The sequence below is a fragment of the Natrix helvetica genome (genome assembly GCF_964273705.1).
Source record: "Natrix helvetica genome assembly, chromosome: 2".
NCBI classification, from domain to species: Eukaryota; Metazoa; Chordata; class Lepidosauria; order Squamata; family Natricidae; genus Natrix; species Natrix helvetica.
The window spans coordinates 265555580-265695488 of NC_138552.1; the positions used below are offsets into that span (position 1 = coordinate 265555580).

General features: G+C 40.7%; 2 protein-coding genes, 2 long non-coding RNA genes and 1 pseudogene across 9 annotated transcripts; 4 read left to right on the top strand and 1 right to left on the bottom strand.

Moving 5' to 3' along the window:
• Positions 1 to 8314: 8314 nt before the first annotated feature.
• Positions 8315 to 46383, bottom strand: BLK (BLK proto-oncogene, Src family tyrosine kinase). Its single transcript, XM_081943785.1, has 14 exons — positions 46304 to 46383; positions 37206 to 37269; positions 32339 to 32459; positions 31448 to 31490; positions 26686 to 26779; positions 25895 to 25993; positions 22879 to 22982; positions 20690 to 20833; positions 19370 to 19522; positions 18108 to 18287; positions 17301 to 17377; positions 14276 to 14426; positions 9680 to 9811; positions 8315 to 8885 (listed from the first exon to the last, which is right to left on the bottom strand). Exons 2-14 carry the CDS (start codon positions 37241 to 37243, stop codon positions 8674 to 8676), a joined length of 1548 nt encoding a protein of 515 aa, XP_081799911.1. The 5' UTR covers positions 37244 to 37269; positions 46304 to 46383; the 3' UTR covers positions 8315 to 8673.
• On the top strand, positions 38570 to 81251 carry FAM167A (family with sequence similarity 167 member A). Of its 4 annotated transcripts, none has more exons than XM_081943806.1 (3): positions 38570 to 38621; positions 67422 to 67804; positions 77512 to 81251. In XM_081943806.1, the coding sequence occupies exons 1-3, from the start codon at positions 38585 to 38587 to the stop codon at positions 77773 to 77775; spliced, it is 684 nt and encodes a 227-aa protein (XP_081799932.1). In that variant the 5' UTR covers positions 38570 to 38584; the 3' UTR covers positions 77776 to 81251. The 4 variants fall into 4 exon arrangements, with proteins under 4 accessions (XP_081799932.1, XP_081799930.1, XP_081799931.1 ...); XM_081943804.1 differs by lacking the exon at positions 38570 to 38621 and adding an exon at positions 44647 to 44995 and having other exon boundaries at positions 67419 to 67804; XM_081943805.1 differs by lacking the exon at positions 38570 to 38621 and adding an exon at positions 44647 to 44995.
• On the top strand, positions 74637 to 76794 carry LOC309387339. The gene is made up of 3 exons (XR_014174586.1): positions 74637 to 75767; positions 75871 to 76399; positions 76455 to 76794. It is a non-coding gene; the product is annotated as an uncharacterized lncRNA (long non-coding RNA).
• Positions 81252 to 82237: 986 nt separating the features above from the next.
• LOC309385530 (ubiquitin-ribosomal protein eL40 fusion protein-like) lies at positions 82238 to 82939 on the top strand (annotated as a pseudogene). The gene is made up of 2 exons (XR_014176856.1): positions 82238 to 82252; positions 82408 to 82939. The product of XR_014176856.1 is annotated as a ubiquitin-ribosomal protein eL40 fusion protein-like (transcript).
• A 22057-nt stretch (positions 82940 to 104996) lies between these two features.
• LOC309386763 lies at positions 104997 to 121640 on the top strand. 2 transcript variants are annotated; one of them, XR_014174489.1, is made up of 3 exons: positions 104997 to 105116; positions 107104 to 107233; positions 121431 to 121640. It is a non-coding gene; the product is annotated as an uncharacterized lncRNA (long non-coding RNA). The 2 variants fall into 2 exon arrangements; XR_014174490.1 differs by lacking the exon at positions 121431 to 121640 and adding an exon at positions 108859 to 109285.
• Positions 121641 to 139909: the final 18269 nt, after the last annotated feature.

Below are 139909 nucleotides of genomic sequence, written 5' to 3' on the forward strand. Positions count from 1 at the left end.
GTCAAGTGCTCCTCCTTTGTGACCTTCTGACAATCAAAATAAATGGGGAAGCCAGATTAACTTAACAACCATTTTGCTGTGTTGCAAACAACTGCAATGATTCACTTAACAACTGTGGTGAAAAAGATTGCAAAATGGGGCAAAATTTACTTAACTGTCTCACTCAGCAACATAAATGTTGAGCTCAATTGTGGTCGCAAGTTGAGAACTACCTGTATTTTGTCATTTTTCCTTATCCATTTTTTAGTTTATCATTTTAAAGTACATATTAGTTTTAGTTTTATTCAGTAAAACTTCTTCCTCTTCCACAGCATGATCTAGTCCAGAGATGGTGAACCTTTTTTGGCTCACGTGCCAAAAGTGGGGGGAGCACAGGGGGAGTCGTGCGCGGACGTGCCACACCCATAATGCTATGCGCACGATCCCAGCATGCCTGCATGCATGACCAGCGCTCCCCTTCTATTTTTGGCATGTTTGGGAACCGACTTCTGGTTTGCTCATAGGGCTGGTTTTAGCCTTCCGGAGCTTTCAGCAGATTTCCCTGAAGGCTCCGGAGGGCAAAAAACCACCCTATGAGCAAACCAGAAGTCACTTCCGGTTTGTCTGTTGGGCTGTTTTTTGTCCTCTGGAGCCTTCAGGGACCTTCAGGATGCTTCCTTGAAGGCTCTGGAGGGCTAAAATCAGCCCTATGAGCAAACCAGAAGTACGTTCCTGAATTTCCGGTTTGCCCCTAGGGCCAGGGAAGCCTCCGGAGGGCGAAAAATGGCCTCAAAAGAAGGCATGCATGCTGGCCAGCTGATATGCGTGCCGTAGGTTCGCCATCACAGATCTAGTCTATCAATAATGTCAGTGATCCTTAAAACTAATTTCTTAATTAATTGTTCACAATATTTTTCATTATATCCTTTCTTTTACTTCCTTCTGGTGCCCTAGAGTGTCCAGTCTTCAAAGCCTCATCATGTTTTCCCCCTTCCAAATGCAAAAACAGGAATAGTTTCTCCAGGAAGAATGCTTACAATCAATTTCCCAAATTTTATTAAATCTATCTGAACTCTTGGTCCATTATAACTTTTGAAAATCAATACCAATCAATTCTTTGCTGTTAATTCTAAAAATAAATACATTCTTGAATACATTATTATAAGTTATTTCATACTGGATTGAAGAAAACTCAGCCAATAAAGTCCATAAATGCCCTTCTATTTTTAATTTTAAAAAGCAATAAAAATTAATTTCAAAATGATTAAGAAATGAGAAAGGGGTGAATTTTGCATCCTTAAAGGTTACATTATGACTATGAGATTTGATGTAATCCCTCAACTCCTAGCCATGTGATTCACAAGCTGACTGCAAAAATGTCAGCTCCTGCAGTTTACTTAATAATAATAATAATAATAATAATAATAATAATAATAATAATAATAATAATAATAATAATAATATTTAATGCTTCTAGACCGCCCCCTCTCCTGAAAGGGACTCGGGGCGGTGTACAGTTCATACAAAATATAACAAGATACAATAAAATTAAATACGTACAGTTGACAATTGACATGGAGGAGGTTAAAAAGCAGTTAAACGAACTGTACAAAGCAGATATAAAATAAATTCAAACCCCTAAAAACAAATACAGTAAATTAAAAAAACCCTAAAATAACCAGATATAATACATTTGCCAGGAGGGACAGTTGAATTATGCCAGGCCTGCTAATCGGAACAGGTGGGTCTTCAGTTTTTGCCGGAAGGAGCGGAGGTCAGAAGTGGTTCTAATGTCGGGGGGGAGGTCATTCCAGAGGGTTGGGCCCATCACAGAGAAGGCCCTACTCCTCGGTGTCGCCCGCTGGCATTGCCTAGTGGACGGCACCAGGAGAAGTCCCTCCCTGTGTGAGCGTATTGGCCGCAGGGATGTATGTGGGAGGATGCGATCCCGCAAGTAACTAGGTCCCGTGCCATGGAGCGCTTTAAAGATGGTAATCAGCACCTTGAAACGCACCCGGAAAACCACAGGCAGCCAGTGCAGCTTGCGCAGGAGAGGTGTTACGTGGGAGTACCTCGTACTCCCCATCACAGCCCGCGCGGCTGCGTTCTGAACTAACTGCAGTCTCCGGGCGCGTCCCAAGGGCAGCCCCATGTAGAGAGCGTTGCAGTAATCCAGGCGGGACGTCACCAGCGCATGAGTGACCGTGCGTAGGGCATCCCGGTCCAGTAGGGGGCGCAATTGGCGCACCAGGCGAACCTGGTGGAACGCCCCCCTTGCCACGGCTGCTACATGGTCATCCATTGACAGCCGGGCATCAAGGAGGACGCCCAAATTGCGCGCCCGTTCCACAGGGGGCAATTGTTCGCCCCCTATGGCCAGCGATGGGATCAGCTGGCTGAACCGAGGTGCCGGTAGCCACAGCCACTCAGTCTTGGAGGGGTTGAGTTTAAGTCTGTTGTCCCCCATCCAGACCCCGACGGCCTCCAAACACCTGGACATCACTTCGACAGCCTCGTTGGGGTGGTTTGGAGTTGAAATATACAGCTGAGTATCATCAGCGTAGAGGTGATACTCAACCCCAAAACCACGGATGATCTCACCCAGCGGCTTCACATATGTGTTGAACAGGAGAGGCGAGAGGACCAACCCTGTGGCACTCCACAAGTGAGTGGCCTCGGGGTCGACCTCTGTCCCCCTGTCAACACACATTGCCTCCGGTCGGAGAGGTAGGAGCCGAACCACCGCAAAACGGTACCTCTGACTCCTATCCCCTCCAACCGGCGCAATAGGATACCATGGTCGATGGTATCAAAAGCCGCCGAGAGGTCTAATAGGACCAGGATAGAGGAACAACCTCTATCTCTGGCCCTCCAGAGATCATCAACCAACGCGACCAAGGCTGTCCCTGTGCTGTGTCCGGGTCAGAAGCCGGACTGGCGTGAGTCTAGATACTCGGATTCGTCAAGGTGTCGTGGAAACTGCTGTGCCACCACATTCTCAACAACCTTCGCTAGAAACGGAAGGTTGGAGACTGGACGATAATTAGCTAGCTCCATTGGGTCGAGTGAAGGCCTCTTAAGTAAGGGCCTCACCACCGCCTCTTTCAAGGCGGTTGGTAAGGATCCCTCACCCAATGAGGCATTCACCAGGCCCAGAAGCCAGCCTCGGGTCACCTCCCAAGATGCCAGTACCAACCAGGAGGGACACGGGTCCATTAAACATGTGGTGGGTCGCAGCCGTCCACGCAACCTATCTAAATCCTCGGGGGCAACAGAATCAAACTCCTCCCAGGATGGTCTCACAAGACTCGCTGTTGGCGGCCCGTCTGGTCCACTGAGTGGGGCCCATCCGCTCCGGATCTGAGCGACTTTGTCCTGCAGATATTCCCCAAATTCCTCTGCTCTGCCCTGTAAGGGTGCCCCCTGTGTCCTCTGTGACAAGAGGGAGCGGGTCACCCTAAACAGGGCGGCAGGGCGGTTATCCGCGGACGCAATAAGGGTGGCACAATATCTACATTTGGCCGCCCTTAATGCCACAAGGTAGGTCCGCAAGTAGGATCTTACCTGTGTTCGATCAGATTCGGAGCGTGAGGACCTCCACCTGCTCTCTAGACGTCTCCTGTGGCGCTTCATCACCCTCAGCTCCTCGGTATACCAAGGAGCCCGGGTGGGTCGCTGCCGCAGGAGAGGTCGCAAAGGCGCAACCCGGTCCAAGGCCCCAGCCGCCGCCCTATTCCAGGCGGCCGCTAGGTCCTCCGACCGAGCGCGGGTCAGGGCTACAGGTAATGGCCCAAGGTCCGTCTGGAACCTTTCCGGCTCCATCAGGTGCTTGGGGCGGTACCAGCGTGGACCGTCTGGTCCCGCCTCCTCGCGGTGGGGGGTAGCGCCAGGGAAGTCAAGCCGGAGACATGAGTGATCTGACCATGACAGGGGTGTGACAGTAAAATCCCCTCTACCCAGATCACTCGTCCACTGCTCAGATACAAAAACAAGGTCCAATGTGTGGCCTCCTTCGTGTGTGGGGCCCTGAATTAACTGGGTCAGGCCCATGGCTGTCATGGAAGCCATGAACTCCCGAACTACCTCAGACGCTGTTCCCGTCGACGGCAGGTTGAAATCCCCCATAACCACAAGCCTGGGGATCTCAACCGCCGTCTCCGAGATCAGCTCGAGGAGCTCGGGCAGGGCTGCTGATGTATAGCGAGGAGCCAAGTATACAATCAGCAAACCCAACTGCCTCCCTGGGCCCCATTTCACACCGAGGGACTCACACCCAGATATCTGAGGGACAGTGAACTCCCTCGGCTCTAGACCTTCCCGTATAACTACCGCCACCCCACCACCCTTACCCAGGGCCCGAGGCTGATGGAATGCACGGAAACCTGGTGGGCACATTTCCACGAGGGGTAAACCACCCTCGTGGCCCAACCAGGTTTCCGTTATCCCTGCAAGGTCTAGCTCCCCCTCAGAGATCAACTCATTAATGAGGGGGGCCTTGTTGGTTACGGACCTTGCGTTGCAAAGCATCAGCCGTAGGCCCGGGCTCTGTAGTTCCTGGTCACCTAGGTTGCGGGGGTTGGTGCAAACGACCGGGCATAGCCAACAACCACGGTCTCCCAACCGACCTTGTGATCTTCTCTTGTCCTCGCATCCCCCCCTCCCCGCGACCGTTATAATCAAACAACCCTCTATTGGAATCACTTGTTCCCTCTCCCCCCCCGCTCCACTCACTTCCTTCCCGGACTCACCTGTCCGTCTGGCACTGGCACTGGCGCCTCTCCCGGCCTGGTTATCACACCCCCCCTCCCTGGAACCCCTTAATAACAATAAAAAACTTCTGGATAAAAAGCCCCTCAGCCTCCGTTTCTTCCACCTCTCGGGGTTCACAAACCCGTCATCAAGGCAGGCCCTTGAGAGAACCAAGGGCCATACCTGCGAGAGAGGGGCCTCCCGCAGGCGGAGCAGGTCCAACCTCGAATAAATAGTTCGTTAAAAGTCCAATGGAATCAGGATGCTAATAAAGGTTGATAAAAAGTTGATAAAAGTTCATAAAAATTGATGGCTAATGAGTCGGGGTCTTAGAGAGAGGAAGGAGATGTTAAAATACTTAGAAGAAACACCTGTCTGGGGTTCATGTGAGCTATCTCATAATCTCTCCATTCTCCAGAGAGATTTTGTCTGTCCAGATCCTGCATCTCGCCATAGATTTCAGCCATTATGTCATCCCTGTTTTTTCAGGCACATCTTCAGTTCACCATAGTCTCACTGAAAGTCAGGATTTTTAACTTTTCCAAATGCTATCACATTTTATATTTCCAGATCCTAGCAACCAATGACCATTTCTCCCTGACACTCCACCACGAAGAAAAATTGGGCATCATGTAGTGTAGATTAGATCAGTGGCTCCCAAACGTTTTCAATCCACCGCCCCTTTGGTGCTACAAACTGATCCTCAGTGCCCCCCACCCAGTGGTGGAATTCCATTTTTTTCACTACCGGTTCTGTGGGCGTGGCTTGGTGGCTGTGGCTGGGGGGCGGGTGTCATGTGACTGGGCGGTTTGCATGACGGAAGGAAGATAGTAACAGTCAAATTCAAAACTGCAACAATTAATTGCACATTTATTCAAAATCCAATTTAAAAACTTTTTTAGTTAATGTTAATTCAACAAAATTGTTGAACATGATCCAGTGATACCAGGTTTTCAAAGTCTGATAGTCATTTTTCAAGAACCTTAGTAACTAGTAACTTAGTAAACTCAGTAAAATTTAGTAACTACTTCACTGTTCAGTAAATTCTGTGTAATACAGTACATGCCTGATCATTCACACACACACTGTTGCCTTTTGGGGTTTTTTTTGTTTTCAAAATAACAGGGTGGGGTGGGGGTAGAGAAGGAAGAAGACTTTGTTCTATGGTATCTGCCATTTCAGAAATGCTCATTAGACTGTCCCACGTGATCAGTCTCTCCGTATTCCTTAATATATTGGTGCCCAGCAGCTGGTCAAAATCCTAGTAGTACTTATGGAGTTGTAGATGATACTATGGCAAAATACAAGCCTTGCAGCTCATGTATACTCACACAACATAAGAGTGATGCCATTATCTAGGTTTATCTGTGACAAAGGTCTCACTGCGTATAAATATAGAGATAGAAAGGGCACTTTATTAAAAAAAACTGCAGTGTTTTGATTCCATTTGGTTATAAAACATCTTGTTTGGCATATTGGGAACATTTGGACAGCATTTTCTTCTAATATGGGACGTTGTTCTATCACAATTTTGTTTTGCTTTGTTTTTTCCTGTATATGACAATATCCAACTTTAGACAGTAATTAGACCACTTTTTTATTTACTTTTAAAAAAATAGTATATGTTGGAAATGCTTATCCCTTTTCCACAATCTCCCCTATATTTCAGCCTTCAATGAGATTACTTTGCAACTCAAAGTTTGAGAAACCACCCCAAGTGCCCTTCCTCCCTCTCCTCGCTTTTTAAGGCCACCTCTACGAATGGAGCGAGGAGGCAGAGGGGGGGCTAGCCTCTCTCATTCCCCCCCCACCGCATGTTTACCTGTATTGCATTTCTAAGGTAGGAGGGGTAGAGGCAGGTGAGAGTGACGCATCCGTGTGGAGCGGGTGCAAGAGAGATTGGGGGAGTGGCTGCGTTGCATATGCGCGCTGTGGCACAATCCTCGCGGAGGCGGCTCACATCACAAACCCGGAAAGGGAGTCAGAAGTAAAGCCATTTATAAAAGCGCAAGAGAGACAGGCAGGCAGGCAGGTGAGCCTGCTCTAGTGCAGTGACATGGACTCGCTGCGTAATGCAGCACCAATTCCCAATCCCTGAAATGCAGGCCCAAGAATAGCCCCGTTCAGTCCCGCATCTCTTCTCCGTGCACAGCACACGCAGAGTCGTATCAGAGGAGAAATGCAGGCAAAAGGCTCTTCTCTTCTTTCTCTGCCCCACCTTGCACCCCTCACCAGCCTGATATGCTTGTATGCCTCCTGAGCGAGCGAGCAAAAAATCCTTCCAGTCTTTGGGATGTTAGACTGAATTTCACCCCTGTCGGAAGTGCTCAGATGACTGGCGGCCAACAGAGACCCAGGCAAAATTGCGCCCTGCGAGCGAACCATCTCCAGCACTCTCTGCCACCTCCTTTGCCTCTTAGCGCCATCTGCCACCCCTTGCCTCTTAGTGCCCCTCTAAGTCATCCCCCCCAAGATGAGGTACTGCCCACTTTGGGAACCACTGGATTAGATGAATCAAAGTTCTTATTAATTGTTAATAAGAAACAATTATCTATCCTTCATTCCTGAACTCTCCTCCCTGAAATAGTTGGCATCCATAGATGGAGGACAAGAAGAAGAAAAAAGAGCTTTTCATTCATTCTTCAAGGCATCACAGTCACTGCTAAGTGGGTTTCCATACCATGTTACACTTATATTCCATAAACACTTGAACCTTCAATGGCATATAATTGTAAGAATCACATAGTAAAATAACAATTTGACTAAAATCCAATGGAATAAATGAAAGAAGAATAAATCTCACTGTACATAGTTGCTTAGACCCGCTTATGGAATGAGACAACTCACCATGGCTAGCTCAGAGCAACCATGGCCAACCTGTAGCGGGATAACTTGCCACAGTAGTGGGATCCAATTTTTTGTACTTCGGGTTCTATGAGCATGGCTTGGTGGGCATGCATGGCTTGGTGGGTGTGGCTTGGTGGGTGTGGCTTGGTGGGTGTGGCAGGGGAAGGATACTGCAAAATCCCCATTTCCTCCCGATCAGCTAAGACTCAGGAGTCAGAGAATAGATGGGGGCAGGGCCAGTCAGAGTTGGTATTTACCAGTTCTCTGAACTACTCAAAATTTCTGCTACCGGTTCTCCAGAACTGGTCAGAACCTGCTGAATACCACCTCTGTTGCCATAGGATTCACTTAGTTCCTTTTATTGGCAAAGTTTTCATCAAAATTATTTTATCTCTTGCATCAAAGAAAATCATTTCTATGATTACCAGCTTTTATAATGCTTTGATGAATAATAAAAGGAGCTAATCCCATGTTGAGTTATCCCATGGCAAGTTGGCTGTAGTGAGTTGGCTGTGGTGAATTGGCTGTGGTGAGTTGTCTTTGATGCCATCCCAATTTAAATTCTGCATCCCTGTCTCCCTCTCCCCCACTCTCTCATTTATGCGCTACCCATCTCATCAGAGAGAATTCTGTTTAGCCACTTCATGCATTCGATGAAGTGAGCCACAACACTGAAGTGAGTAAGTAAGTTTGATTCAGCAGAGTGATTTTAATGGTCACATCTGATTCCAGAGGCAATCTGAATGGAAACATCTACTTTAACTAGGCTGAACTTACACCATACTTTGGATTCTTTCTCACAGTGCAGAAGGTACCATTTCAGAACAATTGACGTGGACATGCATTCAGGAAGCATGAGTGAAAGAATGAGACCTTACTCTTGTCACATGTTCTTTCTTCTCCAAATCCAGTCTTGATGGTTTACATCATTTTTCACTGGGTGGGGAAACCAAAGCCAGGCAAGCACATACAGTAAATAGAGCTTCAGAGATGGATATGAGTTAACCTCTATGGTTGGGAACAACTTCGCAAAGTGCAGCTAAGAGGAAATTCTCCCGAAATATTCCATGCTATGATTTAAAAAATCCTGTAGCTTTGTCAGGACATTTTGGGTTCCGATTCATACTGTTTTTCTGTGGTTGTATAAAAGTCTTCAAGGGTAGACTGGAGGTATTCAAATGTTGGTCGTTCTTCTGGGTTGTCCTTCCAACATTTTGACATAATTGCATAGAGATTAAAGGGGCATGATTCTGGACAAGGCATCCGGTAGCCCTGTTCTATATAACCGATAACATCATGATTCATCATAGCTATTGAGAAGAAAAGGAAAAGGAAAGATTAAACTATACATAAACCATGTAATGCACAGGTAGTTCTTGATTTACAATGGGATCAAAATTATATATTATTCATGCATGCATTTGGAATTCTGAAACAGCCCAACTGTTTTGAGTTCCTGGTGGCTCAAGTCTTTATATCTTGCACAATGTGTTTTCCAAATATGTTCAAAAGTAAAATTTTCTAAGCAGGAAACATGAACATTTAAGTGTGATTGTGTGTTGGTGGTGATAGTTACAGTTATTTATTGTCATATTCCCATTTTCCATTCAGTTTTGCAAATGCATGCATATCCTAACTATTTCATGAAAAAAAAAAGTGCCGACAAACCCCTTAAAAATAAAGAATAAGAACCTGATGAAATCAAGCTAAAACACATCTGAGTCTGAATTAGTAAACAAGCTGCTTGAAGTGCATCTGAAGGCAATTGAAAGTATATTTGAAGCCAGTGATTAAGGCATCAGGCTAGAAAGCTGAAGACTATGAATTCTAGACCCACCTTAGCCATGAAAGCTAGCTGGAGACTTTGGGCTAGTTACTCTTTTTCAGTCCAATTCAACTTACAGGGATACAAATGAATGAATGAATGAATAAATAAATAAATAAATGGATAAATAAATAAATGCATAATGATGAAAAGCTGTCTAGTACTGGGCTGAACAATTAACCTAACAATAACCCTTTTGAACTTTTACCCATAGTGGAGGAATCAGAGAGAAGCATTGGCTCAAGGCAATGAAGGCTCTTAGATTGCAGCCTGTCTTACCTGGATAGGGAGTTTGTCCATAGGTAATAATTTCAGTGAGAAGAATTCCAAAGGACCAGACATCAGATTTGATTGTGAAAAGTCCATAGTTAATTGCTTCTGGTGCTGTCCATTTGATAGGAAATTTGGCACCTGCCATTAAAGAAGTCATTTAAAATGAAAACCTCATACCATAATTTGTTTCTCAATATCTGTATGCTGATGACACTCAGCTATACATCTCCACCCCGAACCACCCCAATGAGGCCATCGAAGTGATGTCCCGGTGTTTGGAGGCCGTACGGATCTGGATGGATGGCAACCGACTGAAACTCAACCCTTCCAAGACGGAGTGGCTGTGGCTTCCGGCGCCCCGGTTCAACCAGGTGCTTCCATCCCTGGCCATTGGGGGCGTGCAATTAGCCCCTATGGAACAGGTGCGCAATTTGGGCGTCCTCCTGGATGCCCGGCTGTCCATGGATGACCATGTAACAGCCGTGGCAAGGGGGGCGTTCCATCAGGTTCGCCTGATGCGCCAATTGCGCCCCTTATTGGACCGGGATGCCCTACGCACAGTCACCCATGCGCTGGTGACGTCTCGCCTGGACTACTGCAATGCTCTCTACATGGGGCTTCCTTTGAGATGCACTCGGAGACTACAGTTGGTCCAGAACGCGGCCGCGCGGGTGATCATGGGGAGGACTAGATTCTCCCCTGTAACACCTCTCCTGCGCGAGCTGCACTGGCTTCCTGTGGTCTACCGAGTGCGTTTCAAGGTCTTGATTATGATCTTTAAAGCGCTTCATGGCACAGGGCCTAGTTACATGCAGGATCGCATCCTGCCCCACACATCCCTACGACCAATCCGCTCTCACAGAGAGGGACTTCTCCGGGTGCCGTCCGCCAAACAGTGCCGGGGGGCGACACCCAGGAGCAGAGCCTTCTCTGTGATGGGCCCAGCCCTGTGGAATGACCTCCCCCGTGACATCAGGATTACTTCCGATCTCCGCTCCTTCCGTGTACAACTGAAGACCCACCTCTTTCAACTATCTGGCCTGGCTCAACCGTAATTTTTTCGTACCCCTCCTGACTGTCTGTTTTTAACATTTTGAATTTGGATTGTACATGGGGTTTTATAATTAGGGTATTTTAATGGTTTTTAATTGTCTATGTATTGTATCTGTTAACCTCCTCCGTACATGTGTGTCTTTGTATTTATGTATGTCATGGGTTTATGTAAATGTTATATGTTTTTTACTCCATTGTACGCCGCCCCGAGTCCTATTCGGAAAGGGAGCGGCTAATAAATTTAAATTGATTGATTGATTGATTGATCTATTTTGCGTTTCTTTGCTTAAACTGGATAAGATATTCCAAGGTGTGGGAGTATGAACAAGAGCATAAATATGAAAGATCAGGAACACTTGATACTGATTACTATTTGGGGATGTGAAGAAGTTCAGCACTGAAAGTGAGCCTAGTTGGTCAATTTATTTATGCATTGGGCAATTTAGTGCAGCCAATATATCAGAGCCAGTTTAGTGCATTGGTTAAGGCATCAGGCTAGAAACTAGGAGAGCATGAGTTCTAGTCCTGCCTTAGACATAATCACCATCTCTCTCTATAAAAATGGCTCTGTGTGTGTGTGTGTGTGACTGTGTGTTCCAGCATAACTCTGGAATGCCTTGAGCAATTTCAACCAAACTTGGTACACAGATAACTTACTCTCTGGAAACAAATATTGGGTGGGTAAGACATCCCTAAAGCCCCTTGGGGTGTGTGTTCTGTTGAGATACAGCCTATTGTGCCTTAAAATGGCTTATGGCTTCTACTATGCCATGATAACAGTACTATGAAGTCTTTGTGGAGTTTACAGTACTTCACAAGGTTGCTCCCTTTGGTAAGGGGGAAAAAATCCAACATTAGAAATTACATTTGGTCCAGACATTTCGCCCTATAAATAAATATCTGGGCAATGCTGGGTTACCAGCATAAAATTTAGGAGTTAAGGCTATGTTTTGAGCTTACATACACTAGATTTGGCATATCTCAATTCTATCCAAAAATCATATTTTAGGTCTGCAGGAAGGAAGGTAGGTACAGTGTGTCAGATAAAGGAGGATATATTCTTTTCTCAAGGTCAGCTATTTCAAATCCTATGCATAGGAGAATAGTTGGGCTAGGCAATATCTGACTTTATTATTTTATACAGTGTATTTGAATATTACTTCTCATGTACTAGATATCTAAGCAGTATATAATAATGATGGCTAGGCTAGGTTGGCTATAAAGGTGGAGGAATGGATAAATAAAAGCAGTTTGTCTTTCTGTCCCCATATCTAAGCTGTTTTAATATATAGGACTATAAGAAACACTCAGGCTATTTCCAAGCATTCACAGATATCCCAATAATCTTCCCACAATCGTTCCGACATTAAAAGTAATACACCTGCATGCCTATTAGTAGGACAAAAATGGGATAGAGATTCTCCGGGGAGAGGGAAGGGGCAAACTGTATTTCAGATGTCTTACCTTCTAAGCCAGGGGTGTCCAAACTTGGGAACTTTAAGACTTGTGGACTTCAACTCCCAGAATTCCCCAGCCAGCTGGGGAATTCTGGGAGTTGAAGTCCACAAGTCTTAAAGTTCCCAAGTTTGGACACCCCTGTTCTAAGCCATTTATTGCTTTAGAGGTAACAGCCAGCATTTTGACTTACACTCAGAGATACATTAAGAGCCAGTGCAGCTTTTATAGCAAAAACATTATGTGAGACACCACGATGGTCCAGTAAGTACATGGGCAGCTCCATTCTATACCAGCTGAAATTTCCAGGGGGTTTTCAGGGACCGTCCCATTTAGAAGAAATTGTAATAATCCAATAGCAAGGTAACGGGGTGTGGGTGATCATCTTCAGTTGTACCATGTTCTAAGTGGTTTGGAAAAGAGCAAATAGACAAAGTCCTCTTGACTGAGGCCTCTGCCCATCTGCTGTTCCCAGCAGGAGGACTCCCACTTGCAACCTGCTTGTTCAGAGATATGATGGGAAGGAACCTGCAGACAAGCTTTCTCATTGGTTTTCCTCTTGTTTGGAACAGCCCACCCATTAAGACAAGAATCCGCCCCCCCCCCACTCTTACAACCTTCTTGAGAATGGTTAACACCTGGGTGTTGTGGTGGGACCTTAGAGATTAGTAGCCAAAGTAAAATCTGTGTCATTAATGATATTCTTTTGTGATTTATACTTCATTTTATCGAATTATTATTTGAATTATATTGTGATTTTATTTGTACACCACCCAGAGCTGTGCAATGAGACTGTTTATAAATCAATTCTCTTCCCCTAAATGACAAGCCTAACAAGCTTTAAAAAAATATCTCTACCTTCCACTCTTTCTTTTTAGCAGCTTCTCAAACTATGTATTAGAGGCAGAGCCATATTTAAAAAAAGTTAATACAATACAATACAATAGCAGAGTTGGAAGGGACCTTGGAGGTCTTCTAGTCCAACCCCCTGCCTAGGCAGGAAACCCTATACCATTTCAGACAGATGGCTATCCAACATCTTCTTAAAGACTTCCAGTGTTGGGGCATTCACAACTTCTGGAGGCAAGCTGTTTCACTGATTAATTGTTCTAACTGTCAGGAAGTTTCTCCTCAGTTCTAAGTTGCTTCTTTCCTTGATTAGTTTCCACCCATTGCTTCTTGTTCTACCCTCAGGTGCCTTGGAGAATACTTTGACTCCCTCTTCTTTGTGGCAACCCCTGAGATATTGGAACACTGCTATCATGTCTCCCCTAGTCCTAGATACATTAGAGAGAATTGGATATAGATGTGATCCAAGGTGGAGTACAGTCTTAATACAAAACCAAGCCTTGGGGCTCACTTTAAGATAAAGGGAGAGAACTGAAGGACATATGGGAGATAATGAGAAGCACCTGTGCATGAGTCTGTATATTAGAAAGTTCCTGAATGAATGAATGAATGAATGAATTTGGGGAATAGAATAAAATAGTCCTTTATTTATGCGTGCGTATGTATGTATGTATGTATGTATGTATGTATGTATGCATGTATGTATGAATGAATGTATGTATGTATATATACAGTGGTGGGTCCTAATGGTTCGGACCGGTTCAGCCAAACCGGTAGTAGCTTGGCAGCTTGGGTCACTGGAACCGGCAGCGACCCAGGCCTGCCATGCCCCCAAACAGGTTTTCCCGGTGATGCCATAAGTGCCACCATCTTGGTTTTTTTTTCTGCGCATGCGCAGAGCAATTTTTATTGCACTGCGCATGTGCACGCGTCCCATCCCTGAGAAAACCGGCAGTACTCTCTGCCGGAACCCACCCCTGTATGTGTGTGTGTGTGTGTATGTGTGTGTATGTGTGTGTATGTGTGTGTATGTGTGTGTTTGTTTGTTTGTTTATGATTGCAACAGAGATCATTCTTTTGTATAACTTCAGTTATACTGCTAAGGGCACAGAGCCTGGATTATGGAAATACCACTCAGGCAATAATCCTTGTACATGAAAAAGCACATCTTTCACCTCCAGAATTTTCTTGTTCGATGGAATATGACCCGCAATTCTATCTCTTTTACCACAAAGTTTCACTAACCTGCCTGTGCGAGGTATTCATTCTCGATGAGTCTAGCCAGGCCAAAATCAGCAACTTTGCAACAAAGGGAGTCTGAGACCAGAATGTTGGCTGCCCTAAGGTCTCTGTGGATGAAGTTCATTCTTTCAATGTATGCCATCCCTTCAGCAATCTAGGAGAAATAAAGTCAACAGTGAACATATTTGGTCTTGAAATGATCCAAAGGTTGTCTTGCTCAATGAGCAAGAGAAGAGTTTCTGAGTTTGATGAGGGATAAAGAAAGCCACATATTTCTATTTCTCACTAACATGCATTTTTGACTGCCCTTGTCTTTAACAGATCCATTTGGGAAAAACACTTTAAAAATTGGAAAATTGAGTAAGAGTGAATTCCAAAACAGAAAAAAACCTTTTGGCTTTGCTTGCTGCTTCTGGAAATGAAAATCCTGGTCATTTTTTGCTCTTGTTAAGCCAGGCATTTTATTGAAAAGGACTGAAGTGATTTTCCTACCGTATTAGCAACTAAGATGCAATCCCAGATCTCCTGCCAGCAAACAGAGCTGTATAGCCCTGATGTTCTACTCATCCTTGTGGCTTTATATATATATTAAACTAAAGGGACACTACATTTTTTATTCCATACAGATTTGTTAGGGTTTTCTTTTTTCAAATGGTTTCAAAAAGGATATGAAAACATATTTTCCACAACTTTGTCATATGCTTATGTTGATTTGCTTTTTGTTCAAGTGCTGCTCACCTCAGTGGAAAATGGGGGGCCCAGAAGTGTGTTATTTCCTGTCCTGATCTCAGTGTGATAAAGGTTGCAGTCTGGTTTCCTCTCAGTATACTAGTGAGGCTGACCACAGGACCAAGTGCACATTGATAGCCGTCTAATTTTAACTTTTGCTTGGAAATAATGGGTCATCGCTGGGTGTGTCTGGGGCCCATTTACACAAATAACACTGTTGTGATGACATTTGCTATTAGACGTACTTTTGGTGGTCAGTTGCTGCTGGTGTTTACTGCATTCATGATGCAGGTAAACAATTTCAGATAAACTGACATTTCAATCCATATGTGCTTTATATTTCATAGAAAGAACTCAAAAAATACTTTACGGGCTCCTTCTACATTCAGTCTTTACTTCAACATTGTCAGGTGATCTCTCCATGACCATTTGGTGAGTGTCATGGTAGAGTAGGCAGAGTCACCGTAATACAATACAAATAATACAATAGTAAAGTTGGAAGGGACCTTGGAGGTCTTCTAGTCCAACCCCCTGCCTAGGCAGAAACCCTATACCATTTCAGACAGATGGCTATCCAACATCTTCTTAAAGACTTCCAGTGTTGGGGTATTCACAACTTCTGGAGGCAAGCTGTTCCACTGATTAATTGTTCTAACTGTCAGGAAATTTCTCCTCAGTTCAAAGTGGCTTCTATCCTTGATTAGTTTCCACCCATTGCTTCTTGTTCTACCCTCAGGTGCCTTGGAAAATAGTTTGACTCACTCTTCTTTGTGGCAACTCCTGAGATATTGGAACACTGCTATCACGTCTCCCCTAGTCCTTCTTTCTATTAAACTAGACATACCCAGTTCTTGCAACCGTTCTTCATGTTTTAGTCTCCAGTCCCCTAATGATCTTTGTTGCTCTTCTTTGCACTCTTTCTAGAGTCTCCACATCTTTTCTACATCGTGGTGACCAAAACTGAATGCAGTATTCCAAGTGTGTCCTTACCAAGGCATTATAAAGTGGTATTAACACTTCACATGATCTTGATTCTATCCCTCTGTTGATGCAGCCTAGAACTGTGTTGGCTTTTTTGGCAGCTGGTGCACACTGCTGGCTTATATTTAAATGGTTGTCCACTAGGATTCCAAGATCCCTTTCACAGTTACTACTATTGAGTGAGGTACTACGTGTACTGTACCTGTGCTGTACCACCTATACTGTCCCCTTATCAAGGAGATGGGTGGCATGTAAATTTAATACATAAAATTGAGCCTGAATCTTCAAATATGATGCAATAGCCAAGAAACCTTTATTTTGGGCTCACAGACACGTTCCCTAAGAGATTATCTGATGGAATTTATCTCTCAGGATCAGGAAAACAGCTTCTCTGTGTCTCTTTTTATTATTGCTGCTGTTCTTTTTGTTTTTCTTTTGTCTCTTATGTATCCCCTTCGACACATTTTTTCCCCTTTGTCTTCCTCCACTACTCCTTCACATTCTCTCATTTTAACTCTCTTGGCAACTCCTTCCATTTCTTTTTCTCTACCACCTAATCTACATGTCAATCACTTCTGCTTTGGGTTACTCCCCACTTGCATCTAATTAGTATATCAGAAACATCCCATGGCATCATATTTACTTTTTCATGTATGTTGCAATCAACTTGTCTTCAGCTCTTCCATGAGATGGCCTTAAATTCTTTCTAATTGTATCAGTGTTTTGTCTTTAAGCCAAGAGCAACTTGTGGTGGTTTCAAGTTAGATCTGACATGCTTTGCTGTCCATCATGTTGACAGTATAGGGCCATGATGGCATGCAAGGAATGTGCATGCACATGCATTGGGTGTGTGTGTGTGCTGGAAGACCTCCTGCACCAACCTGGAAGCCAAAATGGGGCATGGGGATGCCATGCTAAGCCCAAAAATGCAATGCAAGTGCCCCCGTGCATGTGCCCCATGCCCCATGCATGCATGCACATGTCTCCCGCATGTACTCCACCCTCCTGCATGTGCAGCAGAGACCCAATGACCAGCTGGCTGCGTGAAGTGAACATGCATGTGTGGTGGAGCTGGGCTGATGTGCCTGCTGGTGTGCCCACAGAGAGGCTCTGCATGCCATCTGTGGCACATGTGCTATAGGTTCACCATCACGGGTATAGGGGATCAATCTAGTGTCTTGTACCATTTCAGGTCTGTGCTCACCTGCTTCCTTCCCTTCCGTTCCTAAACACTTTCCTCTCCTCTGCCTCTCCTTTCCTTCTCCATAACCTGAGAAAATATCAAGACTTTGTACCATTAGAATATTAAATAATTTACCTGAGCGGAGAAGTCTATCAGTTTTGTAAGAGACAGATTCCTCCCTTGACTGGTGTTGAAGAAATCAATCAGGCTTCCTGTCCAAAAATAAAAACACCAATAAAAATATAAGGACATTTTTGGTTGAAATAAATATTCATAAAGCTGGATGTGATAATACTGTATTAGTTCAATCAGTTTTCAGTTGCTATTTGGGTTCAGCTTTAGGCTGTGATTCTTGCCAAGGGATGAGAATCATACCACTAAATTAGTAATTTTTTTAAAAAAAATCAGATTTTAAGTGATTTTGTAATGGTTGCATTATCATATTACTAGATTAGGAATCTTCAATAAAGTTTTATGTATATATGCGAACAGATTTACTATCAGTGTAGCCTGCCTATGAGAGACCCTTGGATTAGCTACAGCAATTATATTGTCAACATTATTCCGTCCCTCCTCGAGAAATGGTTGGAGGAGAAAAAAAAGACCAAAAAAAAGAGACTTCCCCCAAAATGGGGCTCTATTAACAATAGAGGTCCTGTACCCAAAATGCGAACAAAGGTAAGGATGGAAGGATTACAGCCATGTTGTCTTTGGGGCAATTTCCACTTTGCAACAATAGCATACAGACTTACTTCGATAGTTGCTTGTACTGAGAACCTGTGCTGACAGGGAAAATAGACCACTCCAAATATTTGAGGCTCATTAAGCAAATCACAAATGCTTGGGAGGAAAAAATTGCCCCTATAATCAGATTTGGCCTGCTTAGTTCATATCTATAGCACTGATAGAGATCCATTAGAATGATTAACGAGATTTACTTACCATTGGCCATGTATTCTGTTACAATATAAATTGGCTGCTGGGTCACCACAGCATGCAACCGAACCAACTTGTTATGCTGAAGTTTCTTCATCAAGTTGGCCTCAGCCAAGAAGGCATCGGGGGCCATGCTGCCTTCTTTTAATGTCTTGACTGCAACCTTCACATTGTTCTTGTAATAGCCTGCGAAAGGGGTGCGCGGAAATTAATGACTACCAGGTTCTATTCTAGAAAGCATAACTAGGCTAATGGGCAAATGTTGGCTCTCAAACCTAAAATCAGCAACCCCCAGAACATCCCAAGTCTGCCCAAACCACCTTTTGGGAGCAAACTACTGAATAAGAGTGTCAAAGTTTCCATCAAGCTTTCATAGGAAATGAAAGAAAAACGGAAGAAGAGAGAGGTCTTTTTAAACCATGGAATCATAAACTCCCCCAAACAAGGGGAGACCCTGTTGACCAAATTTTCCTCATTAAGAACTTTTTTTTAAAAAAATGTACTGTATAGCAAGATTTGGGGACCAAGGTTGTGACCCTTTATCAGGACAGACTGTTTATTATATTATATTTTAGATATACAGTATTATTTTTAATATATCTATTATGACTGGCTGTGGCTGATCAGGATTTTTCCCACCAACTGCTGTCTGATTCTTTTTTTCTTTAACTAAAAATACCAAGCATTGAAACAAGACCCTTATTTTATTTGCTTGTTAGATTTATATCAAGAAATTCAGGATGATTTATTTAAGAAACACAACTCTGGCTGCGACATACAACTCAGAACAGTTGTATGAAACAAAGCAACATAAAAAAAACTATACAATCAAAAAGCAATTCAAGCAAAAATAGAACTAATCTTCTTTGCTACAACTATACCACTGTCTTCAAGCTCCAATCTCAGCTTGTCTCAGTGTTGGGGGAAGATCTGGAAGGCCTGATCTGGTAGCATCATTTTAATGTTCTCAAATGGATTGCATTTAACTATCACAATTTTGCCATTTTTGTAAGCACTTTATAAAGTTGAAACCAAATGGAAATCTAAGATTTCCATACAGTACATTACTTCCCCTTCACATTGCCATAGCCTTCAACTGAAAGGCAAGAGCTCATATATGGAGTGGGCAGTAACCAAACTTTTTTCTTTCTCTTTTAATTAGATATTTTTGAGAAAAAGCAGAAGTAAAAGGAGTAGGAACAAAACACCAATGAGTAAATAAAGGATTTCATAAAGTCATGGAGGTTACAGTATCAGTCTTAACTTACCCATCCACACGTCACCAAACTGGCCTGCTCCCAGTTTCTTGATGAGTTTTATAGTCTCTCGTGGGATTTCCCATTCATCAGCAGCCCAGGGTACTTGTGGAGTCAGAGACTTGCATGGATATCTTAGCCGCTGACACAAACCGTTATCATTAGCTGTGCAGGATGACACAAAGAGGAAGTAGGGCAAACCAAAGGTAAATTTTCAGAGAATGGGATAACAAAAATCAGTTGGACAGTTCCCTATAGTTTTCAGGTTGGAAAAATCATCTCTGTCCCCAAATTAAGGAAGAAGAGAAATTTCAGACCCTTTCCTGAAGGTAAGGAAAGAATTGAGATAAGCAGAGATTTTCACATTTTGCTTCATCACCTTGCCCTCTAAAGTTTTGGATTCTTTCATAACATTAATAGTAAAACCCTGATACACAAACACTAATGCAATGGGAGGAAATGCATGAAAACATCATCATCATCGTCAAGAGAGATCACTTGTATATCAAGGGAATAGGAATTATTCAAATCTGCTATTCTATGGTGACCTTACTCATGCAGGTAAGATGTGTATGTGAAAAATGTTAATGCAAACTGGTAGACCTCTCTGTTTTGTCCTCACTGCAGTCTTTGAAATTAACAAACAATAAGTTTGGGGCAGCACTGATGGATTTCCATTTCCTCCACCTTTGGGAGAAGTGGAAGGGGGGATAGTCAAGTAAGTTTTGGGAGTACAGGGCAAAGTAAAAAAATAATCTGGTATCTGGAAAAACAAATCTAATCAGAATTCAGTACAAGATGAAAACTATTCTTGGACGATAATTGTATACATGGGCTATTACTGCATATAAACTTTGAGTTTCTCTTAAAATAAGAAGTTAACATTTAAGTCTGGGTTTGATTTGCTAATCAAGGATACATTTCTGAGATTAGGCAGAAATTACTGCAATTTCCTGTTCTTAGTTATAGTTCATATTATAGTGATGACTTAATTAGGACAGCTTTTTAAACTGAATTTTATTTAATTTATTTAATTCAATGTTCCATTTATCCTTTTTCTGCTTTATTTACTTGGTTGTACTTTTAAATATCTAATCAAAATCAATTTAAAAAAATAATAACATCGAGACTTTCTTTTTCATGTGCTTACATTGCCCATGTCAACTCTTGGATCTTCAATGACTTTAGACAATCTGAACTGGCTTGTGTTGCAAACACTTGTGTTGCTTAAGGACCCACAGAACTTAAGCTAAATTGTTCTGCCTCTATAGGACATTCTCTGCTTTACGTCTTATTAAATATGAATCTGAAAGGTTTCAGAAGTATTCTTACTGGAATAATGCTTGACAAGCTTCTGCAAAGAAGAAAATGTAATCCTAGGGCAGATGTAGTATCCACCTTGGTCCATAGTGGAGATTTTGTAATGCTTAACAATATCCCCTTGAGAGATGTCTCTAACAGAAAGTGAAAATGCACCTGGAACAAGAAAAAAAGGGAGGATTATTTATTAGTACTTAAATTGTGCCATCAGAAGGAACAGTCTATTTTAGAGGGAGCTATTGCATCCAACATGTACCTTCCGGGGGAGCAAATCTCAGAATTCCCAGTACTTGCAGCATTCTGGGAAGTGAAGTGTCAACTTATCTGAAGGGTGCCAGACTGGAGGAAAGTACTTTTGAATTTTTAACAACATCCCAATATAGGATCTGATTTCATGTGACTAGGGACAAAGCACTGAACAATGAAAAGGAGACCAGATATCTGCTAACTTCTTCTGAAGCCTGATTCCTCTGTACAACACATCCAAATATGTATGTACCTCCTCCTTTGTGTCACTCCTTGTCTGGGATGGATAGAGGCAAAGAATCCCTCTACTCCTGACCATTTCCATTTTGTCTCTCTTTGCAAAGGAATATATTGTATGGTCAATCAAACAATCAATCAGAATAGAGCTGGAAGGGACCTTGGAGGTCTTCTAGTCCAAACCCCTGCTCAAGCAGGACACTTTATACCATTTCAGACAAGTGACTATCCAATCTCTTCTTAAAAAATCTTCAGTGATGAAGCACCTACAGCTTCTGATGGCAAGCTGTTCCACTGGTTAATTGTCCTCATTGTTAGGAAGTTCCTCCTTAGTTCAAGGTTGCTTCTCTCCTTGATTAGTTTCCATCCATTGTTTCTTGTCCTGCCCTCTGGTGCTTTGGGAAATAAGTTCACCCTCTCTTTTTTGTGGCAGCCCCTCAAATATTGGAATACTGGTATTACGTCCTCCCTAGTCCTTCTTTTCTCTAGACTACTAAACCCAAATCCTGCAAGTGAGTTTTGAAGTGAGCCTTGAGGTTGTGGGAAGAAATTAACTATGGTAAGCCAAAATCAGGCAGATCGTGAGGTAAGCTGAGGCTTACAAAAGCTTATGCCACTTAATAAAATCTATAAGTTGAAAAAGAGGCCAATTTGAATGTGCATTTCCCCTCCCTACATTTATCCTAAAGAGAACTAGGTATAATCAAGTCTGAGATGCTTCTCAAATTCCATTCCTGCTTTGGGCTGAGATTTCTTTTATCTGATGGTGCCTGGACTCTTCCTCAAGGTTATTTTCACAGGCCATTACTGTATATAATTTCTATAGTGCCCACATCAAGAGTTTTGGGCCGATCTCTCTCTCTCCCTCTACCATCCCACCAATACTGCTTGGAAGAAAGGAGGAGAAATGTAACAAAATGTCCATCATTCCTAATCTTTATAGATGGTCCTGAATGACACTATGATGGAATGCATCAAAACCACTAAGAAATCAGAGAAAGCTAAGACTGTTGCATCATGCCTGATCTGGTCTACCACAAGTCACCAACAAGCCTGATCAATGCTGTTTCTGTATTATTGTTCCTGTCTGAAACTGAACTAAAAAGGATTTAGATAATTTTTTCCATAGCCATCTGGACCCACCGCCAAACCTTCTTTTCAACAACCTTCCCTAGAAAGAAAAGATTGAAGATTGGGTGAAAATTATTTAGAACTCTTGGGTTCAGTGACAACATCTTGAGAATGGATGTGCCATCACCTTCAAAAATGGTGGGACCACTGACTCTGGCCTATTACTGTATATACCCAATCAAATATCATCTGCTGGCTGGTGGGAGAAGCAAAATTGAATAAACAGTTGCTTGGATTTCTGTGTCCAAATCTTCAAGAAATCTTCAAGATTCAAACTCAACCCAGCTAATCACACAAGGTCTTGGTCTAGTTATCTCAACAGGACTTGACCAGTCAGAATCTCTAACTGTGATTAAATCCGAGTGACTTTACCCTCAGATAATTAGAATAATTCTCATAAAAGCTCTGCATATAACCTTGTCACCTACCCTTCCCCACTTATCTTTAAACAATTGCTAGACTGCTATCTGCGAAGTTCCAAATGAAAAAAAATAACATATTTTTGTTGTTTTTATTACCATGACGAAATCCCTAATCTGGGCAACTCATGCAATTTTTACCTTTAAAACGATTCTACAACTTCTTACCTGGAACACTTTCGCTTTCCCTTATCAAAAATGAGCCTATATTGTTGCCTGGCAGCATTAATAAACGTTCAGCATCTTTTCTGTTAAGGCTTTTAAAAAACCATCTGAAAAAGAAAGAGCAAATTTTTTTTATACAATGATTCCAAGGACAGCAGGTTTTTTTTCTCAGTCTTGGCAATTTCAAACTTGGCTGTGGAATTTTGAGAATTGACATTCACACATCTTAAAAGTGTCAAGTGTGAGAAACATTGAGTTTAATCAATGGTTTTTTTCAACAAACTTGGAAATCCAGAAAATTGCAAATTATAATTGTTTTCCCCTTCACTAAGTTTTATAGTGAATTCAGAAGTTCAAAAATGGTATGTAATGGTATATTTATTTTTAAATATGTTTTGTGTTGAAATGTTTAAACTTAATAGACAATTGCACTGGTTTGTTCAGAGGAATCTATTAAATCAGAGGTGGTATTCAGCAGGTTCTGACCTATTCTGGAGAACCAGTAGTGGAAATTTTGAATAGTTTGGACCAGTGACGTGCGGTGAGGTTTATGGCTGGTAAGGCACTGACACAGTGGTGGGTTTCAAATATTTTTAGACTTGTGGACTTCAACTCCCAGAATTCCACAGCCAGGCATGCTCAGTTCCGATTTAAAATGACAGCATTTGTTTCTCTCTTTCTTCCTCCCCCTCTCTCAAACACACACACACACAAGTTGGATTGGACTATCTCTCCTACCCCCTTCCCTCTCTCACTCACTCTCAAACAAACAAGCAAACACACACACACACACACACACACACACACACACACACACACACACAAACGTTGGATTGGATATCTTTTCCAGTGGCTTGAAAACAACTCCTCTGCCACCACCCCCATTCCCCTGCTGCCTTCCCCAAACACTTCCACCATTGCAAATGCAGCCTTCTGATTGGGTGGGACAAGCCTAGAATGCAATAAAGCCCACCCACTCACCTCCTGCTGGCAGGCTGGGGTGAGAGGAGAGGCAGAGAAGCCATAGGGGAGTCGATCCGAGCCTTCCAAAAGAAAGAGGCTGGGGGAAAGTGTGTGTACTACAGCATGGCTCTTTCCCTGGCTTCCATGGATGACTCTGCTTAACTGTTTAAAAAAGCCTCTAAAAAAGCACCCTCTACTAAGAGGCAGGAGAACTTCGTGCCTCACCTACGTCAGGATTTTTTAGGCTTTTAACCCTTGCTTAACTCTGCTCGAGTGATCATAAAACGCCTAAAGTCAGACTAGAGGAGGCATGCAGTTCTCCTGCCTCATAGTAGAGGGCACTTTTTTAGAGGCTTTTTTAAACAGTTAAGCAGAGTCATCCATGGTGAGGCAGCAACTAGCTCACCTTTTTCCTTTTACATTTTATTCTTTTCATGATGAGAGCATAGCCTCACTTGCCTCACCTGACTGCACATCACTGGTTTGGACAACCGACAAATACCACCTCTGACAGGCCCCACCCCCATCTATTCTCTGCCTCCTGAGTCTCAGCTGATCGGCAGGAAATGGGAATTTCACAGTAGCCTTTCCTGGGAGTGGGGAGGGAATGGAGATTTTACAGTATCCTTCCCCTGCCACGCCCACCAAGCCACACCCACCAAGCCATGACCACAGAACCGGTAGTAAAAAATTTGAATCCCACCACTGTATTAAATGTCTTCTGAAAATGCTCTATTTCTTTAATTAACAGCTTCCTCCTTGCTTTCATTTTTATTTCACTTTTGCTTCCCTGTGTTTGTCCTTTAAATTTGTAGTTGTACAGACCACACACATGTTTCCGAGATAAGATCCGAGATCTCCCTGGGTGGAAACTAATCAAGGAGAGAAGCAACTTAGAACTGAGGAGAAATTTCCTGACACTTAGAACAATTAATCAGTGGAACAGCTTGCCTCCAGAAGTTGTGAATGCCCCAACACTGGAAGTCTTTAAGAAGATGTTGGATAGCTATTTGTCTGAAACGGTATAGGGTTTCCTGCCTAGGCAGGGGGTTGGACTAGAAGACCTCCAAGGTCCCTTCCAACTCTACTATTGTATTGTATTGTATTATTGTAAGCTGTATTAAGCTAAGTGAAGATGCACACAGTAAATATGCATATGATTGCTTTTGTTAACTGGTCCCTGTCTCTTATAGGGTCAACCACATTCCTGAATCAGCCATTAAAACTCAGAGCTTGTGGGTGAAACTTTATTTTCTTCCTTCCTTGCCAACAGACCAGTTCATCTTATCACTTTCTACTGTTAGTTTTTTGCGATGTCAACTTTGGGAAAAACCTCAAATGAAACCAATGAGCATAACAATATTGATTGTCCTCATTGCATGCAAACAAACCAGTAGAAAGCTATTGAGTAAGGGGATTAAAAATAAAAAATATTAGATTACATTAAGTAATTAAAAATAATTATAGGGCCTTATTAAAAGAAGACTTGAATAACAATTATTTCATTTATTTGCACAACCACTTAACTAACTCCATGGGAAACTGTCCAGAAAATGGAGCAGCCTGATAGTGGAGGGCTACCAGTTGACCTCAGTCTAACCTGGTGGGTCTCCTGTCAACAATATGGCTTCTGCCTTGATCAATGCTTCTTTCTTAGTACCTCTATCCATCATTCCTGTTCTCCAAGGTGGGCACTGCTTCTAGACTAGAGTCATGGGAACAGCAAAAAGTCAATATCTTCTGAGGGGTTGGGACTGCCTAAGAAAGAGAAGGAGGATGGGACTGAGGATGAGGACTGGGTCTAGGTCTGGATACCTCATCAGAAGAACCTTTCTGCTGGCCAAGGAATGGGAAAGAGAGTGAACAGAAGATGTATACAAACAAACATATATGCATATAGACATGCACACGTGGACCTGATAATTGCTTGTGTAAATATCATGATGGCAAAAAACAGGCTTAGATATCACCTAGAATTTCCACAAAATTAGATAAAAATAAATCCTTTGCATGTATCACAAAAATATCAAGAGCTCTCCGACTTTCTCAGACTTACTCTTCTTCTTCCAGGCTGTTGATGTGCACTACGAAATTGCTAGGAATGTAGCCCTGCTTTCCAGTAGTAAGGGATTTTGCTAACCACCACTCCCCTTCACTGTGAACAAAATGAATGAATGAATGAATGAATGAATTAGACTGAATAAAGAATTACGCTCCTTTTAATCCACTTTAAATAGGATACATTACATATAGGACAGAGTCCTTATTATAGGATAGTGCCTGCAAGTGGCATTATGATTATTATGGCTAACTAGCACTGGAAGGAATGGACAGTTTCCTGAAATCTCTTCTGAACATTTCCTGAGCGGCAATAGAAATAGCACTTAGACTTACAGTATATACTGCTTTACAGTGCTTTACAACCCTCTCTAAGTGATTTACGTTGTCAGCATATTGTCCCCAACAATCTGGGCTGTCATTTTATTGACCTCAGAAGGATGGAAGGCTGAGTGAACCTTGAGCCAGTGAGAATTGAACTGCTGGCAGTCAGCAGAATTAACCTACAATACTGCTTTTTAACCACTGCACCACTATGTCCTCAAACATTTAGTAAAAGACTCATAAATGTTCCTCTCCAAGGAAATTTTTAGTAAAAGGTAAAAGATTTATACAATCTGATGAGAAACCAGAGTATGTTCCAGGTCAGATGTAGATGAACAAAGCAAGCATAATACAGACGTTTTCTTTCTGTTCTGAGAAGTATTTGAGAAATATTTTTCTGCAACAGAGGACAAAAGAAATATTGGGGCATGATGAAATCAGTCAAAAGCTGATAAGTGTACCCACCTGCAAAAGACTTCAAACTTCTCTCCTACAGTCAAAGGCAGATCTCGATCACTCATAGAGACGAAAGCATATTGTGCTATTACATATTTCTTGCCTATAGCATGAGACAAACAGAAACATTGATTCGGTCTAGAGTAAAATATAAATAAGAACTGGGCGAATGGCTCAAAACTTCAGTTAAATCAAGAAGGTTTTCAGATCCTATTCCTTATTAGACAAAGTCAGTGTGGGGCCTGAATGACCCAGGGATATAGTCTTTTAATAATAGTTGTCACTTGGCTGTAGCATTCCTGAAACCAGTCCTTACATAGCTAGTTTCAAGGAAATCCATTAGTGGTTTAATTCCTGTTTGCTTCCAGAGCAATTTAGTGTCATATTTTAAAGAAACAATCAAAATTATTTACAAGAAAAATAATAATAAAATGAGCAATTACCCTACAGTGTTTCTTTGCTGGGACCAGCAACAGCTAAGAAATATTAATTCTGGACAAGCTAATAAGATATTACCAGTCAGCAATCTTATAAAGAGGCACACTTGAGAGCATTTTAACAAACTGCTAGCTTATAGAAAGTCCATACAGAGAGTGGTAAGGACAGCCGAGAAGATGATAGGAAGCTCACTTCATGTTATTTAGGATACTGCTTATAAGCACTATGTGCTTAGAGCTCAAAGCATTGTTAGAGACCCCATAGACCCACTTCACGGTCTGTTTCTTTTGTTCCCCTCTGGGAGAAGGTTTCAAACTATTTCCAGCAGGACTACCAGATTCTGTAACAGCTTTGTTCCCTATGCCATCTGTCTGGTAAACTCACAAGATTCATTTTTCTCAACATGTGTGTCTCGCCATATACATGTGTACATCTGAACTAAACTGTTGTTTGTCTGTGTCATATAATATATGTAGGCAAGGGTGGGTTTCAAAACTTTTTATTACCTATTTGGTGGGCATGGCCTATTTTGTGGGTGTGGCTTGGCGGTCATGTGAGTGGGTGGCATGGCCAATTTGATGTCACTCACCAGGAGATGTCATGGATTGGGTAAAATGTGGTGAAGCTCACTTAACAATGCTCTTGCTTAGAAACCAACATTTTGGGCGCAATTGTAGTCATAAGTTAAGGACTATCTCTGCCTTCCTCTGCATGGCAGTCTTGTCCTAGTAAACTCCTTCTCCTTTCTGGAATTTTCTCTCTGTTAGAGGCATCAAAATAATCCAGACAATGTAAGGTTTCCTGCTGCAGCAGGGGGTTGGAATAGATGACCTCTGAGTAGTTTTATAGCCCTAAATTGCTGTGCTGTTTTCCTTCCTTCCTTCCTTCCTTCCTTCCTTCCTTCCTTCCTTCCTTCCTTCCTTCCTTCCTTCCTTCCTTCCTTCTTTCCTTCTTTTTTATTTCTTTCTTTCTTTCTTCCTTCCCTCTGTGGGAAGCAACACCCCCCCCCCCAAATAACTGCTGAATGTCACTTTGCAAACCTGAACAGCTTTTCAATTTAAAGCAGGACTCCAAAGTTTGCAGTTTTAAGACTTGTGGACTTCAACTTTTAAAAAAAGCTTCTGAGGAATCTTCTGAGGGGAGAACATGTTCGGGGGCGTGGCCAAGCCACCATTTTTACTACAGGTCCTATCCCGTACAGCAGATTTTCACTACCTCTTCTAGTGTACCAGACCGTATAGGGAGGAACCCTCCTCTGTATGTGGGTGTATGCATATTTTTTATTTATTTAGTCGTGTTTATGTAGTGTATATTGGAGGTGGAGACCCTTTGAGAGCTGTATGCATTTTATTTTAATGTGTGCTGATTAGTGTGCATTCAAAGTGACAATATTCTATGTTCTAAGTAAAGAAGAAAACATTAAAAAAGAGCATTGAATAGCCACCATAATCCCATACTCTTGGATTGCAGAGTTATCTGCATTCTCTCCAGTTCTCCCCTCCCCTTTTTTGTCTATTCCAATGTGACCCTAGAGAGCACAGAGCATGTGTGTCTATATATCTGCTGAGATTCTCAATCACCTAGGACATAGTTGTCTCAAAGGTTCTTTTTTTTCTCAAAAGGCATCTGGATTTTGTTGTTCTTTTTGTTTTTCTTATGAAAATGTTTCACTTCTCATCCAAGAACATCAGAACTGAAGAAGCTTCTTGGATAAGAAGTGAAATGTTTTCAAAGTAAAAAACAAGAAAGTCCTGTTACCTTTTGAGGGGGAAAACATATTTGGCATGTATGTACAGTAACTTCTCTGAAGATTTTGCACCACACTACAAATTATCACAGGGAAGGTGATTAGTTATATGTCTACTGGCCCCAGACTGTAGTCTGAAAAGAACAATTTGATGTGTTCAGTCCAGTTCCCCCTTCTCTCTGATTATTTTTCCTTCCTTCCTTTGTTTCTCTAATCATTTCTGAAAATATTCTATGTTGAAATTCTGCATCTTTTTCAATAATTATGATGAGACGTTGAATGGTAGTAATCATAATCACTATCATAACATCATTGTACAAAAGATTGTCAAAGACAGAATGGATATTTAAGAATATTATCTAAATTTAGGAAGAAGAATAGCACAGAAGAAAGGGAGGAAATGGAGGCAAGGAGGGGAGGCCCTAGTCCAGTGATGGCGAACCTATGGCACGCGTGCCACAAGTGGCACGCGGAGCCATTTGTCAGGGCACGCGAGGCGCTGCCCTGTCAGCTGGCCAGCGCGCATGTGCGCACTGGCCAGCTAAGTTCACCTTTTTAAAAGCTATTTTTCGCCTTCCCCAGGCTCCAGAGGCTTTATAGGAGCACGAGGAGGGCGAAAAGAGCCTCCCCCGCTCCCCCAGAGGCTTCAGGGACCATCCGGAGACTTTCCTGAAGCCTTCGGAATGCTTAAAACGACCCTCTGAGCAACCCGGAAGTCACTTCCCTGAAGCCTCCGGAGGGCCTCGGGGGGGGAGGCTCTTTTCGCCCTCCCCAGGCTCCTATAAAGCCTCTGGAGCCTGGGGAGGGCAAAAAAAGCATGTAAAAATTGGGGGAGGTGCGCGTTGTGTGCGCATGCGCACTGGGGGATCGCATTTTGGGTGTGGCACGCCCGCACACGCCCCCCCACGCTCCCCCCACTTGTGGCACGCGAGCCAAAAAAGGTTCACCATCGCTGCCCTAGTCAGTCCTTTCAGAATATTTGGGTTTAGTTAGATCAGGACAGGAATGGGTATCCTATGATCTTCCAAATATTTCTCAACAGAAACTTCAACTTTTGCCATAATTGACTTTACTTGCTGGGATTGCTGGGTGTTGGAGGCCTACTGGCCACCAAACTCTATAGTAAGATACTGAGAAACAATTAAGATGTGAGAGAGATTCCAATTGTATGGGGCAGCTACAAAGAAAGGTCTGAAGAATTCTGGGCAAATGATCATAACCTGAGATACAGTATACCAAGTTATAAAAGGTACAATGGAATCAGTGTAATGCTTGCTAACATAGTTTCTCTCTATACTTTTGCCTTCTCTATGTTGGGGATTATTAAGATCATCTCATTTATGTTCCACTTTCTATTGTCATATTCTTTGTCTTTATATTTATTAAGAATCTGACATAAAGTAAGAGACAAATGTAAAGAAGGAAGGAAGAAAGAAAAGAAAGAAGGAAAGAAAGAGAAACTAAATGTTTGAAATATAATGACTTGATGTTCTCTTCTCTTCAAAAAATAACTGCAGTCTTCTAATCCCTCCTCCTCTTGAATGAGTGAGTTATATTCTTATATTCATGTCATATTCTGACATGAGATGAGACACTGACAGCCACATCACCATAAGCATAACCTCTGTCTTTTTAGTTGTGTCTGTTCAATACAAACTTGATCCCATTAAACTTGATTTCCCTCCCATCTCTGCTCCGTAATAAAAGAGAGAGAAAAAGGTTTTTTAAATTTGAGCGCTTGCTGGTTAATTAATGGATGGTGAACAAGATATTTTTTCTAAATATAGGTACTCATGAGACAGATACTTCTAAATCTCACTGTCTGACCTTTTCAAATGAAAACACTTGCAAGCTTCTCCTTTTCAATGCAAGGTCACATGTCTCTAGAACAATATATAGTTCTGTGAGAACAGCGCTGGCTATTTCTTATTTAGGATTTAGGGACGGAATCAGGTCATTTTGCAAGCCAAAATATTGAGTAGGGGAAGGAGGAAACTTTGATGTTAGGCTCAGCAGCATTTTGCAAACAAAAGTAAAAGTATTCACATATTTCCCTATGAGAAGTTCATGACTACACTCTTTCTCACCTTAATCTATAGTACATGTTGCTAATGATGTTTTTAACTTGTCTGTCGGTTATATATTCAGTTTCTCTAGAAAACCATTTATTAAACTTTTGCATCTTTCAAAAGCATATTTCTTAAGAAGCCAAATTCTGGAATTATTTTCATCTTGGAGCAAATTGCCATAACTCAAATGCATTGTTCTTAACTTTGTTCCTAACTCTGATTTATCTTTTTCATTTATTTATTTATTTATTTATTTATTATTTATTTATTTATTTATTTATTTATTTATTTATTTATTTATTATATTTTATTGTAAATCACTCAGACTCATTTAACTGAGATGGACAATGTAGAAAGGTATCAATATGTTAATAAATAAAATTGTTCTTATTTCTCTCTTTTATTTAAATATCATGACGTGTTATTTTATTCATGCAATTGTTGTTGACATCATTAAGCATCATCTGGTAAGACTCCATAATAAATATTCAGAAACAAAGACATAAGTCCTTTTTACCTTTATCAAGTTGGTCAGCAGAAGTGATGGATAAATTCTTGCCCTTTGAAAGTAATTAAAAGGAGAAGCCAAGCATTACTTAATTGCATTGAAATTGGATGTCAAGGATACATTTGTATATAATTCTATTACCAAATGTTGTCCTGGGAGCAAAATTCAAGCTCCTGAGAATTTGCTCATTTCAGTTAATAGGAGAAGCCATCTGTTTATCTGGAGAGATCAAACTGGACCCCTTTGGAGTTGGCTGAATTACAGTTTCCAGCATCCCTCACTTCTGACCAGGTTAGGAGGAGTTGATGGAATTTGATGTTTAATAACTACTGGAAGACTACAATTTATTCCCTCTTGAAATATTACATGTATACTGAAATTATCCAGGATCAGCAAACAACCATATCAAACAGAAACTTTACAAAAATGGCTTTAAAAAAGGCTGAACTCAACTAGCCAGCGCGCACATGCGCGCTGGCCAGCTGACAGGGCAATGCCTTGTGTGCCCTGCCAAATGGCTCCGCGTGCCACCCGTGGCACGCGTGCCATAGGTTCGCCATCCCGGCTCTAGGGCATCCTGGAGGCACCAGCTTGATTAATATGATCGAGCTGCTGGATTAGGTGGAACTTTGAGCCAGCCCAGCAGGGATTATGCCTGAAATGAATGTTAAATGTTAGCTGAATAATTGAGAAGTATAATGAGAAATCTTTCTACAGGAAACGAGGTGAAATGGATGGAGCTGATGGGTGGAGATTAATGTTGATAGCCAGATGAAGAATTCTTTTATTTTTTGAAACTGGACTCAGCCTCTCAAACATATGCATCTGATTGCTGGAATACCTTGCCTGGGTGCAGAATTTTAGTTCTTAAATTACTCTTTCTTGAAGATTAAAACTTACCGGTGGTGCAGGTGGTGGAACTTTCCTTTTTTTGGCTGTCTGAGGTTTCTGTCTACGTAGAGAATTATTCGTTTCTTTCCTGCTTTTTGTGTTTCTGCTTCCACATAGTCCCATCCTGTCTCTGAAATAAATGCAAGCAGGACTGGCTTTAAACATGTGATTTCATGTCAACTCAAATGGGAGAATTTTTTCATGGATGCCTTTGGTTATGCTTGTAGTGTGAGTATTCTTCAGGACTGGAATGTCTCCCAATATTGTAAACATGGGTTAGATGATAAGACACTATTAATTTAGTAATACTATTTTAGTCCTGCATAAAAGTGGCACAAAATAACCCTGTTGAGTTTGCAGTTCTTTAGTTAAGTTTGAGGAATGACTGGGAGATGTTCATGTGTCAGTTTTCTTTGGACAGTCTAGTTAAAGGTTATGAACCTAGATGTGCTGTGGTATAATGACAGCAACAATATGACAATGGCCATTCATAACCTGCTTTTTAATATTAATATGTCCAGACTAATTCATATCACAAATTTGATGAAATAAAAAGGATAATTGTTTTAAAGGTGCTGTGTTTGTCAGCTGGAGAGCTGGCAGCCTGCATTGGAAAATCAGAACTCCATGCAAAGGGGTGAGCTCCCATTACTTGCCCCAGCTCCTGCCCACCTAACAGTTTGAAAACATGAAAATGCAAGTAGATGAATAGGTACCACTTCGGTGGGAAGGTAATGGCGTTCCATGCATCTTTGGAAAATGGCCATGCTGACCACGTGACCATGGAAATTGTCTTCAGACAATGCTGACTTCCTCAATCAAGAAATAGTGATGAGCAATATGCCCTAGAACTGGACACAACTGACTGGGAAATCTTTACCTTCTTTTAAAACTTTGTTTTACTTACTGAACACATGCTCATTTGTTTGTATTCAAATGTGTTCTTTTTCAGCTGACAGAGAAGATTCTAAAATGTCAGTGTTTTAGATTTAAACACAGTGAATATTCCGATCTTGCTCTTTCTCCCCCTTTTCTTATACTGCTAATTATGAAATGTAGAGAAATGGGATCGAGCTCATTACATATTCCCTACTAACATCCAGATACTGTTCAAGTTCATTTTACAAATTTTAAATGATTAATTCAATTTAATAACAGAAATTATTAATTTAATGATTTATATGAATAAAACTAATTAAAACAATTTACTACATTTATATTGTGTTTAATAACTAAGCATGGAACAGAAATACAGAAATACCAATTAAATTAGAATATAGCACTTCTTCTAGTCTGTGCTTTTTATTTTTATGATATGTTGACACCAAATTCAAATATTGACAATTCTATTATGTGCCACTCAAACATTGTGAAACATCAATTGATCTATATTGCAATTAGAAGTTCAAGTCAAGTATTAAGAATAAAAAGTCAATATTATCGGAAGCCAATGTTATCCAACTGAGAGTAGTCAATTTTAATTTGCTTAATGGAAAATTATTGTGAAATCCCTAGAGCCGTGATGGCGAACCTATGGCACGCGTGCCACAAGTGGCACGCGGAGCCATTTGTCAGGGCACGCGAGGCACTGCCCTGTCAGCTGGCCAGCGCGCATGCGCGCGCTGGCCAGCTGAGTTCACCTTTTTAAAAGCTATTTTTCGCCTTCTCCAGGCTCCAGAGGCTTTATTAGGAGCCTGGGGAGGGCGAAAAGAGCCTCCCCCGCCCCCCCAGAGGCTTCAGGGACCGTCCCTGAAGCCTTCGGAATGCTTAAAACCACCCTCCGAGCAAACTGGAAGTCACTTCTGGTTTGCTCGGAGGGTGGTTTTAAGCGTTCCAAAGGCTTCAGGGAAGCCTCTGGACAGTCCCTGAGGCCTCCGGAGGGCCTCCGGGGCGTCGGGGGAGGCTCTTTTCGCCCTCCCCAGGCTCCTATAAAGCCCCTGGAGCATGGGGAGGGCAAAAAAAACATGTAAAAATGGGGGGATCGCGCGTTTTGCGCGCATGCGCACTGGGGGGGTTTGCGCATTTTGCACACATGCGCACTGGGGGGGGTCACACGTTGCATTATGGGTGCGGCACACCCACACTCAACCCCCCTGCGCTCCCCCCACTTGTGGCACGCGAGCCAAAAAAGGTTCGCCATCACTGCCCTAGAGGCTGTGAACTGTCTGAAGATACAGTATGCGATTTATTGCTGAATCCTGCTCAGGTAAGTTTGTTATCGGCCATATCTTTTTAAAATAGAGGAGCACAACCCCATGTACATTTTATCAATAAAAACATATTGGGATAAGAAGGAAATCACTATTTTACATTATAATTGTCAAAGGATATTTTTTTCTGTGATGGCTGAGAATGATCTGAAGGCAAACCAGTCATATCAGAATGGTTACTAAGGCATGTTCACATCATTTTCAGGTGAAGAAGAACTATAAGAAAATCTCTCTCTCTCTCTCTCTCTCTCTCTCTCTCTCTCTCTCTCTCTCTCTCTCTCTCTCTCTCTCTCACACACACACACACACACACACACACACACCAAAACAAAACCAGACAAAACGTGTAACATTCTCTTAAGGTAAAGAAAGTTAGAGATTCAGAATTTTGAACTTGCTTGTACCAGATTGATACAAAGAGAAATAATTTTAAAGGGAAAAAAATGATGGAAAGGACAATTTACACTGTATCTTTTGCCCCAGGAAATGAGATTCTCTCATGAGATTAATTACTTATATCTGAAATATTAAGAGATTTTAAGGTTATTATTTCTTAATTTTTATCACTTGATCTTTATCGTGAATATAAACATTTAAATTTTTCCTATTTTGAGACAAATGGCTTTATGTTTCTTCCATGCTAGTTTATATGGTAATAGTTACAAACTTCCATTTCTTTCACATTTTTATCATTTTATAAATAATTGAAAATATTACCAACTTTATAATCTTTTAAGGTTTTGAGAAAGCAAAACAAAAAATGACAAAAAAGATCAATATTTTTTCCACATTATTTGGTTTTTTACTGGGCCTGCAAAACTATATCCTTTATGATATCTCTATGGTCTCATTTTAACCACCATAAATTATCTGACTATTATTGATCAACAGAGTCTTTTCACTGCTTATCAGCTCAATCAAAAATCAATGAGAAGTTTATATTATTCTACGTATGTTTCTCCTAGTCCACTAAATTGGATATGCAGTTTTGAACAGTGTGCACATTTCTGCCATAATTTCTCCTCAGATAAATGCACTGTTTTGTGCTACTTTCCTACTAATCCATAATACTGTGTATTAAGTCTAAGAACCATTATTTGGAACCATCTGATAGCTGACGACCAATTTTCAAAAGAGTTGCCAAGATTTGATTCATAAACTGATTTGAGTCTGTGAAAGTAGTTTTTGTGGAAATATGAATTTAGCAAATTCGTTTTCTTTTCCTAACAAGCAGCATTACCTCAGGACTGAGTCCAAGAGCATTCAGTAGGATTCCTCCCCTTATGTGGTCTAGCATTACCCCATCACAGCCATTGCTGGCTATCAACAGCTGTTGATAGTCTACTCAATTGTTTATGTCCACTTTGGATCAATCCATCCCTATTCAGAAAGTTTATAAAGGAAAATGGATGCATCTATTATTTCTCCTTCAAGCAAAAACAAAAAAGCATGTTGTGCAAACTCAACAGATCTAAAAGTTCAACAATAAGTGTCTCACAAATGTAATCAAGCCCAATCAATTCATAGGGACTTAATTATGGATAAATACTTAGCTAGGACCACCACTTTCAGTAAAAAAATTTGACAAGCAAATTAATGAAGTTTTCAATACAAGAACAACAAAAATGGTAAATGTTATTCAGTATGTCGTCTGTCATATATCATCATGGCAAGCATCCCATAAAGTTTAATATTGACAAATTTAACCCCAGGACATTAAAATATCACAAATCACCCACAAATAAAATTCAAATAAGTATATTTTAAACTTAAATGTTTAAATCACCAATGAAAATTTAAATATGTCATTAATTTCATTTTTGTTAGGCAATTTTAAGTTCTTCAGAACTATCCTCCATGGTAATGAACCATCTTTTCATTACTTTTTGTTTTGCTGTAAATAATGCAATATTGCACTCAATAAAGATCAAGCAAAATATCCAAAATTTGATGAATTTTTGGATTCAGACCAAAATGCCAGAGAAATGTTATACTTAAAGAAAAACTTGCGAGGGTGCGCCTTTGTATGTAAAATGCATATAAGCAGTTGCTGGCAATCATATTTGTGTGACCATTTTTAAATTTATTTATTTACTTATTTATCTATTAAAATTATATGACACCTTTCTCACTCTGCAAAGCAGCAAATTGAAAATAAGTGACTGGGGTTTGTGATAATCGCCAAATTTGCCTGTGACTGCCAACAATTTTGAGGAATAATCATTCATCCGTTATAGCATGGAGACTGTATATCATTCAACATTATCTATACATTTATCCTGAATATCTTGATAACATTAGCAGTCTCTAATATACACTTAGGACAATCTTTCACATGACTGCATACTTACAAAATACCAAAAGAATGAGAAAATGGATGAAAATTGAGAATGCTGAATCATGCTGAACAAGAGAAGCAGTGGGCACATGTGGTTACTCTAAATTATATTTTCCCCTTGGTATGGTTAACACCTATTAAAACTATTCCCACTTTACAGGTGGGAAATTAAATTTAAGCGAATGGCTTACGCTTAGCCCCTGGGCAGGTCTCTGAACACTCAATCAAGAGCTGAAATGACTCTTCTGTCCGATGTTCAGTCCTATGGATCACATTCAATGCCCTCAAATACAGTCCCAATTGATTAATATTTAATTCAGTTTCTCACCTTAGAGTTCCTTGGGTGTGGCTCAAAACATTTCTCATGAAATTCCAGAAAACCTCCAGAATTGCTAAAAGCAAAAACAAGCCAGGTCTTTTTTTAATGGTCTGCTTGATAAGAATGCATGCAACTAGAGAAACACTCTAATAAAGTAACTCCGCTTTGTCAGTTGACTTCTGTTAGTGGTTTCCTGCCAACACCATCAGAATAACATAGTGGGACAGGGTTGCTGCTTTCTAAAGCCTTAAGACCAGCAAACCAACTAAATAGCATATTTTGAGCTAATCTTAGACTTGTGGCTACTTCAATGGAAAATAAAACGTCCTCAGGAAGAAACCGGAGAGGACTAGAATGAGTTGGTTGGTTTTTTTTTTTGTTTACAGGCCAAATTCTATTTTTTAAAATTTCTGTTTGTTTACCTTTTTCTTCAGTTCCCCTAATAGCTACTCTTTTTTTCTTCAGGGATAGCATGCAAGAAATCATTTTTATTTGAGTTCCTGCCTTTATGAAAGAAATTACATTGTGGTAAAATATAATAAATAGACAGACAAAAGAAGTTTCACCCATGAGGTGAAGTATGCTTAGGTCTCAAAAAATGAAAGAAGTAAATTCCATTTTGTAATAAAATGTCTAGCGAAGTCTTAACAGTTGGATATTCCAACTGAAGTATCATGCCCCAATGTTTTAATGTGAACCTTGCCCCATTGGTCTCATCCTGATATGCTAGACTACAACTCTTTTTTTCTTGGACACTCCCAGGAAATGTTAGGGGATGTAGTCAAAGACATTTGAAGTTTACCACAATTAGGGAAATAGGACGGACTTATAGAATGGGAATGGATATAGACTGAATAACAAGGGAGTCATGTGCTCTAAATAAATCCATCTGTCAACAGCATGACAATAACTTTTTGAAGCAGCAGCTGTTACTTGCAAATAGTTTTCAAAAGCAGCTCCATATAAAAGGAATCAGACTAGGTGTGCCTGCAGAAGGAAGGGAATACAATTGGAAAAATGCTCATACTACTTCTCCATTTCAAAGAACATTTTATTTTATTGTCTTCTAGGGCACCACTTCCTTTTGTCCTCGTTCTTGATTCTGCTGTCCTATCCATGTATCCCCAGAGGACTGATGATGACATGGAACATCAATGGAGAAGAGTTCAGGGAACCTGAGAAAGTGCTGGAGAGAGGGATGCTGTGTGAGAAAAGGGAGCACACAGGAAGGACTGTGAGGAAAGGCTGTAGGAAAGGAGCATGGATGAAAGAAGGGATGCACAGAAAAGAAATGAAGGAGGAAAAAGGATAATTGCAACAGCCCAACAACTCATGATCCCCATCTGTGAAAACCCAGCAGAAGTCAGAAAAATCCAGCAACACTGGCAATGAAGAGACGCCAACCAGTCACCACCTCAACAAAAGGTTTCTCTTCTCTTTTCCCTGTTCCCACCATCTGTCCCTTGCTTGCACACTCCAACCTTTGGAACCAGGGAGGAAAGCAATTCTTTCCTCCTCTGCCCTAATCTCAGGTGTTTCCAAACCAACCTTTCTTTTTCCTTCCTGATGGGCTGCTCTGAGTCTTTCTGTTTCTACAGAGCTCCTTCCTGTCACTGTCACGGCTGGCTTGAGAATGATGCTGCAGAAACTGTAAGGCTTGGTTGGTACCGTTGGCAGCGGCTGAGTTGAGATTATTGTACTGCTCTGGTCTCTTTGGCCAGGTTGGGGTTGGGTGGGCAGATTGGGTGGGTGGGGATTGGCACTGCTGAACTGGTTCTGTCCTTTTTTTCTGTTGGGTCAATCAGGCTGTCCCTGGTCAGGTTGGCTACATTATTTGTGGCTGCCATTGGTCAGTGGAATGAGATGCTGATCATTGTTCTTTTCTTCCCCTTCCTCATCTAAGACCCAAGAGTTAAATTAATTACCCATTCAAGTATTTTTTAAACCACTATGTTAACAGAAAACAGGATGGCATGCAAAGGGAGAAACATCATAAGGTATGTTACAAGTGCAAGGCATAAAAACATAAACAATATCTCAGGGTAGTAAAAACATAAACAACATCTCAGTGCAGTAAAAACAGTGGATCACACTACAGCAATGTTTCTCAACCTTGGCAGCATGAACTGTGTGCGCTTCAGCTCTTAGAATTCTCCAGCCAATATATCCCAGAGTTTCCTAACCAGTATGCTGGGATCCACATAGTAAGAAGCCCTTGACTTAATGTCATATTTTCTTAGCAAACCAATAAAGAAAGGAGAAATTAGTAATCCATGAAAGACTTTTCTGGAATATGGTTTTGTATCTTCTTAATCAAATCAATACACACTGAAGCCTAACTCAACCTTCCTAACCCAGGTCAATTTTTCTTATGTGAATAGTCTACCACTCACTTCTTTTCCATGACAGGGGGTGAGTGGGTGTTTATTTCTTTGGATTATATAATGCCTTTCTTTTCCTATTGAAAAATCTGAACCATAACAAAAGCAAACAAAAAACCCACAAAAGTTGTTAACAAGAACAACAGTCTATATCAGTGGTGGGATACGACCAGTACGCCCTGGTATGGGTGTACAGGTGCTTGCTGGGAGCACCAGGTACCGTTCCTGTATGGTGCTCCGGAGGGCCCACGTGCCCTCCTTACCTGTATTTGACCCGATCGGGGCTTTCGCGCACACGCAAGGAGCATATGGCACCTGCACAATGCTCTGCCGAACAGCTGGAGTGTCGCAGTCAGTAAGCACGCATGCGCATGCTGCATGCATGCTGTATGCATGCACATGGTGGATGCCGGGCCCCGTAGTGTACCAGTTGCAATGAGATCCGGACCGGCATAACTCTGGAATGACTCAAACAATTTCAACCGAACTTAGTACACAGATGACTTACTCGCTGGAAAAAAATACTGTGGCGGTAAGACACTCCTAACACCCCTTGGGGTGTGTGTTCTGTTAAGATACAGCCTGTTGTGTCATACTCTCATACTGGGTTCTACTGTACATCGCAGTGGAATTGCCATGGTAACAGCTTCACAGTACTCCACAAGAGGGCTCCCTCTGGTAAGGGGGAAAATCCAACATTAGAAATTATATTTGGTCTGGACCAGAGGTGGGTTCCTACCAGTTCGGATCGGTTCGGCCGAATAGGTAGTAACTTGGCAGCTTCGGTCGCTGGAACTGGCAGTGACCCAGGCCCGCCACACCCCCGAATCAGTTCTCTTGGTGGCGGCAAGAGCAAACTGGCAGTAGCAACAGCCAGAACCCACCCTTGGTGCAGACATTTTCCCCCTATAAATAAATACCTGGGCAATGCCGGGTTACCAGCTAGTGAATGATAAAAGTAAAATCAGAGATCAGTGTCATGGTTTAAATTGTAATTCTCAATCTCAGCAGTTTTAGATGTGTGAATTCCCAGAATTACCCAGCCAGCATGATGGTTGGAAATTCTAAGAGCTGAAGTCCACATATCTTCAAGTTCCCAAAGTTGGAAAACATTGAGCTATAGTAACATCAGCACCAGCTGAGAATGTTCTTAACTAGAGTGTCACCGTTCTCTTCCTTCTATATTTCTGGCAAAGGAACTCCCACTGATGATGAAGTGAATTAACTCAGAGCACCTACAGCTGGGTCTTATGTACACTCCATCCTAATGGCAGGAACGGACCTGGCTGGCTTCAGTACGCAGCACTGGGTACTAGTGGGCTGCTAATTGTTCCTATCTCACATGCTTTTACCTGGTTCTTTGCCAACTGAGTCTGCGAGGAGGCTACTCTACTTTGTAGCACACAGCAGAAAGTTATCTTGGGGGTTTCATACATTGTGAGGGTATATTGTATCAATAGAAGAACAGGCAGCTCCTGATATTGTCCTCCAGGCCCCAAAGCCACAGATGAAGCAGTAAACCTCTACACTTGTCCAGTGGAAGGCAGTCATGCTCTCCAGCAGAGAACATCCTTGCCCTCCCCCTTTTGAAGGAGCGTGAGAAACTCAGTCGGCGTTCTTAAATTCCAATCCTTCAACCTCCTACTTTACTTGCCTTTTAGAATTTGTCTAACCACAGCAACCTAAAGGTCAGAAATGGAACATCCTGACAGATTGAAATGCTTTTTACCCATTCAATTCCCATGTTAAATGTCATCCAATCGTGTCAGGTCACTCCTAAATAAATTGCTGAAGAGTTTCATGAATGTTATGCTCTCACATAAACACAGTATCAAAATAGAAGAAATCTCTCCCGTATACGGATCAGCGAAGTATGCAAATTAAATAGACTCAGCTTATTTCCCGCGATTTGTTTAGACAGTTTGACATGCCAAAGATTTATTGTCAACATATCCAAAAGACCATGAACTGACTCGTAATGCAGAAGATTTACAAAATTAGTCAGTCTGTCACAACTCAGCCTGATTCAAAAAATGGGTTCATCCAGTGAGTCTCTGCTTTCATACGAGGTAACTCTATAAAAACTTAGACAGCTCTCCGCTAAACAGTGCGGGCGGGCGGTGCCTAGGAGTAGGGCCTTCTCTGTGATGGGCCCAACCCTCTGGAACGACCTCCCCCCCGATATTAGAACCACCTCTGATCTCTGCTCCTTCCGCAAGAAACTCAAGACCCACCTGTTTCGAGCAGCTGGTCTGGCCTAATTATAATTATAATCGTAACTGTATTTAACATCTATTACTAACTTTCCTGGATGGCTTTTTAAATTTTTAAATTTTATATTGGGGTTTTAAACGGGTTTTAAAATTGTTTTTTAATTATTCAATTGGTTTTGGGGTTTTATATACAGACAGTGTGTGTGTGTTGTTTCTGCTCTATGTCTTATGTTATTTTCTGTTGTTTTGATTATGAATGGTCTGTACACCGCCCCGAGTCCCTACGGGGAGAGGGGACGGTCTATAAATTAAATAAACTAAACTAAACAATGAGGGAAAACCTCAAAAACTTTGACAGTGAAATAGGCTGCCTTTGGAGGCTCTGGGATTTTCCTTCTGAACAGAAGCTGAATGCTCATTGGCTGGGGATACTATAGGTCAGCTTGTTCAAAGTTGGTGTGGTTGATATATTAGAGTACAATAATACAAATTTCAGCCATTTCCAGTTACCAAAAACATTATCCAGGTTGGCTGAAAATGACAGCAATTTAATACATATATACAGGTAGTCCTCAACTTACAAACAGTTTGTTTAATGACTGTTTGAAATTACAATGGGACTGAAAAAAGTGACTTATGACCATTTTTCACACTTATGGCCATTGCAGGATCCCCATGGTCATGTGATTTACATTCATAGTCTTGACAACTAGTTCATATTTATGATGCTTGCAGTGTCATGGGGTCCTGTGATTACCTTTTGTGACCTTTTGACAAGCAAAGTCAATGGGAAAACCATTTTCACTTAACTACAGTATTGCTAACTTAACAACTGCAGTGATTCACTTAACAAATGGGGCAAAAAAATTATAAAATGGGACAAAATCCACTTAATAAATTTCTCACTTAGCAATATAAATTCTGGGCTCAATTGTGGTTGTAAGTCAAGGGCTACCTGTACAAGCACGGGGTTGCAGAATGTATTGTTACACTGCAATTCTTCACCTGAGTAGAGATCTGGAGTCAATTATCTCCAAGCCCCTTTCCTAAACTTAATGTTCTATGACTGTATCCCTTCCGGTGACATGTTCCACCTATCTTATTTGGGCACAGATAATCAGGGATTCAGTAGTGGTGGACTGTGCATGATTTAAGACCTCCACGTTGGAGACATGGTCTTGCCAATGAATGCAGAGGATGGAGCAGAGAGTGCACAGGTGGAATTTCTTTCTTTCTTCCAGTTGTTTTGTGTACCTTTGGTCCAGAGTCCAGGACTCACATCCATGTAGGAGGGAAGGGGTAACCACTGCTCTGTAGACCTTTAGCTTTGTGGAGATACAGAGGTTGTGTTGATTGACGACTCTAGTATACAGCCACACCAGTGCGTGGCTGGCTTTGTTGATCCTGGAGTTTATTTCTTTGTCCAAAGACCCGTCACTCAAAATGAAGCTTCCCAAGTATTTGAAGCTGTTTTACATTTGCCATCCATGTATTTTCAACAATGATTTTTGGTTTTTAAGCATGGTATTTTGCATGGGCTGGTGAAGTACTTCTGTCTTCTTCAGGCTGATAATCAGAACAGCATAGAATTTTCTGAGAATTTGTTCAGCATCAATTGTAGATTGCTGTTTTTGTGGGCCAGGAATGCATGATCATCACCCAAGGGAGTTTTTTAAATGGCTGTGTGGAGACACTTTGTGCATTCAAGCAGCAAAGGTCACAGAAAGAGCCTTCCAATTGCTACCTAATGTGCACTTCCTCTTTCAGACATTGAACAGGACTTAACAATATGCAAGCAAAAAACCCCAATGGAATGGGTTCATAACAACCCTGTTTTACTCATTGTAAATAAAAAAATGTAGCTGATGTATCACTGTTGCAAAGGACCTGTGGTGTCATTCCATCATGAAATAGTTGAATCAACTTCATGAATTTCCTTAGGCATCCATAACAACTCAGGATAGTGATTCTCTCTTGGCAGAAGAGACCTTAATTCAGTGGCATGAAGAACCATTACAGCTGGTGATGGATGTAGCAGTGGATGATCAGGAAGCCAACTGTTTTATCATGCTCTTGGTGCTCCACAGTGCCTGCTGGGCTTGCCTTCTTGTCTGTTAGACTGTTGATCAATCTCCTCCACTCAATCTGCCAGGGCCTGATTTCACACACTGAGATCTCACCACAGATGAAAGACCCATCAGCTACCCACCTGGTTTGGCCCATCTGCTGAGATGATTTACTGGGGTTGTGGCTGCTGTACATGTTACAGTTATTTGGAGACACAGGTGATTGCTGAGTGCCAGGTTAGGATGAAAAGCAAACAAGCACCCCTTAAAAGGGCACCGCAGGCCCTAAACCAGAGGTGCTACCCCACCTGAAATACTCTATACATTAAATGCCAGTTAGTGAACTGCCTATTCTTTCATGCAAAATGTGACTGATAACCTATATATTAGCTTGTTGGAAACATTTGCACATCTTTTTTTGGCATATCTTTAACCCAAAGCACAAATACTATCCCAGTTTCAAAACTCTTAAAACAACAGCTATGGTATTGCAGATTAAATGAATGTACACGCAGCATCCAGAAACCAAATAATTCTTGCGTATGGTTGGGGCAGAATTGAACTAAACTTTGACATGGAAATTCAAATGTGACAGAGTCTACTGCATTTATTCAAATAGCGCTGGAGGTATGCAGACTGTCCAGGGAGAACTTTTTCTGCCTTTTGACACCTTAAATTTCATTTGTGGGAATCAAAATGAAATCTGGCAGGATTTAGGACCCAGCCTTGTTCAAAGCATCTTCTTTTTCAGGTCTTTTCAGGGTGATGTCTTAGTGGGAGGTAGCATCCAGGGCTAACTGACTGGCATGAATGAGAGAAGAGACAGACAGTAATTCTAGAGTGAAAAGCCTGAAACTGGAATAGTACTGTGGTATCTAAGCAACCAGCTTGACGCAATCACATATACACACATGAAGGGGGAGAGAGAGGTTCCTTTGAAAAAAAAATGCACACACATTTTTCAAAGCTGAGGCAGACACAGATTGTGAAGGTGGAGAGGAAGACGAGGAGGTAAAATAGGACCACAATTGCAGCTGGGCAGAGATTCGTGTTGGAAAAAGAACAAGATGCAGACCAAGATATGAAGACACAACTCTCAGATTTTAATGGGGAAAACCCTCCCTGCCCAAGAAAACCTGGTGAGTTCCTTTTATTTTTATCCCATTGACCCAGTCACAAAGAAAGTGGGAAATCAAGAGCTTTCTATGAAAGCTGCTAGCATTGAGTCCAAGAGCATTCATACACACAGTCATGCATACTTTTCTTCTTTCCCAGGTGGAGATTTGGGCATTTCTGCAGCATGTTGAGGTGGGCAAATCACCATGTTTTATTATAGCAAAGCTGCAATTTTAAGGACAGCTCTGAAAGTTCCATTTAATAGCACACATTGCATTTCCACAAATTAGGGTGGAGAGATCTCTATCTTAGACAGGGTTTCTTTTCTCCTATCTGTATCTATTTTTGTGTTATATTATTAGTTTTCCAATAAATAACATTATTTGGATAGCATGAAAACCAAAAATAAAAATATATGAGCAACAATAATAAATTGTTATTTATTATGAAAATAGAATGCAAACCATATTAAAGGGAGAGAATGCTGAAAACACCTTCTAGTAAATAGAAAAGTTCATCATTGCCCAGAGATTAAGGCAGAGGCAAAGGATATTTGTGAGAAGCACAATAGCACTTTTGAGTCCCCCAAAAAGCTTGAAAGAGTGTGATGAACTAAGATTTTTTTTTAGATTGAAATCTGAGTGCTATTATAAAGATGATTAAAAGGACAATGAGATAAGATTAAATACTATTCAGCTCTAGGATATTTGAATTGAGGAGTGTCTTTTGGGAAAAAGAGATGCTTTTAATGGGTGTCAGGCTGATTTTATGGGGGAGGGCGGCTCTTCATCCCTTGAGCCACAAATGTTATTATGTGTGGAACTCATAATTCAACCTATTGAAGTATCTTTCAGAGGTATCTCTATGGATGGCTCCTAGCACTCACATTGAAAAGGCATTCTACAGTTCTTCTCTCTCCATCTTTCTCTCTCCCTTTCTTTGCATTTATACCCCACCTTTATTTCCAAGATGGCGTGAATGGGAACTCTTCCTTCACTTTATTTCCACAACTGCTCTCTGAAGTACATTGTTGGTGTGTGGGTGTGCAAATCAAAATAGAAATGAGATGGTGAAAAACATAAGAGGAATCCCCAACAGAAATGTTTATTCTGAAATGGCAAATAAAAGCATCTCCTGAAAGCTTCTTGAGTCTGTGCTCCTGCCATGAAATCCAGGAACAACTCTGGAATAACAAACCTGTAGCTGCAGGTGTATGACAAGATGATGATGATTAAGACAGTGAGGGTTTTGATATACATTATGCATATTGAATGGTTGAATGGGATAGTAAGAAGTATTTGAGGACAGTTCCATCCCTGGTGTAAACTCACCATTTTGTTAGGTAGTAGACTTCACCTCATTTTGTAAAGGCTTTTCTTGAAATATTTAAGTTCTCATCCCTTTGCACTTTTTTATTACATGGGAGGAAGACTCCACAGCCATCTCCACTTGTTTGCATGGACTTCCTGCTATAAAAATAACAAGAATAGCTCATGAAAGGAACTTCAATAGCAACAGATGATTGTAATCTAGGCATAATAGAAAATTGGTCTGGTTTTAAACCTCCCTCCCCTTGTCCTCCCCTGATGGACAAGAAAAAAAGCAGAAAAATGAGATGAAATGAAGCAGAGGTTTTCTGGTAACAACTATATGACGTAAACTGGCCCAATGGCAATGTGATCAGATTTTGCTTGCTTTGTCTCTAATGTACTTATTGTACTTTTTAAAAATGTTTTGCATGATTAATCAAAGTTAGTCAATTGTAAAAAATAATAATTGGTTGACTACAGTATTTGGAGAGAAATACTAAATCAAAGTTTTTTTTTTGTTGGTGAGGATGGTGCAAACATCTTGTCTTTAATATGCGTGCATTCATAAAAGTAAACATTCTCTAGCTAAATGATATTTTGAAAAGGGAGAAGTACTCTGTTTTTCACAATATGGTCTGTGTCCACTGGGAAGCTGAGAGAACCTTGTAGTCTATTCTCAATCATTCTGTTCGTGTATCCAAATGGTCAGCTGAAATCATGAATATGTTTTATGGCAAGATGTAGTAGGGCATCTAACAAAACAAAATTTAATGGTGAAAAAAGTAAGGTTCTACATTTAGGCAAGAAAAACAAAATGCACAGGTACAGTATAGGGGGTACCTTGCTCAATAGTAGTAACTATGAGAGGGATCTTGGAGTCCCAGTGGACAATCACTTAAGTATGAGCCAGCAGTGTGCAGCAGCTGCCAAAAAAGCCAACACAGTTCTAGGCTGCATAAACAGAGGGATAGACTCAAAATCACGTGAAGTGTTAATACCACTTTATAATGCCTTGGTAAGGCCACACTTGGAATACTGCATCTAGTTTTGGTCACTACAATGTAAAAAAGATGTGGAGACTCTGGAAAGAGTGCAGAGAAGAGCAACAAAGATGATTAGGGGACTGGAGGCTAAAACATATGAAGAACGGTCTCAGGAACTGGGTATGTCTAGCTTAATGAAAATAGGGGAGGCATGGGGAGACATGATATCAGTGTTCCAATATCTCAAAGGCTGCCACAAAGAAGAGGGAATGAAGCTATTCTTCAAAGCACCCGAGGGCAGGACAAGAAGCAATGGGTGGAAACTAATCAAGGAGAGAAGCAATTAATCAGTGGAACAATTTGCCACCAGAAGTTGTGAATGCTCCAACACTGGATGTTTTTAAGAAGATGTTGGATAAACAACAAATCTGAGTCTGTAGTCTCATGGCAGCCCCTGGTCTCTTTTATATGATTCTAATTGTTCTCCCTGTGAATAATCTTTTATTCTTAGATTTATTTATTATTCAGCCATGCATACTTGCAAAAACTTTTGAAGAATGTTTCAAGGATCCCTTTTTGTGCTTACCTGTGTCTTGGAACTTAGACATTCTTATAATTCTAACAGACCTGAACGGCACCACTGTAGAGGAGGCAATCCTAGAGTGAGTACTAAACCACCTAAGGTCTGATCAATCCATGGTATCAAATAATTACTAATTGGAAAGACCACTGACGAACCCCTGCTAACTGAAATAGATGCAAAGGTACTAGATGAACCAACAATCTGAATCACCATAAAGTACTTTCAAAAGTAATCATTTAAATTACCATATATATTCATAGATAAGCCAAGAATTTTAGGTTCCAAAATAAATCCCCCAAATTGGGTTCAGGTTACTTGTGGATATGCTTATCCATGAGTATATACAGTAAGAAGGGGTTTATATGTCCTTTATTATCCTTCTCCATCTCCTCTTCAATATTTTTATTGGATGAATTGATGATACAGCTATTGCTTTGTCCAAAGAAGATTGTCAATTTCAGTATCTGTAATCAAAAATTATACTTCTTGGAAAGGTTTCTGGCTGGGATACTGTTGAGTCACTATATACAACAGGGAATACTGTGCAATGGTCTCACTCACTATAAGGCAGCTTCATGTGTTCTTCATGACCCAATACTTCTCTGGAGCAATCAGGGATGATCACTAAAGGTGGAATTGATCTTTCAAAGTAGTTAAGGTTTTATTGGGGGTTCCTGAGAAACTTTCCAAGAATTTCATGTTTTAGATATAAGAAGATTGGATGAAATAAAGGAAACAGCTCTGTGCCCATCATGATGGCCCATGGCCGTGTTTGGATGATGTCCTGAGACCATAAAACCAAATCTCAGTGTAATATGTTGTGTAACTGTATCCCTTTTACATCAAAAACAACCTTTTTGCATTTTTAAAGTTAACAAATGTCTAACTGTATACCCTACTGTAGCCTATGATGCACCACCTATATATTTATTTCCCACATTTATTATTTTCAGAAATAACTCAAGACAGCAAACATATCTAATATAATATTTCTCCCTCCTGTTTTCCCCACAACAGCAATCTTGAGAGGTTGGGCTGAGAGAGTGTGACTCTCCCCAAAGTCACCATCCAGGGTTTCACGCCTGAGGTGGAATTAGAACTCATGCAGTATTCTCCTGCTTCTATCCTCTTGCCTTAACCAGTAGACCAAACTGACTCTTATGAATAGTTGCGACTTATGAATAGTAATAGCAGCTGTATTTGTATTTGTAGCCCATCTTTCCTTTAACACAGTTCAGAGACTGTTCTGGTAGTTCAGCCCTCCCTTTGTACCCCACCCACACTGTTTCCTCAGAACAACCACATCTTCCTGAACCAAAGTGAGAGACGGACTCTGTCACTCCATTGTCCCTCAATAAGCTATGTGACAGTGAAGAGCTGGATGTGAATTTCATCAGCTTCAGCCCTTTTCCCACCAGACAAAGTTGCTGGGTTTAAAGGGGGGGTGGGTAATAGCAATTTTGGACCATAAACCACGCATGTCTGAGTAAATTTAAAAATCAATGACTGCCTGCAGGTTAAAAAAAAAGCAAAAACCAGGTTAGATTTCCCCACAGTAAGCATAGTTAAAATGTGCACACATTTACTATTCATTGGAATAAGTTTCTATATTTATGTACTCCTTAGTGAGCTTGTGAGCTTTTGTCCATATATCCATTTCTGTGAGAAGGAGTTTATAGATGTTTCAGTACAAACCTTTGGGCAGAAAAAAAGCCAATCATCAATTTTTCAGCTATTATCCGTAAAGTGCAGAAGCTCTACTATTTTGTCTTGACTTCATTGTAAGGAAATGAATTTCTCCTTCTCCCATTGATAGCTTTGTTGCAAATATTCAACACAAATTGTCTGACTATTCACCACCAAATACCGGGGACATTTTTTTTATTTCAAGTTTGATTTTTTAGCAATAGATTATTGACTCATATGTAGTAACACATCTGATTATTTTTATGCAACTGTGCTTAGAATCTGTATGGTGATGTGAAACACTCTCAGATATTGTATTAACATCCCCCCCAAAAAAAGGTTGATGGATGGATTATCCCTGTAGGATATTTCATCATACAGTATCTTTTACGGTTAAGGTGTTGGTCTAGAAACCAGGAAACCAGGAAACTGTGAGATTCAGTGGTGGGATTCAAATAATTTAACAACTGGTTCATTGCCCTAATGACCAGCTGGGTAGGCGTGGCTCGGTGGCCATGTGACCATGTGGGCATGGCCAACTCAACGTCACTCAGGTCAATGGGCGCTTCGCCTTAGCTGTTACAATGTAATAAGGATTAACCGGAGAGGCAGTTTCTGTAAGAAGAGCAATAAAAATTAGGCTAGAAACAACACCAGAATGTTTCCTTCCTGCCTTCCTTACAGGATTAGCCCTGTAAAGTGGAAAAAAACAAAATAAGATTTCACCCAACAACTGGTTCTCCGAACTGCTTAGAAAGTTAACAACCGGTTCTCCCGAATAGGTACAAACTGGCTGAATCCCAGATCCTGAAAGCTGCATGGGTGACCTTGGGCCAACCACTCTTTCTCAACCCAACCCACTTCGGAAGGTTGCTGTTTTGGGGGAAATAGGAGGAGGAAGGAGTATATGAGATATGTTTGCCATATTGAATTATTTCTAAAAATCATAAAGGTGGGAAATAACTATATAAATAGTGCAAGTTACCAGCAGGGTATGTGATCCAAAATTTGTACTAAAACATTTTGTTATTTTTAAGTGTAAAAGGCAAACACATCTCACTATCTGGGAAGTGTTTTGGGGAGGGGGTACCTTTACACATTTGACTCTGAGATTTGGTTTATGGCATTAGGACACAATTGTAGGGTATGTGACATGCAGTAGGGTTTACATGTTTCCCATCTGATAATATTAAGTGGCAGCATATGAAACAAAGTTGTTTTAACAGAACTCAAACAGTATGCATTATTAACTTTAAAATGAAATTTCATATTAAAAACTGGATGCTACCTTTGAAATATTGCCTTTAAGGTTTCTAACAAGTAAACTAGCTAGCAATTTTGCTGCAAGTGATGGCTGATTAGTTCTTTTGAATAAACATTTGTGTGTGTGTGTGTGTGTGTGTGTGTGTGTGTGTGTGTGTTTGTGTTTGTGTGTGTGTGCACGCCCGTAGAGAGAGAGATTTGATATCACTGCATTGCAAGCCACTCTTGTCCCAATCTTTGCATCTATGTATTTACTTCCTTTTGTAGGGTAGAGAAAGTGGCACTTGGCTGCAAGATACTTATGTACCTCTCCCTGCTACTTCAAACATCTCCTCAAAATTCCAGTATTTGGGAGGTATTTGACTTAGTCCCTTAAGACCTCCTTTCCTGTAGAAACTCATTGGTGTGAGCAAATAAACTGCATTCTTCTTTTCTCTTGGTGTATTTTTGCTCCACCTTCCTTATCTTGCTTTATAACTTTCGCCTTGGATAAACTTTGAATTGAAGATTCAAGAGAGGATTCTTTGTCTTCAATGATGCTCTATAAACCATTTCTACATTAAGAATACTATGTGCATACAAAATGAATATATGAAGAATGTGTGTGTTTTAATTGACTTAAAATTGGCAGCCAAGCAGTAGAGGGGAAAAAAGCTGTTTCTTCTAACATCACTTGTGGACTTGCTGCATGGGGTCTCAGCTTCCTTTTTCTCAAAAGAGTTTTTTTAAATCTAATAGTCCTCTTCCAGTAGCAGAGAAATCAGGAGCTCCTGTGATATGGCAGCCAAGGGGTTACAAAGATGATCCCCAGAGAGAAAGATGTCTCTTCCCTCCATCATCTATGGTAGAGGAAACATGAGAATTTTAGCGTAGCAGTAATTAGGCACATCATACATAAAAAGCAAAGATTCCCAATACCTCCCATCCGTGCCACATGTCTGCGATGTGACCTTGCCTGTTTTCATTCTTGCAACCCTCAATGTTAAGCACAGCTGTTGGCTACTGAATAGTTAACCCATCTTTGTTCTCGTAGGTGTCTCAAGCAGGATCACGCAGCATTAGCATATTTTCAAATAGTTTCGGGTATTTCTCATAATGTGCCAAAGCTTGTTAAGACATGATGGGAAATTTTAAATGGTAGGGTCATGGCACAGTTTGAAGGAGCTACAGATTTTGTTTTTAATCTTATTTCTTATATATTTTATTTCATATTGTAATATGACTGGCCACCCAGTCAACCATATATTTAAGATGGATTTGGCATTTTTATCCATCTACCAAGTTCTTTCTAAGGATGTGGGATGGTCAGATGTTGTCGTTTGACTCAATATGCTGTCACACGATGTAAGCTATTCTAAGTAAAGCTGCCTTTTGTAATTGACTGATGGTGATTTTGTCAATGCCAATGGTGTTCAAGTGGGGCTCCAGGCACTTTCCCCCCCAATGCACTTATAATTTTTAATACTTGCTAAATAAATAGTTGTAAGTCAGGGACTATCTGTATATACATATACATTAGGGGTGAAATCAACTTACCTTCGCTACTGGTTCCACAAATTTGAATGCATGCGCGACTTCCATGCATGTGCAGGACCTTCCGCGCACGCACAGAGCATAAAAATTGGGACGCGAACAGCTACCGCTTTACCCGAACTGCATAAAACCGGCTGAATTTCACCACTGATATACATGCATGCATTCATGCATTTCTTTCAACTCAAGGTGGTGAACATACTGAATACTCATCTCCTGTTTTCTACACAACAACTCTGTTAAAGAAGTTGGACTGAGAGAAGGAAGTAGCCCAAAATCATCCAGTTGATTTTCATGTCTAAGGGAGGTCTAGGACTCAGTGACTTCTGATTTCTAAGCCAATCCCTTAATCACTACACCAAACTGTCTACAATAAAAGAGTGACACATAGCAGCATTGGGAAGGGGCCAGTAATCCCAGACAGGACCCATGTATAATACAATAGTAGAGTTGGAAGGGACCTTGGAGGCCTTCTAGTCCAACCCCCTGCCTAGGCAGGAAACCCTATACCGTTTCAGGCAAATGGCTATCCAACATCTTCTTAAAGACTTCCAGTGTTGGGGCATTCACAACTTCTGGAGGCAAGCTGTTCCACTGATTAATTGTTCTAACTGTCAGGAAATTTCTCCTCAGTTCTAAGTTGCTTCTTTCCTTGATTAGTTTCCACCCATTGCTTCTTGTTCTACCCTCAGGTGTCTTGGGAAATAGCTTGACTCCCTCTTCTTTGTGGCAACCCCTGAGATATTGGAACACTGCTATCATGTCTCCCCTAGTCCTTCTTTCTATTAAACTAGACATACCCAGTTCTTGCAACCGTTCTTCATATGTTTTAGTCTCCAGTCCCCTAATCATCTTTGTTGCTCTTCTCTGCACTCTTTCTAGAGTCTCCACATCTTTTTTACATCGTGGCGACCAGAACTGAATGCAGTACTCCAAGTGTGGCCTTATCTTAGGCATTATAAAGTGGTATTAACACTTCACGTGATCTTGATTCTATCCCTCTGTTGATGCAGCCTAGGACTGTGTTGGCTTTTTTGGCAGCTGCTGCACACTGCTGGCTCATATTTAAATGGTTGCCCACTAGGACTCCAAGATCCCTTTCACAGTTACTACTACTGAGCAAGGTATCACCTATACTGTACCTGTGCATTTCGTTTTTGTTGCCTAAATGTAGAACCTTACTCTTTTCTTCATTGAATTTCATTTTATTAGATAGTGCCCAATGTTCAAGTTTGTCAAGATCCTTCTGTATCTTAAGCCTATCTTCTGGAGTGTTGGCTATTCCTACCAGCTTGGTGTCATCTGCAAATTTGATGAGTTCCCCTAACCCTAACCCTCATCCAAATCATTGATGAAGATGTTGAAGAGTACTGGGCCCAAAACAGAGCCTTGGGGTACTCCACTGCATACTTCCCTCCATGTAGATGCAGTTCCATTGAGGACTACACGTTGAGGGTGGTTGGTCAGCCAGTTACGAATCCATCTGGTGGTGATGCTGTCTAACCCACATTCTTCTACTTTATCTAGTAGTAGGTTATGGTCTACCTTATCAAAAGCCTTACTGAAGTCCAAGTAAACTATATCAACGGCATTCCTCTGGTCCACTTATTTTGTCACATTATCAAAGAATGCAATAAGATTAGTCTGGCATGATCTGTTTTTGACAAACCCATGTTGGCTTTTGGCTATTACTTTGTTTGCTTCTAGGTGTTCGCAAATTCGTTGCTTGATTATTTTTTCCAGAATCTTTCCTGGTATTGAGGTCAGGCTGATAGGTCTGTAGTTTCCTGGATCTAATTTTTTCCCTTTTTTGAAGATGGGAACCACATCAGCTCTTTTCCAGTCCTCTGGTAGTTCCCCGGTGTTCCAGGATCTCTGAAAGATATAATTCAGTGGTTCTGAGATCTCGTCTGCTAGTTCCTTCAGAACCCTGGGGTGTAATCCATCCGGTCCTGGTGATTTGAACTCGTCTAGGGTAGACAGGTGCTCACTTACCATTTTCTTCCCTATTTCAATTTGTGTTCCTAATCTGATTTTTGTGGTGCTGCTTTTGATAGGTTGGACTGTTTTATCCCTTTGTGTAAAGACAGATGCAAAACATGAGTTAAATAGTTCTGCTTTCTCCCTGTTGCTTGTCACCTTCTTGCCACTTTCTCCTAGCAATGGACCAATTGTTTCCTTAACTTTTTTCTTGTTTTTAACATGTTGGAAGAAGCTTTTTTTGTTAATTTTTACTTTTGTGGCAAGCCTTTCTTCATTGTGAGCCTTAGCTTTCCTCACTTCATCTTTACAGGCTCGGGCTATTTGCTGATATTCTGCCTTAGTTATGTCCCCCTCCTTCCACTTGTTATACTTACCTTTTTTGTCTTTCAGTTTGTCAGATAGCTCTTTGTGCAGCCATGCTGGTTTCTTTTGGGAGCTGTTATTTTTCTTCTTCATTGGTATTGTGCTAGACTGGGCTTTTGTAATCTCATTTTTCAAAATTTCCCAAGCTTCTTGAGTTGTTTTCCCCTTGAGGATTCTCATCCATGGAATTTTTCCCAAGCTCTCTCTAAGTTTATTGAAATTAGCGTTCTTAAAGTCCAAGACACTAGTTTGACTTTGTTCTACTACTTGTGTTTGGATAATGTTGAATTCCAATATTGCATGGTCACTTGCCCCGAGGGTTCCTATGGCTTCAACACCTTCTATCATTTCCTCTCTGTTAGTGAGAATTAAGTCCAATATGGCTGATCCCCTTGTTCCCTTCTCTACTTTTTGGAAAACAAAGTTGTCTGCTAGGTTTGTTAGGAACCTGTTGGATCTTCCACTTGGTGCAGAGTTTGTTTCCCAGTTGATGTCAGGGTTGATGTAAAGGTGATGTTGGTCTTGGTAAATGATGATTGAACATAGACACTAAATCAATCTTTTCCCAGATAACACTGGCAGTTGTCATGTAATGTAACTTGTAGCCCAAGACATATATGGTCACTAGATTGGGATGTGCAGCCTCAGTGTTATATATGTTTCTTTATTAGTATTTTTAAGAAACAGGAAATTATTTTGGAAAAGGGAAATTTGATCCAAATGCATTTTCTGTGCTACAAAAATCCTTCTTTAAAAAAAACACCCTCTCCCACTCTTGTTTTTATATGCTATCTCCCTCTGTTTACAGAATATTGCAGAATGAAGGAGAGAGAGAACAATCTCTTCACCCATAACCAGCTCTTGAGATTTCACAATACTTCTAAAGTTACCCAATAGATGGCCTCTCAGCTGTAGTTTTGTTATTAACAGCGTAGTTGAAATGCCATGCTCGGGCTGGGGAATTCTGGGAATCAAAATCCCCATATTGAGAAGCACTTGGCTAAAGTCATTCTTTCTCAGCAAACAAACAAGGAAAGCAAGAAAGAGTTCAGTATTTCATGAAAGATGTATCTGAAATATGGGTTTGTACTTATTTAATCAAATCAATACAAGCTTAAGTCTCAGTCAACTTTCTCAAACCAGGTCAGATCTTCTTGTTCTTAATCTATCAATCAGTGTTTTCCCAGGCAAGCGGGCTGGGGGAGGCTTTGCTTATTTCCTTGGATTATATCCTGCTTCTCTTTTCCTGTGGAAAAATTCCAAACCTAAGACAGACCCAGAAAACAAACAAAAAGGAAGCAGACAATAATAACAAGGGAGCAATATGAATGATAAAAATAGAATGCTGAAAATGCAAATAGCAAACCTGTTGCAATTCCTGACTCCTGGAATATTCTCTCCTCGTGCCCCAATGTTCTTCAGGAAATTGTTGAAGAAATTGTTCTCCCAGGCCCTGGGGACAGATGGGTCATGGAGACCATTTTTGGTTTTGCTTGCTCTCTTTTTGTACTTTTCTCTCTGGTTAGTGGCATTTTTCTTTAGATTGGTTTTTCATTGTAAGCGAAAAAGAGTAGTTTTGGAGTTGGGTGTGTGATCTTTTGAGGTTGGGCAGCTAATACATTTAAACAAACAAACAAATAAAAATAATAACCTGATTACCTAGATATCATTCCTCCTATCTATTCTTGTCATCCATGACGTGTGCAAGCATACAGATAAAATATTACATTTTACAGAATTTAGCAATCCACGTCATTCCCTTTGGATAATATCCCATTGTATAAGTAATCCTCTAATGGCAGAAAGTGAAGAGGAACTAAAGAGCCTCTTGATGTGGGTTAAGGAGGAGAGTGCAAAACTGGCCCTCTCAATCCCTGGAAAATAGATGGGGAAGAAATGGAGGTAGTAACAGATTTTATTTTCCCGGGCTCCAAGATCACTGCAGATGGGGACTGTAGCCAAGAAATTAAAAGATGTTTGCTCCTGGGGAGGAAAGCTATGGCAACTCTACACAGCATACTAAAAAGCCGAGACATCACAATGCAAACAAAAGTGTGTATAGTCAAGGCTATAGTTTCCCCAGTTGCAATGTATAGCTGTGAAAGTTGGACCATAAGAAAGGCTGAGCAACAAAGAATTGAGGCCTTTGAACTATGGTGCTGGAGAAGACTCCTGAGTGTCCCTTGGACTGCAAGGCAATCCAACCGGTCAGTCCTAGAGGAGATCAACCCTGACTGCTGTTTAGAAGGCCAGATCCTGAAGATGAAACTCAAATACTTTGGCCACCTAATGAGAAGGAAGGAGTCACTGGAGAAGAGCCTAATGCTGGGAACAATTGAGGGCAAGAGAAGAAGGGGATGACAGAGAATGAGGTGGCTGGATGGAATCACCGAAGCAGAAGGCGTGAGCTTAAATGGACTCCAGAAGATGGTAGAGGACAAGGAAGGCCTGGAGGAACATTGTCCATGGGGTCGCGATGGGTCAGACATGACTTCGCAACTAACAACACGTAATCTTGAACTGACAACGCTTCCTTTGGTGACCGTTCAAAGTTACAACGGCACTGGGAAAACGGCACTGACTTATGATCATGTTTCACACTTATGACTGTTACAGCATCCCTATGGTCACATGATCAAAATTCAGATGCTTGGCAACTGACTCATATTTATGATGGTTGCAGTGTACTTCAGGTCACCTTTTGCGACCTTCTGACACGCAAAGTCAATGAGGAAGCCAGATTCACTTAACAACCGAGTTACTAATTTAACAACAGTAGTGGTTCACTTAATGGTGGCAAGAAAGGTCATAAAATGGGGAGAACTCATGTCTCTCTTAGTAACAGAAATTTTGGGCTCAATTGTGGTCATAAGCCGAGAGCTACTGGTACTCATAAGATCTAGAAAAAAATGCAAATGCATTCCGTATGGCAATGCTTAGGCTTAGAGCATGGCTATACTTCAGAAATTCTAATCAACTCCCTTAAGGGGGAAGATTTCTCTCGGGTGGGGAAAGAAATTGCTGCCATGGAGCTTGGAACTATGCCAGCCACTATTTTTTGTCCTTTTTTAGCCAGAGAACATTGTGAGATCTGCCAAACTGAGATCTGCCAACAAGAAATTCCATTATGAACTTCTAATCAACAACTGAGGCAACCGCACCTTGTAAATGTCTGCCCTTTATAGGTGTATTTCCCTGAATGTTTCCTGGTTAGTAGATGCTTTTTCTTTTTAACTTTGTGTAGGTAGCTCATTATGTAAGAAGAGATCCTTCAAGTCATAAAGGAATGCTTCTTGCTTAAGTACATACCCAAGTGGCTCGCTAGGGTAATTTTATAAACAAAATCAACAGATGGTCTGGGAAATGTTACATGGAACCAAGCCATTAAAATCTCAGGTGATCTCAGGCTTCTATAGAAAGACAGTTAAAAATTGTATCCGCATAATTTACATATAACATTACCCTCCACTCTACTTTGTACAAGAGAGTGGAAGGTAGAGTGCATTTTCTATATCCTGTTTAGCCGCATGTTTATTTATTTACATTGTTTATGTATCCTGAATCAACAGACCTTGGGAATCATGTAGAACATTAAATCTAAACAATAGAAGGCACAAGAATAAATTAACCCAGGCTTTAATTACCTGTCATTAAAAGATCATTACAAATATTCCAAATCACAGAAATCTAAAGTCCAAAATACATGATAAAAAAGTACCAAACCTTTACCCTTTTTAAAAATAACAAAGGGTGCTTTTTTAATTGTGCACATCTCAGGATCTCCTATGTTTTGCATGCATTGTGATGGTACAAGTCTAAGTTTCATTTTCAGAAATGCTAACCTTAATTGTGACTGCTTTTTGAAATCAGGGGCAACCTGACTCTGAATAGCTCTGAACATGAACATAGCTTTTATGCTTGGCTTGAGATCCTTAGTACTCATCTTTCTGGAAAATGAAATAAGAAAGCTTTTTGAGGCCAAACTGTGAGTCAGCAGTCAGCAGTGTGGGATGGCAGCCAAAAAAGCCAATGCAATCCTAAATTGCATTAATAGAGGGATACAATCAAGATCAAGTGAGATAATAATACCACTCTATAAAGCCTTAGTAAGACCACACCTAGAATACTTTACCCAGTTTTGGTCACCACATTATAAGAAAGATGTTGAGACTCCAGAAAAAGTGTAGAGAAGAGCAACCAAGGTGATTAGGGTACTGGAGGCTAAAACACACGATGAACGTTTGCAGGAACTGGGCACAGCTAGTCTAGTGAAGAGAAGGATCAGGGGAGACATGACAGCAGCATTCCAATATTTGAGGGGCTGCCACATAGAGGAGGGGGTCAAGCTATTTTCCAAGGCACCCAAAGGCCAGAGAAGGCATAATGGATGGGAAATGAACAAAGAGAGATTCAACCTGGAAATAAGGAGAAATTTTCTGACAATGAGAACAATCAACCAATGGAATAGCTTGTGGGAGCTTTATCACTGAAAGAGAATGAACTGCCATCTATCAAAAATGGTGTAGTGCAGGGGGTTGGAGTAGATGACCTACAAGATCCCTTCCAATTCTGCTAATCTGTATCTATATCTTTGAAATCAGGGGCAACCTGGCTCTGAACAGGCTCTGAACATGAGCATGGTTTTTACACTTGTCTTGAGATCCTCAGTAGGGCACATTTCTGGAAAACAGAGTATAAAAAAGCTTTTAGGGTCATCCAACAAAATTCTTTTTATGCTTTATTGGAAAAAAAATTAAAGCTAGAAATAGTTTCTTCCACTAACACTGACATATAATACTCAGGCTCAGACCACATTAAAAATGTATTCATTCGATAAAGTTAAAGGATAAAATCCTTTTTATAGGCAGGCAGATAGAGTGAGGGTCAAAAGATTATTTATTTAGACACAAAACTTCCTTTCACATAGGAAGCTATCAGCAAAACGTATTGTAGTTTTAACTTTCTCCATGCACAACAGGTTGTCCTCGCTTAATGACTGCCCTGTTTAATAACAGCACTGAAAAAGTAACTTTATGACTGGTCCTCACATTATTCAACCATTGCAGTCCTTGTTACTACCAGGTCACTATTTGCATGCTTTACAGTCGACTTCTGGTAAACAGAGTCAATGGAGAAGGGAGCAGCCCAATTGCAAGTTCCGGTCATCTGATATCTCGCTTAACAATGACAGCAGAAGTGAGGTTGTAAGTCTGTCATGGTCATGTGATGTTTTTCTTGATGACCACATCACTTAGGAATGGAATTGCCAGTCCCAATTAAGCGAGGGTTGCCTGTACTGCATCTATAAGTGAGTGTTTAAATGAGAGAAACATTGAAAAATTTATAATGAACCGATCAGTCTCAGAATCTATCACATTATCCTTTTGAATTCTAGTAGCCCTTGGACTTAAAGCTACCAGGTATCAGAAAGAGTAAACAACAATTAGAGAGAAAGATAAATGGTGGGGGCTGGAAAGGGGGACATTGTTTAACTTTCTTACAACAAAAGTTCCAGGGAAAACCTGCGGAAGAATGTACTGACGTCTATATAAAGGTACAATTACTTTTCCCAGCATCAGAAAGACTGGTTTTTCAATTGCAGGAATGTGCTAGAGCCGGTTAGGAGGCAAAACCCTTCTATGTGTAACTGAGTAAGGCTTTGTCAGGAGGGCTCTAATCAACTAATTAAGGTCACAGAATGAAGCTTGTTAACTTTCAGTTAGCACATTAGGAAAGAACTGTACCATGGAGAAAAGCTGCATAGTAAGAGATACTTGAAAAGACTGACAGTGTTTGATTTTAAGACTATGCCTGCCGGACAGAGGACAAAAAAGAGGACATGCCCTCCTTTTGACAAATGTCTGGTAAATTTATAATGTATAATTATTTTGTTACATTCCCAAATACAGATTGAAAACGCCACAGCAAAGCAAATAGATGGTAGTACGATTTTAAGAAATGCTTTAGCAAAAGCAGTTTAATTTCCACAAATCAGCATGTCAGGTGCCCTCAAACTGTCAACCAATTAGCTTACCCAGTAATGCCTGCAGCATCTTTTTCTTGGTGCTTGCAAGATTCCTTACCCTGCTAGGCATTATTTTTTTTAAGGTTCCTTAATTACCGAATCAATGACTAAATAAGAAGCAGGCATTCTGCAAATCCAAGCTTCTAGTATCATCCTGATTTATGGAAATACCTCTGGGCCCCAGAGACATTCTTTGAAAAGAAACATAGCAAGTCTTTCTTTAGAAGTATGTCAACCTACCTCCCCAAAGGAAGATTAGGGAGTGTTGTTTTAAATCACCATCATCATCAGCAACCACCACTTGGAGAACTAGAAAGCTACTACTAGATAAAGTAGAAGAATGTGGGTTGAACAGCATCACCACCAGATGGATTTGTAACTGGCTGACCAACCGCACTCAACGTGTAGTCCTCAATGGAACTGCATCTACATGGAGGGAGGTATGCAGTGGAGTACCCCAAGGCTCTGTTTTGGGCCCAGTACTCTTCAACATCTTCATCAATGATTTGGATGAGGGAATAAATGGGGAACTCATCAAATTTGCAGATGACACCAAGCTGTCAGTGTTCTGTAGGGAAAACAAGGCAGGCAGGAACTGAAGCAAGGCAGGTTGAAGCTAATAGAACCTTTATTAACAATTTAACACTGCAAAATGTAAGGCAAACCTCAAACCAGCAAACAGCAACATTTGACAGCTGACAGCCCTTTCATACTAGAGCTGTCAGACGCTGAACCAATAGAATGTCTGCATTCTCCTGCCAGCTGGCTGTTTGCATCTCAACCAATCAGGGGCCAGCAATAATAGTCAATGGCCTCATAGCCTTGAGGACTTAACAGGCAGGAATAGCCAACACTCCAGAAGATAGGCTTAAGATACAGAAGGATCTTGACAAACTTGAACATTGGGCACTATCTAACAAAATGAAATTCAATGGTGAAAAGAGTAAGGTTCTACATTTAGGCAACACAAATGAAATGCACAGGTACAGTACAGGTGGTACCTTGCTCAAAAGTAGTAACTGAGAGAGGGATCTTGGAGTCCTAGTGGTCCACCATTTAAATATGAGCCAGCAGTGTGCAGCAGCTGCCAAAAAAGCCAACACAGTTCTAGGCTACATAAACAGAGGGATAGAATCAAGATCACGTGAAGTGTTAATACCACTTTATAATGCCTTGGTAAGGCCATACTTGGAATACTGCATTCAGTTTTGGTCACCACGATGTAGAAAAGATGTGGAGACTCTAGAAAGAGTGCAGAGAAGAGCAAGAAAGATGATTAGGGGACTGGAGACTAAAAAATAGAAGAACGGTTGCAGGAACTGGGTATGTCTAGTTTAATAGAAAGAAGGACTAGGGGAGACATGATAGCAGTGTTCCAATATCTCAGGGGTTGCCACAAAGAAGAGGGAGTCAAACTATTTTCCAAGGCACCTGGGGGTAGAACAAGAACCAATGGGTGGAAACTAATCAAGGAGAGAAGCAACTTAGAACTGAGGAGGAATTTCGTGACAGTTAGAACAATTAATCAGTGGAACAGCTTGCCTCCAGAAGTTGTGAATGCCCCAACACTGGAAGTCTTTAAGAAGATGTTGGATAGCCATCTGTCTGAAACGGTATAGGGTTTCCTGCCTAGGCTGGCGGTTGGACTAGAAGACCTCCAAGGTCCCTTCCAAGTCTACTATTGTATTGTATTGTATTGTATTGAGGATGAGAGGAACATTTCCTCATTCTGCACGAACAACCATTTTTATTACTAGAACTGGTTGATTCATTCCCCTAGATTAAACAGATCTTCCTAATGTAAGGACAAAAGGATCATTGTAACCATGGAGACAGATATCCTTCGGTCAAGGCTTGATATCAGCACTGTACTGTTTTTTTAAAAATCCTGCTTTTATTATTTTGAAAAATAACTCAAATAAACAAACATATTTAATATTCCTCCCTTCTTCTCTTTTCCCCACAACAACAACCCTGCGAGGTTTTGATGGAATGAATGGCCTAAATCTTTATTAAGGGGAGCTTCAAAGATTTCCTATTCATTTGCACTTAGGGTGGGTTACAAATATCTGAAAGGACAAAGAAACATTTGTTCTTCTAGGAATCACAACAGTATAACTTAAAAGGGTCTGGAAACATGTTCATGCATGGAGAAAAGATTCTGGAAAACCATCGGGGAGAAGAACATTTTGACAGGTTACATTTCTATTTGTATATTTATAGATAATCATTAAATTGTGTCAGCTCTTACTTGCATTTTAAATGCTACAACCTCACCCTGTGGTTGGATTTGCCCAAATCACTAGATTAAGTTAAAACAATTGAGTGCTTTGCTGTTCAACATGTGGTAACTAGGCCATTGTCTTAAACAAGAATAAGCTTTATTTCTTTTGGCAGAGCTTGTGAAGTGAAACTAGCAGTTGTATTTTCCCCCCTTCTGTTCAATCATGTTCAATTCTCAGAGACTGCCTGGGCAGGTCCCTGAAGTTTTCCTGGCAAGGTCTTGCATAAGTAGTTTGCCATTGCCTCCTTCCTGGGGCTGAGAGAAAATGATTGACTCAAAGTCACCCAACTGACTTTGTGTCTAAAGTGAGACTAGAATTCACAGACTCTGCTTCTAGCCTGTTCTCTTAACCCCTAAACCAAACTGTGCCTCTCTATTTTGCTAATTCAGGTTTAATGGTTGTGTGAACCCAGCTAGTTCTGACAACCAGATTTTTACCTACAGTGTATGTTTTTCTATTCTCGGAAGAAATGAAACTCAGTTTTACAAAAATTTGTTCAGGATTGCATGAACCCCAATGACTAAGAGAGGAAATAGGGATAGAATGAAGATTACGTGAAGTGTTAATACCACTTTATAATGCCTTGGTAAGGCCACACTTGGAATAACTGCATTCAGTTTTGGTCACCATGATGTAGAAAAGATGTGGAGACTCTAGAAAGAGTGCAGAGAAGAGCAACAAAGATGATTAAGGGTCTGGAGGGTGAAACATATGAAGAGCGGTTGCAGGAACTGAGTATGTCTAGTTTAATGAGAAGAAGGACTAGGGGAGACATGATAGCAGTGTTCCAATATCTCAGGGGTTGTCACAAAGAAAAGGGAGTCAAGCTATTCTCCAAAGCACCTGAGGGTAGGATAAGAAGCAATGGGTGGAAACTAATCAAGGAGAGAAGCAACTTAGAACTGAGGAGAAACTTCCTGACAGTTAGAACAATTAATCAGTGGAACAACTTGAATCCAGAAGTTGTAAATGCTCCAAAACTGGATATTTTTAATAAGTTGTTGGATATCCATTTGTCAGAAGTGGTGTAGGATTTCCTGCCTAAGTAGGGGGTTGGACTAGAAGACCTCAAGGTACCTTCCAATTCTGTTATTCTATTCTATTCTATTCTATTCTTAAATGTAATGGCAGAACAAAGATTACATCAAGCCCCACATCTGTTTCTAGGTGATAGTATTGCCTGATATTTTAGAATAATTAAATCCATATGTCAAATCACCCTTGTTTTATCTCTTAGCCAAACTACCTGACACAGAATAATACTATGGAGAACATTAAGAATGCTGCTTTGAGCTTCTCAAGAGGGAACATAACCTGTAAATGCAAGAAGAAAGGAAAAGATGGAACAGATTCTCACGACTTGGAGCTTTTTCCCACTCTTAAGATGAGGTCATCCTTGGGTTGGCAAAAAATAAATGAATAATGAAATTTACTATATTTTTCGTGCATTTATCTCAGTCATGGCCTGGGGATGAGATGAAGACTTAAAAGGGACTTTGCAGAAAAAAAAGATGTTGCCAGGGCATGTAGGTCCCATGCTTAATGGAAAGTGGGGAAACACCATAAACTAGCTTTTTCAAGGCAATCTGGAAAAAGATAATTGAATTGAAGTTTCTTCAATTTATGGAGTTTATAGGTGTAAATTCCTCTAGCCATTTTTTAGTAATCCAGATTACTAGATTTGGGGTGCAAAACGTTGGATAACCAATAGATGATGAACAATAGACTTTTCTGTATCTCTTTACTGTCATGTAGTGGTCTTTTGCTGCAGATCAGATAGTCCCTGCTCTCTATTTATTCTTTCCCCAGTCACTGCTAAATCCCCTGCTTTCCTTCATAAACGATGGGTGACAATTCCTAAGAGAATTTTATACATTTTGCAGTTGCTCTTGGCTGGTACCAGACTGAAAGGGAAAACATTAAAACTAATTTGGCTAAGAACAACTTATAGTTAGCTTAGTCATGGTCTGGAGATGAGATGAAGACTTCATGGGGATTTAACAGAAAAGGGAGGTTGTTGGGACATGTGTGCCCCATGCTTAGGGGATGTGGGGAAACACCTTAGGTTTTTTTTCAGGTACCCAACCATTTTGGGCCACTTTAAGGAAGCAAATATTTATTTCTGTATTGACTATACCGGGTGTATTAAGAGAACTCTACTTGTTGTGCTACCATATATAGCCATTTCTAAAAAGAAAAAAAAAGCTAATTCATCTTGGTAGTGCTAAAACCAAAATGTGCAATAAAGAATTATAATATTTCACTTGAATCACCTGTGCAAATGATGAAGAGGATGAAAAAGTAGATATTTATTCTTCATGGTGATTCTTTCTGTGAAAAGATTCCATTGAAATAATTACAGATTTGGTGTTTAAATTACAGGAGGCCCAGGTAGCATTCAACAGACAGAATGACCCAATTACTCTGATTACTCTTTAATGTGCATGTACTTTGATGTCCAAGGACTCCTTTCTCTCCATGTTCTCAAATGGACAAAGAACTGGTTTTGCTTTACATTGGACTTTAGAACAAGGGGCTTCAAGTACAGGACTATGTGACTTTGTAATAAATAGGAGTTGCGTAAACCATATTGCAAGTGAAATTTGAAGATACCTCTGCAGAAACTCACTTTACTTATTCAGTTAGCAGTTTATCATTTATTGTGACCAAGTTTGGTTGTTTGAAGAAGACTTGGGAGCTTACATCAACCACAATAGGGGTAATCCCAGGTAAATGTTAACACTTTCTCTGGAGTGAAGACTGGAATGCTAAAGTATAAATTTTTTGAAATATGAAAATAGCCTCCAAATCAGTGGTGGGTTCCTACTGGTTTGGACCGGTTCGGCTGAACTGGTAATGGTATGCTGGCCTGGGTCGCTGGAACCAGAAGCGACCCAGGCCTGCTACGCCCTCGAACTGGTTCCCCAGTCTCTTCTGCTGTTGCCGGCATGTTTCTGCGCATGCACAGAACAGTTTTCAGTCAACTGCGCATGCGCAGCAACGTGAGGTGTGCACACGCACTAGAGAAGTGAGTAGTGCATACGCAAAATGCCCTCTCAGCGAACCAATAGTAAACTGGTTAGGATCCTACCACTGCTCCAAATGTGTTTTTGTTGTAACTAAAAAGCAGCCAGAGAAGATGCCGGGTCTGAGTGGAGAAATTGTGGGGAACAGTGGCAGTATGTAATCCATTCTTCACACCTCAAAAGTGAAACCCTCAACTATTATTCATCATGAGTGCCCAAAAGAGCAATATCTGGTGGATTCAAATGTGATCGAAAATACTGCTGTATGTGAGCTGTAAGTCCTTTCTCTGCAGGATACTCTTTCACTGGTGATCACAACCTCCACATTTCCTTTTCAGTTTAAAATATGCTCAGACATTGATATATGCATTATTTGCATGATGCCTAATTTGACCCTCCGTAAAGGCAGCTCCTTTATTTATTTATTTATCTATAAAGAATGTTTATTTATTTATCCTTCAGTTAGGAATGCAGTGGCTCAGTGGCTAAGACGCTGAGCGTGTTGATCAGAAAGGTCGGCTGTTTAACGGTTCGAATCCCTAGCGCCACATAATGGAGTGAGCTCCTGTTACTTGTCCCAGCTTCTGCTAACCTAGCAGTTTTAAAGCATGTAAATATGCAAGTAGAAAAATAGGGACCACCTTTGGTGGGAAGGCAACAATGTTCTGTCCTGGTCACATGACCATGGAGATGTCTTTGGACAGTGCTGGCTCTTTGGCTTTGAAATGGGGATCAGCACCACTCCCTAGATTCAGGAACGATTAGCACATATGTATGAGGGGAAACTTTACCTTTACCTAAAGGCGCCTCTTGAAGTGACACAGGTTTTCCATCCTTACTATCCCAATCTCTTCCTCTTGTATTGCAAAGAATAATGGTAAAAAGTTCAGAACATGTTAAGCACAATATAACAATCAGAGTTTATTAATTTGTGTAACACCCCGTCATCGCATTTCTTCTTAATGTCTGACTTCATCCTTAATAATCCACTTTGTGGCCTGAAGCATAGTTCTTGACAAGTCTCATTGCAGCAAAGTGTTTCCCTGCAAAGCTAAAAGCTTGTTTGCTCTTGCCCCAGACCTTCGCCAGATAGCTGTGCAAAACCTCTTAGCTAAATGTTTTCTTAAGCTGAAATATTCAACTTCCATTTCTTCTCAAGTCAAGCCATAGAAGGAAGTTCTGATTTCGTGTGCATTCTTTTTCTTTTTTTAATGGTTCCCGGCTGAATCAAACAATATGCCTTTGTTTTTCTGCTTAGATGGTTGGATGAAAGGAGTGTCTTGAATTGAGTAGAGAAAACTGCTGTGTGTCCAGGAAGTTCTGAGGAGCAGATCTCTGTTTGAATGGTCCTGCCTGCACCTGGGACGCTACTGCAAACCTTTCAGTGGATGTTTCTGATTTCTCAGCAGAAAGGATGACATCCATGCCAGAAATCCAGATAGAAGAAATGCTGGATAGTGTGGATGATAAGGCTGAAGGTGATCCCCCATTGGATGACCATCTGCGGAATCTGAAAGCCCTGACAGAGAAACTGAGGCTGGAGACCAGGAGGCCTTCATATTTGGAGTGGAAAGCTCAGCTGGAAGGACTGGCCTGGAAGAGCTATCCCAAACCTCCTGAGGAGGACATGGGCAGGCAAGAGAAGAAACCAACAGAGGAAAATATTTCTTTGAGAGAAGTGCAGGTTCATATCAATGGAAGCTCTTCCAGACAGCCAATTCTGCTTGTCCCGGAGAAAGTGTGTGGCTTTGGAAACATTGATGAAGCATTAAATTGGCTCCGGAAAGAGTTGGTAAGTAATTCCCTATTGTTTTATTTAAACTTGTTTATCAGTAGAACCTCTAGGCGTGTTTTAGGATTACTGCTGAAAAAACAAAAATGAGACCTATCCCTGGCAATGATTTTTGTTTTTTAAAAAAACCTTTTTCTTTTCCTCTTTCCCCTAGTTCTACTTCTTTTTCCAGTTCTTTCCCCAAAAGCACAAGGTGGAGTTTGCTATATGCTTTTATAATGTTTCTGGAGTTTAATAGATCCTGACTCCAACAAGGCATTCAGTAGGAGAGTCATAATTGTGAGGCAGACATGGTAATATTAAAGTAGCTGCCCTATAGACTTGATTGACTTTCAGACAATTTGAACTAGGGATATACAGGTGAAACTCAAAAAATTAGAATAGCGTGCAAAAGTTCATTTATTTCAGTAATGCAACTTAAAAGGTGAAACTAATATATGAGATAGACTCATTACATGCAAAGCAAGATAGTTCAAGCCGTGATTTGTCATACTTGTGATGATTACGGCATACAGCTCATGAAAACCCCAAATCCACAATCTCAGAAAATTAGAATAGTGTGAAAAGGTGCAATATTCTAGGCTCAAAATGTCCCACTCTAATCAGCTAATTAAGCCATAACACCTGCAAAGGGTTCCTGAGCCTTTAAATGGCCTCTCAATCTGGTTCAGCAGGAATCACAATCATGGGAAAGACTACTGATCTGACAGTAGTGCAGAAAACCATCACTGATATCCTCCATAATGAGGGAAAGCCTCAAAAGGTAATTGCAAAAGAAGTTAGATGTTCCAAAGTGCTGTATCAAAGCACATTAATAGAAAGTTATGTGGAAGGGAAAAGTGTGGAAGAAAAAGGTGCACAAGCAGCAGGGATGATCGCAGCCTGGAGAGGATTGTCAGGAAAAGGCCATTCAAAAGTGTTGAGGACTTTCACAAGAATTGGACTGAGGCTGGAGTCAGTGCATCAAGAGCCACCACACACAGACGGATCCTGGACATGGGCTTCAAATGTCATATTCCTTTTGTTAAGCCGCTCCTGAACAACAAGCGATGTCAGAAGCGTCTTAGCTGGGCTAAAGAAAAACAGACCACTGGTCTGTTGCTCAGTGGTCCAAAGTCCTCTTTTCTGATGAGAGCAACTTTTGCATCTCATTTGAAAACCAAGGACACAGAGTATGAAGGAAGAATGGAGAGGCACACACTGCAAGATGCTTGAAGTCCAGTGTGAAGTTTCCACAGTCTGTGTTGATTTGGGGAGCCACGTCATCTGCTGGTGTTGGTCCACTGTGCTTCATTAAGTCCAGGATCAACACAGCCGTCTACCAGGAGATTTTGGAGCACTTCATGCTTCCTTCTGCAGACGAGCTGTATGGGGATGCTGGCTTCATTTTCCAGCAGGACTTGGCACCTGCCCACACTGCCAAAAGCACCAAAACCTGGTTCAATGACCATGGGATTATTGTGCTTGATTGGCCAGCAAACTCACCTCACCTGAACCCCATAAAGAATCTAGGGGGCATTGCCAAGAGAAAGATAGAGACATGAGACCGAACAATGCAGAAGAGCTGAAGGCCGCTATTGAAGCATCCTGGTCTTCCATAACACCTCAGCAGTGCCACAGGCTGATAGCTTCCATGCCATGCCACATTGAGGCAGTAATTGCTGCAAAAGGGGCCCAAACCAAGTACTGAGTACATATGCATGCTTATACTTTTCAGAGGTCCGATATTGTTCTATGTACAATCCTTGTTTTATTGATTGCATGTAATATTCTAATTTTCTGAGATTGTGGATTTGGGGTTTTCATGAGCTGTACACCATAGTCATCACAATTATGACAAATCACGGCTTGAACTATCTTGCTTAGCATGTAATGAGTCTATCTCATATATTAGTTTCACCTTTTAAGTTGCATTACTGAAATAAATGAACTTTTGCACGCTATTCTAATTTTTCGAGTTTCACCTGTATTTTATTGGACCACTGTGGCTTACATGTGTTATGCAGCTCAGTATTCACATTACAAAAAGCAAGAGCAGGATGCATACATACGTATGCCTTGTTTCAAATCTGTTTTTAGAAAATGAGAAAATGGGGAAAGATATTTGGACTCATTTGAAACAGTCAAGGAGAAACTTCATTTTGTTAAGGAGTGTTTCTTTTTTGTCTCAGTATCTGAGTATTGCTTTTAATCACTTGGTGAGCAATATTGCAGCACCGTAAGGCGTGTGATGCTTCAAACCGATGTATTAATAGATTGCTTCCATCATAAACTTTACATGGGGAGGAAAAAACTGTTCATATAACTTTAATAAAACTACCTGATTCCAAGGGTGAGATCACTTCATCATCAGATTGGAAATAGATGCTGTGATTAAAATGCTACCTTCTCTAGTTTTGATGGAGATGCTTGTAGGGCCATGAGCTGAAATAAAGAGGAAGTATTAGCAAAATACTTTTGAATTTCTACATACAGCCTATATAAATGTTGCATGGAGCAGAATGAGAGATGATTCTTTACAGCTAAAAGGAAGCACTGAATCTGAGATTATAAAATCCCTAATCCTGGAATACAATAATACAATAGTAGAGTTGGAAGGGACCTTGGAGGTCTTCTAGTCCAACCCCCTGCCTAGGCAGGAAACCTTATACCATTTCAGACAAATAGCTATCCAACATCTTATTAAAGACTTCCAGTGTTTGGGCTTTCACAACTTCTGGAGGCAATGAGATGGGGGGGGGGGGAAACAAGGCCACATCAGAAACTTATTTTTAAAAAGTAGTTTCAAATGCCTTTTTTATATAGTGGCGAGTCCAAGAAAGGATGATATTTGTAGCTCAGGGTTGAAATCAGGGGTCCTTGGTGCCCTTTGAGCTTGCTTATTTTCTTGCAGATGTTTCATTACCCAAACTATGATGATGTTACCTAGTTTGGATAATGAAACATCTGCAAAAAACCAACCAAACTTAGAGAGCACCAAGGATCCTGCAAAGTAGTGATTACTACCCAGATGGAGTGAGAAGTTATAATAGAGCCCTGCCAAATTACACAGACCCTAGTAAAATGAGAGAGAGAGAGAGAGAGAGGAAAAAGAAAGAAAGAAAAGGAAAGAGGTATGTTTACTGCTTTATCTCTTCAAACTTGGAGCCACCCATCAAAATGAATGCAATTCTAACTACAGAAAGGAATTCTTACAATGTATAAAGTGCCAACAATCCTATATGCTTCCAGCAGTCTCCTGGTAAGCAGGGACTTATTCCTTACCAAGAGCACTTAACATTACACTGTTGTTTCAAAATGGGATATGGTCATCAGATGGGTAGCTTTAAAAGCTGGCTGGGGAAGAATTAATGGAAGGAAGGTAATTCTTTAAGTCATTGGAGTGAAGTAGAATTTAGAGTTCAAAACAAGTGCATTTTTGAATACCAGATGCTGCAGGGAAAACCTAGGAAAATGATTACTATCTTAGGTTTTTTTCCCTGTTGGTCCTCCTAAAAACATTGGGGAATGTAATGTTGTGCTGCTGAATTGGAACTGGAGAGACCTAAGTTCAGATTTATCCTCAATTATTAAAGTTTGCGGGGTGACTTAAGGTCAGGCACTCTCCTAATATTAAATTGCCCCAAAGAGTTGTGTGAAAAAGTTGAAGGAACATTATATGTCATCAGTGGTGGGATTCAATTTTTTTTTACTACTGGTTCTGTGGGCGTGACTTGGTGGGTGTAGCAGGGGAAGGACAGGCAAGCAAGCAATCTAGCAAATTAATGAATAAAATTAACGACACTGGGCAATCATTGTTTCAGTTTAGCAATACATTCTTCTTATTTAAAAGTGTTACAGTAACTGAGTATTAAGGATAAAGAAAACAAAACATGATAAAGAAAAAAACTACACATAAATTCATTGAAGCACATACTTTTATTTTCATGCAGTTTAATTGGATAGTGTTTTGCATTCGCTGTTTCTGGAAGGAGGAAAGGTTTAGGTTTAGGTTTATTAAATTTATAGACCACCCCCTCTCCCCGTAGGGACTCGGAAAGCTTCTTCCATTCAATAGAATTTGTATTGGAGGTTGTCGAGACAACATAATTTTCAACATGAAATATTCCTATGCTTTTTCATCACTGCTTCCATGTTTTTCTTACTATAAAGGCTTTTGATTGAATGCCAGAAACTGTCTGTCTGAAGCACTCCAGGTCACGCAAGCAGAGGATAAGGTGACCTGGGAAAAATGGTAGCAAGGGGGAAAAAATGAAAAGGAAACACGGAGGTGCATTCATTCATTCTTCTTCTTACATCTCTTTATTTAAGGAATCTTTCTTAGAAACCCAGAAAAAGATCAGGGAAGATTTTATGCTTTAGCAGACTTCAGAGATCAACACCGTATCCCTGTGGAGTTGGAACTATTATTTTTCTATCCCTGTATATGTTTACATTCCCAAATAATATTTTACTATGCAAGAAGCTTGCTAGTTATCCAAGCTACCAGAAACTAAACACAAGTACTGAACAGGGGATGGAATCCAGCAATGCCATCTTTCTCCTCATTGTCCATGTAATTCTTCTGTCAACCATCCCAAGTTTTCCCTTGTACCCTTTATCAGCCTCTTCCCTCCCACTTTCAACCTCTCTGTTTTTATTTTACTAGAGTACAAAAAAGTCTTCTCACCCTGAAGGCAGAAAATTCTTGACAGTAAGAAGCTTTACCTCCCTGGGAAAAGTTTGATGCTATTGGACTTCAGCTGGTGAAAAGCTGATCCTTATAAGAAAAGGGTGAGGGGGGAATCAGTACAGTAAAAAAAAAATCTAAAAATAAAAACCATGTTCTAAAGCCACAAAGACACAGAAACGGCCTGACAACATGGATTAACTTTGATCTAATCTGACATTCTGCTTTTACCAGCAACCTCTTAGAAAGAAAACAAGGATAGCTACCAAACTAAGCATGTTTAGCATTTCATGAAAGACTGCCTTTGAAATGTGATCCTGTGTAATCAGATTTAGCATTTGTTCAATCTGCAACCCAGTCAGCAGACTCTTCAGCAGCCTCCTAGAACTAGAAGTGATTCTTTTCAAGGAAGATTCTCACAAAGTTCTCCTTAGCGAGATTCATTAATATCTTGGGTGTTACGTACAGGCGTACGTTGTTAAATTTACATGTTTTCACATGCTCACCGGGGATTGGTTGCCCAAATCCTGGGAAATTTAAACAACAGTCATTGGCCGGCTGGTCCTTAATTTACATGTTTTCACATGCTCACTGGGGATTGGTTGCCCAAACCCCGGGAAGTTTAAACAACTGTCATTGGCCGGCTGGTCTGCTGGAGCTCCTTAAAAGGTGAACCCTGGCAGCCCAGCCAGCAAAGTGCAGTCACTTACTCTTGCAATAAAAAGTGCTGAAACTCACTTGCACCTCTCGCTGCTGTTTCTCACCAATCTAACATTGGGGTTAAAGTATTCCAGCAACTGAAATATTTTCAGTTTAGAATTAATATATATCCATGTATGCAAATATGGAGAGTTTCTAATCCCCCCCCCCAATAGCCTGTTTGTAATCTGCTGTGTAATCAAGTCCCTTCACTGACAATGGGGAAGATTGCAACTGGCTATTTGCAAAACAGTCCTCAGAACCTTTATCAATCTGACAATCAACTCTCATATGATGCTCAAGAAAAATACAGAACTAAAACAAATTAAAGACATTTTTCTAAAGTAAGGTTGGTGGATAGCATCAACAAAATAAAACTGACCAAATGACACGAATAAATCATCTTTCCTCCAGATGAACAGGAACTACATCTCTTGAGAACTCTCAGCTAACATGTTAGCTTTTAGAGTTTTATTTCCAACATACGTGGAGGGTAACAGTTAGGGAAACACTAATCTACAATTGCCATCCTCCACCACTTTCTAAGGCAAACACCTCTGAATGATTTGCTGCCATTTTGTGACTGGCAGAAGTTGATAGGTTTTCTCTCTATGAAGAGCCGATTGAATGTTGTCCTTGTGCAAATGAAACAGTTACTTTCTGTTGTAAACTGCAATATCTGTAATCTGTATTTTATTTATTGGTCAATTTGAGGTATTATCAGTGGTGAAATTCAAAAAAACATTACTACCGGTTCTGTGGGCATGGTTTGATGGTGGGGTCCTGTGACTGAGTGGGCCTGGCCAACTTGATGTCACTCATGGCCACGCCACTCAGTCACATGCCTCCCCCCCAAGCCATGCCCACAGAACCTGGTGGGGAAAAATGTGTGTATTAATCCATTCAAAGTGGAGTTGCTGCTCCCTTTATGGTTTCCCCCCCTGGTCCCCTCCCTCCTGGGGTTGAAGTACCTTAAAGGGATAGGCTGCAGCAGCTCTGCTGTGAATGGAGGGGAAACGTTTGGATTGTCTCTGCCACAGAATTCAACGTTAAATGCAGCAGAGACAATTCAAATGTTTCACCCTCCATTCACAGCAAAGCTGCTGCAGCCTGTCCCTTTAAGATAGTCCCCAGGAGGGAGGGAGCCAGGGGGAACCATAAAGGGAGCAGCAGCTCCTCTGTGAATGGAGGGAGAAACCTTCAGATTGTCTCTGCTGCATTTAATGTTGAATTCTGTGGCAGAGACAATCCAAACATTTTTACCTCCATTCACAGCACAGCTGCTGCTCCCTTTATGGTTCCCTCCCAGCCCCCTCCCTCCCAGGGACTATTTTAAAGGGACAAGCTGCAGCAGCTCTGCTGTGAATGGAGGGAGAAACGTTCGGATTGGGTGGGTGGGTTGAAGGGCCAGAAGGGCTGGGTGAGTGGCGACTGGGTGACCAGGCGGGTGTGGGTGGAGCCACCAGGGATTTTTGCTGCTTGTTCGGAGAATCGATGCCAATCGTCACTGCCGATTTGGCTGAACGGGGCCGAACCAGGATGATTTCACCCCTGAGTATTATCCATCACACTCTCAGAGTCACTTTGGACCATGTGCACTTAACTTTTCCTCAAGTTTCACCTTTTTATCAGGAAAGGAGCTCCCATTGTTTGATTTAAAAATAACAAAAAAATCCAGGGTGCATAATCTTACAGTTCCATGGTACAAATGACCCTTTCCTGTCTTGTGAATATCTCCAAATTTTTCTTCAATGGAATTTTTCATTAATAGAAGAGGTAAATTAGACCTTTATCCCACCTTCATTATTTTATATGTAACTCAAGTTGGCAAATATATGAAATACTCCTTCCTCTCCCTCCTCTTGTCTCCACAACAATCCTGTGAGGTGGGTTGGGGTGTGAGAAACTAACTGGTTCAAAGTCAGCCAACTGGTTTTCATCCCTAGGGTAGGATTAGAACTCCTGGTTTATAGGCCGGCACCTTAACCGCTATGCCAAACTGGTTTTATATTGGTTAAATGTGTAGTTTTTGATCCTGTTAACAGTATTGATTCACTGTTATTTAATTTTAGTCAAACCAATGAAATCAAATTTGTACCAGTCCCACCCTCTCAAAGACCATTTGCATTTCTTGTTCTGAGGCATTCATTGTATCGTAACTGATTTTGGAGGGGAGAGCTTTGGCATTTGTTCATGAGACACATTTTGTTTATCTCTGCCATCCTCTCGTTTTGCCAACCATTTCCCAGAGGAAGAGCAGGCAAAGGCAAAACATTAGGGAGAGATTCCCAGGCACCAGCAAACATTATTCTACTGCTGGCCTGACGTGTTTTGAAAAATATATCCTTATTGAGGGAATTTAATGTGCATCGTTCAGATAGTTTCAGGAACAGCCTTTGGGAAATGCATATAAACTGCCCTCAGTAAAAGAATATTTTGTAAAAGCTCCGAAGTTTCAGTCTTGGGGAAAGAGCCGGATGGTGTGAATGAGGCAACAGGAACAGCAATTAAATTCAAAACCTTTGGTGGCCACGAGGTGGCAGACATCCAACAAATATAAATGATAACACTTGAAAACCTGAATATTATGTGTAGGTCAGGGGTGTCCAAACTTGGCAACTTTAAGACTTGTGGACTTCAACTCCCAGAATTAGTCCACAAGTCTTAAAGTTGCCAAGTTTGGACACCCCTGGTGTAGGCAGTATTGCAATCATCGTTATCCAGAATTTTATTAAGGTGTTTGGGTAGCATAGAACAGTGTGAAAGGGCGAGGATTGGTTTTGTTATTAATTCATTAAATCTAGCATTAAGATATGTCTAAATGTCTATGGATTCTTGTCCATGTGATTAGATAGTGTAGTATTTCAGATTATATACTGTATATAGGAGTATAGCCGCATATGTAGGGAGATGATACAGATGTTAAAATAATAGTCACAGCAAAACAATCAAAGTCTCATCCCTTTGTATGAGCATGTAACATAACATGGCCATTCAAAATTACAACAGCACTGAAGAAAAGGATTTATGACCAGTTTTCACACTTAAGACATTAGTTACGTGGTAAACATCCAGGCGCTTGGCAACTGGCACATATTTATGACAATCGCACTGTCCCAGGATCATGTTCATAACTTTCCCAACCAGCTTCTAACAAACAAAGTCAATGGGGGAAGCCAGATTCATTAAATGACTGCATGATTCACTTAACAACTGTAGTGATTCATGTAACCACTGTGGCAAAAAAAGGGGAACAACTCAATTAACAAGTGCCTTGCTTAGCCACGAAATTTGGGGCTTAACTGTGGTCATAAGCTGAAGACTACCAGTACACAAAACAACCTAGCTTTGGTCATGTTGCTGCAACTGTCATTTTAGGTGTTTGTTTGTTTTTAATCCCAACTCCCCTCTCCCCTCCATGCAGAAACTGCTGTATAGGTAGTCCTCAATTTACAACCATAATGGAGCCTTCCCATTTTGATTGTAAGTTGTGGCTGACATGAAGTCAGGTCACAAAAAAACCCTTGTCCTGGGACAAAAGCTTTCCTAGACCGTGTACATCAGGGATTTTCTCATTGTGTTTAGAATAGAATAGAATAGAATAGAATAGAACAGAACAGAACAGAATAGAATAATAGAATTGAAAGGGACCTTGGAAGTCTTCTAGTCCAGCCCCCTACTTAGGCAGCAAACCCTACATCACTTCAGACAAATGGTTATCCAACATCTTCTTGAAGACTTCCAGTGTTGGGGCATTCACAACTTCTGGAGGCAACTTCTGGTCCACTGATTAATTGTTCTAACTGTCAGGAAATTTCTCCTCGATTCTAAGTTGCTTCTCTCCTTGATTAGTTTCCACCCATTGCTTCTTGTTCTACCCTCATGTGCTTTGGAGAATAGCTTGACTCCCTCTTCTTTGTGGCAACCCCTGAGATATCGGAACACTGCTATCATGTCTCCCCTAGTCCTTCTTTTCATTAAACTAGACATACCCAGTTCCTGCAACTGTTCTTCATATATTTTAGCTTCCAGTTCCCTAATCATTTTTGTTGCTCTTCTCTGCACTCTTTCTAGAGTCTCCACATATTTTTTACATCATGGCAACCAAAACTGAATGCAGTATTCCAAGTGTGGCATTACCAAGGAATTATAAAGTGGTATTAACACTTCACGTGATCTTGATTCTATCCTTCTTTTAACTCTGGCAGCAGTGGTGATGAATAACCCATCTCATTTTCTGCCAAAAGAGGTACAAGTTGCAATCCCAGGTCTTTGCATCTCCTCCTGATTTGATGATCCTCTGCTGTCCTGTCACACTCTTCCTGCTTTTGTGTTCCAGATGGAAATGCGCCTCCAGGACCAGCAGCTGGCTCGGCAGCTCATGCGCCTGCGCAGTGACATCAACAAACTCAAGATTGAGCAGACCTGCCACCTCCACCGGCGGATGCTGAATGATGCCACCTATGAGCTGGAAGAGAGAGACGAGCTCTCTGACCTCCTCTGCGATTGCCCCCTCACATCCTCCTTCAGCCTCTCCACCCCACTCAAGCTCATTGGCGTGACAAAAATGAACATCAATTCCCGCCGCTTCTCGCTTTGTTAAAGTGGGAGGAATGGGCACCAGAAGTGTATGGGATGGGAGATATCTTCAAGACCTAGGAGAAGAAGCTCCCATTGTCTGGTTGGGAGATAGGCACAACAAGGGAGAAGAGAGAGTAAAGGGGCTCTTCCACTAATAGGAGTGGGCTGTGGTGCCAGTCAAGATAGTATCCAGAAGGATTTGCAGACAAGTGGAGAATAAGAACAATGAGGCTCCCAAAGGACAGGAACTAGACCACATAAAAATCTAACTCATACAGGCAATTCAGTGATTAAATTTATCCTAAACCATGTGATGACTTGGAGGCTCCCTAACTGAGAACAATAAAGGAGAAACATAGCTGAAAACCATTAGTGAAGTCTTTTGGCCCCATTCAAATGAGAGAGATGAAGAATTCATGTTGCTGCAAGGAAGAAAAAGGGGAGGGGAGCTAGCTAGAAAGTATTATGTACTATCTAAAAAAGGATTTCAGCTTAGTTTTTGTCAATGGGATGCAGGTAATGTGTAGATACAATTGTTTGTAGAGATTCTCCAGAGTCATCCAGGTCATCATTGTCCCCAAGATGCTGTTCAAAAGGCAACTAGACTTTCTTGGCTTTTTCCCTTGAAAGTGTTTTGCTTCTCATCCAAGAAGCTTCTTCAGAACTTCAGACCTGAAGAAGCTTCTTGGATGAGAAGCGATACAATTTCAAGGAAAATGTATACATTTTCAAGGAATGTATACATTTTCAAGGAATGTATACATTTTCAAGGAAAAAGAAAACAAGACAATCCAGTTGCCTTTTGTAGATATAGTTGCTGGTTTGCTTCTATGACCAACTAAGGTCTTCTTGTTGTGAGATGTGGTTTTTGATCAGTGGTCTCCAACCTTGGCAACTATATGACTTGCAGACTTCAACTCCCAGAATTCTTCAGCCAGCACATGCAATTCTGGGAGTTGAAGTCTATAAGACTTATAGTATAAGTCATAAATTTGCCAAGGTTGGAGACCCCTGTTCTAGATTGTGCTTACTTGGGACAATTCTGTATTGCAGTTCAGGTGGCTGGTGTCTCATGATGCTGTTTCTCAGTCCTTCCGATTTCAGGAAGTTAGTAATGGGGTTTTGCTGGTGCTCAGTCCAGACTGACCATTGCAAGATCTGATCAACTGTTCCTCTGTTTTTGCTCTTCTCAAGTCTTATGGTCTAATCAGCTAGGTGAAAATTAGGGTTTAGTAGATATCACCCTCCTAGAATTTGATGAAGCCAAGCTGCTGACTTACGAGCAAGTCAGTTAAAGCTAGTGGTGGGATTCAAATAATTTAACAATCATTTCTCTGCCCTAATGACCAGCTGGGTAGGTGTGGCTCAGTGGTCATGTGACTGGGTGGGCATGGCCAACTCAAAGTCACTCACTTCGATGGGTGCTTCACCTTAGCTGATACAATGTAATAAGGGTTAACTGGAGAGGCAGTTTCTGTAAGCAGGGCAATAAAGATTAGGCTAGAAACAACACCAGAATGTTTCCTTCCTGCCTTCCTTACAGGATTAGCCCTGTAAAGTGGAAAAAACCCAAAATGAGATTTCTTCCAACAACCGGTTCTCAGAACTGCTTAGAAAGTTAATTGGTTCTCCCAAATAGGTGCAAAATGGCTGAATCCCACCACTGGTTAAAACTATCTATCAATAAGTGCATACATCAGGATATTCCAGAAGGAGTGGGATCAGAAAAATAAAAAAAAAGGAATTATATTTTGCATCGTTTATTTCCATGACTTAGTACAGTTCATTATCAGAGGATATGAGATGAGAAACAATAGCTCTCCGACCTTGAGAAATGAACCCATCTTTTCCAGGGTTCAAACACAAATGTTCAGGCACTGGGACAAATGGGAGGAATCGCACCTGAGCCTTCTTTGTGAACTTCTGAGAAGCAGCTGATGGACCACTGTAGGAAGCCAAAAGTAGCATTTTGATCTGATGTAGCAGTTTAGTTATTTCGTCTTATAAATGTATATTCTGCCCTTCTCTGCTAGTAGTGTCAAACAGGCTATATTGCTTCAGTTTCTCAGTCATTTCTGATTCTTTGTGATCTGAAGGACACAATACTGCCAGGACTAACTGAAATGATAAAAAAATGAAAGGATATTTATTCATAGATCAACAGCAATAAGAATACTACAGAATAAAATGTCAGTTAAAGCAACAGCAGAAAGACATGGTTGGAAGAGGATTTTCAAAGCCAGAAGGAATGCAGAAGTTCTTCAGCTATCACCAAATATATATATAAGATAACAATAATTTATACAAGATGATTGTGCATTGCTCTCTAGACTGGTGCTCTTTATGTGTTGAATGTATCTCCAATTATTACAGCCAATATGGCCAAATTAAGATGGATTTTCTTTGTTCCTGAAATGTAAAGAAAAACCATGGTGGCACAGTGTTGCAGGCTAATTTTTCTGAGTGCCAGCAGTTTGATTCTCACCAGCTCAGGGTTTACTCAGCCTTCCATCCTTCTGAGATTGGTAAAATGAGGGCCCAGATTGTTGGGGGCAATACACTGACTCTGTAAACTGCTTAGACAGGGCTGTAAAGCACTGTGAAGCGGTATATAAGTCTAACTTTTATTGCTTTTAATATAAGTTAGCCATCTCCCAATTCCCAAAAGTTCATACAGTCTTCATTTGTTCCCACTCTACTCCTCATGAAATTACAAAAAAAGCTTGTCACAAAAGTACAAAGAGTAGCATTTAAGCTACTTTTCAGATAGAGAATGACAGAATCAGGGGATGATACAAAGATGATCTCTTCCCAGGTTTTCTGACTTATATCTGATGACAATTGGACTAAGGACAGTCCTGGACCACTAGGCTGTCTTCTTATTAAGGTTGCAGAACATAACTGGATTCCAACTAAGCTCAGATACATTCTAGTTCTTGTCCTACCATATTTAGAAAGCTATATTTCAAAATCTTAGCAGCCACTTTTTAAAAAAAATCAAAGACTTTGTACATGATTTGTAGGCCAGCTTCTGAATAGTTGCCTGCAGGCACCTCCTCACTGTGAGTCCATGTTTAAAGCAGGAAAACAACATCTGTTTATGAAAAAGTAAGAAGGATGATTCTGTGGCAGCTGGACTGAAAGAGAAAGTTCATTCTGCTTATTCACACAGTTTCTAACATATCTGCACTCACAACAACTTTGGCTTAAGCAGAAAATGTGCAGGAATGGGAAACTCAGTTCTTTTCTTTCCTTCCTGAAGAAAGCAACTATCCAGGCATAGACATTTAATATTATGCATACTAATACTAAATACTAATACGCATCACATGTGCTGCCTCAAATAGCTGATATCCATTTCCTCTTAAAAACTTTGGAGGTTGTTCTACCTCTGAAATATAAGGAGACTATTCTGTCCATTGGCATGTTGATGGGATCCATTTTGTTTTAATGATACTATCCTTTTCTATTCAAATAAATGATTTGATTCTTTTGGTATTGATTGGAGGTGCTTATTTCTTGTTTTGTTTTGGGGAGGATGGGAAGAAAGGGGAAACAACCAATTTGCAAGCCAAAAGACAGTTCCTTCTGACTGGAGGGACACCATTTGCCTGCAACAGCCTAAAATGGCCAGTAGGGGGTGGATAGAACCAGAGGTGGTATTCAGCAGGTTCTGACCAGTTCTGGAGAACCGGTAGCAGAAATTTTGAGTAGTTCAGAGAACCAGTAAATACTACCTCTGACTCGCCCTGCCCCCATCTATTCTCTGTTTCCTGAGTCCCAGTTGATTGGGAGGGAATGGGGATTTTGCAGTAACCTTCCCCTGGAGTAGGGAGGGAATGAGATTTTACAGTATCTTTCCCCTGCCACGCCCACCATGCCCACAGAACCAGTAGTAAAATTTTTTGAATCCAACCACTGGATAGAATCCATCTCTCGGATCACATCAGCTCTCATTTCCAAGAACCCTGTTAGTAAATATCCACAGCCAAAATTGTGTCAGGAGAAGGAGGAAGACATTAGTTTAATACTGGAACAGCTAAGGAAGACATTACATTGCCTCAGCAGTGAATTAGACAATGAGACAAATGTCCCGAGGACATTAGATAAAAAAAAGCTGTTACCAGAACAAGCTCACACTGTCGTTAGAGAGTGGCAACATTGTGTTTGGTGTCTGCCAGAATGAAGTTTTCTTCATTTGTTCTTTTCTGATTTGCAATTGCTTTAGGTCAGCAAAATATTGCTCCAGCCTAGAAGTTCTTTCCATATTTTACTAACTAATTCTGTAGATTGCTGTTTAGATTTATGTTGAAGTCCCAGAACTTGGTTCTAGGACATTGGAAGGAAGATAAAATGTGCAGCTATCTTGAATTTTTATTTTAATAATTGCCATGTTTCCCAGAGAGAGAGAGAGAAAGATAGAAAGTCAGAATGCCCCAATGCTTAGGTGTTTTTTTTAAAAAATAAAGCGTCCGTTCGGTAAGGAGAGGCTGCTGGAGGCGCGTGGAGGGTGGTCGGGCTGGGTCTTGTGTCAGGGGGGGGGCTTCTTTCTCGGCCCGCTTTATACAGCGTCCTTGCGTGACTCTCGACCCTGGGACAGCAAGACAACCTGAACACGCATCTGTCTTATTATCAACAGATACTTTTTAACTAGGTAACTTCAGCTGCCACAATGCAGATTTTTGTGAAGACCCTCACCGGCAAAACCATCACCCTTGAGGTGGAGCCAAGTGACACAATTGAAAATGTCAAGGCCAAAATTCAGGACAAGGAAGGTATTCCTCCTGATCAGCAGCATCTGATCTTTGCGGGAAAGCAGCTGGAAGATGGTCGGACACTCTCAGACTACAATATCCAGAAAGAGTCCACCCTTCACTTGATGCTGCATCTCCGTGGAGGAATCATTGAGCCTTCACTCTGACAGCTGGCCCAGAAGTATAATTGCAACAAGATGATCTACCGCAAGTGCTATGCCCGCCTGCACCCCTGTGCTGTGAATTGTCCTAAGAAGAAATGTGGCCACACCAACAACCTGTGCCCAAAGAAGAAGGTCAAGTAAAGAGCATGGCAGGAACTGCCCCCATCCCTTCTCCTAGGACCTGGCTATGGTGTTCCACCAACACGATTCATCTTCACCTCCTCTCACCAGAGGCCATTTTCCCCTGCCACTTGGAATAAAACATTCAGTGCACATAATAATAATAATAATAATAATAATAATAATAATAATAATAATAATAATAATAATAATAATAAAGCTTCTCCGCACTTATCTTTGGAGGCCTGTCTTTGGAGAAGACTTCCTGCTGGGCAAGATGAAAGAGAAAGAACTTGGCATCCTCTACCTGTTAAGTGATCAAATGAGCCAAAGCGATCTTTGGGATGTGTCAGTAGCAAAGCTCTATCTCCAGCAATTCCAAGATCCAAGCAGCAGGCAGCTGATCAAAAAGTTTTCCTATGCTGGAGTTTAAGAGATTACTGCTTAGTAAGGGCTGTGCAAAAAAGCTGTTATGATGTGTTTAGCCAGGGGCAATTTTATTTCAATTGTCTGGAAATCTGTAGCTTGTCTTTTGTTGCATTGGGAAACTGGAAGTCTTTAGAATACATACATACATACCTGGGATTTATTGCATTTTTTGTCATTTGAACTAAATTCTTCTTCTTTTCTATAATATTATAGTCAACTACCTTTGGGAAAGTTATGTCCTCTCAGTCTTCCCTCTTCCTCACAGCTGAGATTTAGCTACCATGGATGGAAAAGATCCTTATAGCAAAGTCATGTTATTTTAGCTAAATTTAGTGAAGGCATGTGTTATTTTAGCTAGAGATAATTTGGAGGAAGGGCTTATAAACATTCTCAAGTCACCTTAACCATTAGCAAGAATGACCTTCAACGTACTACTAGGGATAAAGATGATTTTGCAAATCAGATAAAATTGTTTCATTTTTTTTCCAAACTGCAACCATGCAAATTTAAAACAAGACAGTGTCATATTGCTTAGAATTATTTTGCAGTTTTCATAACAATGTTATTTCAAGACTTTCTCAACTGTCTTGTATTATAACTATTGCTCCAACGATCAGTTTCGCATTTCTCAAAACACCACCAAGTTTATTATTGCAAAAGCTAATCCTCTCGACAGTTTAACTAGCAATTAAATTTTGCTTAATCAAGAAGGGATAAAATATGCCTGCCAAGTTAATTTCTTTGAAAAGGTCACAACTTAATGCCGTGTTATTTACCTTGCCTGACCTGATTAAGCAAAGCATTCTTCCTCCCCCCCCCCCCAAAGTTGTGTATCACCTGCCTGGTGAAGCAATTCAACTGAACAACTGCTGGCATTTTAATTAAAATCCAGTAACAGGATTCTGCTGTAGTGTCGGGGAACTACGCCTGTTACAAGCACAGCACACAGGACTCCATTCAGAAAACAAAATAAAAATTCAGTGAAAGAAATTATACTGGGTACTTTAATTTCTCATCACTTTTATTTCCAGCTGTCCTTCCTCTCACAGAATATATCAGAGGCTGGGTTCACATGACACAGGGCTTGCTTAAACAATATACTTCACTGGGCCAGGGAAGGTTAGTTTTTCACACACAAAAACTTGCATCCCCTTCTTTATCCCCTGTCAAACTGGCAGCCCGTGGGCCAAATATGTCACACATAAGCCATGGCCACCCCGGCTCCGCAAAGGCAAAACACACCGTCATATGTCGCAATACATCATGTGATGCAATCGAGTTTGACACCCCTGCCCTACAGGAATAAATTCTAACTGAAGGGATTAATTGTAACTCCAATTTACCTGAACCTCGTGGGAATGAGTTAAATCTTCCTGTTGAATTGCACTGTGCAAATGACTTACTAGTGAGTAAAATGTTCACCCCTCCCCTTCCAAAACATGTAGCCCCCAAAGAAGTGAGGAAAAGACCAGAATGGGTGGAATGGAGCAGCTCCTTCCAAATCTGCAGATTTCCCCTTGATTTTTGAGTTGATTTTAAACACGGGGGAGCCACTAAGTAGTCAGTAACATTTTAGCCTAGTGGAGCAAGTAGCTCATCTGGATTGTAGTAGTTTAATCTGCTGTGGAAAATAAATTATTTATTGGATTGGACAACCATTTGTCTGAAATGGCATAGGGTTTCCTCTCTGAGCAGGGGGTTAGACTAGAAGACCTCCAAAATCCCTTCCAACTCCATCATTCTGTTATTTATTTATTTATTTATTTATTTATTTATTTATTTATTTATTTATTTATGTTTGTATGTTTGTATCTATCTATCTATCTATCTATCTATCTATCTATCTATCTATCTATCTATCATCTATCTATCATCTATCTATCTATTTAAACCTCTTATTTGCTCATCTCCCTCATAGGTGCAAGAAATGAGATTGGGTAACTACTTTCAGTTAACTACTGGTAAATATATTGTATCCCAAAAAGCTACTCAATTAATATTGAACTAGTAGAATGAATAACAGCATCTACATTGTTTGGAGTAGGGTGGTGGCAAGTGCCATTTCTGTTTGTCCGCATTAAACACTCATTTGCAAATGAGGGAGAATGAGGGGGAAATCCTGGCTCCTTTTTTCTGTTTATTATGTTAATTGATAGCAGAATATGATTCACTACATTCAGGCATTTGTGTCAGTTTATCATGCAGTACCATCTTGTGACTCTGTAGGTATAATATAAAATCCTGGATTTATATGATTTTATAGCCTGATTGATAAAAGAATTAAATTGCAACTCAAGTTAAAGTTCCTGCATGATCGTATACTTACTTACCCATGTCATGTACAGTAAAGATATACGAAATGCATGTATACAACATGCTACAGATGATTAATGACAGGGGTGGGATTCAGCCGGTTTGGACTGGTTCAAATGAACCGGTTTGCTCCGACAATCAGGTGGGCCCATCCACCCCTGGGCTTTACTTACCTATATCCTTTCAGTTGATTCACACCGGCACTTCAGCTGTGTTACTCCCCAGAAGTAACATGGAAGGTAAGTTTTGTTAAATCTGTGCATGCATGCACAGCGTGCGTCAGGCATGAGCACGCGAAGCACACAACCACCGAACCAATTGTTAAACTGGCAGGATCCCACCACTGGTTAATGATAACCTTAGCTAAGCTTTTTGTGCCTTATGTTATGGCGCAAACCTAACTTACTTGATTAGGTGTTCTGCAAACCCAGAAAATTCAGTACTGTAAGCAAGTTAAACATGTTGTGTGAATCAGTTAATGTCTCCCAAATGTTAGTAAGAAACATTGGTGATCATTCAAAATTATAGGTATTTTGTTTGGGAGATTTTATGAGTGAAACCTGAATTGTACTGACTTCATGACTGCATGAATACAGCTTGGTCTAGTGCAGTGGTTCTCAACCTTCCCAATGCCGCGACCTGTTAATACAGTTCCTCATGTTGTGGTGACGCCCCAACCATAAAATTGGTGTCTTGGTTCCTAAGACCATTGAAAAAATGTGTTTTCCGATGGACTTAGGTGACCTCTATGAAAGGGTTGTTCGACCCCCCAAAGGGGTCCCGACCCACAGGTTGAGAACCACTGGTCTAGTGGGTAATGCACCAGGTTTCTAACACCAGGTTAGAAACACCGCGTTCTAGACCTGCTTTAGGCACAAAGGCCAACTTTATGACTTTGGGTCGGTCACGCTCTCTCAACCCAACTCATCTCACAAGGTTGTTGTGGGGAAAATAGGAAGAGGGATGAATATTACAGTATGTTAAACTCCTTGAGTTATTTATCAAAACAATACAGGCGAGATTAAAAAAAATCTAAAGTCTAAAAAAAAATAGCAATTTATTGGGCAGCAATACTGAAGTAGTTTGTTACTGTTTTTTTTTCTTCTAAGACGTTTTTCAACATTCCAGTTCAGCCTAAAACTATGTGATTCAATGCTCTCCCATCTAAGGAAAAGATAGTTGACTGTGCTTATCTTTTTGAAATACCCAGGATCAGTTAGGTGCTGCCTTTTGGCTGGGCAAATTAAGGAGAGCTGCAAGATAATGACAGCAACAAAGCAACCAAGTAATTCTTTAATTGCTCAGTTCCACCCTGGATGATTTAAGCAATTTTCCCCACTCTCCCTGCCAAGATGTGCGGTAACCTCTTTTAAATCAAAGGAAGCCTGGGTGGAGCTATTTATCATGTACAGACAGGTGTGAGAATTGCAATATTTAGATGGTATTATTTGACCCTGAAGCAAGTAGAAAAATAGGAACCACCTTTGGTGGGGAGGTAATTTGGCATTTAATCATGCTGGCCACATGACCATGGAGATGTCTTCGGACAGCGCTGGCTCTTCGGCTTTGAAACAGAGATGAGCACCGCCCGCTAGGGTCGGAAATGACTAGCAAGGGGAACCTTTTCCTTTACCTTTATTTGATCCTGAAAAGAGGATAGCTGGGGTCTGAAAGTGCAGCTTCCATAAACCATTGTTTTTTTGTTTTCCTTTTGGGGGGAAAAGATGGCGGCAGATGGGAGGAGTGGTGCGGTGACCTAGAGGTAACGCTCTCACCTCACAATCAGAAGGTTGTAAAAAAATATTTTGATAATAACCTGGGTAAAAGGCAGGGGTGAAATGCTACCAGTAGTAAAAAAAATGCTACCATCCGCCTGAACTGGTATTAAAAAATGCTTTAAAAGTAAAAAAAAAAAAGTTCTAATGATCATTGTGCGACAATCAGCTTTGTTTTTTTAAAAAAAATTTTTTAGTATTTTTTACTACCTATTCACCTGAGCCAGTAGTAAAAAAAATGCTTTGAAAAGTTAAAAAAAGAAAAGAAGTTCCAACGATTGTCTGTGAGGTTCCTGCTTGTTGTACGGGCCCTTTTTGTGAAGTCCAGCTGCTTTTACATTGTATGTGAGTCAGTTATACAGCTTTTGTGTTATTTTTGTGTAAAGTGTGATAGTTGGTTTTTGAGCTCTTTGTGACTCTGTGAGGTTCCTGCTTGTTGCAGAGGCCATTTTGTGTGAAGTCCAGTTGCTTTTACATTGTGTATGAGTACATTGTGTATCAGTTGTGCAGCCACGCCCATCTGGCCACATCACTACCAAACTATGCCCACCTGGTCACATGACCAACAAGCTGTGCCCACCCAGTCACATGACCACCAAGTCACACCCACCAAGCCACACCCACAGAAGTGGTAGGGAAAATTTTTGAATTTCACCACTGGTAAAAGGACAAATTTAATGACTGTTTGAGATGCTAATAAAGTGGTCATGAGTGGCTATTTTACACAATACAATCATCTAGAGGATAAACCCAGGAAAAGATGAAAAAGATATTGGATGAAATAAAAAGAAATAAAGATAATGAATTGCAAAAGACACCAATGGATTCTAAAATCCTACATCAAATTAAACTGTTAGGCCAACAATTGTTTATGTTACCAGTTCAGGAAATAGAAACTAATCTGAATTTGTGGGGAAAAAAACATTTTGAGTTTGAAAATGAACCAGAAAGTTGACTGGCATAAGAAAGGAAAGAGAAAAGGGAATGGTTGAGAAAAGATGACAATGCGATAGACTATTATCTTTTTAAAAAATCATTTCACAATTTTTCTTCCAGCTCTCTAACCACAGCATGAGCTTGTTCTGGTAACAGCTTTTTTTATATAGTGTCCTTGGGATATTGCTTTTATCTCATTGTCTAATTTACTGCTTACCATGTAATGTAATGTAAGTGCTTTGGTCACATATGGAGAATAAATGAATGAGGATCAAATCCCAAAGCAAGTACCACATGGAAAAGTAACTAGGCAGAGAGGAAGGGGAAAACGAACATAATTCTGGTTGGATGGAATTGATGAAAATCTTAAAAAGAGAGGTCGAGGAAAAATGAGTGCAAAAATGAAAAGAGAATGCATGATGTGCTGTTTGGCCAAAGTATAGTCAAAGATGGTTTGTAGGGAATGTATCACAAGTGTTTCCTGTTGTTCATTCCTTATTCTTCATTTTGTGCTTTGGGGACATTACTAATTCTGAAAATTGCGTAAAGTTTTACGGTATGTGCTTTTGCATTGGTTTTGGATAATATCCAACAGATAACAGAATACTAAAAATAAAACTTAAGGAATAGGCAAAAAAAATTAATAAAAATATTTTGGGCACACAAATTTGAGGCATCAGTAGAACCTTCAGGCAAATTTTACTTTGGACTGTTTGCAGTGTATATTGTCACTTCACAAATAAATATTAAAGAAAAGATAATAACCTTCAACACGTTTCACTTAAGAATTCATATTCTTTGTGAATATTTATCTATACATCTTCCACTAAGGCAATTTTGTTCATTGGTTTCATCTGCAATATATCTGCTAACATGTCATGTTCATTTGTGGTTAGGGGATTTGTTTGATTGTTCAATGTATGTATGTATGTATGTATGTATGTATGTATGTATGTATGAAGAGGTGGCAAAATTACACAGAAGAACTATATAAGAATGAGCTTAACATCCCTGATAACCACAATGGGGTGGTCACTGACCTAGAGTCAGACATCCTAAAATGTGAAGTCAAATGGGCCTTAGGAAATCTGAGCAACAACAAAGCTAGTGGCAATAACAGTATTCCAGCTGAGCTATTCAAAATCTTAAAAGATGATGCAGTAAAAGTACTGCACCCAATTTTCCAGCAAATTTGGAAAACTCAACAGTAGCCATAGGATTGGGAAAGGTCAGTTTACATTCCAATTCCAAAGTTGAACAAAGAATGTTCAAACTATTACACCGTTGCACTCATTTCATACACTAGTAAAGTTATGCTCAAAATCCTACAAGCTAGGCTACAGCAGTATGTGGATCGAGAACTACCAGAAGTACAGGCAGGATTTCAAAGAGGCAGAGGAACTTGAGATCAAATTGCCAACATATGCTGGTTCATGGAGAAAGCTGGGGAGTTCCAGAAAAACATCTACTTCTGCTTCATTGACTATGCTAAAGCCTTTGATTGTGTGCATCACAATAAATTGTGGCAAGTTCTTAAAGAGATAGGAGTACCAGACCATCTTATTTGTCTCTTGAGAAACCTATATGCAGGTCAAGAAGCAACAATGAAAACTGGACATGGAACCACTGATTGGTTCAAAATTGGGAAGGGAATCTCACAAGGCTGTATACTGTCACCCTGCCTATTTAACTTATATACAGAGCACATCATGAGAAAGGCAGGGCTAGATAAATCAAAAGTTGGAATTAAGATTGCAAGGAGAAATATCAACATCCTCAGATATGCAGATGATACCACTCTAATGGCAGAAAATGAAAAGGAACTAAAGAGCCTCTTGATGTGGGTGAAGAAGGAGAGTGCAAAAGTTGGCTTGAAACTCAACATTAAGAAAACTAAGATCATGGCATCCAGCCCTCTCAATTCCTGCAAATAGATGGGGAAGAAATGGAGATTTTATTTTCCTGGGCTCCAAGAACACCACAGATAGGGGCTGCAGCCAAGAAATTAAAAGACGCTTGCTCCTGGGGAGGAAAGCTATGGCAAATCTAGACAGCATACTAAAAAGCAGAGACATCACCCTGCCAACAAAAGTGCATATAGTCAAGGCTATGATTTTCCCAGTTGCAATGTATGGCTGTGAAAGTTGGGCCATAAGGAAGGCTGAGTGCCAAACAATTGAGGCCTTTGAACTATGGTGCTGGAGAAGACTCCTGCGAGTCCCTTGGACTGCAAGGTGATCAAACCAGTCAATGCTAGAGGAGATCAACCCTGACTACTCTTTAGAAGGCCAGATCCTGAGGATGAACTGAAATACTTTGGCCACCTAATGAGAATGAAGGACGCACTGGAGAAGAGCCTAATGCTGGGAAAGATTGAGGGCAAAAAAAGAAGGGGACGACAGAGAATGAGGTAGCTGGATGGAGTCACCGAAGCAGTAGGCGTGAGCTGAAATGGACTCCAGAGGACGATAGAGGACAGGAAGGCCTGGAGGAACATTGTCCATGGGGTTGCGATGGGTGGGACACGACTTTGCAACTGACAACAACAATTTATGTATGTATCTATAGTGAATAGATCCTTTATTTGTTTATTACAATTTACATATTTAATTTAACTTTAATTTAAAGTTTGCAGTGGCAATTGGTTCATTCTGATTCAACTGGCGTGTATCACAATTTCCCAAGAATGCTATAAATTGGGGACGGCAGCTTTTGCATTAAAACACTGAGAGACTGTCCTATCTGTAGGTCCCTTGGAAACCTTTGTAGACTCTGACTATCTAACTGAAGTCATGAAGATTTTTCATTTCTTTTTGACTGGTCTGTTTGTGCTCTTTCTGGTTTCTACAGGTAATGAATAAGGGAGGGAGAGAACTTTGGGACTTGTTCCATGCATAGGAACTCCTTCTGCTTTGACCCTTAAATGAAAGCATCTTCCAGATCAGGGACAGGGTCTCCAGCCTTTGCTGCATCCTTGGGAGCATCCTGACTACCATCAATGCAAGCAAACATTAAGCAACATGGAAAAGATGGAACAACATATGGCAAGAGAATGGGGTCTTATAAGCCAATCCTAGTTTTTTTTTAATTTAATTTAATTTGGTTTGTCAAGCATGTATAAGAAAACAAGTATAAGTATGAATATAACATATAAACATGTAAGTATAAGCAGGTATAAGTCTAAACATAAGAAATTAGTACAGTAAATGGAGACAGTAGGACAGGGACGCTAGCCACACTGGTGTGTTTATGCATGCCTCTTTACAGACCTCTTACAAATGGGGTGGGGTCCACGGTAGACAGTTTGGGGGTTTGAGGCAGGGGTGGGTTCCTGTAGTCACTACTGCCGGTATACTCATGGGTGCGCTGCGTATGTGCAGTGCAATAAAAATTGCTCTGCGCATGCGCAGAAGCAAAAAACAAGATGGCAGCACCTATGGCGCCACCCGGAGAACCAGTTTGGAGGCATGGCAGGCCTGGATTGCTGCCAGTTCCAGCAACCCAGGCTGCCTAACCACTACTGGTTTGGCCAAACTGGCCCAAACCGGTAGGAAGCCACCACTGGTTTGAGGATGTCACAACAGAGTCAGGTAGTGCATTCCAGGCATTGACCACTCTGTTGCTGAAGTCGTATTTTCTGCAATCAAGTTTGGAGCGGTTTACATTGAGTTTGTATCTATTGTTTTCCCGTATATTATTGCGGTTGAAGCTGAAGTAGTCATTGACAGGTAGAACATTGTAGCAGACAATTTTGTGTGCTATGCTCAGGTCAGGCAGTGTAGTTCTAGATTGTCCAGGTTCAAAATTTTAAGCCTAGTGGCCTAAGGTATTCTATTGCGAGCAGAGAAGTGGTTTCTTTTACTGAAGCTGGGGTGGGGTGGGGAAGATGATGGTTTTTAAAAAATACTTTTAAACAGGGAAAATGGCTAACGTTTGTTAGGATAGAGACTGTGACATCACAGTAGATGACAAGGTCTTTAACCTGTTGCCTCCTCTCCTCTAATGAACTGCTCTGGAATGAGGTCTCCACACATTCTGTTTTTCTAAAGAAACCTCAGATGCCTTGTGCACTCCTTGATAGAGAATATCCTTCTGCCTTTGAGGCTTAGCAAAGCACAAAAGGAAAGTGAAATGGTCATTCACTAGCAACCCCTTGGCCACAAGCCAACTGAGTGTCACCTGCTCATGAGCCTCTCCTAGGTTGATATTTATTACAATTCTCTTTCTGTCTAAATTACTGTATAAGAATTCTGTTTCTCTCTATCTTCATATCAGTGACTGAGAGAACTGTGTGGAAAATTATCCCAACAAAAGGAACCAGGTGTCCAGGCACCAAACTGTTTTTCCACCACAAAACTAACCACAGTGCAAAGCAACCCTCAGTTGCAAATTGCTGATTCTTTGTGGCAGACCACAGGTATCCATGATGAAGAAACAGTCACACATTGGAGACACACAAATTTTGGGGTTAGCAATATCACTTAGACTTATATACCACTTCACAGTGCTTTACAGCCCTCTCTAAGCAGTTTACAGAGTCATCCTATTGCCCCCAACAATCTGGGTCCTCATTTTACCAACCTCAGAAGGATGGAAGGCTGAATCAACCTTCAGCCACTCAGAACTGAACTCCTGGAGTGAGCAGTGAGTAAGCCTGCAGTATTGCACCACCACAGTTACAAAGGATTTCCACACAAGTGAAGCTTCCATGGCACAACAGGCCTGGCTTTTTGGCTCCAATAACCTGAAATGAAAACTGGAGTTGAAATTATTTATTTTTCCTCTTAAAATGAGCCTATTTGCAACCACTCTCAGCCTGGAACTCTCAGTCTCCATCTTCCACGTGTTAATACAATAAACACATACTTCTTAAACTTGGATTTTCCAAACCTATCAGCCCACCAAGATTATTTTATAGGGAGTGGTTCCAATGCATGAAAATTAAACTTCCCCTTAGATCCTTGATTAAGATCAAAACACTTGGCATAGTTGGGGCTGAAATGTATATGCCAGGGAAACTAACTCTCAAATATACTGTACATTATTTTGGAGGAAAGAGTTTGCATACATTTGATGTTTTAGCAAAGATCTCACAAAAAGTACATGGAATGTATTCTGTAAACAAAGTCATAGAATGATAGAAACGTGTGATTGGCACATCAATGGGAGTAAGAAATAAAGGTCTACCAGTAGAAATTAATTTACCTTCATTCCGAGCCGAGAAAGAAGGTGAACTATTCCATGCCTCAGAATCATGCATGAAAACTATTCCATGCCTGATTCTGAGGCATGGAATAGTTTTCCAAATTTCCTGGAGTTGTGGAACTTTGGGGGGAAGGTAAACCAGGAAGACTGTTGGAAGCTGGTTTACTCTCACATTCCACAGACAGCGTGGAGAGGAATCAAAGCAGGCCTTCTGTTCATAGTTCACTCGCTATCTTCCCTAGATAGGCTTTGTTGGACAATGGCTATGCTTCTGGAGATTGGCCAGAGATCCAATCCAATATTAGATATAGTTTTTCTGCTCAACCCAATATGAAAGTGTGGTCATAATCAGGGCTGGCCCTGAGAAGAGGGGGGTGCAGCTGGTACATTGTTCCAGGACCCATGGACCTCAAAAAGGGCCCATGAAGGGGAAATGTTTCTTAAACATTTTAGAAGACTAAATTTTTTAAAAAGAAAAACAATATTGGATATATACTTCATACTCTATACTTTGTGTGTATAGCAAAACCGCCTTGCAGCCTTGTTTGACAAAACCTTTACTAATCTGAAACTCAGTGAACAATTAATTATGTAATTTATTGAATTTTAATTTCATTACTGGTTTAGTTAAGTTTGCAAGTTTAGTTTCATTTCATTTATGAATGTATTTTATATTTCATTTCAGTTTATGAGTGGTTAGGAAATATCTCAAAATCTGGAGCTCAAAAGTGTAAGGAAAAACTAGAAATGTGATGAGATTAAAAAATAGGGGTGACACTTTTTCAATTTGGTGTTAAATGCAAAACAAACAAAACTAACCAAAATGTCCTCTTTTAATATATTTGCAAGTATGTTTGAATGTAATTAATAAAGTATGACATTATTTTTTTAAAATAATTTTATTTTTTATTTTTGAATAAACACAAACAGACAAAACACAAGAAAACCCCCCCACAAAACCATCTTCCATTACAAATTGTAGAAAGTGTGTTGATTGGTTACAAAAACTTCCATGCATCCCTTCCACAGTCATCACCTACAATTCATATCAAATCATATATTTTAAAACAAATATATTTGTATGTACTGTATATTACTATCATCATACCTCAACCTTCATTTGACTATAATTGTTTTTACGTCCTTTTATATAAAATATTCCAGATTTAAAGCAAAGCCACATAATGGCATTCCATTAGCTCTTCCCAATATCACCAGTAACATTAGATCTTTATAACATTTTCTAAATAAAAATTGATTATATTTAATAACAGAGTTTCTAAACCTCCTTTCGTAATCACCATTTGCAATTTATATCAAATTTCCTCTTATCAAACCAATACATATATATGCATTATTATCATTATCAATCAATTATTTAACTGTATCCATTATCATTTCATTTTATACATAATGCTCTAAATGTAACTAAATGTGACTTAATTTTTTATTATAAGCTTTCATTACATCAACCTGTGTCTTTCCAGTAATAGTGCAGTCTTATGTCTCTTGCCATTTGTGGCATTAGTATTCTGGTTATTTCCTTAGTAAGTTTTGTATGGACTTCTCTTCACACCTTATTGCTTATTGCATATCTTGTATAAGCTCAAAACCCTCTGTCTGCTTCTTCGATCAGCTTATCTTTGGTTATCACTAGTGCTTCTGATAAAATTTCTCTCCTTAGTTCCATCAATTCTTCTCTCTTTTCTTCTTCTATACTTTGAAATCTGAGGTAGAGCTCCAGTCCATCTATCTCCCCTTTCCATATTCCACTCTTTCCATTTCCAACCACGCTCAATTCATTGTCAGTATCAACAATTTTCTTGTCTCTTTGTTTATTTTTTCCTTCAGTTTTTAGAACTCTGACCTCCACTTTCTTCATTTGATGAACATCCTCAATTTTTCCATCACATTTTACTGTTCTATGATCTATGTTCTCCAATCTCTTCTCAATTTTCTCTGTTACTTCTAATAACTTTTGAATTTCAAACATAATCTTTTGCAAAGTTAAGGTTTCTTTTTCATGTTGCGCCATTCTTCCAACTTGTAAACACTGCCACTTTGGCAATCAAAACTTTTTATTAAATTTAAAGCAAGTTCATTTCTTAGCAAAGCAACATAAAGTGGTACTAAAAATTTCAATTGACCTTTATAAAGTCTCTCGATGCAGATTTGGCTTGTTTCCATTTTTTGGCAGCTGCAGCACACTGCTGGCTCATATGTATGGTAGTGGCTGTCCACTAGCAGTCTGAGATCCCTCTCACAGTTACTCACCTTAGATAAAGTAGAATATTACAATGAAAGCAAGATCACCTTGTGCTTCATCTGAGTGCCACAAACACCCACCATGAAGCAGAGCAGCTGTTTTCCAAAAACCCACAGATAAAAATGTGCCAATGTAACAGCACATGAAGGACAAAATAACCCTGAAACCTGACAAGATGGAGTCATTTTTGATTTTAGGACCTTTTGAATCTGGGAATTTTACCATCTTTGGTACTGAATAGATATTACTGTCACAAGCAGAACTGGTACCCAGTTCTCTTTTCAATGGTGAAAAGAGTAAGGTTCTACATTTAGGCAACAAAAACGAAATGCACAGGTACAGTATAGGTGGTACCTTGCTCAAAAGTAGTAACTGGGAGACAGTGACGTGCGGTGACGTTTATGACTGGTGAGGCTGGTGACGTCATCAAACCACGTGGTTGCTCCGATCGCAGGGGCGCAGCCCAAACGGAGAAATTTCTTCTACTGGTAGACCTTTATTTCTTACTCCCATTGATGTGCCAATCACACGTTTCTATCATTCTATGACTTTGTTTACAGAATACATTCCATGTACTTTTTGTGAGATCTTTGCTAAAACATCAAATGTATGCAAACTCTTTCCTCCAAAATAATGTACAGTATATTTGAGATCTAGGCATTTTTTGCATTGGGCGAGCCTGTGATCCTTGCAAGGGAAATGGGACCACGTGTGCAGGAGGTTCCTCAGCACACAGCCTCAGATTAGCAGAGCCACGATCCCCTTCCCCTGCACACGTGGTCCCATTCCCCTCCTTCCTGAGGCAAGATGAAGGGGACCGCGGCTGCGCTGATTGAGGCTGGAGCTGAGGAGCCTCCTGCACACGTGGTCCCATTCCCCTTGCAAGGATCCTGGGCTCGCCCGATGTAAAAAATGGCGAGATCGGCACACTTGGGGCTGCTGCTGAGATGTCCAGGGAGGCTAAACCAAGCCGCGCGCCTCTCCCAGCCACTTTCACGGCTTCCTGGAGTAATTCTTTTTTATTTTCATGACGAGAGTGGTGAGGCTCCGCCTCCCCTGCCTCCCCTGACTGCACGTCACTGCTGGGAGAGGGATCTTGGAGTCCTAGTGGACAACCATTTAAATATGAGCCAGCAGTGTGCAGCAGCTGCCAAAAAAGCCAACACAGTTCTAGGCTGCATCAACAGAGGGATAGAATCAAGATCACGTGAAGTGTTAATACCTCTTTATAATGCCTTGGTAAGGCCACAGATGTGGAGACTCTAGAAAGAGTGCAGAGAAGAGCAACAAAGATGATTAGGTGACTGGAGACTAAAACATATGAAGAACGGTTGCAGCTTATTGGAAAGGTACCAGATCAAGGTGGATATTATTTAAAAACAATGCAAAAGCCCATACTCACAAACTCACTCACACACTATTCCCTTTCAGAGTAAGCAATGTCCCACAAAGCACAGAAAGAAACTATAAGCCTAAGAAATTAAAGACAGGAAAAAAAGCACTGTTTATATGTTTCTCTCCCTAGAAACCATTATTGATTACAGCATAGCTACATGACACATCATACATTCTCTCCTTCATCTCTATTTTTAAGGTTTTCATCAACCCCAACCAACCAGAACTATCTTCGTTTTGCCCTTCCTCTCTGCCCATTCACTCTTCCATTAGTTGCTTGCTCTGGGATTTGATCCTTATTCATTCTCCCTATGGGACCAAACCAATCATCAATGGATTTCTCTTATTGATTGCTCACTTCCATATCCATATTCATCAGCACCCATTCAAACTTGATTCTCTCCTACTTTATTTTACCATATGCACTTCCCAAGCATCTCGGTTCTCCTGCATTCAATGTACTGTATGTTTATATTTCTTCTGACATCCAATTATCTCTTCTAGAAGCACATTCTTGTACAAATCCATATCTACTTCTCACAAAGGTTAATTTCTTGGAAGAGACTACCTAATACTTAGAGCTTTGTACCAACGTTTGAACCCCTTGCCTTTTGTACAACCATTATGAAATCTTTAACAACATTCTACCAAGCTATGCAAAATCATCTATTTGCCTTAGTTTATAGATTAAATACATTATAAATCATTATCTCATATCCACCACTAAATATGACTACCTTGGCACACACAGAGAGAGAATAAAATAAAGAGAGGAGTAATATTTTTATTGCAATCACTGACCAGCAAATTAAACAGCTACCTAAGTATCAACAAGCAGAATGCAGTGAGAATAGGGAAATGATGCAGCATATCCAAAGAGACCAACATGTCTAAAATCCAAAAAAATAATAATGCTAAAACATCTAGATGAAATAGTTTACTAAGAGGCAGTGAATACAGATATCAGAAAACTAAAAATCAAACCTAAGGGGGAATAGAAAAAAATACTGCATTAATTAATCAAAATATTTTTGGCACAGAAATTGAGACGTCAGCAGAACACACTGGCTATTGTTTATTTTTGACCTTTTTGCAGTTTGTATTAAGAATCCATTTTCACAAATAAACATTGAAAAAAGGGCACAACTTTCAATATGTTTCATGTAAAAATTCATATTCTCTGTGAACCTTTATGTATACATCTTCTAGTGATATATTTTTGTTCATTGGTTCGTTTGAGGGGAAATCTGCTGGTAGGTCCTCTTCATTTGTGTTTATTGAGATTTTTGGGGGCTGCTGAAGTGGAAGACACCCCCAGACACAAAAACATTTCTCTTAAATCTTGGAACCAATTTGCAGCTTCCTGAGGAAAACACTTATATTGGGTGAAGTAACCTTGCAAACAAAATTTCTTAGTGCATACAGTATGTATATTGTGAATAGATTTTTTAATTTAAATGTCTATTCTTATCTGGTGAAAAGCTTATTTGTTCTCACATGGGTCATAAAACATCTAGCATTTTTATACAGATATTTCTCCCATCACACAATTTCTGCCTAAATCATGTTCTCTGGACTAAAAACTTTGTCCATGCTAACAAAAATCTTAGTTTAACTAAACTGAAATGTACTTTTCCTAGTTACCGTTTTGTTGCATCAAAAAGAACCCTTAGATTGGCAAACTGGAGGAAGAATTTTACAATGGCAATAGGTTTCTACCTTATTTTGCCTCAACTGTCACTGTGTCACAACCTCCCAAGAATGCTATAAATTGGGGACTGCAACTTTCCCGTGAAAACACTGCAAGAATATCCTGTCTTTCAGTCCGTTGGAAAGCTAACTGGGTTGTCCCTCCTAACTCAACCATGAAGATCCTTCATTTCTTTCTGGCTGGTCTCTCTATGTTCCTTCTGATTTCTGCAGGTAAGGAATAAGAAGGCCAGGAGGCAGGGAAGGAGGGAGGGAAGAAGAAAGGAAGGAAGGAAGGAAGGAAGGAAGGAAGGAAGGAAGGAAGGAAGGAAGGAAGGAAGGAAAGAAGGAAGGAAGGAAACCTCTGTCTTTTAGGGCTGCCTAATTTTTGTCAGAACAAAAATCAAGAGAGTGAAATGACCTATGTACAATTAGCAACACCTTGGCCACAAACTGAGTGGGTGCCACCTTCTAATGGTCCTCTGTTAGATTAATATTTATTTTGTTTCTCTCTCTAAATTACAATATAAGAATTCTGTTTTACTCTGATACTCTCTAGCTTCAGATCAGTAACTAGGAGACAATTATGTGTCTTCTTTTGGAGAGAGAGAGAGAGAGATTTCCTCTTTGACTTGGGGAGGGGATTGCTATGCGCAATGGCCAGCCTGCCTTAGTCTGTAAATTTTGGAGTTACAAAATGCTTCCACACAAGTGAAGCTTTCATGACACAACAGGCTTGGTGTTTTGGTTCCAATAACCTGGAATGAAAACTAGAGTCAAAATTAATTATTTTTCTTTTCAAGATGAACATGTTTGTAACAACTCTCAACCTGGAATATTCACCTTCCACATATTATTTGATACAGCAAACTTGTACCGCTTAAACTCAGCTTTCCTAAATATAACAGCCACCAAAATTATTTTATAGGGCCTAGTTCCAGTTCTACAAAAATTAAACATCCTTAGATCCGTGATTTAAGATCAAAATTCTGCAAATTTAGGGCTGTGCTTCATTCAAACACAGAATATCATGGCCTTAGCATTACAAAACATGAATATTTCAAATCATTCCTCTAAGAGTCTTCTCTCCTAAATCTCACAAATATGAAGGCAAATAAGAAAATGTCATCCTCTCCCACTATGGATGAAGGAAGCAGTCAATGGCATGTAGGGAGTTGTACATGACCTGTTAGAAGATATCAGAAAAAACTATATCCCACCCTGGTGTCCTCAAGTTCGTATAGAGTTGGACCAACAATTCCCACCCCCCAAAAATCCCAAACCCCCAGAATAAGAACTCTGGAAGTTTTCGTAGTTTAACATATTTGAAGGGCACCCAGGTTGGCTTGCTGGTGAGTGCTTCAACAATTAAGGCTGTTTCCCAGATAACACTGGAGTTGCTTTGTTTATCACAGAGTCATTAGCCATTTCCCAGGGACACTCTAGCTATGGTTTTCTGCATTAATTAATTGAACTGCATAAGTAGTTCTTCCGATCCCTCCTATTTTATTCCATAAAATCCTTTCTTTTACAGAATAACAGAGTTGGAAGGGACCTTGGAGGTCTTTTAGGACAATCCCCTGCTCAAGCAAGAGACCCTATATCATCTCAGAAAAACCTGTGCCCAATCTCTTCATAAAACTTCCACAATTTCTGGAGACAATTTTTTTCCACGGATTAATTTTTCTAACTGTCAGGAAATTCCTCCTTAGTTCTAGGTTGCTTCTCTCCTTGATTAATTTCCATCCATTGCTTCTTGTCCTACCCTAGGTGCTTTGGAGACTAGGTTTACCCCCCTCTTTGTAACACAAATAATGCCATCCTTAAAGAAAAGGCAGTTTGTCAGCTGACTTTGGCAATACTAACATTTGTGGATGGTTTTAAAAAATCTTCATTTCATCTCAAGCAAAGTGACTAGGCTTAATGACCACAAAATGCTGAATATACATTTTGAGAAGAGGAAAGAAAATGGGGGAAAGGAGAGAAAGAGGAATAGCATGAAGCATTTTGGGGGAGGGCAAGATGCACTGAGTGTAAGTACTGCATCTTGCAGCATTCTGTCTTTCAGTGTGTCTGTCCTGACACCCCACCTTCCTCCACTCAGGGGTTGCAGACCACAGGCAGCTCTTCACGTCGCATTGGCAGCCTCTAAAATCCTCATTTATTACAGGAGGGAATGACATTTTCTTATTTGCCTTCTTATTTACGCAATTTGTTTACATCTTCCAACATTCTGCAAATGTCCTGTTGCAAGTCTCATTGTTGGCACTTCAGATTTTAAGGCATGCTAATTAAACAGCAACAAATCCTTTTTAAACATGTCTCTACATTTCTGTGCAGGATATGCCTCCAAGAAACCAAAAACTGAGAGGGAGTGCCACCAACTAGATGGTTCTTGCCGATTCAGATGCAGGCATCCACTCCGGGAATATGGAAAATGTGGCCGTCTGAAGAAATGTTGCATCAGGTAATTTTGTTTCATCATTTGACAGATCCTACATGTTGCCAGGGAGTGATTTTTTTCTTCCTGACCCACTTGGAAGCAGTGATCACTTTTCTAAGTTTAAGAGTCTTTTCTATATTTATGTAAAAGTTATGTTATATGGGAAATTTATCATCTTTAAATGTTAATGCACATTGAGTAGTTATGTGCTTTTCAATCCAAGTACAGTTATGTTGTCTGAGATTTTGACTTTGTCATATTTTAAGAGTCTTTAATCCAATAAAAAATGCAATATGGATGCATATATCTGGGGAAGAAATATTTCATTTATTAATCAAATCTAGATAACCACCAAACTCATGGAAAGTGACTCTGGGCAGTACACAACAATCCAATAAACAATAAATTCCGAACTATCATTGCCTAAAATCTTTGTAGAAAATTATGGAGAAACATTAAAAGCTCTAAAAGCAGAACTCAATAATAAAAGGAAAATAACAGACCAATGGAAATCAATAAAGGAGTCCCCAGGCCTGCTGGCATAACTGGGTTTTAAGGGAATTTCTGAAAGCTGAGGATTGATGAAGATGATTGATGGGTGGGTGGGAGGAAGAGAAGATTGCACAATGCAGGAGCCATATCAAAATAGGCCGACTACCAAAAGTAGCTCCTTAGACAAAGGAACCTTTAACATACTTGTTCCATTAGATGTGGTCAGAGAGGCAAATAAAATCAGGAAGAGACAGTCCCTCGAATATCCTTATTCTTCTGAATGATCTGACATAAAGCGAATGGTATATATACAAACATGCCCACAGAATAGCAATAGCACTTAAGACTGATATACCACTTCATAGTGCTTTACAGCCCTCTCTAAGTGGTTTTACTGATTCAGCATATTTCCCCCAACAATCTGGGTATTCATTTTACTGACCTCTGAAGGATGGAAGGCTGAGTCAACCTTGAGCCTGGTGAGATTTGAACTGCCAAACTGCAGTTAGCCAGCAGAGAGCAGAAGTAGCCTGCAGTGCAGCACTCTAACCACTGCACCACCACGGCTAATAATGAAAGAATTTGAAACCTCTCTGCGGCACATCAATGAGAGTAATAGAAAAAGGTTTACTATCGAACCCAACTTACTTTCTTCGGCTCCTGATTCTGAGACAAGGCAAAGATTTTCCAAGTTTTCAGGAGTTTTGGAACTCTTACAGGTTTCTTCTAAGGCAAATCAGGATAGCTGCTTTAGAAAGAGAAAAGCTGGCTTATTCTCATCTTTCACAGGCTGTGTAGAGAGAGGAATCAAACCAGGCTTTCTGTTCACAGTTCAATCTCAGTCTCTGGCTTGCCTTCCCCAGATAGAAGCTTCCAAGTGCTCCCCACATTCCTGGCTTGATACAACAATGACTATAATTCTGGAGATTGGACACAGAGCTCAATTGAAATAGGCAGCATGTGTGGGGATAAAAGAAAAGGAGTATTCCCATTAAATATATATTTTCCTGTTCAACCCAGCTTGAAAATGTGGTCATCATAAAAGTAGCAAAGAAATGCTTGGCCCTCAACCTTAAAACAATTGAAGCTAGCCTTTAAACTTCAATCATGTCATGAACATAAGGTTTCTCTTGTTTGACTTTCAGCTTATTGTTTTAATTTGCTTGTATCCCTCAGGGCACAAATCCCAAAAGAAAATCCTATTGCAGACAATTCACCATCTATTTTTTGAAACATCGGAGACGTCTTCTTGTTTGAGAGCCTGAATTCTGCCTTATCCCTGCTAGCACAGAATACTGCCCTGCCTCCAAACTGCCTTGGCCAGCATTTGAAGATACCCTGCTTTGCTTATATTTTTATGATTTCTTGCATTTAATATCAAAATAAATAATTCTTGCTAGTTGCAGCATTCAAAATGAAATGTTGTCACTGATCTGTATTTATAAGTCCTGTCCTGGAGCCAATAGTGTAGAACCGATTCCAAGAATGGCAATGAGTTTGATCAACTAAGTTGATCATGAAAAGGGATCATGCATGAAAAGGTAGGGAAGGACCAGGGCATGTTTAGCTTTGAGAAGATGTGGGAGGATGGGAGTTCTCTTCAAGGAACTGAAGGGGTGCCACACAAAAGAAAATCAAGCCATCTTCTGTCTTATATTGGAGTGGAGGACATTGACTAATACATTTTAGTTAAAGAGGGCAAATGTTGGTTTTAGATTAGGAAAAAATTCCTAACAAAAAGAGAAGTTCAACCAAATGGCAATATGGAAACAATTTCATAATTTAAAGATATTCATTCGTTAAAGAAGTAAGAAAAATCATTAAACTGTTTAGCATTTCTTCAGAAACAAAATTAGGAACGGAGGAAAAAGAAAAGTATTTACATAACAAATAATAATCTGTTTCAACCAGAAGATGGCATCAAACATTTCTTTAGCTAGACACTATGAAGACTTGGTTTGTTGCTTAACTTCCTGAAATCATATTGGGGGGGGGGGAGGGGGCAATGAGGCAATTTGAATGGCATTATCACATCATCCAATTGATCAAGTATTGTTGGCTGCTTGTCAAAGCATCCAGCATATTGGAAGGACGCCAGCTCATGCAGACCCTGGTGAATATTATGTAAAACAATGCAAAAGTGCATACTCCCAAACTTACTTACCAGAGTATTTCCATTCAGAGAGAGCAATGGCCCACAAAGCACAGAAAAGTAGTAAGTCCAAGAAGTGAAAGAAAGGAAAGGAAACACTTCACACATTTCTGTCCCTATAAACCATCTTTGACTGCACTGTGTCCACCCCCACCCCACGTCATAAGTTCCCTTGTGTTGTTTACACTTATTCCTCCTCTTTCTCCTTTTAAGGTTTTCATGAATTCCATCCAACTAGATCTATCCTTGTCTTCCCCTTCTTCTCTGCCTGTTCATTCTTTAATAAGCTACTTGCTTTGGGATTCAGTCCTCATTCATTCATTCTCCCTATGTGACCAAACCAACCATCAGTAGCTAATTAATTAATAAACTATTTTGGCACAAACTTTTGAGGTGTTAGCAGGACATTCATTTGGGGGGGCGGGAGCTGCTTGCTTTGCATATTAAAATCCATTGTCACCAATAAAAAATGAAGAAAAAACAGACAGCCTTCAATATCTTTCATTAAAAGTTCTTATTCTCTGTGAACCTTTTTCTATACCTCTTCTAATGATTTATATTTGTTCATTTGTTTTATCTGTGGAGATATCTGCTAGCAGGTCATCTTCATTTAGGAGATTTATCTGATTGTTCAGTATATACATATACATAACCATACGCATATACGTGTACAGATCCTTTAAATGTTAATTACAATTTGCATATTTAACTTTATATTCATATGTACACATTTAACTTCTGGTTTCTACAGGTAAGGAATTATTATCTAACATGGGGTCAAAAATTATTTCCTCTAACCTAGGTAGTAAAAAGGCTAGCATTTTTATGCAAATATTTCTTCTCCTCCACCACCATCACCTCACTAAAATGATATCCAAAAGAGGGGGGAAATGTTGGAAATTGGACCACCTCTGCAGTAACCAAATTTAATGAATCATGCTCTGTGACCGTTTTGTTACTTCAAAACCAAAATCATTAGATTGGCAAATTACAGGAAGAATTTTACAATGACAATTGGTTTGTATCCTATTTTGCTTCAACTGCCACTGTGTCACAACTTCCCAAGAATGCTATAAATTGTGGATGGCAGCTTCCAGGTCAGACACTGAAAGACTGTCCTGTCTCTAGGTCTCTTGTAAACTTTCTTGGATTCTGACTTTCTAACAGAAACTATGAAGATCTCTCATTTCCTCTTGGCCGGTCTGTTTGTCCTCCTTCTGGTTTCTGCAGGTAAGGGATTAAAAAGAAAATGGGGGAACAAAGGAAGGAAATTTCTGGGTCTGATTTTCAGCCATGCATAAGAACTCCCTTTTCTGCCTCTGCCCTGGAATGAAAGCATCTTCCAGAACAGGGACAGGGTCTTCAGGCTTTGCTGTATCCTTGGGAACATCCTGGCTGCCACCCATGCAGGCAAATGTTCAGCCAACCTGGTAAAGGGGGGGGGGCAATGTACGACAGGTGAATGGGTCTTAGAACACAGCCTTAGTCTCTTTTAATGAAGTTGGGGTGAGTTGTGGTGGGGAAGAAAACGTATCTTTAAGTTCCTTTTAAACAAGGAAATGGCTAAGGTGTGTCAGGATGGAAAGACTGAGGGGTCACAAGGGATGACAGGCCTTTTAATTGGATGCCTCCTCTCAATTAATGGGCTATTCTGAAACTGGGTTCCCACACATCCTATTTGCCTCAAGGAAACCCTGAATGCTTTGTGTACTATTTGATGAAGAATATCCTTCTGCCTTTGAGGCCTGTCAATTCATATCAAAAGGAGAGTGAAATGGTCGATGTACAGCTAGCAACACCTTGGCCACAAACCAAGGGAGTGTTAGTGGAATCAGTGGAACAACTTGGCTCCAGAAGTTTTGAATGCTCCAACATTGGAAGTTTTTAAGAAGATGTTGGATAACCATTTGTCTGAAGTGGTGTAGGGTTTCATGCCTAGGCAGGGGGTTGGACTAGAAAACCTCCAAGGTCTCTTCCAACTCTGCTATTCTATTCTATTCTATTCTATTCTATTCTATATGTCATATAAGTAGTGCTTTCTATCTATCTATCTATCTATCTATCTATCTATCTATCTATCTATCTATCTATCATCTATCTATCTATCTATCTATCTATCTATCTATCTATCTATCTACCTACCTACCTACCTACCTACCTACCTACCTAATCTCTCTCTCTCTCTCTCTCTCTCTCTCTCTCTCTCTCTCTCTCTCTCTCTCTCTCTCTCTCTGTTTATCTCTCTATCTCTATCTTTTGGTTATCCCTTAGCAAAGAAGAATCCTGTGAGAAAGACGTGCTGCTTCCATGGCCAACAGGATCGGTTTCTTGGCTCCAATAATCTAGAAGGAAAATTGGAGATGAATTTTTCCTATTAAGATCCCAGGAATGCTGGGACTTCTAGTATAACGTATTTGAAGAGCACCCAGCTAGCTTTGCTTATGAGTATTTCAACAATTAAAGCTTTTTCCCAGGAAACAAGAGTTGCTGCATGATAATAATTTAACCAAAGAGTTATTAGCCACCTTTTGAGGAGACTCTAGCACTGGATTTCCTGCATTAAATGCAGGGTTGAACTAAACAGGTCTCCACTGCCCCTCCACTTTTATGCCATAAAAGAAGAGAAAAATCCTACCTTTTGTCGACAGTAGTTGAATCAATGCCATCCTTAAGGAAAAGGGAATTTGTCAGCTGACTTTGTCAATACTAATATTTGAGGGTTTTAAAAAAATCTTTAGGAACAAGATCCCAAGGAAAACCCCTATTCCCATTTCATCTCAAGCAGAGCGGCCATGCTCAATGGTCACAAAATGCTGAATATATTGTACATTTTCGGAAGAGAAAATGGGGAGAAGGGTGAAAGAGAAATAATATGAAGCATCTTGGTGGAGGGAAGGGGTCACTGAGTTTAAGTACTGCATCTTGCAACGTTCTGTCTTTCTGTCTGTCTTAAGTCTTTCCTGATTCCCTCTGTAGGCCACAGGCAGCTCCTCACAGGCCACTGGCAGCCTCATTCATAGTGGGAGAGAATGACGTTTTCTTAAAGGCTTCCCTATTTGTGAGATTCGCCACATTCTGCAAACATTTTGCTGCAACCTCACTCATTATTCTTCTGATTCAGATCTATGTTAATAAATATTCTCCTTGCTTCTTACTTTTCCTTGACTTTCTATCAAGAGTGAATTCTTTTTAAATAAGTCTCTCCACTTCTGTGCAGGATTTTCCCAAAACACAAAACCAAAATCTAGGACGGAATGCCACCAACAAAATGGTTTTTGCAAATTCTGGTGCAGATATCCCCTCAGACGACATGGAAAATGTGGTTTTTTTCGACGCTGTTGCATCAGGTATTTTTTTTTCTAATCAATTGACAGATTCTATAAGTTGCCAGGGAATGAAAGGTCTCTTCTTAAATCTCCTTGGGAACAGTGATCATATTCCTAAGTATAAGAGACTTTGTTTATACGGATAAAATATGCATTGTTAAAAGATGAGAAGTTTCCCATAATTCAAAGATAGATAGATAGATAGATAGATAGATAGATAGATAGATAGATAGATAGATAGATAGATACACACATACACATACAAATATACACACACACATATTTCTCTGTGTGTGGAGGTAAAATTTATTTCCTGCCTATCTAGTAATTTGGAGTGAAGGTAGGTAGGTAGGTAGGTAGGTAGGTAGGTAGTAGATAGATAGATAGATAGATAGATAGATAGATAGATAGATAGATAGATAGATAGACAGACAGACAGACAGACATTGTTAAAAGTTGAGAAGTTTCCTAGTTTCCCATAATTCAAAGATAGATAGATAGATAGATTGATTGATAGATGATAGATGGATAGATAGACAGACAGACAGACGACAGACTAGATGACACACACATACACACACATCTACACACACATGCACATATACACAGACATTTCTTTCTGTGTGAAGGTATAATTTATTTGCTGCCTATCTAGTAATTTGGAGTGAAGGTAGGTGGGGGGGAGAGAGAGAGGGAGGGAGAGAGAGGGAGGGAGGGAGAGAGGGTGGGAGAGAGAATGGACGGACAGACATGAAACTTCTCATCTTTGACCTTTAGCAGTTGTGTACATTTTTAACCAAAGTGCAGCTATATTGCCTGATATTTTCACTTTGTCAGATGTTATAATACTTTCCTGCAGTAAAATGATACTTATGATACTTTCCTGCAGTAAAAAAAGAAAATGGAACAGGGATGCATATACCTGGGGAAATGTACAAAACAGGAAAATTAACAGACAAATATACAGTACATAATTGTTGGAGTTTACATCTATTTGATGTTTTAGGGATGATTTCACAAAAAGTGCATCGTATGTAGAAACAGGTCCATAGAATGAAAGAACATGAGAGCTCTGTGTAGCACATCAATGGGAGTAATAGGAAAAGGTCAACCACAGAACACTACTAACATTCTAATGTCTCTTGATTCCAAGGCATGGAACAATTTTTCAGATTTTTAGGAATTTGGAGGATTCGTATGGGAATTTTCTACAGGGCTGTTTTGGAAAGAGCAAAGGTGGTTTACTCTCATATTCCACAGGCTTTGTAGAGAAGAATCAAACCAGGGCTTCTATTCATAGTTCAATCTCAGTCTCTAGGCCTGCCTTCCCCAGGCATTTCCAAGCACTCTCCACATTCCTAGCCTGGTTGGGCAAAGGCTATGCTTACGGTGATTGGACAGAGAGGCAAATTAACATAGGATAGAATGGGCTTATTTGGGGATTAAAGAAAAAGAGTATTGCTACTAGATGTAGCTTTTCTCTTCAATCCATATTGAAAGGGTGGTCCTCTTTAAAGTACTTGTAAAGGTTGGAATTTTACATTAAAGCATCTGAAGCTACTCCTAAATTTTAGATTATGCTTGAAACATAAAGAGTTTCTTGTTTGGCATTCAGCTTATTGTTTTAATTTGTTTATTTCCCTCAGATCACCACAAGTTCCACAAGGGAATCATACTGCAGCCTACTCACCGTCCACTTTTTGAAAGATCTGTTTTCTTGTTTGAGAGCCACTGAATCCTGCCTTTTCCCTGCCAGCATAGAATATGGCCCTGTTTCCAAAATGTCTTGGCCTGCAGTTAAAGATTGCCTGCTTTGCAATGGTTTCTATGAGTTCTCGCATTTGAAATCAAAATAAATAAACCATTCTTGCTTCCGGCATGCAAATTTAAAGATTGCTGCTTTTATGTATTTATAGGCACAGTCCTGGAGGCAACAGAGTAGAACAGGACATTCACTTTTTTTTTTATTTTGGGCTGATTGCATTGCATATTAAAATCCATTGTCACCAATAGAAATTGAAGAAGAAACATACAACATTCAATATTTTTCATTAAAAGTTGGTGTTCTCTTTGAACCTTTTTCTATACCTCTTCTAATGATGTATATTTGTTCATTTGTTTTATCTGTGGAGATATCTGCTAGCAGGCCATCTTCACTTAGGAAAGTTGTTTGATTGTTCAATATATAAATATACATACCCACACCCATGTACATGTACAGGTCATTTAATTGTTAATTAAAATTTTCATATTTATATGTACACATTTAACTTCTGTTTTTTACAGGTAAGGAATTATTATCTACCTTGCCGTCAATAATTCTTTTCCTGTAACCTAGGTAGTAAAAAGGCTTGCATTTTTATGCAGGTATTTCTTCTCCTCCTCCACCACCACCACCACCTCACTAAAATGATATCCAAAAGAGGGGGGGAAATGTTGGAAATTGGAACACATCTGTTCCAACAGTGTGTGGGATAATCAAAGCAGACCTTCTGTTCATAGGTCAGTCTCAATCTTTGGATGTATCTTCCCTAGATAGTATCAGCCCCGATGCTCTCAGTGGCTCGGGGCTGCCATTCTGATGGTGGGGCGATTCGCGGCTGGGTCATTTCATGACAGAGAACGCTATAGCACCTGATAGCCTGCCTGTGTCTATGCCTGGCTCATGCCTGCCATTCCACAAACTGTGTGAACCTACCGAACTTTTGCGGCTGGCTCCTTGGATGTGGGCACTCTGCTGGTGATGTCTACCAGCTGATAGTCAGCCCAGGTGCATGTGCAGTGAGCCTGCCCTGTCTTTAATATGGAGCGGGGCCAGCGCATGCACAGAAGTATAAGCCAACATGGTTTGTTGCATCATCAGCATGTATTATGTGCTTTGCGCACGTGTAGGAGAGGGCGGAGCATGGGAGGATTTAAATGGTGGAGGGAAATACAAAATTACAGGCTTGACTTTATTTCACTTGTGTTTTGCGTTGTGTGGAAGTACCAGAACAGGCTTATAAAGATTACATTTACCACAAACTACCTGCTTAGTTATCTTGTTTGTTTTCTTTACCTGAACGGGACCTGACAGAGAGGCTTTGTTGGACAATGGCTGTGCTTTTGGAGATTGGACAGAGATCCAATCCAATATTAGATAGAGTATCGAATATTATACAGTTTTTCTGCTCAACCCAATTTGAAAGTGTGGTCATTATCAGGGTTGAGAAGAGACTGGTGCAGCCAGTACATTGTTCCTCGACCCATGGAGCCCAAAGGGGGCCCATGAATGGGAATTTTTTTTGAGAAATTTACAAAACCAAATTTTTAAAAAAGAATAACAATATTGGATACATACTTCATACATTATATTTTGTGTATATAGCAAAACCACCTTGCAGCCTTGTTTGACAAAACCTTTACTAATCTGAAACTCAGAGACCAGTTAATTGTGTAATTTATTGAATTTTAATTTCGTTACTGATTTAGTTAAGTTTGCAAGTTTAGTTTCATTTCATTTATGAATGTATTTTATATTTCATTTCAGTTTATGAATGGTTATGAAATGTCATCTCAAAAATCCGGAGCTCAAAAATGTAAGGAAAAACAGAAACGTGATGAGATTAATAAAAAGGGGCTTTTTCAATTTGGCGTGAAATGCAAAACAAGCTAATCAAAATGTCCTCTTTTTAATATATTTGCAAGTATGTTTGAATGCAATTAGTACATGAAATTATGACATTATTGATTTATGTGTCCATGTGTAGGTGAGGAGGCCCATATTAGTCTTGTTCCAGCACTTAATAATCCTCTTGGTGGCCTTGGTCGTCATTATGCTAGAAAAGAAATGCTTGGACCTCAGCCTTAAAGCATCTACATTCTGAAGCTATTCTTAAAAATTAAATTCATGTCACAAACATAAGATTTCTCTTCTTTGACTTTCAACTAATTCTTTTAAATGGCTTGTATCCCTCAGTTCACAATTGCCAAGAAAATATCCTATTGCAGCTAGCTCACCATCTATTTTTTTTTTAAACATCTGAGAGGTCTTCTTGTTTGAGAGCCTGAATCCTGCCTTTTCCCTGCCAGTATAGAATACTGCCTTGTCTCCAAACTGCCTTGGTCTGCAGTTAAAGAAAGACTGTCTGCTTTGCAAAGATTTCTGTAAGTTCTTGCGTCTAAAATAAATAAATAAATAAATAAATAAATAAATAAATAAATAAATAAATCATTCTTGCTATTTTCAGCATTCAAAATAAAAAGTTGTGGCTAATATGTATTTATAAGTACAGCCCTGGAGGCAACAGAGTAGAACCAGTTCCAAGAAGGGCAACCAGGATGATTCACTCAGTTGCATGAAAACTGATGGAAGGACCTGGGCATGTTTAACTTTGAGAAGATGTGGGAGGATGGGAGTTTTCTTCAAGAAACTGAAGGGGTGCCACACAAAAGAAAATCAAGCCATCTTCTGTCTTATATTGGAGTGGAGGACATTGAGTAATAAATTTCATTTAAAGGAGGCAAATGTTGATTAGGAAAAAAATCCTAACAAAAAGAGAAGTTCAACCAAATGGCAATATAGAAACAATTTCATAATTTAATTTAATTTAATTTAAAGATATTCATTCGTTAAAGAAGTAAGAAAATTGTTATGTGTATAGTTTTCCCTCTGGTCCGCTGCACTAGGGGGCGCTGTGCTAAGCGCTGATTGGCTGACTGCTCGGACAGCGGCATATATAAAGGCTGTCAGAGCAGAGCTCAGCTGTTGCCTGTTAGCGAAGCGCGTGTATTGTGAATTGCCGCGTTGGCAACCTGTTAGCAATAAATTGTTAGCATTCTGTTAAGTCCTGGCTCGCCTCCATTTGTCCACCTGTGTTCTCCGCAAGATAGAACATTTGGCGACGAAGGTGGGATCCTCTGGAGGAGCCCAGGCAGAGCTGTGAGTCACTAACCACGAGCTGAATTCCCTCAGGGGAATCACTCGACGAGAGGTCGAGTGAGTCATTGTCCTCGCAGACTACGTTGGCTGAAAATCTACAGAAAAAGTTACCTCAGAGATGGCATCCATGAATACTTTTGCCGCCTTCAACGCGGCCACAGAGACTTGGGTCTCATATATTTCGCGTTTTGAATGTTTTTTAGAAGCCAACGGCTTCACAGATTTAACTGAGCAGCGAAAAAAGGCTTGTTTTTTAAATTTGTGTAGTACTGAGATGTTTAATTTGGCTGAAACCTTAGTTGCCCCACACTCTGTCCACGACATAACCTGGGACGTGTTAATGACCAAATTAAAGAATCATTACGCCCCATCGCTTTCCCGCACTACACGAAGATTTGCCTTTTACCGTAGGGTCCAGCGAGAAGGAGAATCCATAAATGATTACGTGGCTGCGTTACGAGCCGCAGCTATACATTGTAGATTTAGAGACCTAGATGAGGTTTTAACAGATCAGATTGTGGGAGGTGTTAGGGACCTCCGCATACAACGCCATCTACTGGCCAAACCCGAACTTGATTTGCAAACAGCCCTTGATGAAGCCAGGGCTGTAGAAATGTCAAATAAGTCCACAAACGAACTCCAGAGATTCTCAAACCCTCTACCTGTTGAAAAGACTACCGAGGTTCACCATGAAGACACTCTCGAGGACGCTGGAGCTGTCGGAAATGATGAAGTACATCGTCTGCGTGGGGAGCAACAAAAAGGGCGCCAGGGTAAGGCTGCATTCCGTGCAAGTTGCCCTGGGTGTGGGGGTAAGCATGATAGGGCAGACTGCCGTTTTAAGAACGTTGCCTGTCTCCGTTGCGGGAGAAGGGGCCATTTGGCAAGAGTTTGTAGGGCAGCGGCGCCTTGTGCAAGCGCGTTAGAAGGGAATTCTCCCAGCCCTAACCAAAGTTTCAAGAAGCCCTCTAATTTTAGCAGGAATGCTGGGTCTAGGAAACAAGATTCTTGTTTCACAGTCAATGATGACAGGGATGAGTCTGCTGTAGATCAGATCATCCATGCACCCAGGGGGAAAATATTCCTCAATGTCAGGATAGAGGGTAAACCATGTCAGATGGAGATAGATACTGGCTCAGCCGTGTCTATCATCTCATGGGCAGGAATCAGGAAAATTGTGCCAGGTATTTCACAGGCACGTCTATCCCCGTGCCCATTGAAGCTGAGGGACTTCCAAGGGAATTCCATTCCAGTACTAGGAAAGTTTTACTGTAAGGTATCATTTAAACAGTTTCACAAGAGGCTTCCCCTCATTGTAGTCAAGGGCCCCAGGCCAAGTTTATTAGGGTTGGAATGGTTTGAAGCTTTAGGTCTAGCCATAACTGGTATAGATCAGATTCAGACCACTCCACACCTTGATGCACTGATTAAGGAATTTCCTGAAGTTTTCGGGGAAGGTTTAGGAAAATATACTGGCACACCCATATCTTTCAATTTAGACCCCCAAGTGCCACCACGGCGGCTCAAGCCGCGCAGGGTGCCGTTCGCGTTAAAATCTAAAGTGGACGCTGAAATAGATAAGTTAATAGCTCAGGGGGTGTTAGAACCTATTGACCATGCCCGCTGGGAGACTCCCATTGTCATACCAGTGAAGCATGATGGGTCTGTGCGCATATGTGGGGACTTTAAATGCACACTTAATCGCGCATTACAGCAGAGTGCATACCCCTTACCAGTAGTGCAACATTTATTGCACTCACTGGGACAGGGAACAATATTTGCTAAACTCTAAACTTTGCTAACCTAGGTTAGAGGAAAGAATTTTTGACCCCATGTTAGATAATAATTACTTACCTGTAGAAATCAGAAGTTACATATAAATATAAAGTTAAATATGCGAATTGTAATTAACAATTAAAGGATCTGTACACGTATATGCGTATGGTTATGTATATGTATATACTGAACAATAAAACAAATCTCCTAAATGAAGATGACCTGCTAGCAGATATCTCCACAGATAAAACAAATGAACAAATATAAATCATTAGAAGAGGTATAGAAAAAGATTCACAGAGAATATGAACTTTTAATGAAAGATATTGAAGGCTGTCTGTTTTTTCTTCATTTTTTATTGGTGACAATGGATTTTAATGTGCAAAGCAATCAGTCCAAAATAATAAAAAAACATATGAATGTCCTGCTAACACCTCAAAAGTTTGTGCCAAAATAGTTTATTAATTAATTAGCTACTGATGGTTGGTTTGGTCACATAGGGAGAATGAATGAATGAGGACTGAATCCCAAAGCAAGTAACTTATTAAAAAATGAACAGGCAGAGAAGAAGGGGAAGACAAGGATAGATCTAGTTGGATGGAATTCATGAAAATCTTAAAAGGAGAAAGAGGAGGAATAAGTGTAAACAACACAAGGGAACTTATGACGTGGGGTGGGGGTGGACACAGTGCAGTCAAAGATGGTTTATAGGGACAGAAATGTGTGGAGTGTTTCCTTTCCTTTCTTTCACTTCTTGGACTTACTACTTTTCTGTGCTTTGTGGGCCATTGCTCTCTCTGAATGGAAATACTCTGGTAAGTAAGTTTGGGAGTATGCACTTTTGCATTGTTTTACATAATATTCACCAGGCCTGCATGAGCTGGCATCCTTCCAATATGCTGGATGCTTTGACAAGCAGCCAACAATACTTGATCAATTGGATGATGTGATAATGCCATTCAAATTGCCTCATTGGCCCTCCAGATGATTTCAGGAAGTTAAGCAACAAACCAAGTCTTCATAGGGTATAGCTAAAGAAATGTTTGATTCCATCTTCTGGTTGAAACAGATAACTGTTACTTTTGTTTTTCCTCCATTTCTAATTTTTTCCCCGAAGAAATACCAAACAGTTTTATTTATTGAGACTCCCATTGTCATACCAGTGAAGCATGATGGGTCTGTGCGCATATGTGGGGACTTTAAATGCACACTTAATCGCGCATTACAGCAGAGTGCATACCCCTTACCAGTAGTGCAACATTTATTGCACTCACTGGGACAGGGAACAATATTTGCTAAACTCGATCTGGCTCAGGCATATCAGCAGTTGCCTGTGGATGAGGCAACTGCTGAAGCCCAGACTATAGTTACGCATAGAGGCGCTTTTAAGTGCCACCGATTGCAGTTTGGGGTCAGCGTAGCGCCAGGGTTATTTCAGAACCTAATGGAAAGGCTTTTGCAAGGGATACCAGGCGTCGTGCCTTATTTTGACGACGTCCTGGTATCAGCCCGTTCGCTGGCGCACCTTATGGCCCGTCTATGAACCGTACTTCAGCGTTTCCGCGGTGCTGGGTTAAAACTAAAAACTACCAATGCCAAATCGCGGTTCCACAAGTTGAGTTTTTAGGTTTCTTAATCGATAAGAAAGGAATCCGTCCTACGCCTGCTAAGGTGCAGGCAATCAGCCAAGCCCCCTCACCAACAAACAAAGCCGAACTCCAAGCTTTCTTAGGGCTGCTCAATTTTTACAATATTTTTCTGCCTTATAAAGCGTCTATTGTGGAGCCCCTCCATCGATTGCTAGACCGTTCCGCAAAATGGTTTTGGGGAAAGAAAGAGGCCGCTGCTTTTGCTAATATCAAAAAGTTTTTAACCTCTGAGACTGTTTTGCACCAATACAGCGAATCCCTCCCGGTGACTCTGACTTGTGACGCATCACCCTACGGGGTCGGAGTGGTTTTAAACCACTGTCTGCAGTCTGGTTTAGAAGTGCCGGTCGCATTTTTCTCCCGCACCTTGTCTTCGCCCGAACGAAACTATAGCCAGCTCGATCGTGAAGCTTTGGCTATAGTAGCTGGGGTGAAGCGCTTTCATTCCTATCTGTATGGCCGTCATTTCCAAATAGTGACGGATCACAAGCCCCTGTTGGGCATCATCGCAGGGGACAAGCAAACGCCCCAGATCTTGTCTCCACGATTCACGAGATGGACGGTGTTCCTGGCAGCCTATGACTACACCCTGCTCCATCGACCCGGGAAGCACATCTCCCATGCTGACGCGTTAAGCAGATGCCCTCTACCCATTGCTGTCCAGGATCCTGCTCCTGCCTCCGACGTGCTCCTGATCGACGAAATGCAGTCGCCCATCACAGCAGCTGACGTGGCCTCACACACGCGGCGAGACAAGCTGCTCTCCAGGGTGCTGGCTTGGACTGAGCGTGGTTGGCCAGCCAAACCTCTGGGCACTGAATGGCAACCTTTTGCAACCAGACAACATGAACTCTCTACCCAGCAAGGTTGCCTCCTGTGGGGAAGCCGAGTGGTCGTTCCTGTTTCGCTCCAAGACGCGGTGCTGACTACGCTTCATGAAGGCCACCCCGGCATCGTCAGAATGAAATCACTCGGCCGCAGCTACGCTTGGTGGCCGGGCATGGACCAGGACATTGCACGGTGGGTCTCTGGCTGTGAAAAGTGCCAGGAGTCCCGACCTGCGGGTCCCAGAGCTCCCATACAAAACTGGGAGCAACCCAGAGCTCCGTGGTCCAGAATCCACATGGACTTGGCGGGCCCAGTAAAGGGCCAGGTTTTTATTGTTATTGTTGATGCTTATTCTAAGTGGGTAGAAATTGCTTTATTGTCTAGTACTACTGCCCCTGCCATTATTAAGGTTCTCAGAAGGGTTTTTGCTACCCATGGGTTACCGGATCTGGTGGTATCTGATAATGGTCCCCAATTTACTGCTGCCCTACTCAAAAAATTCTTTGACCAATTGGGAATCCGACATGCATTTGTGGCACCCTTCAATCTGGCGGCCAATGGCCTAGCGGAACGCGCTGTCAGATCTGCTAAACAAGCGCTGGCTAGGTTCGGTCCACTCAACTGGCAGGAGGACATAGACACTTATCTCTTTTGGCAACATGCCACCCCATGTGCCACAACTAATAAAAGCCCCGCTGAGTTATTAATGGGTCGGCGCATCAGAACAACACTGGACAGGCTTCACCCTGAATATGCCCCAGCAAAACCTCTTGACTCACACTGTCAATTAAAGGGTTTCTCTGTAAACGCTACTGTATATGCCCGGAATTACACCGGCCACCCACTTTGGGTAAAGGGAATCATTCGAAGAATCACGGGTCCCTGTTCGTATTTAGTAGAACTAGAGGACGGCCGAATATGGAGACGCCATATAAATCAATTGCGAAATCGGCAAGGGGAGGCAGACACAACTGGGGAACAACCAGGCCAAAATTCCGAAAACACACAAACACCTACTTCCAGGCCTACCACCCCAGAGCCACCTCAAAATAGAGCAAGGAGACCAAGTTACTTGCTTTGGGATTCAGTCCTCATTCATTCATTCTCCCTATGTGACCAAACCAACCATCAGTAGCTAATTAATTAATAAACTATTTTGGCACAAACTTTTGAGGTGTTAGCAGGACATTCATATGTTTTTTTATTATTTTGGACTGATTGCTTTGCACATTAAAATCCATTGTCACCAATAAAAAATGAAGAAAAAACAGACAGCCTTCAATATCTTTCATTAAAAGTTCATATTCTCTGTGAATCTTTTTCTATACCTCTTCTAATGATTTATATTTGTTCATTTGTTTTATCTGTGGAGATATCTGCTAGCAGGTCATCTTCATTTAGGAGATTTGTTTTATTGTTCAGTATATACATATACATAACCATACGCATATACGTGTACAGATCCTTTAATTGTTAATTACAATTCGCATATTTAACTTTATATTTATATGTAACTTCTGATTTCTACAGGTAAGTAATTATTATCTAACATGGGGTCAAAAATTCTTTCCTCTAACCTAGGTAGTAAAAAGGCTAGCATTTTTATGCAAATATTTCTTCTCCTCCACCACCATCACCTCACTAAAATGATATCCAAAAGAGGGGGGGGGAAATGTTGGAAATTGGAACACATCTGCAGTAACCAAATTTAATGTATCATGCTCTGTGACCGTTACTTCAAAACCAAAATCATTAGATTGGCAAATTACAGTAAGAATTTTACAATGACAATTGGTTTGTATCCTATTTTGCTTCAACTGCCACTGTGTCACAACTTCCCAAAAATGCTATAAATTGTGGATGGCAGCTTCCAGGTCAGACACTGAAAGACTGTTCTGTCTCTAGGTCTCTTGTAAACTTTCTTGGATTCTGACTTTCTAACAGAAACTATGAAGATCTCTCATTTCCTCTTGGCCGGTCTGTTTGTCCTCCTTCTGGTTTCTGCAGGTAAGGGATTAAAAAGAAAATGGGGGAACAAAGGAAGGAAATTTCTGGGTCTGATTTTCAGCCATGCATAAAAGCTCCCCTTCCTGCCTCTGCCCTGGAATGAAAGCATCTTCCAGAACAGGGACAGGGTCTTCAGGCTTTGCTGTATCCTTGGGAATATCCTGGCTGCCACCCATGCAGGCAAATGTTTAGCCACGGCAAATGTTTGGCAGATGAATGGGTCTTAGAACACAGCCTTAGTCTCTTTTAATGAAGTTGGGGTGAGTTGGGGTGGGGAAGAAAACATATCTTTAAGTTCCTTTTAAACAAGGAAATGGCTAAGGTGTGTCAGGATAGAGAGACTGAGGGGTCCTAAGAGATGACAGGCTTTTTAATTGGATGCCTCCTCTCAATCAATGGGCTATTCTGAAACTGGGTTCCCACACATTCTATTTTCCTGAAGAAAACCCTGAATGCTTTGTGTACTGCTTGATGAAGAATATCCTTCTGCCTTTGAGGCCTGTCAATTCATATAAAAAGGAGAATGAAATGGTCTATGTACAGCTAGCAACGCCTTGTCCACAAACCAAGGGTGTGTTAGTGGAATCAGTGGAATAACTTGGCTCAAGAAGTTTTGAATGCTCCGACACTGGAAGTTTTTAAGAAGATGTTGGATAATCATTTGTCTGAAGTGGTGTAGGGTTTCCTGCCTAAGCAGGGGGTTGGGCTAGAAAACCTCCAAGCTCCCTTCCAACTCTGTAATTCTGTTCTATTCTATTCTATTCTATCTGTCATATATGTAGTGCTTTAGATCAGTTAATCTATCTACCTATCTATCTATCTATCCATCCATCCATCCATCCATCCATCCACCCACCCACCCACCCACCCACCTAATCCTAGGACAGGCTTGACTTTTGGGCTCCAATAATCTGGAATGAAAATTGAAGATGAATTTTTCCTATTAAGATCCCAGGAATTCTGGGACTTCTAGTATAACATATTTGAAGAGCACCCAACTGGCTTTGCTGATGAGAGTTTCAACAATTAAAGCTGTTTACCAGAAAACAAGAGTTGCTGCATGATAATAATTTAACCAAAGAGATATTAGCCACCCCTTGAGGACACTCTAGCACTGGATTTCCTGCATTAAATGCAGGGTTGAACTTAACAGGTTTCCACTGCCCCTCCACTTTTATGCCATAAAAGATGAGAAAAATCCTACCTTTTGTAGACAGTAGTTGAATCAATGCCGTCCTTAAGAAAAAGGGAATTTGTCAGCTGATTTTGGCAATACTAACATTTATGGATGGTTAAAAATCTTTAGGAACAAGATCCCAGGGAAAACCCCTACTCCCATTTCATCTCAAGCAGAGCGGTCATGTTTAATGGTCACAAAATGCTGAATATATTGTACATTTTGGGAAGAGAAAATGGCCAGAAGGGTGAAAGAGAAATAATATGAAGGATCTTGGTGGAGGGAAGGGGTCACTGAGTTTAAGTACTGCATCTTGCAACGTTCTGTCTTTCTGTCTGTCTTAAGTCTTTCCTGTTTCCCTCTGTAGGCTACAGGCAGCTCCTCACAGGCCACTGTCAGCCTCATTCATAGTGGGAGAGAATGACGTTTTCTTAAAGGCTTCCCCATTTGTGAGATTCGCCACATTCTGCAAACATTTTGTTGCAACCTCACTCATCATTCTTCTGATATAGATCCATGTTAATAAATATTCTCCTTGCTTCTTACTTTTCCTTGACTTTCTATCAAGAGTTTTTTTTTTAAAATAAGTCTCTCCACTTCTGCGCAGGATTTTCCCAAAAATCAAAACCAAAAACTAGGACCGAATGCTACCAACAAAATGGTACTTGCAAATTCTGGTGCAGCTATCCCCTCAGACGACATGGAAAATGTGGTTTTTTTCGAAGCTGTTGCATCAGGTATTTTTTTTCCTAATCAATTGACAGATTCTATAAGTTTCCAGGGAATGAAAGGTCTCTTCTTAAATCTCCTTGGGAACAGTGGTCATATTCCTAAGTATAAGAGACTTTGTTTATACGGATAAAATATGCATTGTTAAAAGATGAGAAGTTTCCCAGTTTCCCATAATTCAAAGATAGATAGATAGACAGACAGACAGACGGACGGACAGTCGGACGGACGGAGGGAGGGACAGACATGAAACTTCTCATCTTTACCAGTTATGTACATTTTTAACCAAAATGCAGCTATATTGCCTGATATTTTCACTTTGTCAGATGTTATAATACTTTCCTGCAGTAAAATGATACTTAGGATACTTTCCTGCAATAAAAAAAGAAAATGGAACAGGGATGCATATACCTGGGGAAATGTACAAAACAGGAAAATCAACATTCAACTATACAGTACACAATTGTTGGAGTTTACATCTATTTGATGTTTTAGGGATGATTTCACAAAAAGTGCATTGTATGTAGAAACAGGTCCATAGAATGAAAGAACATGAGAGCTCTGTGTAGCACATCAATGGGAGTAATAGGAAAAGGTCAACCACAGAACACAAATAACCTTCTATTGTCTCTTGATTCCAAGGCATGCAACAATTTTTCAGAGTTTCAGGAATTTGGAGGATTCGTATGGGAATTTTCTAAAGGGCTGTTTTGGAAAGAGCAAAGGTGGTTTACTCTCATATTCCACAGGCTGTGTAGAGAGGAATCAAATCAGGGCTTCTATTCATAGTTCAATCTCAATCTCTAGGCCCGCCTTCCCCAGGCATTTCCAAGCACTCCCCACTTTTCTAGCCTGGTTGGGCAAAGGCTATTTGGGGATTGGACAGAGAGGCAAATTAACACTGGACAGAATGGGCTTATTTGGGGATTAAAGAAAAAGAGTATTTCTATTACATGTAGCTTTTCTCTTCAATCCATATTGAAAGGGTGGTCCTCTTTAAAGTACTTGTAAAGGTTGGAATTTTACATTAAAGCATCTGAAGCTACTCTTAAATTTTAGGTTATGCTTGAAACATAAAGTGTTTCTTGTTTGGCATTCAGCTTATTGTTTTAATTTGTTTATTTCCCTCAGATCATCACAAGTTCCAAAAGGGAAATATACTGCAGCCTACTCACCGTCCACTTTTTGAAAGATCTGTCTTCTTGTTTGAGAGCCACTGAATCCTGCCTTTTCCCTGCCAGCATAGAATATTGCCCTGTTTCCAAAATGCCTTGTCCTGCAGTTAAAGATTGCCTGCTTTGCAATGGTTTCTATGAGTTCTCGCATTTGAAATCAAAATAAATAAACCATTCTTGCTTCCGGCATGCAAATTTAAAGATTGTTGTTTTTATGGATTTATAGGCACAGCCCTGGAGGCAACAGTGTAGAACCGGTTCCTGGAAGGGCAATGAGGGTAATCAACTAAGTTACATGAAGAGTTATAGAAGTACCTGGCCAGGTTTAGATTTTAGAAGTGTATGTGAGGGAGAGAGATGTCTCTTCAGGGACATCACACACACACAAATGCAGGGTGGGGGAGAGAGAGGGAGAGAGAGAGAGAATCAAGCCTTGTTTTGTCTCACTTCAGAGCAATGAATTTCAGTTAAACGTAAAGGTTCCCCTTGCACATATGTGCTAGTTGTTCCCGAATCTAGGGGGCAGTGCTAATCTCCGTTTCAAAGCCGAAGAGCCAGCGCTGTCTGAAGACATCTCCGTGGTCATGTGGTCATACGATCATGTGGCTGGCATGGCTAAATGCCGAAGGCGCACAGAATGCTGTTACCTTCGCACCAAAGGTGGTTCCTATTTTTCTACTTGCACTTTTACAGGCTTTCAAACTGTTAGTGTTGGAAGAAATGTCCATCTGGGTTCAACTCCAAGTGGGGAAAAAGACACTGGAGACATGGAGGCTGCTTGGAAAGATGGTTTAATGGTGGACAGGACCACATGGCTTGAGATCCTGAGCAGAAAAAGTGATTACATGCTTCAATGTTGGGGAGAAGAAGAGAAGAGAAGGCTGAGATGCTGAGTCCCTGGTTTTAGGCCCTCTCTGGCCTTGGATCTTGAGCTTGTATTCTGATTGGTTGTCAGACTCCTATGGAGCCATGCAGGGGCAACTCTCTAGGCTGCGTTTTGAATCCAGGTTTGGTTGAGTTCCCAGATGCCATGTGGTGAGTGAGTGAAGGCTGAAGAGAAGAGAGCAAAGGGCTGAAAGTTCCTAGCTTTATACTCTCTGTTCGGCCCCACCTCTCTGTTTCCTGTTTCTGTGTAAGAAATGTATTCTGATTGGTTGTCAGACTCCCATTGGGACAAGTTTGAGTTTCCAGGTGCCATGTGATGAGTTTCTATGGAAGGCTAATACTATCATGCCTTAATCCCATCACCTTAGAGCAGGGACGTGCGGTCAGGGGAGGCAAGGGAGGCAGAGCCTCACCTCTCTTCATGAAATAATATTATATATATATAAAAATAATGTGTTATATTTGTACTGATAAATAAATAAAGGGAGTAAGGGTATGGCTAGCTGATGAGAGCTAATTAGCTCGAAATAGATCTATCCTAGTCTCCCTTTATTTATTTATCAGTACAAATATAACACAAATATAAAAGGCAACATTAAAAATAAAAATATGGTTTTCTGCCTGCATGGTCTTCTGTGATGAAGCCGAAGGACAGAAAGAGGGAGTGTGACCTTCCTCCCATATTTAGGCATACCAGGGGTTGTAACACAAATATATATATATATATATATATATATATATATATATATATATATATATATATATATATATATATATATATATATATATATATATATATATATATATATATATATATATATATATATATAATATTATAATATTATATACATCCTCCCGGCCGCACCCCGGAGCTGCGGAGGCAGAAATGTTGTCAGCGCTCCCGGATGACGAAGCCACGAAAGCGACTGGGGGAAGGTTCTCTTCGTTCCCCAGTCACTTTCATGGCTTCGTCATCCGGGAGCGCCAACAACATTTCTGCCTCCGCAGCTCCCGGGCGCGGCTGGACGGATGTAGCCAGAGTGACGCCAAGGCGGTCCGGGCGGACGAAAGGGCAAGCGAACGAGCGATGGAGGTCCTCGGTCACTCGCCCACCGGACTGCCTCGGCACCACTCTGGCTACCTCCGTCCGTCCGCGCCCAGGAGCTGCGGAGGCAGAAATGTTGTTGGCGCTTCCAGATGACGAAGCCACGAAAGTGACTGGGGAACAACGAGAACCTTCTTGCCTCTGCTGGATTGCAAAGTCCAGCAGAGGCAGGAAGGTTCTCGTCGTTCCCCAGTCGCTTTCGAGGACTGCGGAGCGCGAGCCGGCGTAGCACGCTCAGGAAGGCGGGGAATGGGATCACGTGTGCTGGAGGATGAGGCAGCCTCAGCCTCCAGCACACGTGGTCCCATTCCCCGCCTTCCTGATGACGTCACCAGCCTCACTAGCCGTAAACCTCACCGCACGTCACTGCCCTAGAGCTGAAGGGGAGAACTCTTTATTATATAGAATAGACTGACTTGGGCATTTTAATGGGCCATTAAGGAAAGTGGGGGCTATTAAGAGTGAATCTGTTTCCTGCCTAAAAACATGTTTCTCCATGTCTGATCCAGGGAAATATAATATTCTGCCTTTTCAATATTTCCTAGGATATTTTATTCTTCTAGGAGAGGGGTGGGTGCTAACTTCCTACACTTCGAAGACGTTTTGCTTCACATCCGAAAAGCTTCTTCAGTTCTGAGCTGAAGAAACTTCTTGGATGAGAAGCAAAATGTCTTCAAAGAAAAATCAGAAAGTCCAGTTACCTCTTGAAAAAGCACCTTTGGGACAATCCAGACCTGGATGAATGAGACATTGACACTTTACATGGGAAATAGTAGTTGTCCATTTTCTCCAGAAGATGGCACTAAGCATTTGTTTTCCTAGGTTTGTGGCTTAACTTTCTGAAGGCCAACATCCCCAAAATTCTATAAATTGGCCACTGCAGATTTGTGTGAAAACACTGGCAGTCCAGTGTATTGGAACAGTGCCAAGCTATATAAATCTAATAGATATTATTCAAAACCAAAGTAAAGCACGCTGAAAAACCTATTTAACACACTATTCCTTATAGAAAGAGCAATGTCCCCAAAGAATAGAAAAGAAGTAGAAATGAAGGACAGAAAAGGAAACGTTTGCCATACATTCTCTACAAACCATTTTTGACTACATCATGTCTACACACCACATCCTGATTCTCCTTTCTTTTTCATACTCATTTCATCTCTCTTTTGAAGACTTTCATTAATTCCATGATGCAACTAGAATTATGTTTGGGTTGTCCCTTTTCCCTTCCTCTCTGCCTAGTCACTCTCCCCTGACAACTTGCATTCATTCATTTTCCATATGTGACCAAAACAATCGTTGCTAGATGTCTCTTACTGAGCAGTCATTTCCATTGGTATAGTAGTGCCATGATGGCAAACTTATGGCACACGTGCCATAGGTGATCACCTGTGGTCACAGGTGCATGCATGGGATGTGGGGGCAGCGGGGGCAGTGCACATGCGTGGGGAGCAGGAAGAGCATGTGGGGGGGGGTCGCGTATGCATGCGAGTGTGGGGAGGTCGCACATGCTTTTAGCATGTGATAACAAAAAGGTTTACCATCACTGGTATAGTGGTTAAGCCACCAGCCAAGAAAGTCGAAGACAGTGAGTTCAAGTTCTGCCTCAGCCATGAAAGTCATCAGGGAGACTTTGGGCCTGCCACTTTCTCTTGTAGAAAGTTAGCATCCACCCCTCTCCTAGAAGAATGAAATATTTTGGGAAATATTGAAAAAGCAGAATATTATATTTCCATGGATGAGAAGTATTTTTAGAGGGAGAAAGTAGCCCCCGCCTTTTCTTAATAGCCCACAGTGGATGTCAGCACTTAAGAGAGAAAGAGATAGATAGCTCTATTCATAAGTAAATACTGCAGGCAGAAATCCATTCAAGTCAGGATATTTTGAAATTCCCTGCAGCAAGGTCTGAACAAAGGTAGGACTAGCCATCAGCCACAATAGGAATGGCCCAACACCCCTTCATTGCCTCAGCAGTCCAAACTTCAACCAAACTTAGCCCAGACAAATATCTAGGATTTGTACTTTGCCTATAGAACCAACTATGACCCCTACCTAACCCCTACATGCAGAGGTGAAATTTAGTAGGTACTGACAGGTTCTGGAGAACTGGTAGCAGAAATGTTTGTAGTTCAGAGAACTGGCAAATGCCACCTCTGGCTGGCCCCAGAGTGGGGAAGGAAGGGAGATTTTGCAGTATCCTTCCCCTGCCACGCCCACCAAGCCATGCCCACAGAACTGGTAGTGGAAAAACAATGAATTTCACCACTGCCTACATGCCTCATGGAAGTCTGACAACAGCCAATAGAATACATGTTCTTGCACAGGAACAGGAAGTTCAAGTCCAAAGTCCAAGAGAAGGTATAAAAAAACCCACTCTCAATTCTATGTGGTCAGCTGCCCAGAATCACACATGCTTGGTGGTTCTGCTTCGTCAATAAATGGAATCTCTTTCCCATCAGCCTCCAGCCTCCATTTTGTCCCCAGTGCCTTTCTCCTTTCTCGCTTCGAACTGAACCAGGTGGATATTTCATCCCACACTCGTATCCCAACCCACCTCACAGGGTTGTTATTAAGTTGAAACTAGGAAGAGAAAGGTGTGTTGGATATGGTCAGTGCCTTGAGTTATTTCTATAAATAATAATGGTGGAATAAAAGTAAATGAATAAATAAAAATAAATACTCCCATTCCTCAGCACCCATTCATTCTTGATTCTGTCTCTTATTTTATCATACACACTTTTCAAGCATTTCTGTTCCTATTTCGTTTATATTTCTCCTGACATTCAATTTTCTCTTCCACAAGCAGACTATTCAAGGATTAATTGCTGGAAACAAGCTAGATAACACATAGAGCTTTGTAGCAGCATCTGAAGACCTTTACTTTTGTACAACCATTCTGAAATTTTTAGTAACATTGTACCAAGGTGTGCAAAATAATCTATTTGCCTTAGATTTTTTTCCCTATTTATGTTTATCTTAACATCATTTTCTGAGAGGGGGGGACAGAGAGAGAGAGAATATCTTTATATAAAAAAATAAAACCAAAGGAATAGGAAAAAAAATAGCTCATTAACTAATAAAAATATTTTGGTGTGTATGTACACATATATATGAGAGAGAGAGAATAAATCTTTTATTTGTTTATTCTGGCTTAAAAATTCCTTTCTCTGTAACCATTTTGTTGCTTCAAAAACAATAATTTGATTGGCAAATTGAATTTTTTCCCCCAGTGGTCGTAGTACACAATCCTGCTTTCTTTTACTGAAGCCAGGATAGGCTATGGAAGATTTTGTGTTTTTCAGGTGCTTTTAAATCCAGTAAATGACTGAGGCATGTCAGGAAAGAGACTGTGAATAGATGACAGGGACTTTAATCTGTTGCCTTCTCACATCTAAAGGACTGTTCTGGAATGAGGTCTCCACACGTCCTATTTTCCTGAAGAAAACTCTGGATGCTTTGTGCAATCCTCGATAGAGACTATCCTTTTTTTTTTTAGGGCTGCCCAATCAGATCAAAAGTACAGTTAGCAATACCTTGGCTAAAAACCAAGTGGGTGTCACCTCCTCGTGTCCTCTGTGAGGCTGAAATTTATTATATTTTTCTATTTAAATTACTGGGTAAAAATTCTGTTTCACTCTTAATCTCTCTATCTTCAGATCAATGACTGGGAGAACTCTGTGGACAATTACATCTTTTTGAGAGAGGGAGGGAGGGAGAGGGAGAGAGGGAGGGAGGGGATTGATTTCCTGTTTGACTGGTTGAGCCAGGTTTCTATGTAGAGTGCCCAATTTGCCTTAGCCTGCATGGGGAGGATTTTTTTTTACAAAGCTTCAGTAGAACAGTTCTTTGCAAACTCAAACCATGATAATATAATAAACCAGACTAGGAAGGCAGCAAACTGTATTTCCACCCCAAAACTAACCATCATGCAAAGCAAACCTCAGCTCCAGTTGCTAATTCTTAGCAGCAGATGACAAGCATCCATGCTAGGGGGAGGGAGGGTCACATACTTCAGACCCACATTCAAAGGATTTCCAGGAGTGAAGCTTTCATGGCACAATAGACTTGGCTTTAGGATGAACCTGTTTGCAATCATTCTCAGCCTGGACTTTTCAATCTCCATCTTCTACATGTTAATTGATGCTATAAATATCTATGACAGGGGTGTCAAACTCATGTCGTCAAATCATCATCACATGACATATCGCGACTTTTCCCTCTTCACTAAAACAGGGGTGGGCACGGCCAGCATGTGACGCATCCAGGTCACGGACTGTGCGTTAAACACCCCTGATCTATGATATCTCTTCCAGTCTGCCTTCCACCATACCAGCACTATTTCATTTCCCTGAGAATATTCCTTCTTCTTTGCTGCACTCTAGAGCCATCACTCAGACCAAAAACCTTTATGAAGATGGGTCGTGTGTCATTTGAACATTATTGTCTTAATATTGCAAAAATTTTATTTTTAAAGTGCTTATTTCCCCAGATACAACAGTCTCCTCTTTCAAACTTCAAAAATAAGAAGGCAAATAAGAAAACACCATCCACTTCTACTGTGGATGAGGGAGAATGGCAATGGCATGTAAGAAGTTGCACATGACCTGTAACAACTAAGAGAGAGGCAGAAAGAGAATATCCCAATGTGGTGTCCTCAAAATCATATGAGGGTTGGATACAATCAAGGACAGACTGGCCAGGAACTTTGGGTGTTGTAGTAATTACTTTGGAATGTATCAGCTAGGAGGGAGGCTAATGAGTCCATCAACAATTAAATGTATTTTCTGGCAAACACTGGAGTTCCTCCATGAGAACAGTTTAACCTCAGAGACATTAGCCACCTCTTGGGGACAGAGGGTTGAACTTAGTAAATAGTTCTCCAGATCCCTCCAATTTTATGCCATAAAAGAAGAGAAAAATCTTCAGGGGTGTCCCCACAGAGCAGATGTGTCAAGGGCAGGCCATGTCCAACCCAGCTCCGTGAAGGGAAAAAACGTTGCGATACATCAAGTGATGGCAACGTGACACTGTGAGTTTGACACCGTGATCAAGCTGAAACAATGCCATCTTTACAGAATAGGGAGATTGTCAGCTGACTTTGGCAATATTAACATTTGCAGATGATTTTTAAAAACCTATTTTCGGAACAAGATTTCAAGGGGGAACGCCTAGCGCCAATTAATCTCAAGAGAAGTTTCAAGGCTTAATGTCCAAAAAGCATTATGTCGTTTTGATGGGAGGAGGAAAAAATGGAGAAAGAGGAACAGCATAAATCATTGTGGTGGAGGGAAGGGTTCATTGAGTATAAGTACTGCATCTTGCAACATTCCGTTGCAAGTCTTACTAATGATTTTTCTCATTCTTATGCATGATAATAAATATCCTCCTTGCTTCTTACCTTTCCCTGACTTCCATCAATTAAGTAACAAAGCAGTCTTTTTAAATAAGTCTCTCCATTTCTGGGCAGGATTTGCCTCTAAGAAACCAAGAACTAAGAAGCAATGCCATGTTCTTAATGGTATTTACAGGTACAGAGAGTATGGAAAATTCATTTTCTGCAAGCTTGTTGCATCAGGTGATTTTGTCAAATCAATTGCCAGATCCTATCAGTTACTGGGGAATGAAAGTTTTCTTCCTACTTTCCTTGGGACCAATGTATCTTCATGTCCTCAAGTAGGCATGTACTGTATAAGGTCGCCTGCATAAGGTCGCTATCCAAACATCCATTTCAGGAGGATTTGGTAATCTCTGAATGTTAATGCATATTTATCAATTATATGCATTTTTACCAGGGGTGGGCTGCTGTGGGTTTGCCTGGGTTCAGGAGAACCTCTTGCTAATGTCATGACCAGTTTGGAGAACCTCCTAATCCCACCCCTGGCTGGCCACGTCCACCCCGCCCCACCCTCCCACTCCTCCCCTCCCAGGAGTCTCCACACGGCTTGTTTTGGATGTGAGGTAAGAGCAGGGCCCATGTGAAGGCTTGGGGAGGGGAAAAATGGGCCCGTTTCCAGTCTCCAGAGGGCCTCCTGAACCTGGGGGAAGCACTTTTCAACCTCCCAGAGGCTCAAGGAAAGCCTCTGGAGTCTGGGAAGGCAAAAACTGCCTTCTGCTATGGTCCAGGAGGTTGACTAGGCCACACCAACCATGGCCACGCCTACCCAGCAACCAGGCAGAGAACCCGTTGCTGAAATTTTTGAAGCCCACCCCTGATTTTTACCCAAAGTGAAGCTACATTGTGTGAAATTTTCACTTTGCCAGATTTTATGAGGCTTTCATCCAGATATATGCATGCATACACTGGGGAAATGTACAAAATGTCAGGGAAGACAACATTCAAATATATATTATTTTTAGAGAGAAGAGTTTGCATCTATTTGATATTTTAGGAACGATCTCACAAAAAAGTATGGTATATATGCAAACATCCATAGAATAAAGAAATACGAAACCTCTGTGCAGACATCAATGGGAGTAGAGCAGGGGTGTCTAAACTTAGCAACTTTAAGACTTGTGGACTTCAACTCCCAGAATTCCCCAGCAGAGCAGAGCTGGCTGGGGAATTCAGGGAGTTGAAGTCCACAAGTCTTAAAGTTGCCAAGTTTGGACACCTCTGGAGTAGAGGTTGCCTTTGACTTGCAACCACAATGGAGCCCAAAATTTCTGTTAAGCAAAACATTTGTGAAGTGAATTTTGCCCCATTTTACGACCTTTCTTGCCACACTTGTTAAGTCAATCACTGCAGTTGTTAAATCAGTAACAGGGTTGTTAAGTGAGTCTAACTGTCCCGTTCACTTGGCTTGTCAGGTCACCAGAGGGGATCACGTGACTCTGAGACACTGCAACCGTCAATATGAGTCAGTTGCCAAGCACTCAAATTTTGATCGTGTGACCATGAAGATGTTGCAATGGTGGTAAGGGTGAAAAACAGTCACAAGTCATCTTTTCCCATGGCTTTGCAACTTTGAATGGTCGCTAAATGAACCATTGTAAGTTGAGGGCTATCTGTAATAGAAAGAGGTCTACCATAGAACCAAACTTGCTTTCTTTGGCTACTGATTCTCAGGCAAGGCATAGTTTTCCAAATTTTCAGGAGTTTTGGAACTCATATGGGATTCTTTTAAAATAAGCAGGATAGCTGCTTTGGAAAGAAAAAAAGCTGGTTTATTCTCATATTTGATAGGCTGTGTGGAGAGGAATCAAACCAAGCTTTCTCAATCAGTCTCAATCTCTAGCCTAGCCTTCCCCAGATAGGCACTTCCAAGCATTCCTCCCAGACTGGGTGGACAATGGTTATGTTTCTGGAAATTGGACTGGAGGATGAATTGACAAAGAACAGCAGCATGTGTGTAATTGAGGATGAAAGGAATAAATGTATGTAGTTTTGATGTAGTTTTTCTGCTCAACCCATTTTTAAAGTGCTGCCCTCATCAAAGTAGAAAAGAAATGCTTGGACCTTTACATTAAAGCAGGGGTGTCCAAACTTGGGAACTTTAAGACTTGTGGACTTCAACTCCCAGAATTCCCCAGCCAGCATGGGAATGGGAGTTGAAGTCCACAAGTTGAAGTCCACAAGTCTTAAAGTTCCCAAGTTTGGACACCCCTTCATTAAAGGATCTGAAGCAACTCTTTAAAGTCAAATCACACTGAGAACATAAAGTGTCTCTTGCTTGACTTTCTATTGACTGTTTTAATTTGTTTGCATCCCTTAGGTAACAATTTCAGAAAGGAAGCCATACTGTAGCCAGCTCACCATCTCTCTTTTGAAAAATGGAAGATGTCTTTTTCTGTTTGAGAGACACTTCATCCTGCCTTTTTCCCTACCAGCATAAAACACTACTTAGTCTCCAAAGCGTTTTGGCCTGAAGTTAAACGTTGCCTGCTTTGTAATGATTTCTGTGACTTCTTTCTTTTGAAGCCAAAATAAACAAACTATTCTTGCTACTTCCAGCATTCAAAGATAAAGGTTATTGCTTTTATGTATTTAAAAGCACAGCCTTGGAGGCAACAGAGTAGAACCGGTTCCTGGAAGGGCAATTAGGATGATCAACTAAGTTGCATGAAGCGTTATTGAAGGATCTGGGCATTTTTAGCTTTAAGAAGGAGAGGGGGGAGAGGGGGGGGAGGGAGGGAGAAAGGGGGAAAGAGAGAGAGAGAAAGAGAGAAAGAAAGAGAGAGAGAGGGAGGGAGAGAGAGAGAGAGAAAGCAAGAAAGAAAGAAAGAAAGAAAGAAAGAAAGAAAGAAAGAAAGAAAGAAAGAAAGAAAGAAAGAAAGAAAGAAGGAAGGAGATGTCTTTTCAGGAAACTGACTAAGTGATACACACACACACACACACACACACACACACACACACAATCAAGCCTTGTTTTTTCTGATTTCAAAGCAACAAATTTCAATTACAGGAAAACAAAACTTGGTTGTATATTAGGAAATATTTCCCGACAAAAACAGCAGTTTAAACAAAGGGCAATATGGAAAGAATTTCATAACTAAGAGATTCTTTTAAGAAATCAAACAAAAATGAAAAGTATCAATAAAAGCTGTTTGACTTTCTTTTCTGAAATAAAACTGGGAATAGAAAGAACAACACACTCTTTACATGATACCTACTAGTTATCCATTTTCTCCAGAAGATGCATAAACATTAGTTTACCTGCCACTATAAGGACTACATTTATAGGTTAACATCCTGAAATTATCGGGAGGGCCACAGTGGCAATTTGAATGACATTATTGTACCATTTAATCAACCAAGTATTGTGGCTATTTCTCAAAGCATTCTCTTTTAGCAAGCTTTAAACCTATCAACCTTGGCATCTTTTTGAACAAGGGAAGCACTGTTTTATACTGATTCTCTTCCTTTCTTTGGGGCCAGTTCCAATCAGTGTTGGTTGGGGAGATCACTCCCCAGGCTCTTTATTATGTGGGGTGCCACAGATTTGTGCTCCCTCTTACCTCCTTTTCACAATCTATATGAATCTACTGGGTGAAGTTAGTCACTTATTTGAGGTTTGGTATCATCAGAAACCTGATATCCAGTTACATCTTTCAACCCCAGACTAGCCAAGCAAGGCTGTTGACATTCTGTCCCAGTGCCTACATGCTGTGTGGTTTGGATGGCAAGGAACTGTCCCCAGCTCAGTCCAACCAAGACCTGGTGTTGCCTTTGTTAATAGATCTTATATCAAAGTCTTTACCCATTCTTTGGCCTTTTTCAACTTAACTTCTGTTGCTGTCAGCTACTGTTTGGAACTGCTGTCCAGCTTTGGCTTTGTAGCTTGTCAATCTCTGCTGGTTTGGGAAACGGAAACTGGAAGGGAGCTGCTTTTTCAGCTGCTGGCTGGCTGGACGCTCTCAGCTGCTGGCTGGCTAGATGCTCTCAGCATCAGTGCTGGGGTAATGAGGCTGATGAACTCTGCTTCCCCTTTCAGTTTGTCTCCTATTGCTTTATTGAAGTCCATGCCTGCGCCTCCTTCTTCATCAGTCCCCTGCTAAGATAACAGTTGCTCCACTCCCTTTGCTGCAAATTCCTCCTCTCGGCTCACCCACACAACTCAAATCTTCCTCCTACAACCCATACTTAGGTGCCATCAGTGTTTTCCTTTTATAAGGTGTGGTCTCATGCTTTTTAGACTGCATTAAAATCCTAAGGGGGAAAAAACAAAGGAGCTGAAGAGCTTATGTTGACTATTGCATGCCTTTCCTTCCACAATGATGTAAAGCTAACTACTGTCTTCTAACTTTATCTGACAGCATTTTCCTATTTATTTACATATATTTGTTGTTTTTGTTATTTGCGAAGTCATGTCCGATTCATCACGACCCCATGGACAACATTCCTCCAGGCCTTCCTGTCCTCTACCATCCTCTGGAGTCCATTTAAGCTCATGCCTACTGCTTCAGTGACTCCATCCCGTCACCTCATTCTCTGTTGTCCCTTTCTTTTTTTACCCTCAATCTTTCCCAGCATTAGGCTCTTCTCCAGGGAGTCTTTCCTTCTCACCAGGTGGCCAAAGTATTAGGAGTTTCCTCTTCAGGATCTGGCCTTCTAAAGAACAGTCAGGATTGATCTTCTCTAGAACTGACCAGTTTGATTGCCTTGCAGTCCATGGGACTCACAGGAGTCTTCTCCAGCACCATAGTTCAAAGGTCTCAATTATTTGGTGCTCAGCCTTTCTTATGTCCAACTTTCACAGCCACCCATTGCAACTGGGAAAACCATAGCCTTGACTACATGCACTTTTGTTGGCAGGGTAATGTCTCTGCTTTTTAGTATGCTGTCTAGATTTGCCATAGCTTTCCTCCCCAGGAGCAAGCGTCTTTTCATTTCTTGGCTGCAGTCCTCATCTGCAGTGATCTTGGAGCCCAGAACGTATATTATGATTATCTCTATTTTTCCAGTACGAGCAAGGAGGGATACCTATTCTTTTGCTTACCTCTTCTTTGTCTATATCAGGGGTCCCCAATTCCTGGGCCACAGCCCACTACCTGGCCGTGGCCCTTTCAGAACTAGGCCACATAAGCAGAGGGTGAGTGGGCATGCAGGTGCAGCCCTACTCACACAAGTGGAAAGTGCGGAGGTTTGCAGACCCGCTCATGTGATTGGGGGGCGCTGGCGTTTGCAGCCCACTTGCATGAACGGTGGGCATGTGTGTCCTCCACTCTTGCCAATTAAGATGTTTGTGCAAGCACATCTGCCCCCCACTCCCACCTTCACTGGGCTACCAACCAGATATGTTAGGGAAAGTTGGTCTACATGATCATTTTTCAAGAATATAATTGCTGAGTGATTAAGATGAATAAGAAAAAGAATGGAGAATGCATGCAAGAGTATAACGGTATTGGCCATGGAAGCTCTGCTTTCAAGAAAGCCAATGGCAGTTTGCCATTGACTATACATTTTATCATCATAACTTGAGATCTAGGTGAGGCTATGAAAGGGAGACAAATTATCTAAAACAATTTATAATTTTAGATATGAAAGGCTGTAAAAACCAAATCTCTGCTTAATGCAGAAACTCAAGTTGGGTACATTATTGTTAAGTAGGCATGTGACCCTGCTTTTTCTGCACTCCTACATGTGTTTCCCCATTCACCTAGCATTTGTGTGTCAGGGAATTTGAGAAATTATAGCGATTATGAAGACATTGCTTCTTTTTATCTATCGCAGCTGAAGCCAATGATGGGTATTGTATAATGATGGTGGGTGGGTGAACCTCAGAGGTGGGTTCCTACTGCTTCAGACTGGTTCGGCTGAATAGGTAGTAATTTGGTGGCCTGGGTGGCTGGAACCGGCAACATCCCAGGCCTGTTACGCCCCTGAACCAGTTCTCCTGTAGTGGCACCATCTTGATTTTTGGTTCTGCGCATGTGCAGAACAAATTTCATTGCAGAAATGTATTTTTTTTCCTTTTTTAACATTGCACAGACATTTTTAGGTGCAAATGCGCACGCTTATCAAACCAGCAGTAATGATGGCAGCAACCCACCCCTGGTGAAACTGTTTATTCTGGCTTGAATGCCACCTACTTTCTGGGCTTTTCTCAGCACCATCCATCCCTGCTTTTTTAGCTGAAAAGTCTATAAACTATCTCTCTGGAGCAACCAGCTTTCTGTTGGTTAGTAACTTAGTATGTTGTATCTATGCTCCTTGGGGTTATCCTGTCTCTTACTTTTCCCCTCCCCTCTTTTCCTGGTGGAGCAATAACAAAAACAGGAATAGTCTCCTACCCTGTCCAGTTAAAGGTGTCAATGGTGTTAGAGAGGAAGCAGTGTCGTGTACGTTCTTCTCACCTCCCCAACACACCCAAATTCTTGCTACCATATCTGAAATATTTGGCACCCAACATCTCATCTTTCTACCCATTGCAAGTTCAGTCTGGTCTTGATGAGAGAAATTGCAATGCCCAAAAGACAATATTGCTAAACAGCAAATCAAGGTCAGTTCTCAATCACTGGTCAAAATGTAACTAAAGTGGTGAAATTCAATCGATCCTGGAATTTTGTTATGTATTATTATGCAATATGGGTAATGAACAAAAAAAATGAAGCACTGAAGTCACGGAGCAGAAATGAATTTTCAAATCATCCTACAAGTTTCTTAGTAGATTTGTATACTTTCCCTTTCAAAGATCCAGAGTAATCTAGCAAGACAGATCATTTTAGTCACCTAGGGAGGGCTTGGCACTAGAATTCCAAGATCAGTGTTGTTTCCCAAGAAGGAAACTCTGAAGTAGTTCAACTTCATAGGGAGCAATGTTTCTCAACTTTGGCAGCTTGAGGCTATGTGGATTTCAACTCCCAGAATTCCCTAACCAGCCAGTATGTTTATATTTGCTTTCGGATATGGAAAGCTACTGGACAACTTTGAGCCTATAATTATTTTTCAGTCTAATCTACTCATAAGGTTATTGGAAATTTAAAAAATGAAGGTGAGATTGTTATTCATGCTGCCTTAAATTTTTAGAAGCAAATTAAAAGAGATGAATTAAAACTAATTGAAAAGGTCACAGAATAAATTTCCAAAATTGTTATACATAGGTTTTTGCCTATCTCTCAACAGATAGGAAATGCCCCCTATGTAGGAGTTACATTGACAGAACATCATGCCCCAAAATATAGTCTATTGCCATTCAAGAATCAGCCAGAAACTATAGTTAAAAGATTCCTTCCTTCCTATCAATGTATGCCATATTTGATAGGAGAAGCATTCACATTTGAAGTTGAAGTTCCAAAGTGGCCCTGATAACAATTCCAAAGTGTTTCATTAATACACTGAGCATGGAATTGAACAAAATGCTATGCAAGTCTTCCTCCAATTCATTGCATATCAAAGCAATGGTCCTACAGCAACGGTATGCGCATGAAACCATATTTACATTATCTTCATGGCACAATCGCCATAATATTCTGGGATGCATTAAAGACCTCTTAACCAATACAAGTGCCAGGTTTTTTCTTGGTATACATAGGTTAGTGTATTTATAAAAGAGCGAGCACCTTATTTGGGCATTATGATGATGCACTGGACTTTTCACACAGGGACACTGTATTCCATTTCTTCTCTATGCAGACACAAAACAATAATTGCTGAATAATGTGTATCCAGAGTGGAATGGAGAGCCAGACATTGCTGAGAGAAGGACTTTCCAATGACTTATCTTTCTTATAAAAGGACATTGATTAAGATCAGTTAAAAGTGAAAGTCCTTCTTACAAAGAGTGAGTTACTGTTCTGTACTGAATTTTCAGCTGTTCCCCTGATTTCCATCTAGCTGACCGCTATCACATCACTGTTCTGCCAGGAACTGATGTAATCGGAGAGTCAGCCAGTCCTGCCAGGAAATCCAGCTTTCTGGGGGGGTGAGCCATTTCTGCGTAATCATTGGTGGAAAGTAACACTCCTTCCCCACAAAAAACCCTGAAGCCAAAACCAGTTGTGTAGGAACAGAATTAGCTGAGATCAGCTGAAGGAGATGACTCCTCTCTTCTGCCTCTAAGTCAAAGGGATGGATAGATTTTTAGGGGTCAGAGGAGAGGAGGCACAAGTTACAACAGAGACTTAGAAGGCCGGACGAGGCCATATTCACAGGCAAAAGGATGGCTGCATGTGTATAAGGATATAAAGGGGAAAAAGGGGGAAAAAGAATGAAATAAAAGCTCTCCATCATTTCTGTAGTGAAATATAATCTCTGTAAAGCAAGAGGTAGTTTGAATTCCCCCCCCCTAAAGTTGTAGATGCTTCATCACTGGAGATTTTAAAGAAAAGACTGGACAGCCACCTGCCTGAAATGGTATAGGGTCTCCTGTTTGAGCAGGGGGTTTGACTAGAAGACTTCTAAGGTCCCTTCCAGCTCTGTTCCGATTGATATTGGCTGTACTGCATGCATATCAATCTAGAACAGTGGGTCTCAACCTTCCTAATGCCGCGACCCTTTAATACAGTTCATGATGTTGTGGTGACCCCCAACCATAAAATTATTTTATGTTTTCCATATTGTTTCAAAAATATATGTTTTCCAATGGTCTTAGACAACCCCCGTGAAAGGGTCGTTCAATCCCCAAAGGGGTCCCGACCCACAGGTTGAGAACCACTGATCTAGAATATTATCAGGGAAGGGTGAAATGTTTTATCCAATCTGGGCCAGACACTGGGACAAAAGTCTTCTGAGCTTTTTTTGGACTCATGCTGGAGCCCATTCTCAGGGAACTTCCCTCTAACAGAATGAAAAAGGGTGAAATGTTGTTTTGTTTTTTAAGAAAAAAAAGAAAACATTTTAGGGTTTACCAACTATTTAGGGGCTGCCTCCTGCCCCAGAGATGTGGAAACTGCATCCGTCATAGTCAAGAACATGGTCAAAGGGAGCAAATGGGTGGGAAACACAAGTGGGCTGGGAGGTTGAGTGGCATCTGCTTTCAAAGGTTCACTAAAAAGGCAAGTATATAACAAAATTAGGTAATTAGAGAAGTGGGGAATGTGTCGGCATGATGTGACAAGACACAACAATATTCCTAAGCCCTTGGATTTGGCCTACGTTTCTTCTTTCTAACTTGTCCATTAAAAAGGTTTTTGAAAAGTCATGATGTCAGCTGCATTTGCACAACTGAAGCTTCATCCCTTTTTAAATATGAACTGCACATGTGATACAGTAAGTATTAAAAGGGGAGGCAGAGATTTGATTGTGTGAGTGTAGGTGCCATTTTGGCTTTTATTTATTGCCTATGTAAACACTTCTGTCTCTTTTTTCATCAGGGAAACCAGTAAAAGTTATGGGTCAGTTTAAGGAGAGTTTCGGTTCCTACTTCTTATATTTTAAGAGGGCAACATGTTCTTTCCTTGTCCCATGATTGTGACTCTTTGGTTTTCTGAATAACAGAAGATTTCTAAGAAAAAGGCTTCATAGTTGAACTTAGAGGAAAGCAACTTATTTTTAGTTAAAACCTGCAGTGTAGTTTAATACAGATTCATTACAATTACATTTTTTTTTCATTTTTTTGCATGGCCATTTAGCAGTTCACTTTCTTTATTCTCGATGTGTTCAGTAGCTTCTCCTTTACTTCCAGGATCTTGTATGCCCTGAAAAATTCAGCACAAAGTTTCTTCATGCCAAAGAAAAGATTGAATTTCAAGTCTTTCTTCATCTTAACTGACCATTCTTGTTCTCTTACCTTTCACTCAATGCCTCATTTTTTATCATTCCTTGTTACCTGTACTTTTAGGGACTATATGAAGTAGTTAATGGCTGATCTAAACCAAATTTTCAATGCATTGGGCATTGGGAGTACTACACCCGCCACCTTTTCACTTATTGGTGGAGAGTAAGATTTTTCCCTTTCCCATTCTATGTGGAAAAAGTCTGATTTTTGCTTCTGAGGAAAAAAAAAAACTCTTACAAAGTGAGACACACACACTCACCTGACAAGGTAGTCCAGTTTTTTCCATTGCTGCATGGTTGCATGCATCCAGCAACTGGATTTTGTAGAGAGAGAACAATATTTTAGGGTCAACAATAGTTTTGCATTTCCAATTTTTGAACAAACTTTGTCAATAGGTGAAAAGCTGAAGGTAAAATCTGAAAGCTTTTAGAACAAATGCAATATAACGACCGTTGTATTTAAGACTAATAGACTAATAGAGACAAACTAACCAAGATATAGTAGAAACCTAAAAATAAGAAGGTTCACTTGGGTTGGTTTTCCACTTGCACAGCTGACACATTTTAAATTCAAGCTATTTATTTTGCATCGTTACTTAGCTTTTAATAAAGTTGTCTCTCTGTTTTCCCTCTTTCCCCTTGCAATGTTTGCTAAACAGAAGTCAACATGTATTATAAACAAAAAATAAAAATGTGTCATTTTCCCAGAATAGAAAAAAAAAGCTAGAGCAACATTAATAATCCATCTCCATCTCCTCTTCTACCTTTGAACTTTCTGGACAATAAGACCAGCAATTTAGATAATCACTACAGGCCCATCCAGTTGCCATTAATAAACAATGCACTATGTATTAGACACTCCTGATACTATACCCTAAGAGAAGTTTGTACCACTTACCACATGTTCTATCTTCTCAAACAGCAAACTACTCAGAAAGAACAGCAATTGGTTAGAAAACAAGAGTAAAGGAATCATTTTCCAACTAAAGCATTCATTTCAGAAAAGAACAATATTTAGACTTTTTCTTATGTTCTCCTAGTAATATCAACCTAGGATGAACCTTGATATTTCTGGGAAGTGGGAAGGGTCTAAACATTCAATAGAAATGGCTATGAATAAATACCTCCAGGTTTTCTCAAATGGATGCAAAGAACTGATTGAAATAAACTCTCCTTCAACTCAAGAGGGTGATTTCCTGGAAACATTTATATAGTTTTCTTAGCAACACTATGAAAGTAGTTTCACTATCATTTTCTAGGATTTACTTTAATTTCCCAGTCCTGGATATTG

Coding starts and splice junctions, on each gene's coding strand:
- BLK (XM_081943785.1), bottom strand. CDS start 37,243: ATGAGAAATGTTTTGAGCCACACCCAAGGAACTCTAAG. Junction 25,994..26,685: donor AAGTTTGAAGTCTTTTGCAG/GTGGGTACACTT, acceptor TTTTGTTCACAG/TGAAGGGGAGTGGTGGTTAG. Junction 17,378..18,107: donor AACAGAATACATGGCCAATG/GTAAGTAAATCT, acceptor ATTTTTGGACAG/GAAGCCTGATTGATTTCTTC.
- FAM167A (XM_081943804.1), top strand. CDS start 44,938: ATGAAGACACAACTCTCAGATTTTAATGGGGAAAACCCTCCCTGCCCA. Junction 44,996..67,418: donor TCCCTGCCCAAGAAAACCTG/GTGAGTTCCTTT, acceptor CTGATTTCTCAG/CAGAAAGGATGACATCCATG. Junction 67,805..77,511: donor ATTGGCTCCGGAAAGAGTTG/GTAAGTAATTCC, acceptor TTTGTGTTCCAG/ATGGAAATGCGCCTCCAGGA.